The sequence below is a fragment of the Mesoplodon bidens genome (assembly GCF_964165515.1).
Source record: "Mesoplodon bidens genome assembly, chromosome: 5".
Taxonomy (NCBI): Eukaryota; Metazoa; Chordata; class Mammalia; order Artiodactyla; family Ziphiidae; genus Mesoplodon; species Mesoplodon bidens.
The window spans coordinates 72,928,371-73,039,101 of NC_138161.1; the positions used below are offsets into that span (position 1 = coordinate 72,928,371).

General features: G+C 39.9%; 1 protein-coding gene across 2 annotated transcripts; it reads right to left on the reverse strand.

Moving 5' to 3' along the window:
* Positions 1–3,115: 3,115 nt before the first annotated feature.
* On the reverse strand, positions 3,116–110,325 carry COL6A6 (collagen type VI alpha 6 chain; the record flags this gene model as incomplete). Of its 2 annotated transcripts, XM_081236041.1 has the most annotated exons (36): positions 3,116–3,682; positions 17,726–17,819; positions 20,446–21,117; positions 23,851–23,947; positions 31,058–31,551; positions 35,099–35,110; positions 37,583–37,619; positions 37,729–37,764; positions 38,819–38,881; positions 43,674–43,736; positions 44,816–44,851; positions 46,508–46,558; positions 47,339–47,401; positions 51,831–51,893; positions 60,800–60,862; positions 62,891–62,953; positions 64,814–64,849; positions 72,790–72,843; positions 74,405–74,470; positions 75,574–75,636; positions 76,714–76,767; positions 76,858–76,902; positions 77,234–77,260; positions 77,347–77,418; positions 79,161–79,214; positions 80,708–80,800; positions 83,492–83,646; positions 88,377–88,455; positions 88,539–88,882; positions 96,174–96,743; positions 98,566–99,141; positions 102,123–102,680; positions 103,846–104,406; positions 105,478–106,098; positions 107,358–107,945; positions 110,259–110,319. In XM_081236041.1, the coding sequence occupies 36 exons, from the start codon at positions 110,317–110,319 to the stop codon at positions 3,466–3,468; spliced, it is 6,801 nt and encodes a 2,266-aa protein (XP_081092167.1). In that variant the 3' UTR covers positions 3,116–3,465. The 2 variants fall into 2 exon arrangements, with proteins under 2 accessions (XP_081092167.1, XP_081092166.1); XM_081236040.1 differs by lacking the exon at positions 35,099–35,110 and having other exon boundaries at positions 110,259–110,325.
* Positions 110,326–110,731: the final 406 nt, after the last annotated feature.

The window sequence follows — 110,731 nt, forward strand, 5'->3', positions numbered from 1 at the left end:
ACCTCTCCAGCAGCACGTGTTCTGAAGACATGGACCCGGTGTTGCAGGGACTCAGTGAAAGAACTAGGCCTTGTGTCCAGGTCTCTGGATTCTCAGTATCATGCTTCCTTCTCTAGCCCATCTATCTTTCTTCCAGTTTTAGAGCTGGCCTTATTAGATGTTTAACCCTGTAGACTTGATCTCCTGTGTGTCAGCTCCAGAGTAGTGTGTCTCTTCTTGGTCATCATTACTGTTTTTTATAGGCTCTACTATAAATTCTGAAACTTGGCCCATCAGCTTGCTTTTATCCAGTGTATATTATTTATTAAATGTGTGAAAAGAGAAAAATAAAAAGATTAAGCTGTTAAAAACATGTCCCAAATTTATATTTTTAAAAGACCAAAATTTGGTCTTTCCCACTAAAATAAACCCTTCAAAATTATTGATTATTGTTCACACAGGAGCTTCTCCATCCACATTTAATTGTCATCCACTTGCAGAAGGGTTTATGGTGTTCAAAATATTTTAGTTTGAAATTAGCTACAGGAGTCTGTAAAACCAAGAAGTTGAACAGATAATCTGAGTCTAGGGAAAATACTCCAAAAATTTAATTTGTATAATTATATAACTTAGTATGGGACATAACAGTTGCAGTGCATAGGATTCAACACACTTAGTGTTTAGACAAGTAAACAATAAAACGATCAGAAAACCCCATCATTCAGAGAGGTCCAGGTCAGGAGTGATGGACTCTGATGGGCCGGGGAGCTCAGTGGATCCATAGAATATGCAAATTTGACATTGGCGTTGTCATGTTGTAGTGCCTCTGTTTCCCTTAATGTGTGCTAAGACCATATTTATAGAGGTTCTAGCTACTAGATCAGATTTAGAGTCTGCAGAGGTTGGAGGAAGTTTTTTGAGACATAAACTTGTTCTGAAAATGGGCCCCAAGCCTGGAGCCATTAGATAAGCCACAGACTGATAAACTTGGGGAATGCTGAGGGAAGAGATGGAGTATGCTGATGGAGCTGTAATCCTTTTCCCCGCTACCTTCCTACCACTCATTCTCCCCACTTAAAAATCCGCCCCCCACCCAGCTTTATAAAGGTCATTTGGTTGAATTGTTACTGAGTATTACAATCTGATGCCACATTGAGTTTGCATTTCTTTTTGACTTCCAGGGGTTTTCTTTAACACGTTTGATTCATAGTTCAGTGTGGAGATAATAGAAGAAATTGTCCTTTATAGTCAATTAATTTATAATTCTATATCAAGAACATCACTGCTTATTTGTGTGATTCTTGGTTTAAATAGGGTTTTGTTTAATTTACACTCAATTTGTGGTACTTTCCCCTTTAAGAGAAAGTGATAAATCATGGAAAAATGCTAATATTTGGGATTAATATTTTTAAAAGGAACTTACTATTTACACTATGCTTCAGACCCCTCACCTACTAATGATTAAAACGATGACCCAAAATGCTAAAATAATCTCAGTCACCAAGGAAATATTTGTTTGGTGTACTTTACTTAGCAATGCCAAAAAGATAGACAAATAACATTTAAAAAGTATTTCCAACAATAAACAGAAAAAAGGAATTTTTGCTTAATCCTGAGTTAACCAGAAAAATCCATTTTATTAAAATACCTCTTAAACATTGCTCATCAATTTCCTGTACTTGAAACAAATTTTTCCTGAACTCCTAAGCACCATTTAGGATACATGAAGAAAGCTGATGTGCTTTATTCTTCTGTGTTACCTGAGTATGGATACAACCTTTTAACTCCTTGCTCTTTGGAGACATTGGGAGCAATTTCTATGGAGTTGCCTGGGTAAGGATGGCAGAAATGATTTGTAAAAACACTGCAGATGGCTCTTCTTTCCCAGGTTTTATGAAGAGAGGTGTAGAAAAGAAAGTCAGATGATACCTGCTGGTCTTTGGTGTCCATAACCCTGTGCCCCATGCATCCACGCAGGGCCTCCCTCCTTTCCTAGAGAGTATGGCCATCTGTGCAGCCAGGCCACTACCACCAACTGTGGAGCCAGCTCTTAAAATTTGACATTATGTCTAAATTAAGTATTGCTACTTTGGTGTCTAGTTGTTGAAAACGTTAGCCCTATCTTAAGATTAAAAATCAGTTATGTGATCTGGATGGGAGTGAGGAGAAAGAGCCACCAGAGATGCACTTTGAAGACCTTTCCTGTTTCACTCTGATCTCTTTTCGCATCTCTGGCACCCCCGCCCCCCCATCAATAAGGATTTGTAGATTAAGAGATGGACACCTTTATCTTTTCCAAACTCGGTGTGCATTTAAGCTCTTTTTAGAGCTCTGCCCGTCCTCTTTGCTGCTGCTCACTATTTACTAAAGAGCTACCTGATGGGTTAACTCAGAGCTTCACCCACGACATGTTGTGTCTTTCCTATTCTTGTCTAAAGAATACATGGATTAGTAAAAATAATAATAATAATGATAATGGGAAAGAAATAATAAAAGTCTATCAAAATGGCCAGGCAGGGGGCTTCCCTGGTGGCGCAGTGGTTGAGACTCCGCCTGCCGATGCAGGGGACACAGGTTCGTGCCCTGGTCAGGGAGGATCCCACATGCCGCGGAGCAGCTGGGCCCGTGAGCCGTGGCCGCTGAGCCTGCGCATCCGGAGCCTGTGCTCCACAACGGGAGAGGCCACAACAGTGAGAGGCCCACATACCGCAAAAAAAAAAAAAAAAAATATATGGCCAGGCAGGAGGCTCTATATAATTTATGTTCTGGGGAAATTTGAATTTCTCAGTGAGTTAAGGAGGATTTGGAGCTGGGAAAAATTACCCTCTGTTTCTCACCTGTCCAAGCAAACAAACAACCGCACAAGATGGAGGAAAGCTTCCCGCACAAGCCCACTGGCAATCCAGTCAGTCCATACAGAGACCGGGGTGTGTTAAAATGGAGTCGTCGAGGAAGGTCAAATTTTCAAAGTTACGACATAAAAACGGCATCAATTTCTAGGGTTAATGTTACGATCTCCCAAAACATTAACCTTTGGTTAAATAGATGAGCATTAATCAGTCCTAAGCTGAGAAAGAAGGCTTGGTTTATAGAAAGTGGACTGGACGGAGACCTACAATTTAAAACTCAGGAGTGTTGGCCCATGTATATACACGTATACACGTTATAACATTTAGCTTCAAATTACATCGCCATTAGACTTTTCAAAAGACTCCTTTTATTTTTCCATCTTTTAATGATAACAGTTCTTGAACATACCAGTCTCGGAATTATCAGGGATTATCAGGAATGGTCAAATAAATGGACAAGATATATCTTAATACCAGAGAGTGCAAGGGGTCAAGTTCTCTGATGACCCACCACCTGTGGCCACGAGGTCCTCCAAAGCGGACCTTGGATGCAGACAGAAATCCAAGTAAAAGTCGTCCAACGTTGTGTTCATGAATTTAGTTATTTAAGCCCAGAGTCTTACCATGCTTCCTGAGGCTAAACTCTTCGAGCACCTTTATCATGTTGTTTGGGAGCCGTTTTTATCACCCCTTTCCCACTTTTAAAGGTATGGGATGTGTTTCTCATAAAATTTTGAACCGTATCATCTCTGCTGCCTCTTGCTGTTCTTGACAGATATTTTTTATGTTGAAAGAATTTTGCCTTCTGTAATACATCTTCTTTGAGCGTAGCTTTATGTGGTCCAGGAAGGAAGCTATACAATGAAAGAAAAGAAACCCCATAGAAGATAAATACCATTTCAACTGTAACATATTCTATGTTAACCCATGTTCCTAAATAATTGTGCACCCATTCCTTGTTGCATCCTTCCTTCAGGGTAAGTTTATTGAGATGATTCAATTGGGGATTTACACTGAACAGATATATTAGAAGCTGACGAATAAGATATCTTGTCAAAGTATGCAAAAGTATAATTTTAACAGCAAAGTTTCTTCTTCATGGAGTATATTCCACTCAGAACTTCATATGGTTGGCTCCTGTTTATTCAGATGTTGGTTCAAATGGTACCTCCTTAGAGACCACCAGATGCATAGTTTTCCCGGTCCCAGTCACGCAGCACAACATGCTCTTATTTTTTTCCTAACACTTATCACTATCTGATTTTTATTTACTTTTAAACTTTGTGATTTGTTCCCCACTCTTCCACCATCCCAGACAGAAAGTGTCATGAGACCATGTCTTGTCACCATAGTAATCCCAGGAACCTAGAGGAGTGCTTAGCACATGGTAGATATAAGTATTTGTCTAGTGAAAGCATCAATGAATGCCTCTTCTTCCCTCCCTTTCTCCCATCCATCCATCCATCCATCTGTCCGTCCATCCAAATGTTCATGCTTTACGGAAGGCACTGTGTTAGGTACAGTGGGGGATGCAGAAATAGCGCCCAGTTTGGCAGGTACACAAGGGGTTTGGTTGGGAGTCAAGAGTAACCCAACAATAAAGGGAAGCTGGGGTCAGACTCTGGGAGGTCTTGAATGCCAGACTGACGACAGGGAATCAGAAGCCAAGTGCTGACCAGAAGTCCTAGCCTGTCCAATCAAACTTTCTGTACTGATGGAAAAATGTCCTATGATCTGCACTGGCCAGTATGGCAGCCACTGGTCACATGTGGCTATCGAGCACTTGAAACGTGGTTAGTGTTACCAAGAAGCTGAATTTTTAGTTTCATTTAGCTGAAAGCTAGTGGCTAGCACGGAAAGGGAGCCATTTCAGACCTCATCTCACAGGGAGGCAGTGGAAAGAGCCTTGGGTCCTGGAACATTCTTAGATTCTAGGTCCTCTAGTTACTAGCTGGGCAGCTCTGAGCGGATCACTTAACTAGAGGGAACCTTGTTTCTTCAGGTGTAAAATGAGGACGAAAACCACCAATGTTGCTGTGAGCGACAATCGAAATCCCATGGTGTCTGCTGGTTACAGATGAGGAGACTGAGTGTGAGGCTGCAGGAGAGGCGGAGCTGAGGCTACAACCAACTCTTCTGGTAGAGTCCCGTGTGACTTCCACTCAACTAGGTTTTTATCAAGACCTATCAAGATATTTGGAATAAGAAAGTGAAATGATACATGTCATGCTGTCAGAAGCACCTGGATATGGGTGCAGAACCACAGGTGGGCAGGTGGCCTGGGGCAGAAGTTAAGAAGCTATGTGGAGCCTGGCACATAAGCTCTTCATAAAATTTTTAGAATAAGTGAGAGCCTGGTGGCATAAGAGAAACTAACTGAATTGTGGTCACGGGAAGAGTCATGAGAACTCCAAAATGTTGAGACCAGGAGGACAGTGGCAACATTCACCATATGCACCATGATCCATTCCTTTGCATTTGGATTTTTCTGTTTTATCCAGCTATAAATCTGATCTGTCTCACAAAAACATCACTATTTAGAAAATGAGTAAAAGTAGAGGATGTAAAAAGAATTTAAAGTTACTTTGCTTTCCCCTTTTTCTCTCTGTCTTTGTCTCTCACAAACACTCACTGCATATTCTTCTTTCATCTGTAATGAGAGCTGAGGGTAAGGGAGACATCAAACCAACCGAGAAGCCTACTATTCACGTCACACAGACCCTGAGGCCTCCACACCTTATATACTGTATGTCTGGGCTTCTGTCGGTGCTACCAGGGATGTAGTACATTGATCAACAAAGTCCTCCCAATCACCAAGAACAGCGGCCACAGCTAAATTCCAGTGCAAATACAATTTCCTTACACCTTCCCCCATTTTGCTCTTCTCTATATTTTCTTGTTAATTTCCAGACTAAATATTATGAACCCAAATCCTCCAAAGTTGTAACTGTCTGTATGCACAAGCTACGGCCCCAAAGATCGTGAGGGGACATTCTTTCAGGTCTGGAACATACGGTTTCCATGGCTTGAGTTTATCTTGTCTATACTGGTCTCTCCCCTCCACCCTCATTCTCTTTCCCTTTGCATTGGCTCATTTTTATAGTAAATTTAGTTAACTTTGTTGTCTTCCTCCCTCTTTGTTAAGAAAAAGTTGTTAAATTGGTAATTGCTTCTATAGCATTGCGTTGCTATTTTTTCCCCTCAAATATTTTTATTCTTAAAAGGGTTGAACATGATAAACACCACATCTCTGAATTTCCACCTTTTCCACTGTGTCATACGTGGCGTTGGTATTGGAGAAGCATTTGATAAGAATCATTTGATTACTCTGGGAATCATACAGACTTTCTGCTTTTCTTTCTCCCATTCTGTATTGCTCAGATACTTCTTTGCTGATGGGTAACTTCGACAATACGTAATCAAGATAAAGAAACAGGAGTGAAATACCGTCCATTCATTTTGCAATGTGTGCCCAGCACCAGTAAAGCTTCTAGAAAGAAAGATGTGGCAAGTAGGTAAAATGCGGTGGGTGGAACTAATTGTAGATTTCAATCCTCTGTGATCACAGATTCCTTCGACCATGCAGACAACCAGGAGTCAGCCCAGCTGCATTTATTAGTTGACTGGATGCACTAGAGTGGAAAATGCAGGCAAGATTACTTTTATTTTGAGAATTCTTTTTATCTTAATATACATTTTTGTGTGTCTAGAAAACACACTTTGGAAAGCAGAATTACAACAGATGTATATTCATATGGCACTGGCGACTGTGTCCATTTTTACAATTCAGTTGTTCCGGTTCTGGCCTGTCATCGCTTTCAAGTCTGGCACAGGTGCTTGTCTGCCTGGATGAATAGGCAGGTGGCTTTCAGTCTTTCACTGTCTCTGAGTGGATCTAAGTGCTTACATAGAGGCTTCCCTGCAGTCTCTCCTTCGTGGGCATCTGTCTCTTGCTTGTGGTTTGGTTCAGTGTCTTTTACCAGAGAAGAACAAGCTTTTACCTGTATTTCTCAGAATCTGACAGCAGAATGATCTAATTCTCACGTGGCAAGTCATCCTGTGTCCAGGCCTCTTGCCTCTGCATCCCTTCTGTTGAAGGGCTCAGGCAGGCAGTTTCAGAAGCAGCTGTGTGCTTGTTACCTTTTATTATAGTCTTTGATTACTTAAAGAAGGCCTGGGGAGTCCCAGCCTAACACATGGTCAGGGAGTCACTGATGGCAGTGTGGATTTCATGTCTCAATTCCTTATGCCCCAGTATTTCCTGACATTTCACCATTCCAGGTATGTGGGAGAATCTGAGCCTCCAGTGTATCTTAGGGCAATGTGCAGAAGCGGGAAGAAACACAGGGTGGGAATGGTTTCCAAAAACGTCTTTAATTTGTATAAGCTGGCTCCCGCACCTGCCCTTGCAATTATCTATAATATGTGGAGCCTGATCCACATGCAAATTTGAAGCCCCTTTCCATGCTACCAGACACCTGCAGCAGGGGGAGCCCTGCTTCTCCTGGACTGACCACACAGGCCTGATTAGACCTGACTTCAGAAGCATTTGCTGCTGGACAGTTCCCCTGCTTCCCAGCAAGGTAAGAGGATTCTTGGAGCTTCTGGAGCTGGGGCTTCCGGGCTGGGGGGGAGGGCCTTGGGCCCCATCACCACACAGGAATGCACACACTGCACAGTAGGAGAAGCCACACTGTCAGAAGCATCTGTCTAAGTGTGATTCTCAGGGGCTGGGGCACTCTGATTTCAGTCAGATGTGGGGCACATATGCGCGTGTTAGCATGATTTACGCTGAAACAAACCACCAAAAACCCCCACTCTCCTAACTGCTTGATTTCAATTATTTTTTAATTAAAAAATAAGTAATATTCATACATGCAAAGGCTATGATATATATGTATATTATTATTTTAAAATAAATTTTGCCTTTGTTGCTGATAAATTTTTTTAATTAAGATATTTTAAAAAGTAAATTCTACTCTTATTCCAATTTTTGGGTATATTCTATTTTTTTCTATAACATCGCTTTAAAATATTTATTTTTTTAAATTAAAAAGAAGTTTTTACATCTTTTAAAAAAATGAAGTATAGTTAGTTTACGATGTGTTAATTTCTGTTTTTTTTTTGTGTGTGTGTGGTACGCGGGCCTCTCACTGTTGTGGCCTCTTCCATTGTGGAGCACAGGCTCCGGACGTGCAGGCTCAGCGGCCATGGCTCACGGGCCCAGCCGCTCCACAGCATGTGGGATCTTCCCGGACCGGGGCACGAACCCGTGTCCCCTGCATCAGCAGGCGGACTCTCAACCACTGCACCACCAGGGAAGCCCAATTTCTGTTTTTTAATTGTATTTCTTTATTGAAGTATTTAAAAAATTTTACTATATATTTTTTTCTATTACACCTTAAGAGCAATGTTTAGCTCATTAGCTTTTAGAGTTTAAAAAATTTTTCCTAACGTACTATGGAAAACACTATGGAGGTTCCTCAAAAAATTAAAAATAGAACTGCCATATGATCCAGCAATTCCACTTCTGGGTATTTGCCTGAAGCAAATGAAAACACTAATTTGAAAAGATATATGCACCCCTATGTTCATTGCAGCAAAATTCACAATAACCAAGATATGGAAGCAAACTATGTATCCGTTGACAGATGAATGGATAAAGAAGATGTGGTGTATATAGACACAATGGAATACTACTCAGCCACAAAAAAGAATGAAATAATGTCATTTATAATATAGATGGACCTAGAGGGTATTATGCTAAGTGAAATATGTCAGACAAGCACCATATGATTTCACTTATATGTGGAATCTAAAAAAACAAACAAAACCCACAGAAACAGATACTTTGATACACAGAACAAACTGGTGGTTGCTAGAGAGGAAGGGGAGGGAGGATGGGATAAAATAAATAAGTCACGGGGATGAAATATACAGAACAGGGAATATAGTCAGTAACAGTGTAACCATTTTAAATGGGGACAGATGTAACTAGACTTATGGTGATCATCTAGTAATGTATATAAATGTTGACTCACTATGTTGTACACTTGAAACTAATATAACATTGTATGCCAATTAAAAAAATTTCCCTAACATAAGAAATAAAACTATAAACTTTCCTAAAATATGAATTCTGAAGCATCCCACAAGTTTTGGCATGTAATATTTTGATTATTATACAGTTCTAAGTATTTTTAAGTTTTCACTATGATTTTTTTCTCATTAGTTATTTAGAAATGTGATTTTGATTAAAAAACGTATGGGCTTAAAAAATATTGTTTGTATTAATTTCTAACTTAATTGCACTGTGATCAATTTGGACTGTATGAAGCCAGTTCTTAGAGATTTGTTGACACTTGATTTATAAGTTAAAAACTGCACAATGAACACCTGTACAACCTCCACGCTGATGCAACAGTTGTTAATGTTCCGTGTGTTCAGAAGAATGTCTCATTCTTCTGTGCAGGATTCTATACTAGTCTATTAAATCAAGCTTGTTACTTATGATTAAATCTTTATATCTTTAATTTTTGTCTGCTTGACCTAACAGTATTCAAACTGATGTAGCGAAATCTCCAACTCTGATGATATTTTAATGCCAATTTCTCCCTTTTCAATTTCCACATTGTATATTTCAAAATTATTTTATGACCGTCTTATAAATTTAGAATTGTTGTATCTTCTTCATGAATTAAACACTTATCATCATGTACTGACCCTCTTTATCTCTACAAACTGGTTTTGTTTAAGAGCATATTTTATAGGGCTCACTTCACTTAGAAACTAATACAACATTGTAAATCAACTATACTTCAATAAAATAAAAAATTTTTAGGTATATTTTATCTGATATTAATATAGCATTTCCAGTTTTCTTTTTAAAATATTTGCCTGTTAGACTTTTTTCCCATGATTTTACTTTCAACTTTTCCATGTTCTCATTTTGTAGCTGTGTCTCTTGAAAACAGTTATACCTGGATTTTCTTTTGTTTTCTTAAATCCGTCACTCTCTAACTGGAACTGGCATGCTTAGTCTGTACATTTTTGTTATAATTACTGATATATAGAAGTGGATTGGATTTGGCTGTCTTACTTTGTGCCTACCACTTGTCCTTTTTCTCCTTTCTTGCTTTTTTATTTAAAAAATACTATGTTGTTGTTTGTTTTTATTCCATTTCCCTTACTACATTTTGGGTAGTTACCTACTTTTTATTTTTTTACATGTGTGCCCCCCAAATTTTAATGTATTTTTATTAACATCTTTATTGGAGTATAATTGCTTTACAATGGTGTGTTAGTTTCTGCTTTATAACAAAGTGAATCAGCTATACATATCCATATATTGCCATATCTCTTCGCTCTTGCGTCTCCCTCCCACCCTCCCTAACCCACCCCTCTGGGTTGTCACAAAGCACCGAGCTGATCTCCCTGTGCTATGCGGCTGCTTCCCAGTAGCTATCTATTTTACATTTGGTAGTGTATATATGTCCATGCCACTCTCTCACTTTGTCACAGCTTACCCTTCCCCCTCCCCATATCCTCAAGTCCATTCTCTAGTAGGTCTGTGTCTTTATTCCCGTCTTACCCCTAGGTTCTTCATGACCTTTTTTTTTTTGTTGTTAGATTCCATATATATGTGTTAGCATACAGTATTTGTTTTTCTCTTTCTGACTAACTTCACTCTCTATGACAGACTCTAGGTCCATCCACCTCACTACAAATAACTTAATTTCGTTTCTTTTTATGGCTGAGTAATCTTCCATTGTATATATGTGCCATATCTTCTTTATCCATTCATCTGTTGATGGACACTTAGGTTGCTTCCATGTCTGGCTATTGTAAGTAGAGCTGTAGTGAACATTGTGGTGCATGACTCTTTTTGAATTATGGTTTTCTCAGGGTATATGCCCAGTAGTGGGATTGCTAGGTCGTATGGTAGTTCTATTTTTAGTTTTTTGAGGAACCTCCATACTGTTCTCCATAGTGGCTCTACCAATTCACATTCCCACCAACAGTGCAAGAGGGTTCCCTTTTCTCCACACCCTCTCCAGCATTTATTGTTTGTAGATTTTTTGATGATGGCCATTCTGTCTGGTGTGCAGTGACACCTCATTGTAGTTTTGATTTGCATTTCTCTAAAGATTAATGATGTTGAGCATCCTTTCATGTGCTTGTTGTCAATCTGTATATCTTTTTTGGAGAAATGTCTATTTAGGTCTTCTGCCCATTTTGGGTTTGGGTTTTTTGTTTTTCAGATATTGAGCTGCATGGCCTGCTTGTAAATTTTGGAGATTAGTCCTTTGTCAGTTGCTTCATTTGCAAATGTTTTCTCCCATTCTGAGGGTTGTCTTTTCACTTTGTTTATGTTTTTCTTTGCTGTGCAAAAGCTTTTAAGTTTCATTAGGTCCCATTTGTTTATTTTTGTTTTGATTTCAGTTTCTCTAGGAGATGGGTCAAAAAGGATCTTGTTGTGATTTATGTCATAGAGTGTTCTGCCTATGTTTTCCTGTAAGAGTTTTATAGTGTGGCCTTACATTTAGGTCTTTAATCCATTTTGAGTCTATTTTTGTTATGGTGTTAGCGAGTGTTAGAATTTCATTCTTTTACATGTAGCTGTCCAATTTTCCCGGCACCACTTATTGAAGAGGCTGTCTTTTCTCCCTTGTATATCCTTGCCTCCTTTATCAAAGATAAGGTGACCATATGTGCATGGGTTTACCTCTGTGCTTTTATCCTGTTTCATTGATCTATATTTCTGTTTTTGTGCCTGTACCATGTTGTCTTGATTACTTTAGCTCTGTAGTATAGTCTGAAGTCTGGGAACCTGATTCCTCCAGCTCCGTTTTTCTTTCTCAAGATTGCTTTCTCTATTCGGGGTCTTTTGTGTTTCCATACAACTTGTGAAATTTTTTGTTTTAGTTCTGTGGAAAATGCCATTGGTAGTTTGATGGGGATTGCATTGAATCTGTAGGTTGCTCGGGGTAGTATAGTCGCTTTCACAATGTTGATTCTTCCAATCCAAGAACATGGTATATCTCTCCATCTGTTTGTATCATCTTTAATTTCTTTCATCAGTGTCTTATAGTTTTCTGCATACAGGTCTTTTGTGTCCTTAGGAAGGTTTATTCCTAGGTATTTTACTCTTTTTTGTTGCAATGGTAAATGGGAGTGTTTCCTTAATTTCTCTTTCAGATTGTTCATCATTAGTGTATAGGAATGCCAGAGATTTCTGTGCATTAATTTTGTATCCTGCTATTTTACCAAATTCATTGATTAGCTCTAGTAGTTTTCTGGTTGCATCTTTGGGATTCTCTATGTATAGTATCATGTCATCTGCAAACAGTGACAGCTTTACTTCTTCTTTTCAGATTTGGATTCCTTTTGTTTCTTTTTCTTCTCTGATTGCTGTGGCTAAAACTTCCAAAACTATGTTGAATTATAGTGGTGAGAGTGGGCAACCTTGTCTTGTTCCTGATCTTAGAGGAATTGGTTTCAGTTTTTCGCTTGAGAACGATGTTGGCTGTGGGTTTGTCATATATGGCCTTTATTATGTTGAGGTAGCTTCTCTCTATGCCTGCTTTCTGGAGAGTTTTTTTTATCATAGATGGGTGTTGAATTTTGTCAAAAGCTTTTTCTGCATCTATTGAGACGATCATATGTTTTTTCACCTTCAGTTTGTTAATATGGTGTATCATATTGATTGATTTGCATATATTGAAGAATTCTTTCATTCCTGGGATAAACCCCTCTTGATCATGGTGTATGATCCTTTTAATGTGCTGTTGGATTCTGTTTGCCAGTATTTTGTTGAGGATTTTTGCATCTATGTTCATCAGTGATATCGGCCTGTAGTTTTCTTTCTTTGTGGCATCTTGGTCTGGTTTTGGTATCAAGGTGATGGTGGCCTCGTAGAATGAGTTTGGGAGAATTCCTCCCTCTGCTATATTTTGGAAGAATTTGAGAAGGATAGGTGTTAGCTCTTCTCTAAATGTTTGATAGAATTCGCCTGTGAAGCCATTTGGTCCTGGGCTTTTGTTTGTTGGAAGATTTTTAATCACAGTTTTAATTTCAGTGCTTGTGATTGGTCTGTTTATATTTTCTATTTCTTCCTGGTTCAGTCCTGGAAGGTTGTGCTTTTCTAAGAATTTGTCCATTTCTTCCAAATTGTCCATTTTTTTGGCATATAGTTGATTATAGTAATCTCTCATGCCCCTTTGTATTTCTGCAGTGTCAGTTGTTACTTCTCTTTTTTCATTTCTAATTCTATTGGTTTGAGTCTTCTCCCTTTTTTTTTTTTTTGATGAGTCTGGCTAATGGTTTATCAATTTTGTTTATCTTCTCAAAGAACCAGCTTTTAGTTTTATTGATCTTTGCTATTGTTTCCTTCATTTCTTTTTCATTTATTTCTGAACTGATCTTTAAGATTTCTTTCCTTCTGCTAAGTTTGGGGTTTTTTTGTCCTTCTTTCTCTAATTGTTTTAGGTGTAAGGTTAGGTTATTTATTTGAGATGTTTCTTGTTTCTTGTTTCTTGTGGTCGGCTTGTATTGCTATAAACTTCCCTCTTAGAACTGCTTTTGCTGCATCCCATAGGTTTTCGGTTGCCGTGTTTTCATTGTCATTTGTTTCTGGGTATTTTTTGATTTCCTCTTTGATTTCTTCAGTGATCTGTTGGTTATTTAGTAGTGTACTGTTTAGCCTCCATGTGTTTGTATTTTTTACAGATATATTCCTGTAACTTATATCTAGTCTCATAGAATTGTGGTCGGAAAAGGTACTTGATACGATTTCAATTTTCTTAAATTTACCAAGGGTTGATTTGTGACCCAAGATATGATCTATCCTGGAGAATGTTCCATGAGCACTTGAGAAGAAAGTGTATTCTATTGTTTTTGGATGGAATGTCCTATAAATGTCAATTAAGTCCATCTTGTTTAATGTTCATTTAAAGCTTGTGTTTCCTTATATATTTTCATTTTGGATGATCTGTCCATTGGTGAAAGTGGGGTGTTAAAGTCCCCTAGTATGATTGTGTTACTGTCGATTTCCCCTTTTATGGCTGTTCGCATTTTCCTTATGTGTTGAGGTGCTCTTATTTTGGGTGCATAAATATTTACAACTGTTATATCTTCTTCTTGGATTGATCCCTTGGTCATTATGTAGTGTCCTTCTTTGTCTCTTGTAATAGTCTTTATTTTTAAGTCTATTTTGTCTCATGAGAATTGCCACTCCAACTTTCTTTTGATTTCCATTTTCATGAATATCTTTTCCATCCCCTCACTTTCAGTCTGTATGTGTCCCTGGGTCTGAAGTGGGTCTCTTGTAGACAGCATGTATACAGGTCTTGTTTTTGTATCCATTCAGCCAGTCTATGTCTTTTGGTTAGAGCATTTAATCCATTTACATTTAAGGTGTTTATCGATGTGTATGTTATTAATGTATTTTTAAAAGAGTCTTCAATAGCCTAACCACCAGCCCAAAGAACACAGATTCCTAGAACACTTTAATTCCATTCACTTCCCCATGACATATTATTGCCCCTTTTTTCAGTGCTGTCTTTCTTCCGTTTAAAACTCAAGGCTTCATTTTTTAATAACAAAAGATAATTTTATTGTTCACTGTCTTTTCTCATGTTTAAATAATTAATATTTATTAATACTTATATTTATAGTCTTAGTACAACTTGTTTTTTCTGTTAAAGCCACCAAGGGCCAAATGTTTTATTTTATAGCTTTGTTAACAAGTACAGATTTTTGGTAACCCTACAAATTTGATATGACTATAATTTAAAAGTACAACACTTATTTAGATTTACCTAAATATTGACAATCTTTTTATCATCTACTATTCTTGCAGCACAGCCCTTCCTTCTGCGGTCTTTATTTTCCTTAAATCACATACTTTTTTTTTTTAACCTGGGCCCCCTGCATTAGGAGCGCGGAGTCTTTTTTAAATTAATTAATTAATTAATTAATTTGGCTGTGTTGGGTCTTAGTTGCAGCATGCGGGACCTTCGTTGTGGTGCATGGGCTTCTCTCTAGTTGTGGTGCGTGGGCTCCATGGTGCGTGGACTCAGTAGTTGCAGTGTGTGGGCTTAGTTGCCCCATGGCATGTGGGATCTTAGTTCCCCTACCAGGGATCTAACCCATGTCCTCTGCATTGGAATGCAATTCTTAACCACTGGACCACCAGGGAAGTCCCTGAAGTACATACTTTAGAAGTTCCTTTAGCAAAGGTCTTTTTGTGATGAACTATTGTTTTTGTCTTTCTAAATTGTCTTTGTTTCACCATTTTTATTTTTTATAAATTTATTTATTTATTTTTGGCTGCATTGGGTCCTTGTTGCTGCACGCAGGCTTTCTTTAGTTGCAGTGAGCTGGGGCTACTCTTCGTTGTGGTGTGCAGGCTTCTTATTGCAGTGGCTTCTCTTATTGCGGCGCACAGGCTCTAGGTGTGTGGGCTTCAGTAGTTTTGGTGCACGGGCTCAGTAGTGGTGTGTGGGCTTAGTTGCTCCACAGCATGTGGGATCTTCCTGGACCAGGGCTCGAGCCTGTGTCCCCTGCATTGGTAGGCAGATTCTTAACCACTGCACCACCAGGGAGGCCCTCATTTTTTTTGAAAGACAGTTTTTCTAAGTTGGCAAAATTTTTTTCCCACTATTTAAAATGTTCTCAATAGTTTTGTGGCTTCTACTACTGCTACTGATTATTCAGTTGACAGCCTAATTATAGTTTCTCTGCAGATGTCCTACTCTTTATTTCTGGCTGCTTTTAAGTTTTCTTCATCCTGGTGTTCTGCATTCCCCTACACCATTCCAACTGCTGCTTCTTTCTATTTATCCTGACTGTTGTATACCTTGTCTTTTCTTCATCTTCTAATTCATGTCTCTCATAAGTTCTTGAAAATGATCTTCCCTGTACGTCTTTGAATACTGTCTCTCATTTGTTATTTCTATTTCATCTTTCTAGAATTCCACTTAGCTATATGTTAAATCTTTCCAATCTGTTCTGTCTCTAAACTTCTTATATTTATTTATCTTCTTTGCATTCTGAGTAATTTCTTCAGCTTTATTTTTCCAGTTCATTATGTTTCTCTTCAGATGTGTCTATTGATCTGTTTAATCCATCCACTGAGTTTTACAAGTTATCTTTTTACTTTGAAAATTGTCAAATTCACAGAATATTGTAAAGATCAGAGAACCATGAATAAATACTGGTATATCTTTCATCTAGATCAGTGGTCCCCAGCCATTTACCAGGGACTGGTTTTGTGGAAGACAATTTTTCCACGGATGGGGTGTGTGGGGGAATGGTTCAGGTGGTAATGCGAGCGACGGGGAGCAGCAGATGAAGCTTCGCTGGCTCTCCTGCTGCTCACCTCCTGCTGTGAAGCCCTGTTCCTAACAGGTACTGGTCCTCGGCCCAGGGGTTAGGGACCCCTGATCTAGATGGGTCTCCACCTGTTACCATCTTGCTACGCTGTGTGAGTGTATACACACACACACACACACACACATATATACACACACACATATATACATATATATGCATATACACATATATACTTATATATGCATGCACACACACTTTACTTCCTTTTAGGAAACCATCTGAAAGTAGGTTGCAGCCACCATGCATGTTACCCCTAAATACTTCAGCATACCTCTCTCAAGAAAAAAGACATTCTCTTACACAAACATGATACTTTACCACACATAAGGAAATTCACATGAATCAATATTACCCAACATGTTCATACTCAAATTTCCCCAATTATCCCCCAAATGTCATTAATATAAGCTTTTTTTCCTAATCTAGGATCAAATCAAGGTTCACACCCCTACATTTGGCTGTTATGTCTCTGTAGTTTCTCCAATTCTAGGACACTACCTCACATCCCTCTGCTGTTCATGACATTGAAACCTAGGAAGAATATAGGCTGGCTGTTCTGAAGAACATCCCATATTCTGGAATTGTCCAATGGTTTCCTCATTATTAGACTTGGGTCAAACATCTCCAGCCAGAATCCCACATGGGTGATACTGTATCTCCCCCTGCCTCCCCTCAGGAGACACATAGTGTCAGATCCTGGTTACAGTGGGTATGGCCAGACCTCACCATGTAAAGGCATATTTCCCCTCTGTCATTAATAAATATGTGAGGGGTTCTGTGTGACTGTAAATAGCCTGCCCCCCAACTTGTCACCCACTGGTTTTAGCATTCCTTGATCCTTGTCTGACTCAGTTATTACAATAGGGATTACAAATTGGTAATTTTCTAATTCTACCACTTTTTCTATATTTATTAGCTAGCATACTTCTATAAAAAAGAACTTTTCCTCCCCTCCTCTCTTTTTGGGTCTCTAGATAGATTTGTGGATTTTTAAAATTCAGTGTTGTAATCCATTACCATCATTAGTCTTTCTGATGTTCAAATTGTTCAAAATCGGGCCAGTGGGAACCCTTTCAAGACAATTCCTTTGTCCTTTTGACATGACAGTTTTTGCTGCTTTCTTGATTTCTGGCATAACAAATGTTCCAGGCTCACATTGTACTTTCCCTGTTACAGCTTAGGATTAGTTATTTCTCCAAGAAACCTGGTTCCTTTTAGTGGGGAATGATACTTAGAAACCAAGATCTGGTTATCAGGTCCGCTCATTGCCACTGGGGTGTCCCATTGGTTGTTTTAGTTCAACAATTAGATTTTCTGTTTTAAAAAACTCTTATTTGATTGTTTTCAGATCAACCTGGTCATTTTTTATTATCTCTCGTTCCCTCAAATTATATTTTATTATCATGTAGTGGTAGATTTTGTCCAAATAGGATAAAGAGGGAGAAAAGGAGGAGGAGGAAGGGGACACATTCATTTATCAAGTAATACGAAGCAGGTAATACCTTCGCAACTGGCGCAGGGGCTGCTGCGGGTCTGCAGAGCTGAGTCTGTAGCACTTTGCTTTGATGTTTATTGGTGGATATTTGTTGATTGCACCTAGGAAGAAAAGAAATATGTGAGGGGACTCATTCACAGCAATTAACGTTACAGCAATCTGCTCTGCATGCAAAGTGTCCCTTCACTGTTCTCAACATCCATCAAGGGAAGACACCAACTAAGGTGGCCATATGAGATGAAAGCATATTTCTCAGGGTAGTCTCTAAAATTGGGTTTAGAAAATGCATGACTGTCAAATTTATAGGTGGAAAAGTCAACTTACTTTTCAATAAGATACCCTTAGCTGCTAAAGTCCATCAAAAATTAGAGGAGAAATCAGAAGCCCATCCTAACAGTCTGGCCTCTGACATGAACTAATCAGAATAGTTATTTTTTACTTGCTCCTTTGGAATATTAAAATGCAAAGGGAAAAGGATATTTCCTTTATGGTCTCCATATCATTAACAACAACAGTAACTACAGTGCCATCTTGGGTTTAATTCATTATAATTCATTTCATCTGAAGTATATTAATTTTTCATAATATGAAAGCATGCCTCTTCCCACACGATTTAAACATTTAGAAACCATTTTTTTTTCGATGAGAAACTTTAAAAAATGCATTATTATTTCCATGAAGCTTTTAATTTAATTGTGTGTTAAACACAGTTAAATCTCTTCCTGGTGGTCCCAGGTTGTCATAAGTAACAAGTTGGTCCTGGGCTGTGATCCAGTACTACCTTCTGAGCTGCTATTGTAGATTGGGCTGTGTGTTTCTAGACTGAATGGCCAAGACTGTGAAGTTTCCTTTATGTATATCTGATCTTTAATTATCTGTCTTAAGGTTGTCAGTCAGTAGTTGTGCATAGAGAATATGTCGATTCTGATGTGAACTGTGTCTGATAGCCAATTCTCTCACAGCAGTGTGATAAAAAAGAGTCACTTAGAGAGGGAGCTGGACTGGGATGACTAGGAGGGTGAGGACCACATCTGTTTTGGTCCCTCCTTGATAACCCATACCTCAACAGTGAGTGGCTCAGAGTAGGTACCTAATACATACATGTTAATGTTGAGGGGTGAGTGTGGGTCTGGGGGCCTGCTATTGAATGGAGCATGTAGGATTGAATATGATTATGTTAAAGTCTTTTCAACTTTTTGTACTTTCACAGCTATAGTTTAAAGATTGGAGATTTCTAGATACTTTAGAAAACTTTAAACCCCAAGTAATTCTTCTTAAAACATCTCTTCCCCTTTCCCTGGGTGATGCGGGTGGTGTCATTTATCTAATCATACAGTTTGACTAGTTACCATGAAACACCACTAAGAATTTTGCTGAGCTGGGGAAGGAAATTCCATCTTAACTTCCTTTCAACTTTCTGCCTCATAAGGAGTGTTTCTTTACAAGTTGCTGAGAGTCTTTCAAGGTGTTCTTTTGTTTTACCCTTACAAATGCCTTGTGATTTCTTTTTTCAGAATGACCCCGGCCTTCATTTATTTTTTCCCTTATTTTTTTCCAGCTCCTCTTTCTGGATCCTATTCCAGAGCCCATCCACACAAATTTCATTCTGGGAGCAACTGCTCCTATACCAGTGTTTCTCAAACTATAATGTATATATGAAGCACATGGGGATCTTGATAAAATGCAGGTTCTGGAACAAAATGTCTGGGGTGGGGCCTGCGATTCTGCATTTTTCGCAAGCTCCCAGGTAATGCTGGGATGTTGGTCCTAGGTTTACACCTAGAGTAGCAGAGGACCAGAGGACATGACATTAGCCCCGCCGACCATTTCCCAAGGCTCCTCAGACCTCACTGACCCTGACTAGTCAGTGTCTTTGCAGCCTTAACTGGTCTCACCATGAATGTCAGTGACAAGTTTGAGACACAGTCAGAATTTTCCTTAAGCTACACTGGGTGCCCTTTAGCCTGTGTGTTCACTTTCTTTTATCTGTACTCCAAAAGTAAATTCACCACAAAAATGATCAGAAATCTGACAGTGCTTTTCTTCAACCTCCAGAGTCATATCAGGACATAGCTTCTCTTAATCCATCCTGTTGCATTCAAAATGAATTGCATACTTTCAAGGCAAGCTCACTCCAAGAAATACAGCCCACGTTTCTTTTTCATGGGCACCAGTTACACTAATACTGGCATCATAAAAACTCATTAACAAAGCTAAGAAAGTTTTGCAAGGATGTATCTTTTATTCTGACAGGTAAAATGGTATCTCCTAATACTTCAAACTCTGCCTTTGGAACTTGTAAAAGCAAAGCCAAGGATTGTTGAATTTTTCTCTGGCTTTCTCTTTTGGGGTGTTAACCAGTCAAACTTTTCATCAAAGGGCAGCATGATAATGTTACATGCCAAGGGTTTCTACTTTGTAGCTAACAGTCCAGGCTGTGATTTCACACCCCCAGACTGTGCTGCTCCATGTAGACTGTGAGCAACTGCTTGTTATGATTGTTTCTCCATAGGAACCAGAAGCATAAAAAAGATGAGCCAGAAAATTTAATGCTTAGAAATCAGAGGCTTCCTCCTTCCACATCCATCATTACATATTTTCCTTGCTGAGCCTGCAGTGCCCTTGAAGACAGAGGTTTCCAAGAATCCATGTCAACTCATCAACCCTTCTTTGGGGAATACCAAGTATACTCTTAATGTGTAAGAAAGAACAGATTTTATGACTTACGCCTGACTGAGCTTATAAAGGCCTTCACAAACTTCACACCATATCTGTGGTCAGGCTTATGAATGCGGCCAAGCTGGACCAAGTGGTGATCCAAAGGGTAGCTGGCTAGATCTTCCAGTTCCTGGTCATTCCAAGAAGGGCCAAGGGAAAACACAAATAAGGCATAACCTTGACACTTGGCTCTCAAGGATTCTTTCTTTAAAGTTTCCCTATCCAAGTGACTGGTTTCCCCAGCAGATATCACAAAAATGACTTTATTTCTTCTCAGATTGGGTGTACTCAAGAAGACATTGTTCAGAGTCCACTGTAAGGCATGACCAATAAAAGCATCTCCATTGAGCTGCTGAACTGATTCTTCTATGTGTCTCTTCATGAGGCGTTTACTCTTGTAGGTGGTAAGGTTGAATTCACTTCTAACGGGACTCCTCTGAGTGTTGGGTAGGAAGTGGGGGGGAGCATGGCTTAATAGGGCCACCCGGTCTCCAGTGACAGAGGTCTCAGGCTCTGGGGTGATTTCAAAGTGATCTAACAGTGCTCCCAGGAAGCCTCTTATGTCTTCAAATTCTGCACTTCCCACATGCCGGGAGCCATCCAGAAGGAAAGCAGCATCCATGTAAGATTGCACGGCGAGTGGTCTGGCTTGGTTGCAAGAAGCATCTGGCTTGCATACATCTGCAGACAAAAAGTCACTTAGGGTTACTAAACAGAAACGGACAGAAAAGGAAGAGTTAAAACATTTTGACATTTGGAATCTGCATAATCTTTGACATTAAAGTAGTAACTAAATGACTTTGAGGTCAGCAACAGGAAGATTTCCTAGTACGTGGTTTGCATTTTGTTCCCCAAAATACAGATTTTTATACACAGCCCGTGTCTTGAGTTCCATTCACTAATATTACCTGACTTTTTAAAATTAGGTTGCTTTCAACAGAAGTTTCATCTTGGCTCTGCTTTAAGTTTATAAAGATTGAAGTGGACAATTCATCTCATAATTGTACATGATATACTGTATCATGACATAAAAATGAATGATCTCTCCAACTGACAATATACAGGTTAAACCAATGACCCCTATCATCCCACGCACACTGCTTTACTATGAAAAGTAATCTGCTTAAAAAGTAAGAGTGAAAAAAGCAATGCATCTTTTATTTCAATTTAAATAAAGGTTTATAACTCTAAGTCTATCTATGTAGAGACATTAAGGACAAAACTACCGCTCATGTCCTATGTCCAAAGTACCTATTAGTTGAAAGCTCAGTATGTGTTTGTTAAATAAATGAATATAAATACTACATGTTAACGGACTTTCATAAAATATGAAGTCATTTTTATAATTATGCATATCTCATTTTTTAAAAAGTATAGTAATAAAAACAGAGAGTGCATTAATTTATTGAACCTGACCACAATGAATATTCAGAGGAGTAAAAAATAACTTGGAAATGAAAGGATCTTAGAGGTCACCTAATCTTCTAAATTTACGGAAGAGTCTGAGGGCGGGAGAATAGAGTTATTTTGCCAAAGGAGACACCAGCATTTCTAGAAGGGTCTGCGTATGAAGTCAGTGTGGTACTGTTTGAGGCAAGGCCACATAGTACAGCAGAGGGGAGGCCCCTTGGCCTGAGGGCCAGGATGCCTAGGTCCTGGTCTAGCTGTCCCCAGGAACAAACATGCTGTGCACCCCCGTCCAAGCCAAGACTGGGCCTTAATTCTACACAACTAGGTGCTTGGATTAGATTCACTCAGAGAGCCCTTTCAGGGTTGATATTCTGCAATCGTAGATTTCCAATAACAGTTGATGGTTAAGGATGAGAATTAAAGAGAATTTTCTCTTTAAAAACAAAAGAGAAATGGAAAAACACACATGTGGACAGCCAGTACTTAGATATGGGCCTGGCCATGAACAAAAGCTATCAGATGAAAGGTTAATAACCAGAGTGCAGATCCTTAGGGGATGGAGCAGACTTCAGAACTTCAGTCTTACTCATGGACTCAATAAAGATATAAGCTCTGAACAAGTTATGATTCCCTTCTTAAAATTCAATAAAATTTGATGATGCTGTTTAACAGTCAGATGACAGTACAGTCACCTGTGTGCAAGGCAGTTTCTAAAATCAGGGACAGTAGCCTGCCCATTTACTCAATTTTGTGGGGTTTCTTAGTTGAAGGAAACAACAGCCAAAATACCTTCCATTATATACCTCAGAGACAAAACAAGGATTTAAGCCAAGAAATGGAGTCAAAATATATCCCCAGACACACACTGGCAACTTCTGACCATGCATCAGACCAGCACATGCATCACTGATATGTCTATGCACAGCTGAGAACTCGAGGGGGATGTATCTGCCCATGGTGTGGTGAGCTCTTCGGGAGGTGGGGGGAGGAAATGATCAGAGGGCAAAAGAGGGGAAGACAGAAGGAAGAGAGGGTTATTAGGAGAAATCCCACTTCTCCCTTGGAGTTGCCACCTCCCTATGAAGTCACTCACATGACCAGAATGAGCATCTCATTGACACACATGCAGAAGGAGAGGAATTACACATTTTCTTCAAGGCCAAGTACAGAGTTTCAGGGAACAGCATAATAGGATCTGTGTTTCTCATAAATTACCAACTTTCTTGGGTTTGATCTGGCTGTGAGCAAACTATTTCATCTCATCTGTAAAATGGAGCCAATAACCTTTCAAACATTTTAGGGTGATTATAAGGATCGAATGAAACAATGAGAAGAGTGCTTAGAACACAATAAACCCAATAGCCTAAGCATTAAGTATCATCATCATCACCATCAGTGTTATATAAAGCAATTAGAACAGTGTGTGGCTAATAATGAATGTCTGATAACTGTAAGCTATCACACCCACCAGTAACCTCAGTGGGTCCCACTCTCTTTGTAATTATTAGAATATTCAAATTATTAGAATACTCAAATACAGGTCTGTCCGGTTCTCCGGCTAGAACTATAGATTGTGTATAAAACACAACCACAGATAAAGCAGCATTGCAAATCTTTCTGGTGCTTAACATTTGGGAGTCCGAGAAAACCTCTTTCCAATGAGAAATGCATGAATCTCTGCTAATTTCCACTCCCACTGTAAAGCATTTCTTTGGGGTTGTGAACATTTGAGATTTAGAAAACTCATAAATATACAGCATGAAAAAGGTGGCAGTGGGACAGGCTAAGTTTATCTAAAAATGATTCCTGTTTCCTAGAAGCTGCGTGAGCTGAGAGGCTCCATCTGTGGATGAGGCTGTGTGGCGAGGTGAGGCCAGAGCCCCAGAGAGATCCTCCCAAGGCCACAAGCGTCTCTGCTGCCAAGTTCCAGCCGCTCCTGCCAATGGTGACTCACTGCACTGCTTAACGGGCCTGATCAAGTTATGTTCTCCCTGTGGGTCTCACCGTAGCAGAAAGTGCACCGCTGGAGTCCCTCTAGTGCTGGTGCAGAGTCAATCCTGTGTGGAACCATGATGACTTGGAATCTGCCAGTGTCGTCAATCTGCAAGAAGCAGAAGCAAGAGGAAGAGGAGCTTCATGGGTGGGGCTGCAGGAACCTGCCAGGATGGTCCAGAGAGCTGGGATCTGCAGAGGGAAGTGGGGGCCCCTCCCTCTAAGAGGGCCCCGGGGAGGCTGAAGGGCAGAGGGGCTAAGAGCACTGTTGGTTTAACCCATGACTTTCTCTTTAGCTGGATGACAAGTGGCTTTGCCTCTGTTTCCACATCTGTGAACAGAATAGTCATACTACTCCCTAAGAGGGCTACCGTGGGCACTAAATGAATTCATAATTGAAAAGCACTTACTGGCACCAGGTAGGTGCCATGTGGGTCATCAGAGACCGCAAAGCACTTCCATTCACAGCCCAGTGAGATCGTTCTTAAGTTCATCATTCCCATTTTACAGACGAGGAAACTGAAGCTCAGAAAAAAGTTAAAGGACTGATCAAAAGATACTGGACATGGAAACCATTTAAGGAAAAGGACCAGGGACACCCCTCTTCCCAAGTCCTGACAAGTGTGTGAAACCACAGATGTGATTTAGAACCGGCTTTGAGTTCCCACCATGAACAAGGCATTGACCCTGGCTTTGAAGTGCAGACCCAGATTCACATCCAGCCAGCTCTCCTCTGAACAACTTCCCACCCTTTCCGATTTGGCCCTATTATTAGTAACCTCCCCGAGGAATTTGAGGCTGGAGAGAGGCAGACAATATGGAGGCTCCAAATAATGAAGAATAATTAGCTTGTCAGTTAATTGACTCAGAGATCACTGACAGTTGAAAGCGTATTGTGGGTGTGATCCTACCCAATGCCTCAGAGATGTGTCACACAACATTTAGTCTCTCCTGTGAACCCATCTGGCTAACCCCCTCCCCTCCTTCTCAGGGAAGCTTCCTTCCCATACTTGATCCACAGAGGTGCGACTCAGGCAGCTGTGTTGGTGTGGGGTGGCCCCGTCTCTCAGCAGAGTGGATTGCATCACGGACACCTGAGACGATCAGAAACCCAGAACTAGGGTCCTGAGGGCAGTGTGTCTCCCTGTCTTAGTGGTGAGCACGGACAGGGCTGCAGGCTGGTCATCTTCTATGTTGTTCACTGAGGAGCAACGGACATGGGAAGGGGGGGTGGGGGCTTTCCTGAGAGTTATCTCTGTTTCTGCACATCTTTTATTCTCCTGTGTATAAGAGATGGAGAAATCAGCACTCCTCTGAATTCCTCTCTGGGATACCACTGTGTTTGCCTTCCTAAGCCATCTGGGTGACAGGGGAAGGCTCGGAGGGAATAAGCGGTAACTGAAGCTTTTAGCTAAATTTCTAGGCACAAATGTATAGAGAAAGGAAGGTATGGTGTCTGACAAAGACTGAGAGGGAAGAAACAGAATGAGAGTGAGCATCGTGTGGTTTAAGAGAAGAGAGAAAAAGAAAAGACTCTGTGATGAAATTCCACATATAAGCAAGTTTTTAAAAATGGTACAAATGAACTTATTTACAAAACAGAAGTAGAGTTACAGATGTGGAAAACAAACTTATAATTACCAAGGGGTAGGAGGGATAAATTGGGAGATTGGGATTGCCATATACACATTACTGTATATAAAATAGATAACTAATAAGAACCTACTATATAGCACAGGGAACTCTACTCAGTACTCTGTAATGACCTATATGGGAAAAGAATCTAAAAAAGAGTGGATATATGTATATGTATAACTGATTCACCTGGCTGTACACCTGAAACTAACAACATTCTAAAGCAACTATACTCCAATAAAAATTAATTTAAAAAAGAAAAGACCCTGTGATAGTCAGGTGGCAGAAAAGGGACAGGTGGTGGGGACATAAATGGGGACATTTTGTGAATGGGGACCTGTAAACACAGTCTTGACTCTTGATTCTTGTCCACCAGAAGACACAAATAGCCTGAATTATTAACAGCTTTTAATAGGTGTCTGGGCAATATTTCCAGTGAATCATGCCATTGTTTCATCTGGACTGTGATGAGGGACAAGGAAACCAAATCCAGAGAGCATGGATCAGTCCATCTGATAGGGGCAAAATAATTTCTTATTTCCAACTATCAGGGTCCAGGAAAAAAAAGTCACAGAAGGCTTGAGCTAGAAGAAATCTTAGAAGCCAATCCCACCATTTCATAGATGAGGAAAGTTAGCCCAGAGTGGGGAGGAATACAGATGCCTCCAGTTTAAACTTTGCCTCCTGCACTATCGGTGGGAATGTAAATTGATACAGCCACTATGGAGGACAGTATGGAGGTTCCTTAAAAAACTAAAAATAGAACTACCATATGACCTAGCAATCCCACTACTGGGCATATACCCTGAGAAAACCATAATTCAAAAAGAGTCATGTACCACAATGTTCATTGCAGCTCTATTTACAATAGCCAGGACATGGAAATAACCTAAGTGTCCATCGACAGATGAATGGATAAAGAAGATGTGACACATATATACAATGGAATAGTACTCAGTCATAAAAAGAAATGAAATTGAGTTATTTGTAGTGAGGTGGATGGACCTAGAGTCTGCCATACAGAGTGAAATAAGTCAGAAAGAGAAAAACAAATACCGTAGGCTAACACATATATATGGAATAAAAAAATAATGGTACTAATGAACCTAGTGGCAGGGCAGGAATAAAGGCACAGACGTAGAGAATGGACTTGAGAACACAAGGGATGGAAGGGGAAGCTTGGGTGAAGTGAGAGTGGCACTGACATATATACACGACCAAATGTAAACTAGATAGCTAGCGGGAAGCAGCAGCATAGCACAGGGAGATCAGCTCCGTGCTTTGTGACCACCTAGAGGGGTGGGATAGGGAGGGTGGGAGGGAGACGCAAGAGGGAGGGGATATAGGGATATATGTATACCTATAGCTGATTCACTTTGTTGTAAACAGAAACTAACACAGTACTGTGAAGCAATTATACTCCAATAAAGGTGTATTAAAAAAACAAAACAAAACAAAACAAAAACTTTGCTCTCCCCACATAAGACCTACCTTCCACCCTCTGCCTGAGCTACTTTGACTGTAGTTTTGTATCAGGGGGTTCTAACTTGATTTGGAACAGTGTTCTCACCATGTCACCCAGAGATTGCTGCCCTTTGTTCACTAGTTTGTGTTCTGTGTGTCTACCATGTGGCAACTTCCATCCTTCTGGCAGTGGCACTAGTTGATAAATTAGGCTTCACATTTAACCGTGTATCAACATGTTGGTGTCAACCTAAAGCCATACTTTCCACTCATTGATTCTAGTGCGTCTTTTTTTTTTTTTTTTTTTTTTTAACTGGGAGAGACCTCAGGGGGTCTGTGCTCTCCACTCCCCTTCCCCCAAGTAATTTTCTAATCAATAAAGTTCGGCAGATGTGGTCTTAGAGATCACTCATCCTACCACACGTCATTGGAGCAACTGTAATTAGCATATTACAGAAAAATTCCCCAAGATGAATGTGAGTTGGGGATTTAAAATAAAAGGGTCCTATGTGTCACTTTTCTTATTGCTCACTTTCCTGTGGATTCAAAGATGCACCAGCTTGGATGACCCACAGATGGGTAAAATGAGCCTTCAGTACATCATTCTGGATGATACCCTGCTCTTTGCTTTCTCAACATCATGGGGCTCCATGAATTGGTGCATTCGAAAAAGATACCATTAACACTCTTTAGACAATTCTCTATTAACAAAGGAAATCCATTTAAAAATAAAAGGGCAGAGTGCTCAGAGTGCTGAAGTTTCCCATTAACCCTCTCTCCCCCCAATTTCAGCTCTGTTTCTTCACTAGAATAATCTGTAATGTCAACTATTACACCTAATGTTTCTCTCACCCGCGACGCTAAACAGCAGAGTAAAGGGAAGAAAATAAGGCTAGCTATAAAGGACACATTTCTTATACATATATTAGAAAGGGAGACTCAGCCCACATTAGAATTCTTCACGGGCAGCAAATAAAATTTCACCAGAGGGCTTCCCTGGTGGCGCAGTGGTTGAGAGTCCGCCTGCCGATGCAGGGGACATGGGTTCGTGCCCCGGTCCGGGAGGATCCCACGTGCCGCGGAGCGGCTGGGCCCGTGAGCCATGGCCGCTGAGCCTGCGCGTCCGGAGCCTGTGCTCCGCAACGGGAGAGGCCACAACAGTGAGAGGCCCGCATACCGCAAAAAAAAAACAAAACAAACAAAAAAAAATTTCACCAGAATTAAGAGGTAATTGCCCAACAAATTTAAAGGAAAAACCCTACGGAAAAAAACAAAGCTGAGATTGAGGTTTTTCCAATCAAAAATGGTCTTCCATTCCAGAAGGATGAACAGCTCATCACTCGGCTTCAGAACATCATGAAAAATTTCCAAGATGGTTATCACACAACACATTTGCTCAGAAACATAGGGAAATGAGCCCATGTTTTCAGAGCAGCTGCTTCTGAGACCTGCCACACGTGTCTACACAGGTTCCAAATTTCAGTTGGATTCTATTGAACTCTCAGACGAATCAAGATATAGAAAAGTCACAATGGTTATGAAATGAACAAGGGGTTTTGTGATATGGCCTCCAAATAAAAATTTATTGTGTCATTAAAATTTTAAGCTCTGTTCTTAAAGTACTAATAAATGACAGTTTAAGAGCAAGTGAAGAGAATGGATAGAAGAAAGAAACAGAAGGGAAATGGAGAAGTAGTAACATCATCTCTCTTCTGCAATGTCAGGTATTGGGTTCTCATCAATTTGTTTTGAGCCCTTCTAGACAACCCTGCATAGCTCCATCCTCTAATAGGTGAGGTCTTTTGGTTTTCTACTTAATCTTGTGTCCTCAGAGCCTAGGATGGCACCTGGTATATATGAGCTGCTCACTCAACATCTGTTGGATGAATGAACCTTGGGACCAAGTCCGACTTCTGTCTGCAACTCTAACTCTTTTTCTACCCAAGGGATGTTGGGGCCAATACTGCTCCAATCTGTGAGGGTCATTGTCAAGAATCTGAACCTTCATTGGTGCTCTTTTGAGATAAATTCCTTCAAGAAAGGAACAAGGAGTCTCTAGGTGATATGGGTAGAATCTCTAAGTGGGACTGTTAACACTCCAAAGTTTAAAAGAAAAACTCTACAAAATATATTTTCTAAAGTTATACACTATGCACATACCTTTGGAATTGCATCTGTTTAAATTTGTATCGCAAGTACCATCAATCATTTGTGTCAGGATATTAAGCTGTCTCCTATTTTGTGACTAAATAAAGCCAAGGGACAATGGGCACTCCCAATAAACAGAGGGAATTAGGAGGACTCTGTGTGTAACCAAATCCACTTACAGAATCTTTGAGCCGCTGCCTCTCAAAGCAGCTTCATTAGCATAAGCTGGCCCCAGTCTTCTAATTTATGTGCATTTTCTTTTCTGAGCCTCGTAGATCAGGCTGCTCATTTGCATAATTCTGAGTTAGTTTCAATGATGCTAATAGCAGTTTCAGCTTCTTTACAACCCAGAATTTAATACAGTTAAACAGATTTTAGTTCACCATCAAGAAGCTGATAACAATAATAATTAAAGCAAGAGCTACCATTCTTGAGTGTTTGCTATGTCCTAGGCACTGGTGCATGGAGTTACATCACTTCTTCTTCACACCAATGCTAGGAAACAAGCGCTGCTTTCTGCATTCTACAGAGGAGTACTATATTTCAATTCTGGTCTGCTTAGTTTAGCACTTTCACAGAAAATTAGGGAGCTGGAGAGGGTCTCAAAAAAGCCACTTAATCCTAGTTCTCCAGGAAAGACAAAAGTCACCCTTGCCAGGTGAGTGACCATCCCTACAAAAGGCCTTCAGAGAAAGATGGTGTCATGACCACCTACATTTAGCCATCTGGCCCATGGCAACGTTAAGTCAATCTTGCCTTCAGAAAGCTCTTACTCAAATCTAAACTGGAGTTTCCACTGCTATGATTCCCAGTTTCTCTAATAAGAGATTTTACTAACTTGGAGTTGGCTGACTAGTTTTCTCCAGTAATAATCCTCCACACACCTGAAGGCAGTGACTCGGTCACTTCTCACTTTCCTTTCTCTACGTGAATTAATTTTTAAACGCTTGTCCTTCTGGTTCAGGTTGCATTTTCCAATACCCTTTGTAGATGCATGGGGTCTCTCCTCATGGCTTCCCCATGAATGGAGAACAAAACAGCATGTTGGGTGGTCACAGATGACCAGAAGGACACTCTGCCAGGTCCAGCAGGTGTTTTGTAAGGAACCCCTGCCACTGAGGCTCTATTGATAGAGGGTTTTAAAGTTCGCCATGATCCCAGGTGGTTTATTTAGAAATGCTACACAATAAGATTTTTTTTTAAATTAATTAATTAATTATTGGTTGTGTTGGGTCTTCGTTGCTGTGTGTGGGCTTTCTCTAGTTGCAGCGAGCAGGGGCTTCTCATTGCTGTAGCTTGCCTTTGTTGCGGAGCACGGGCTCTAGGCACGCTGGCTTCAGTAGTTGTGGTGCACAGGCTTAGTTGCTCCGTGGCTTGTGGGATCTTCGAGGACCAGGGCTCGAACCCATGTCCCCTGCATTGGCAGTTGGATTCTTAACCACTGTGCCACCCAGGATGTCCCCACAGTAAGGTTTTAATCTTCAACCTAAGAAGCTATAACTGGAATGGCTTTTCCTTTATAAAGTACGGCTATTTACATGATTGGTGAAGTTATAAAATCAGTCCTTTGGTTTCCATTCCATGACCACATCAGTGACATCCACAAATATTTACTGGCTACCCAGATTTAGTATCTTTACATCCAGAGCCAACTCAGAGAGTCCCTTGGAGAAGCACTAGAATAGAGGCCTGGATTCAAGCCCTGACATTGCCACTTGTCAGCTGTGTGAACCTGGGCATAGGGTTCACTTTTCCAGACTCAGTGCTCTTACCCGTACAACGGGAATAACAATGATTCCCATCTCATACACACCGCTTGTGGGAACTAAACAGGATGATGCATATCAAGGGCTTGACACGTTCCTGGTACATAGTAATAAACACTTAGTACAGCTCCATGCTTTCTTGTAAATGCCCCTGAATACAGGGAAAAAAGAGAGAGAAGAGTTATGAGGCAGCTAGCCTTTCTTACCACAAACGAGCGTTTGATGGCGGGCACCTGGCTGAAGGCGATCACCACCGGGATAATGTCCAGGGCGCTGAACTCCAGGCCGGCCGTCGTGATGGTCTGGGCATCCGCAGATGGGCCGCCACTGAAGAACGTGGCGATTCTTCTGGTGTGAGCCCCTGGGAGCATCCGCTTGAAGACATTCCTGGAGACAAACCTCATGGCCTTGCCAATGTCCCTGCTGGACGTGGACTGCTCGTAAGGAAGGGCCTCGATCTCTCTGAGGAGTCTGTCCTTCCTGTAGGCGTCGGAGAAGCGGATGAGGAGCCTGGCGTGGGAGTCGTAGGTGAGCACGGCCACGCGCACACCCACAGGGCAGTGGTTCTCCCGGACCCGGAGACTGCCCAGCAGGGAGGTCATCATCTCCTTCATCCGTGCAAACTCTGGCTCCGTGACGCCCCGAGACTGGTCCAGCGCGAACACCAGCTCCGTGGGATGCACAGGGCACCGCGGGGCTCCTAAAAGGCCAGAACATGTGCCTTACCACGAGAACACTCGCTTAAAAATGAAAAAGAGATATGCACATAGAAGGCGAAGTAATTTAGATGTTAAATATTAAAATATGGAAACACAATCATTAAATGTAAATAACTTAAATAGTAAAACAAACACTTAAATATTTAAATCTTTAATAATTAAAATGGTATTCTAAAAACTGACTTTGATCTTTTAAATAAAGCAAAAGATGAACTCATTTATGAAACAGAAACAGACTCACAGACATAGAAAACAAACTTATGGTTACCAAAGGGGATAGGGGTGGGGATATATTAGGAGTTTGGGATTAGCAGATACATGATATTATATATAGAATAGATAAACAACAAGGTCCTACTGTATAGCACAGGGAACTATATTCAATATCCTGTAATAAACCATAATGGAAAGGAATCTGAAAAAGAGTATGTGGGTGTGGGTGTGTGTTAGTTTCTGCCGTACTCTAGAAACTAACACAACATTGTAAATCAACTATACTTCAATTTTAAAAAATATAAGAAAAGTCTATAATTCAATGTGAGTTTTAATGAAATTTGTAAGTTCATTACTAAAACTCCTAAATAATAAAGAGCTCATGGACATGCCCTTTTACCTACAGAGATTGGATCAATGGTACCATGTTTGTTCCTGGAACTTTGTTAAATAAACTAAAACATACATTCTTTACTTAATGAGGAAATTTAACAGGGGTTAAAAAGGTATGGATGTGAAAGCTCTGTTGATAATTTCAGACAGATTGGGATTTACCCTCTCTGTGCCTCAGTTTGCTCATCTGTAAAATGACAGCCCTAACCGCACCCGCTGCCTAGGCCTGTGTTGGGGATTAAGTGAATCAACACAGGTAAAGAAAGCACTTAGGATAAAGAAAGGTAAAGGACAGGTAAAGAAAGCACTGTGTGCCTGGTACACAGCAGGTGCTCAACTAATGTTCACCATTACTGTTATTATTACAGACTTACTCATTGTGAGAGAGAACAGCTATATTACTTAAAAGAATGAGGAAAACTTCAACTGATAAATTTTTATTTAACAGTTAGAAATGCAAGTTTAACCAATAAATATGCCTTATTACTTAGAGAAACTCTGAATTAGGATTGTTAAACACGAATGTAAGTGTTAAGATTTATTCATTGATCCTAATTCACTCATTCTAATCCCAGTATCCTGCACTTATCACAGTTGGAGATTTATATATGTTTAATTATCTGATTAATGCTTGCCTCTCCCACTACTTTATGAAGTGTGGAGACAGGGATGATCTCTCTCTTGACTGCCAGATTCTTAGTCCCTGCCATATAGCCGGGATCTCATAAATGATGAATGAAAAAGAACCAAACAAAGGACAGTTCTCTGCAACAGGTACAGGAAAAACAGAACTTTCTGGATGGGTGAGATGCCTGGTGTTGAGATACATGTTGGTAAAAGGAAATCCGGCTGATATGCTCCCCTTGGTGGGGGCTGTCTCCTCTCATTCAGAGGCCAGAAACTCAGCTCTTGCCAGGTGAGCTCAGGACTCAGACCCACCAGGACTGGCTAGGTTGGCCAGGCTGGCCCAGGAGGGGTCTCCCTCTCAGCTGGGCTTCATCACCTTAGTGCTAGATTATCATCTCCTCTGGTCCTAGACTCTGTGACCTTCACAGGCAAAAGGACCAGTAAGAATAAATGTTCAAACCCAATCAAACTCTGTATCTCAGTGGAGACAGGACAGGATTTATTAGCCTCTAAGTCTAATTTAGTGGGCTGAGCAGATATTAAAACAATCAAGGTCACGTCAATTTTACAATAAAAAATGGGTAAAATTATGACCAAACATGACAGTGGTCTGCTAGCTCTTTGTTTGGGCTGCTATTTCATATGGGAACAACAGCAGTGATAACAACAATGCAGCTTCAGCTGTAATTTAGAGGTAAAGGGGAAAAAAGGATATAAGCACTGGCTGTTACCAAGTTTTCAGGAAAAAAAAACACCTAAGGGCTAACTCAGCTTGTTGCCAGGACCCCAAGGATCTTGAGGAAGGCTAGGCTGGACTGTGGAGGCACCGAGGAGGCCCCCCTCAGACGTGGACCCCCACATGGTGACCCAACTTACTGACCACAGCAGGTGACAATGAGTAATAAGGAAGGCAAACCCAACACCCACCATGTGACTACCACCCAGAAGTGGCGGCCCATCCAGGCCGCCGCCGTATTTGCCTGGAATAGCTTCACATGGCCCCCTCCCCCCAAAACTAGTCCTCTGGCTTTTATGCTTCTCTTCCCTACAATCCACTCTCCCACAGTGGCCCAAATAAGCTTTAAAAAATTGTTCATCAGTTCACGTTTATACCTTCAATACTTTTAATAAGCTCTTTAATACCCTTCCATTCCAATCTGAATAAAATCCAGCCTCCTGATTATAACCTACAAAACTCAGTGCGATCTGGTCCCACTTCTTTCTCCATTTTTGCACATGCCATGTCCCCCTCCTCACCGTGTCTCAGTCACACTGGGCTTCCGTCAGCAGCTAGAAAACACCTGGGTCTGTTTTGCATCATGGCCTTTGCACTTGCAGGATTCCCTGCCTGGATCTTGCAAAGCTGGCTTCTTTTTATTCTTCATCCAAACTTCAATGTCATTGTCTCAAAGAGGAGCCCTCCCTTCAAAGGCATTTCTCCCCTCCCCTAGTGTCATTTTGTGACAGGACCTTCCATTTCTTATCTTTCACAACTACTAAAGTATTCTGTAATTGTTTCCTTTGTTTACTTACTACCTGGATCCCTCCACTAAAATGGAAGCTTCTGAAGCCAGGAATTATGTCCATCTTATTCAGCCCTCTGTCCCCAGTGTCTGGGACAGAGACTGGAACATAATAGGCTTCCAAAACACATCTGTTGAATGAGTGAACAAGCAACCAGAAGGCATGGGTTGATGGATTTATACAAAAGGTATAAGGGTATAAAATATAAGAGGGTGATGATGGGTTTATACAGAAACATCATGTAATAAGCTTTTGTAATATTCCTGAAAGCTGGCCCAGAAAGATATTAAGCCAACTTGGTAATTAACATCAGCCAAGAGCTCCACAGATTTCAGCACTATCTGAGCTGCATATGCAACTTATTTGCTATCTGATCATCCCTACCATTGTTCCACACACTTCTGCCCTTTGCATCTTAATCCCTAACCACCAGACTACAGAGACAGGATAACAAATGGAGAGAGAAAATGGAGGGAGGGAGAAATGTTTTTGAAATTACAAAAAAATCTATTGGTAAGGTAAATGGCAATGTTAGTCATTAAAATATAAATAATTAAAAAATCAAACCACTTGGTTGGCAAAGAGCTGTGAGACTCAGCTTAAACTCAAGTGATTTATTGGAGGCAGAGCTGTGCTACCAGTATGAGGCAGCAAAGAAGTCCAGATAAAATGTTTATCATTTGTCAGGCAACACATTGTTCTAACTCATCTTTCCATATGTACCACATTTTGGAGCTTGATTATAATATGCTCTAAATAAAGATTACTCACCATGTCTGCCAGCTGGGGAAGAAGAACAGAGGAGGTTGGGTTATTATTGGGTAGGGGAACAGTGTTCTGTATTGTGTAAGAAATCATGGCAGCCAAGGCTCCACCTTGTGAGCTTTTTGTAGATGACTCAAAAACCAAGGCAACAAATAGGGTTTGGAGAAATGCAGACAGATCCAACATGTTGGTAAAAGCACAGGTCCTTCTGTAGGGAACGGGATGGGAGAAATAGGAGGGCCATAAATCAGCAGCATACAGCCAGCTGTCAGAGGAAAAGGATTTCTGCCTGGGCGGGAACATTATGTTGCAGAGAGGTGCACTGAATTTGGAAAGTTAAAAGGTCCTAACCACTCTTTACTCTAGATTTTCCCCATGTAGATATCTATAGCTATCAATTACATATATGTATACATATATGTGTAAATATATGTGTGTGTATATATATATAATATATATATATATATATAAACATCAGAGATGGATTTGCTCATAAGTAAATGAAGCTTAAACTTTACGACTGTACTGTCCAATATGAAAGCCATTAGCCTCATGTGACTATTTACACTTGAATCAATTAAAATTAAATGAGGGACTTCCCTGGTGGTCCAGTGGTGAAGAATCTGTGTTTCAATGCAGGGGATGCCAGTTCGATCCCTGGTTGGGGAACTAAGATCCCACGTGCCGCGGGGTAACAAAGCTTGTGCGCCGCAACTACTGAGCCTGTGAGCCACAACTAGAGAGCCTGCGTGCTGCAACTAGAGCCCACATGCTCTGGAGCCTGTGAGCTACAACTAGAGAGAAGCCCGTGCACTGCAACGAGAGATCCTGCATCCTGCAACTAAGACATGACACATCCAAAAAAAAAAAAAATTAAAAAAAAATGAAATAAATTCAGCTTCTCAGTTACACTAACCATCTATCAAGGCTCAAAGTCCCATGTGGCTAGTGGCTACATATTGAACAGTGCAGTGGATACTTCCATCATTGCAGAAAGTTCTGGACAGCACTGCTCTCGACCTCTCACCCACGGGGCCCCTTGCAAGGCCTTGAGAAGGGCCCTAGCCATGTGTTCACATGATCATATGATTTTATAATAGAAGTCAGTGGTTGTGATTTCCTTTCTTGTTCTAAAGGACACTTTTGAAGTAGTTTTGTACCTACTTTTGGATTTATAATTTTGTATTGAACCCCTCAAATTTTAAAAGATCAGAGTCCTCATCATACTTAGATTTATCCTTGAGTCATCATAGTTCACATGGCTCCCATGTCAGAAAGCCCACTCTGCTAATCCAGCCCCAGAGCAACCAGTCTTCACCACCCAATGCATAGATTTTGATTCCCACATACGGATGGCTCCATTCTGCTACAAAAAGGCAGAGTCAAGGTCAGCACTGCATTCAAAGCTTTGTAAAGTCTGTGTCTTTGAGACTGATGCTCTCTACAGAAATGGGCTCTAATTTGTCTATCTTCTCCCTTCAAATACACTTTCATTTTAGAAAACTGAGAGACTTCCAAAAAGCCTGGAGGGAACTGTGACATTCTTTTGAGTCCTAGTATTTATTTGGGAAGTTGTTACACATTTGTAGGTGAACATTAAATAGCCGACTCTCTCCTCATCTTGTCCATGGCGTTCTTTTGATGCTGCTAACGTGTATTTTTTTTTTTTTTTTTCTTTTTGCGGTATGCGGGCCTCTCACTCTTGTGGCCTCTCCCGTTGCGGAGCACAGGCTCCGGATGCGCAGGCCCAGCGGCCATGGCTCACGGGCCCAGCCGCTCCGCGGCATATGGGATCCTCCCAGACCGGGGCACGAACCCGTATCCCCTGCATCGGCGGGCGGACTCTCAACCACTGCGCCACCAGGGAGGCCCTGCTAACATGTATTTTGATAGAAGATGCTGCTATAAGGGTCTCAAAGCAAATTCAAAAGAGCATTTGCCAAATCAAAACGTCTTTTTGCTTTTAAAATTTTGAGAGTAAAGAAAATAAAGGCAGAATGAGTAATTTTAAAAGCAAATGAGTCTAATTCAAGGTAGTCAAGCACACCTTCTCAGGGAAGGAGTAACAAATGATAAACAGAAGTCAGGGCTCCCACCCACTAGGACACCCCTTTGGCATGGCTGGCTCTTTTACACCAGCTGAATTCAACACTTAGTTATTGTCAGGGGTTAATCACTTTAAAAAGTTTAATGTGACTCCCCACTGATTGATTTCACCATCAGGGGAGTTCTGACCTTGTGTCTCCATTTTCCCCTGATTAAAAGCACCAGATATAGCCTGACTTAGTGCTTGGAAGCATTTCTATAGACATGCTGGCAGCCAGAGAGGGAGTCAATAGTCACCAGTGTATGCTGCCTCAAAATATACACAGTGACATCTCTGATTTTAAGAAATTGGCTGGTAAATTGTCTCAATTTTGAGTGCAGAATTTGCTGCTTTTCTTCTATGAATGCTGACACCCGGGTGATCATTCTAAGTGGGGTACTTACGACTGTGGTCCTGCACATGCTGGATGAGCTCACATGTCTGCTCAAAAATAAAACAGAAGGAATTAACCAACAGACTTCCAGGTCCTAGAGTTGAGAAATAAATGTCACAGGGCGCTCAGGCTCCTTTGGAGCTATCAGGTACGTACGGAGAAGGAAGGTAATCCTTTGGCCCCTTTCACACCCTAGGGAAACAAAAAGAGTGTGGTTTCAGGGCTTTGGACACACACATCAGGAGCCAGAATGTGCATCAACATTACTCTAAGAAAAAAAATAAATTCTTAACGTTTTTATTCTAAGTTCAAGGGAGAAAAGAATTCATGTAGGATACTCATCACCTAATTAACAATAACATTCTAAGGGGAATAAACTGTAAGCAGTGAGCGTCCAATGGCCACTTTCCCCCAGATGCATCTCTGGATGATAAAGGTTGTCCAGAAGCTAAGGATGGAGCTGACAATGAGACACTGGCAGGGAGACTCTGGAGCAGGTCCTCAGCCTAGAACTAAATAAGCCTGAACCATCCCCTGTGCCTGCCCGTCCTTAAGGCAGAGGTACAGAATTCCCCAGTGCTTGACCTTGGCCACTGGGCAGCCGCTGAGCAGAACCTAAATCTATTCCCGCCACTGGTTGGATGACAAAAGGAACAGACTCAAACTGAACTTCTGGAAAGGTAATCCCCATTGTCTTCCCAAAATGAACAGATATATCTCTGGGTTGGGGATAGAAAGAACAAAGTGGAATTGGTTTGAATTTCATGTGTTCAGTCTCAGCTTTGGAACAGGAAGAGTCTGACTGCTCTCACACAGAGACAGGGAAAAATGCGATGGCGCCCCACCCAAACTCCCAAAGAAAATAAGTTCCATGTGAATGCAGCATTGGTAACTTAGTTATTAATTTCCTCTCACTTTCCTTCATTCACTGATAACTTACTGTGAGAAAAGGGCAAGGATTGGCCAGATAAATAAAATTCACTGATCATTGAGAAACCTCATTCTAGATGAAATGAGAAATCTCTTTTCATTTCCTCCCTCAATTCTCCCCACCACCCAAGAAATGGCAACTCATATTTAATCGACATTTTTTTCCCTCCTCTGAGCACATTAAAGGTGGAAAAATAGTGAAAATCGTTGCCAAACTGCAAAGACTGAAAGCACACACATTTGGATAATGAAGACTTCAGGCACTGACTTTTTATTTGGAAAAGGAGCTGATGTGATTTATGGGTTTTCAATTTACCTTGCGTCCAGGAGGTCCCAGCTCCCCAGGGGATCCCGGCTCTCCTGGAAGCCCAGCAGACACCTCAAAGCAGAATTTATTTACTTTAGAATTATACATACATGTTTGTGTGTTTGTGGGTGTGGGTGTTTTACATTTCAAAAGCAATACACTTTCATTTTAGAAAATTGAGAGATTTCCAAAAGGCACACAGAAGGAAAAAAATCCTCAGCAACCTCTTCTCCCCAAATAATCCTTGTTGACATTTTGGTGTCTTTTCCTCTGGTCTTTTATTTGTTTATCCTTTTCGTATTAATCTACACATATTTTAATATATTTTTATACTTTTTCCTGTTGCCTTTTAAACTAAATATATATCTTGGGGCATTTTCATGTTACTAAATATTTTTTCACAAAAATCACCTTTCATGGCTGCCATAGTATTCTATTACATGGATATACCATGATTTATTTAATCAGTCCATTATGGTTGGCATTTAAGTTTGCTGTTGTTGTAATAAGCATGCCACTATAAAGCCATATGTGAAATTCTGATTATTTCCTTAGGGAACATTGTTAGAACTAGAATTGCTGGGTCAAGGGAGAAATTTTTATCTAAATAAATTTTTATCTCAACTTATCTAAATTTAGTAGGTGACTAAACTGAAAAACAAACACATGAACAAAACCCCAGAAAAATAAAAAGTTAAATATAAAAACCTTTGAAGTAACTACAACAAAAAATATTTAGCAGTTGGCTGGAAATATTTGTAGTAAAATGGGGAATAACAGCAGTAAATAAAAACAACATTTGTTGACTATTTACTTTATTCATGTGCATTCAACAGTATAATTTATCATAAAGAAAGCTAGAATTTAGTTTAAGAATTAGGAAAATATTCCTTTGCTCATTTACAATGTCATGTTTTTTATAAGAATAAAAAACAAAGTTGTCTAAAATCAACTTAATTTGTAAAAGCATTGCCTATGGAACAGCAAATAATTATTGATGTCCTTTAGGTCTTCCAATGATATTTACAGCACGCTGGGTTGAGTAAAAAACAAACAAACAAAAAAAACCTTACTGATCATATTTTATTTAGAAGATATAGATTAAGCTCCAGGGCAAAAAAAGGCAGATTGAACATTGGCATTTACTTTTGCTCCCTCCAATGTCTTACTAAAATAATAGTAAGCATATTTTTTAAAAGGCAAAAATGTGACAAGCATGGGGAGAATGAGAAAGGAGACAATAACCATCAAACTTCGGAGGCTGGAAAGCAGAAGTACCAGTGTTAAATGACTTAGAGCTGAAAAAGCTGAAGCCTAGGCCAGCAGCAGGGAAAGCCAAGAATCTGTGTGTTTTATAACACACTCTCAGAAGGTACCTCCAGAAGTGGAGGTAAAGGAGAGAGGTTTAATAAGGCAGATTGGTTGAAGATCATTTTAAGAATCCCCAAGCCTCCTGCCCATTCTCTACCATTGGATGAATGTCCCTTCTTCCTCCTCAGTGACAGAGGTAAAACCGAGGTGTCTGCACTAGGAAACCCCAGGCAGAGCTGAGGGCCAGTGGTATACCATCCAGAAAATAGGGTGATCAAATGAAGGTGTGGAATAGATGTGAGACCCCTAGAAAGCTGGGGTTCCCAGAAAGCTGGCAGCCAGAACTTCACCCTGAGGCAGGAGATTGAAAGAATCTTCTCAGGGGAATCTGACTAGATTTGAGAAGAAAGACCCAAAGATGCTGATATTAGACGTTTGCTAAGTAACAACTCAGACCACTCTTCAGTGACACTTGTAGTTGATGAGCCCACCCATGTCCTCGGGGTTTCCAATCTGAATTTTTGTCCTCAACTCTTCAATAGAGAGAGTTAGCCCATTCCCCGGAAACATGAGAAAGAGAGAGCAGGACAGAAAAAAAAACACACAGCAGGGAACAGACTATGTTGGGCAAAGAAGGCTCCAAAAATACTAATTTATATCCTCAGGGAGATGAGATGTTTCAACCATAAAACAAGAGCAGGATAGTATAAAAAAGGAATATTCTGACAGCAAAAAAATGAGTGCTTGAAAATTAAACTATGAGAGAAGCACTGTAAGATAAAGTCAAAGAAATCTCCCAGAAAGTAGAGCAAAAAGCCAACTTTCAGTGAAATAGGAGCTAAGTGGCAGAGGGATTGTCAGGTTTTCCTAACAAACCTTGTGAAATTAGTTGACTCTCTAAACCAGTGGTCCTTAACTGGGGGGTGGGGGGGAATTTTGTGTTCCTCAACCCTGACTCCTGTAGGGACATTTGGTAATGTCTGGAGACATTTTTGGATGTCATAATGGTGGGGGAAATGTGGATGATGCTGACTCTAGTGGGTAGAGGCCAGGGATGCTACTAAACATCCTGCAATGCACGGAGCAGCCCCACAGCAATTATCCAGCACAAAATGTCAGCAGTGCTGTGGCTGAGGAACCCTGCCTTGAAGTATGTGCATGTGTGTCAAGTTGATAAAAAGTATAAATAAATACAAACATACCTCTATACCCAAAATAAGATAGGTTAAAAATCATGGCAAATTAAAAAAAAATGCTTCAGTTGGGGGAAAAAGGTGAAGATTTAGAAAACTGAAACTAGGAATGTAATCATTCCAAGAGAACTAAAAAAAAGAGACACTCAAAGATTTATCACTAAAACCTTCCAATGGGAACTTCTGATCTTTCAAAGGGAAAACCTGGAAGTTTTCAGTGTCTAAACTTCAAATTCAAAAATACTCACAGAGATGTAGAGAAAGCAGCATGGCAGGTGAAATAAGCAAGTTAAAAAACAGTGATGAAGGGCTTCCCTGGTGGCGCAGTGGTTAAGAACCCACCTGCCAAGGCAGGGGACATGGGTTCAAGCCCTGGTCCGGGATGATCCCACATGCTATGGGGCAACTAAGCCTGTGTGCCACAACTACTGAGCCTGCACTCTAGAGCCTGCAAGCCAAAACTACTGAGCCCGCGTGCCTAGAGCCCGTGCTCTGCAACAAGAGAAGCCACTGCAATGAGAAGCACGCGCACCGCAATGAAGAGTAGCCCCCACTTGCTGTAACTAGAGAAAGCCCGTGTGCAGCAACAAAGACCCAATGCAGCCAAAAATAAATAAAAATAAAAGTAAATTTATATTTTAAAAAAAAGTGATGAATTGTCCAATGTGGGAAAAAAATTCAAGTAACCAAAGGCCAAGAGAAAAAGATGATATATTTATTCCCCATTAGTTTATTGTTTTTTAAAAATGATTAACGTGCCATTGGGCAGCAAGGGAACCCAAGAAACTGCTGACCATGTTTGCATGCCTCCAATGTTCAAGGGTAAACTACCTCATTAACAAGTAGAGGGAAAAGATCCAGAGAGCTGGATTAATTTGAAAGCCTTTTCAAATTATCTTTCTTTTATCAGTCTTCTTCTTCTTCTTCTTTTTTTTTTGAGAACAAAAATGTTAAAGGATAGTCATCCAAAAACATGTATGAAGAAAAGAATTATATCCAGGAAACAGTCCTCTTGGGAAAAGCAGGATGGAGGGAGATAAGTTTCTTTATTTTGTACCCCTAAAACCCACATAAATAATCTCTTCACATAAAGTTTTTGTTATACTTTTCAGGAAAAAAACAGATCAGAGTAAAACTAACTATGGTGACAAAACTGAAAAACCACCTCAAATAATAGTTTTATCAGACTTTGTGTTTTTCTTGTCCAGCAATTGACATGGTATCAAGATCAGTTTACCTGATCAGTGCTGTTCTGAAGAAAAGAGATAAAGATGGTCTCAGGAGATAATTGTCATAAGATTTTGTCTCTTATAAAGCCACCATCTCAGTTTTGCAGCTTATGATATATAAAGAGTCAGCAAAGGCAAAATCCATTCTTAGCACACGAGAACCCAAGGCAAGCTCGGGATGCTGATGCTTCTGAGGGTGCTGGAGATGGGTGTTTATTCTGAGTGGCCCAAAACATTAGGCAATGTCTAGGTCCTCCAGGGAATAAAAAGGACACATTCATTATAGTACATTATTTTACATAATAAATGGAAACTTTCTCCTAGAGCTCAAGAGATACTTTCTTGAGCTAAATTGGGAGAGGACCACCTCATTAAAGTAGTTTAACGAGACCTTAACAGGGGAGACAAGATGCCAGTGGGCATTAAGTTACACGAGATCTGCCGGGGGAATGGGATTAAACTGGCCATATTTTGTGGTGCAAAAACAGTTTTGACCACAAGGATTCCTTAAGAAACAACACACAACTTATTTCCAGTGTTAAGAATGGTACCTTGTCAACCAGATCAGGTGAACTTGGTCACTACGAGCCTTATTGCTGGCAATGAAGGATGAGTAAAATATCCATTTCCCTTTCCCAAGTTTGCCTTAACAAAAACCACACGTTTTACAAGTCTTTGGGACCAAGTGACAACTCAAATGACTGTAAAAGCATGAAAAAGGACTTCCGTGGTGGCGCAGTGGTTAAGAGTCTGCCTGCCAATGTAGGGCACACGGGTTCAAGCCCTGGTCTGGGAAGATCCCACATGCCATGGAGCAACTAAGTCCGTGCGCTACAACTACTGAGCCTGCGCTCTAGAGCCCGCGTGCCACAACTACTGAGCCCACGTGCCACATCCACTGAAGCCTGCACGCCTAGAGCCCGTGCTCTGAAACAAGAGAAGCCACCACAATGAGAAGCCCGAGCACCGCAACGAAGAGTAACCCCCGCTCGCCGCAACTAGAGAAAGCCCGTGCACAGCAATGAAGACCCAACGCAGCCAAAAATAATAAAATAAATAAATAAACAAACAAACAAAAAGGACTTCCCAAAGTAGCTGAGGTTGTAAGGCTTTGCAGCCTGAGAAACTTACCATCTTGCCTCTAGTGCCCTTGGGTCCAGTTTCTCCTAGACCACCAGGGTCCCCAACCTCACCCTAAATAAGTTCAGAGAAATAAAATAAAATGGTTAGTAAAATCAAAGGGATATATCTCATTGTATTTTTATACTGATTCCAACATGAAGACATTTTTCACATATATTTTTATTTTTAATAGTCTTCTTTGAAGTGTTCCCCCCAATAACCCCTCATTTTTAAATTCTCAACACAGTACACTGGAGCCTCACTGTTTTATTTTTCTGTCTCTCCAGCCAGAACACAGCCTCCTTGGAGATATGAACTGTGCTTTTCATTTTGTCCCTTCATCCAATCACAGGACCTAGCATTTACTGAGCTCAGTCAATCTTTCCAGCAGAAGTGAAAGCCTTAAGGTAGAGGACAGCATCCCTAACTTATTATCTGAAGGTGCCTTATAAACACGTTGGGAGAATTGAGGCAGGTGAGATCAGGTAATTTTGGTTTTCCTTACATTTTACTTCCCTTTGAGCAAAGAGGAAAATACATATGGTAAAGGGGAAGGAGTACACATGAGGAGAAAAATAAGGATGATTTCTTCCTTTACTTATGAATTAAAAACTAGAAATGAGGGACTTCCCTGGTGGCGCAGTGGTTAAGAATCTGCCTGCCAACGCAGGGGACACGGGTTCGATCCCTGGTCCGGGAAGATCCCACATGCCGCGGAGCAACTAAGCCCGTGTGCCACAACTACTGAGCCTGCACTCTATAGAGCCCGCAAGCCACAACTACTGAGCCTATGTGCCACAACTATTGAAGCCCGCGCACCTAGAGCCCGTGCTCTGCAACAAGAGAAGCCACTGCAGTGAGAAGCCCGCGCACCGAAAAAAAGAGTAACTCCCACTCTCTGCAACTAGAGAAAGCCCACAGGAAGCGACGAAGACCCAATGCAACCAAGAAATAAATAAATAAATTTATATTAAAAAAAAACTAGAAATGAAATATTATTTTTAAAAGTCTGCTTCCTCCTTCTCCCCTTTCCCCATAAAGTTTTCTTTTTATTCATTTATAATTAACTATCCTTCTATTATCCTATAATACATTTCATAAGCCCAGGAGTATCTCTGATTGATCCCTAGTTAGTATGAAGTACACGGTACCTTAGGTCCAATTTCTCCAGGGAATCCTTCTTGCCCCTATAATCGACAGTGGAGAAAATTAATATATGAACATATCACCAGGATAGGCTTATATTGACTTTAATTTTGCCTGCTGCCTTATTTAGTTTAAGTGCCTCTGAACCGAGGAAGGGCCAGAACAATTGAAAATGAAACTGTATGGCATGATTTGAGAAACTAACTCCAATTTCTAAATTAAACTATTTACTGGTCTCACCAAAATGTCATAACAACCTAAGACCAAATGGGTAAATGCACACATCTGAGGAATTACACATCAGCTCTCCTTCAAATGTAGACATTCGACAGGATAGTTGGCCATCTGGCCACGTGTTTCTGAAACAGTCTTCTTAAATGGGTTTCAATTTTGGGGAAGAAATTGGGGAAGCCTGCCGTCTAAATTTGATCATTTGTTTTCTGGTCCTCTGTTTACCTTCTTTGGCCACAGACTATAGTTGAAGAGGTATGATAATCCTCATTTGATGAAAAACATATTTTATTAAGATAAAGTTTATTTTCTGATCATTAAAAGTAAGATCTCCTCAAATATATTTAAAATGTAAAAGGATAGAAAGAAGAAAAATCACCCAAATCTCACTTCCCATACTGTTACTATAAATATTTTGCATATTTTCTTTAATCTTTCTAAATGCATTTCTAAAATGCATTTTAGCACAATTGGGATAAGTGTTTTTTCTTATTACATTCTGATTTTTACTTGACATTGTCACAGAAGTTCTATACAATTATGTATAAACATTTACATTCATTTTAAAGAGTGGCTAATATTTCAATGCTATAAGCTACTCAATAGTTCCATTTTTAACAAATATTAAGGTTGTTTTCAATTATTCTCTATTCTAATGAAAATTTCACTGGAAATACTTCATTCATTAGGGTTTTTTTTTTTTTTTAAGAAATTTTAGCTGTTTGGGGTTTGTTTATTCTTCCAGACAGCCTCTTGCATCATTCCCATTGGGATTTCATTTAGAATTACATTGATCCTTTATAATGTTTTAGACTTTCCAACAAGAACTTGGTATGTCTCCATTTATGAAATTTTATATCTCAGTAATTTTGGTCATAGGTCTTGAACATTTTTGTAGAAAGGATATTCTTAACCATATTATGTTTTTGTGGATGTTATTATGATTTCTAAGTGGTTATTGTTGGTATATAGCAATCACTGCTTTTGATAAGTTTATCTTACTTCCAGACACTTAAATATTCAGTGACAATATAAAGTTATAATTCTGATAGAAAGTTACAAGGTTTAATTTTGAAGTTACTGCTTGGCCCAATGCATTTGGAAAGGCTCTGTAAAACTTCTCACTAATGATTAGAGTAAACATAGAGGACAAATTTTGGAATGCCTCCCTAAGGCTCTAGATTAGATGTACTATTCAGGCTGAACTAGTCAGGCCCTGGCTGCACATCTCTGCAAAGAACAGAAAATTAATTTCAGGTTTCACTTGTTGCCTGGCCCTTAGGTTTAAGTTGTTTTCTTTTTTTCTACCATATTCCCCACAAAATATCAGCAAATAAATGATCAAAATCTATCTATAAAGGTCCAAGTCTACCTTATTCACTACTTTCTTTTTTCTCTTAAATGTGACCATAAGGAGCAACAAAAAATAAATGGAAAATGACCAGCTTTCAGTCGATGTGTCTTACCTTTGCTCCTTTACTTCCAACACTACCATAACCTGGGTTGCCATCATCACCCTGTAAACAAAGCAATTATTTACAAACATCCCTTACTGCAGACAGAGGCAGGCTTATTCACAAGAGAACTAGACAGACAGTTTTTTGGTTTGATTAGGAAAAATTAGGCAGCAGGATTCTCCCTCTGGGGCAGGCCACTGACATAGTGGCACTAAAGGAAACTCTCAATAACAGGCACAGACAATGCACTGTCCCTTAATCTCACTTGTCTCATCTGTAAAGATGAATAATAATTGTACCTGCTCATCATGTTATGAGGATTAAATGAGAAAATTTCAGGTGTGTAATAATCTTAATAAAAGAATGTAGAAGTGTTATCTCTCCTGGATAACATTTGTATTTTAATACCTTAGCTCTAAACCATTTTCAGTTTTCTGGATAAAAGTAAGATCTCCTAAACGTCTGGGCACTGGCCACTGTTGGATCCTTGTCAAGGTCTTAGTGAGAAGCCCCGAGCACTGGGGGAAAGGTGGGCTCAGTTTCCCATGAACAGGTTTGGATGAGAGGAAAGAATGCAAGAAAGGTTATGGGGTTGTTAAACACAAGTTTTGTCCATTTTATCATTTGGCTTCAAAAGCATCCCAGCCAGGATGCTTGGTACCTGGGAAGTTGCTACCTTGGAAAAGCTGGTCAAGAAGAGGATGAAATCTCAATCACTAGAAAGCTCTACAGCTAGATTGGGATGTTATCTTCAACACGCTCTTCAGAGAACCACACCTGATGTCTATTGAACTAAAAGGATTCCAAGAGCCAGATCAAAAGTAGGAATAAAATGCAAACCGGCAAGCCTCGAGGACCCCAAAGGCCAACGGCTCCCTTTTCTCCCACAACGCCAGGTTCTCCCTGTCAAAGAGAACAATGAAATGTGTCCTTATTAGATTGTTTTTGTAAAGGAAATTAGAAATGATGGCACCAAGACAAGAATTTTCAACTGCATCCATGTCTATCACAGTGACAATGACTTTGTGGCCAGGACTGTGTCTGTAAGCAATACAAGAGGAACTGCTGTTGTTGGTGAGTGAAGTCTCCTCCATTGATAAATGAAGCCCCAGCAAGTCTGATGTATTGTTTAGTGCAAGTTGCCATCTTAGCAGCTCAGTGCTATGAGCCGCACCCTTGGAAATGTCTTACCATGAGTCAAAGAGGAGGCTCTGTACTGTCTTAAAAAATTAACAAAACAGTTTGCCATGATGATCCATGAAAATCTTCTGGCTGCTGCAGAAACAAGAGGCCTATTAATCTACTTTAAATCAAGATAGCCAAGGTAGCACGACATCCCTGGCAATAGTTTCTGACTTCTGACTAATAGAACACCTACTGTGGATTATAAATCAACCTCAGTATTACGGTGAGGAAATCCAGCTACTTGGGAAAGTTAACATAGGTTTACAAAAGAAGGTTAACTCCTCTTCTTAAAAAAAAATAGCTTTTGGGGCTTCCCTGGTGGCGCAGTGGTTGACAGTCCGCCTGCCGATGCAGGGGACACGGGTTCGTGCCTCGGTCCGGGAAGATCCCACATGCTGTGGAGCGGCTGGGCCCGTGAGCCATGGCTGCTGAGCCTGCGCGTCCGGAGCCTGCGCTCCGCAACGGGAGAGGCCACAGCAGTGAGAGGCCCGCATACCGCAAAAAAAAAAAAAATAGCTTTTAAAGTTTAGATTTTAAATGTACAAAATGTTGTGAAGACAGTACAGAGAGTTCCTATACATTCCACATTTAGCCGCCTCTATTGTTAATATCACATTAGTTACATTAGTAGGAACATTTGTCATAGCAAATACATGGATATTAACTCTAACTAAGCCCATACTTTATTCAGATTTCCTTAGCTTTTACCACTTAATCTCCTTTTCCTGTTCCAGGACCCCATGTCTCTGTAGGATCCTCTAGACGAGGAGAGTTTATCTGGTTTTCTGGTTTCTGATGACCTTAACAGTTTTGAGAAGCATTGATCGGATATTTTGTAGAATGTCCCTCAGTTGGAGTTTGACTGATGTTGTGCTCATGATTATGCTGTGTTTTATGAGTTTGGGGAGAAAAGACCACAGAGGTGAATTGCCCTTTTTATCACATTGTATCAAGATTATATCCTATCAACATGGCTGGCACTGTTGATGGTAACCTTGACCATCTGGCTGAGGGAGGCTTGGCTAAGTTTCTCCACTGTCTAGTTATTCCCCCTGCCCTTTCCACAAAGCTTTCTCTGGGAGAAAGAGTGTGGAAGGGTGCCCAGCCCATGCTGAAGGAGTGGGAGTGGTTTACTCATTGTTAAGGACAGAATGACAACACAGTACATGTGAGGAATCCAAATGAACAAATGTCCACCGGCACTGACTGACCCCAGGGGGCAGGCAGTGGGAAGAAAGAGGGTTCCATGGAAGGGAGGCAGAAGATCACCTGCCCTGAAGCCTTTCCTTCAGGGTGGTGTCCCCCACAGTGTGCTCTGGGGGGCACCTGCCTCCAAATTACCTGGGGTCCACGGGCAAAAGGAAATTCCAGGACCCCATCGGTATCAGTCTCTGGTGGTGGAGCCCAAGGATATGCCTTTATAAATAAGCTTCTCAGTGGATTCTTACGCACACTGAAATTTGAGAACATCTGCTTTAAGGCAGGAAGACAAGGGAAGCCATGAGGCTTGTCCAGGGTCAAACACTTTATTATTGGTTACAGCCAGGTGTTGAGCTCAGTATTAATTGCTGGGTTGCTTGCCTCCCTGGGAACTTGAGCTTAATAGAGTAAGGCAGGAGTAAGTGTCTGGGGCTCATCTCAGTTAATTATGAGTCTAGAAGACTTGGTCCACCTTGGGGCTGCCCAAAGGGTTTGGGTTTGCTTTGAGGGCACTTACCCCCCAAATTCTTGCCTCTCCCATTCAAAAGTCCCTCTTATTAATAATGATATTCTTTGGCACGACTACCCTGCTCCTATCTATCTCCTTCCATACTTCTTTCTACACACTCAGCTGCATCCCCCTCTAGGGTCCCTCCATCCCTGTCTTGGTCCCTTCCAACACACCCCATGGAGTGCCTTCATTTCACATGCAAACCTTCACTATACACCCATGATGTCTGCACACACACATCCTCACTCTAAGATAAACTGTGTTCTTACCAGTGACACCACTTCTCCTCCAGCCCTCTCCAGGGCAAGAAGGCAGCAATGTATCTCTTCCAAACTTTCCTTTCCAGACCATTATTGCTACACCACATGCTCTAGTAATCCCTTCCTTTTGGAGCTGATTATCCTTGTCATCCATGGATCACATTTCATCCTGCAGTCAGCTGTCTTTGTAACACTCGGCTGCTGGCTCCATCATGTCCGCGCTTCTTAGCAGTTCTCCATTCCAGTGCTCGCCCCTCTGCTTATGCCCTCAAGAAATTTCTCCATTAATTATCTACACTTTCTCACATCTTCAACTTCCTCTTTTCTCTCTGTTTTTCTTTTCTCTGTTTATAAAAGTAAACTACAGCCCCTCTTCTTATGCCCTCAAGAAATTTCTCCATTAATTATCTACACTTTCTCACATCTTCAACTTCCTCTTTTCTCTCTGTTTTTCTTTTCTCTGTTTATAAAAGTAAACTACAGCCTCTTCTATCATTGAAAACAAATAAATAGCCTGCTCCAATCTGTTCTAGACCTTGCCAGTACCAGCAGTTAATGTCCCATCTCACCCCCAAAGCCTAGTTTCTCCAAAGAGTAGTTTACAGCCCAGCATCCATTTCCTCCTCATGAACACATTGTTCAGTCCTCTGCAGCCAGTCAATTGCTACATTTTGGAATCTATTCTTTGGCTCATTTAGCCATCAGATGTGGTGGCTTCTCCAGTCCTCTCTTTCTTACCTGCTTGATGCCAGCTGAGACTCCTGACCTCCCTTTCTAGGACTCTCCTTAGCATCCAGTGTACTTTTCTGCTTCTTTCCCATCCTCCACTTACCCTTCTTACAAATGGTCATCACCAAGAGTCCTTTTAAACTCCAAATGATTCTGAAACCTCCATCTCCAACCAGTCCTAGACCCTCTCCTCTATTCCCCAAACCAAGCATTTTGCCTCACTCCTATTCCTCACTCTGACTTTCCCACTTCTGTGATGGGGTTCCTGCTCATGCTGGAAGCCCAGAGTCATCCAGCCCTCTTCTCTCTGCCTCAGTTCCCTCTTGAGAGAGCCCTACAGTCATCATGGGTCCCTCCTGTCCTCACCCTATTAAGTCATCCAATCACTGCTGGTCTTGGAGACTGTGAGAGGACACCAACCTGCCTCCTAGCTTCTAATCTCTCAGCCTTCAAAATAGTCCCACACTGAGTTGCCTATTTAAAACCTTCCAAAGTCTGGCTGTGCTTGTACATGCCAATCACAAATTGTAAATAACACTGTGCTGGCTACCTAGTCAAGTCAGTCACCACAGACTTTCTTGTTCTTTATGGTCCCCCACACAGGATCGTTTTTCATCCCCCAAATACCGGCTCATGGGGTTTTTCCAATCCTGTGCTTTCCTTCACATTATTTCTTCAACCTAAATTCCTCATGCCCCTCTGCTTGCCAAATACTTCTTACCTTCCAAAGTCTACTCAAATTCTATATCCTTATGATGCCTCTTTTCCCAGCCCAGAAATACTTCTATTAACACTATGTTTAAACCTCCATTTCAGTCTACTATCCCTGACTAGTGTTTCATGTCATAGATTCTTGTCTTGAAAATATTCTCAATTCTGTGGGGTTGATTCTATTTCATATTTATCATTACACAACCCAGAAATTCTTTCATGAAACAAATATTTTCTAAGCACTTATGACATGTCAGGTACTGTTCGAAGCTCTAGGGATACATCGGTGAGCAAAACAGACAAAGATATCTGCTCTCCTGGAACTGACTTTAGTCCAGCTGAATGGCAGTGTAGTGTCTTGGTCTTTAAAGGTATTCAGCGAGAGTTTGTATTAATGGAGGAAAGAAATAAAGGAAGAATAAAAGAAGAGAAGGAAGGGTGGAAGGTGGGGGGGAAGAAAGGAAGGCCTGCCCTAGAACAGTTCCCCTTCCCTGATATCCTCAGCTCAGATTGGGTGTAGCCTCTTGTGAGATGATGCTGAGCTGGATTCCCTGACTTCATCTGGGTCCACACCCATGTCCTTAGATGCTGCTGGCTCTCTAAGAACCAAGCCAGGGTATAGGGACAATGAGATATGTTCTCTTTTGTGTTGAAAGGGCTCTGGCTAATATAACCAGACACACTTCCCTTGAGGAGAAAACCTCAGCTTTGGTGTGTATAAAAGAATGTGACTTACTTTATTCCCTTGGTTTCCCACACGACCTTGACTCCCTGCCTCTCCTGTTGGTCCTGGAAGACCCTGAAACAAAACAAGGATTGCAAATATAGCTGAACATAAAGCAGCTTTCCTTGAAACATTCTGTGTCTCTTCTAAGAGGAAAATGAACCACAGATGGGAAGAGTTATGGCTTTGGAAAAAAGTATCACAGCTGTCAAATGAAGACTAGTAAATAAAAGAAAATTAATAAAGTAATTCAGGCCAGATGTTGCCTAATGATTGTGTTTCCCTGTGAGTCTTCTCTTCGAAAGAGATTTTAGTTTCTCACTGTTTTGCTGTTATAGCAGATGTTGCTAAAATGTCTAAAATTTGAAGAAGGCATTTCAGATGACGTTTGCCTTGGACTGTATTATTCCTGGTTCCTCGTTTTGAAAAAGCATGTTGTTAAGGTTACCTTATCTTTATTTGCAAATAATATGATTAATACAATAGAAAACTCAAGAAACTTTACTAACAATAATTAGCACTCATAAGATATGTTCAGGTGGTACAAGATAAATATTCTGACATCATTTTCTCTTTCCTAGAAAAGTTAGAAAAGTAAATGTAAATAAATGTCCATTTATCAATATGAGAAAAAAACTGTAAAATACTCAGAATAAATTTAACAAGAAAGATAAAAGACCTACATAAAGAAAGTTTTAAGATTTTACTGAAGAACATAACAAAATTTAAACAAATGTATAAATATACCATGCATCAATATGGAAAGTCTATTTGATATAATAGAAGTCTCTCTAATATTCTAGAAAGCATACTTTCTTGGAACAGCTTTAGAGCTGAACATTAAAAAATTCCAATTCAGAGGCAGCCCAACTGCCTTCCTATGTTATTGACACTTGGGATCGGATTTTTCCTTGGGATATCCAAACATATGGCAACAGAAATCTCTTTTGGTTAAACTGTTTACAGGTACTTGTAAATTGTCCAAACACCAGTGAATTGAAATCATTTTCACATTTTTTTGCCATGGTTACTATAATTTAAAAATAAATAAACCAAATCTGTGTAATAAGCATGATACTTAGTAAGTTCATTTTATGAGAAAAAAATTAACATTAACCTTTTCATCTTTTAAAGAATTAAAGATGTAATAAGTTGGACATAAAAAAAAATCCTAATAGGAAAGATTGTTGAACAATGAATTAGTTACTAGGAAAGATAATAATGATCTTCCCACAACCTTCCATTTTCCTCTCTTCCTCATCTTAAAAAAGAAGTCTCAATTTCTTCATCCTCCAAAGCTCTTAACACTTTCCCTTCTAACTTTTACCTCCATCACTGCATGGAGCTCCCATGACCTGCATGTTCAATCCAGTTGACTTTTTTCTGCTCTTACCTTATTTGAATTTGATCATGTGTTCTTTGAAACTTTTCCATTAATTTCTGTAACATCAAGTTACCATGGTCTTCCTGGCCCCTTTCTGGTCTCTTCTCAGTAAACTTTGAAGATTTTCTGTCTTCTATTTGCCTCTTAAATCTCCATGTACCCCAGGGCTCCTCTAACCTTATTTTCTCACTTCATCCCCTCTTACTGAGTGACAGCCCATATATTTTCACATACCACTTCCACAAAATGATTCCTAAATATATGACTCTGGTCCAAACCACTCAACTGAACAGCAGAATCATCTATTAAAATGCCTATTGGGTATTTCATAGGAAATGATTACCAAAGAAAATCATATTTGCCACAAGTCACGCTCAGTCCTATTCTTTTCATAAGGAATGGTGTCACCCTTTACTCTCTTGAAACCCAATCCAGAAACCTAAGAATCATCCTAGACCCCTCCCTCTAGTTCATCTCTCAAAATCAATCAGCTAAAAGTCCTATAGGTTCTATCCCCTTTCTGTATTCATCTCTCTTCCATTCCCATGGCCATCACCTACGTTCAGGCCCTTCTTGCATTCTTGCCAAAATTCCAGGCTTCCCTGAATGTAGCCTGGCCTCGTTCTAATCCATTCTCCTTCCTTTTTCTCTTTTGATTTAAAATGTCAGGCTGACGATGCTATCGCTTTGTCTGAAATTCTGAATTCTGAGTAGATTTCAGAATAAAATTGAAGGTCTTTATTGATAAGTAAAATCCCTCAAAATGTGGGTATTGCATGCCTCTGCAGTCATCAGTCACTCTATGGTCATGCTCATCAAACCATCTGAAGTCCCCAAATTCTTCCCATTGTCTTATGTCTCCACACTTATGCAAGATGTTCCCTTAGCTGTTCCATTTTCCCATCTAGGGAGAGGTACAATCTCCCTTTCTTGAAAATCTTACTTTTAGCATCACTGTTTCAAGAAGAAGACCTGAACTCCCTGGCTGAATTGGGCCACATAATTATCCCACAGATTCCTCTACTCTGTAGGTAGTTGTTCATTTATTTCTCTCATCCACTTGATGCCAGCCTGTGCACCCCTTGAAAGAAGGGGCACATCTTATTGAATTCATATCTGTGGAACTTAGTATTGTATGTAGAACCAATCAATCCACCCATCCATTTCTCTATCTATCCATCCACCTATCCAGGAATGGTCCCCAAGAGGGATGAAATAGTGTGTTTAACTTGTTGGTCTTCCATATGAAATTTTCATGTACTTCACATGTACATGAAACGTACTTCTGAAGTAGAGAGATTTTAATTGTCCTTGACAATAAGAAGTATATTGGAAATCTTGCTTAAGAGCTCACTTTTTATGCTTCCTTCAGACATAATGAGCTCTATGAGATGAAGGAGATTTCTCAGAGATTACTTCCTGTATAGTCCCCACAAGCACACGCAAGCACAATGAGAGATAATCCTGTTTGAAACTCCTTCAAAATAAAAGATTTCTTGGATGGATGGATGGAAATGGACAGTCTTGTAATTAGAACATCAGAAAACCTGATCCTGCTTCCTGTGCAGAATCACACAAAGTACCAAACCAGGGTTTGTGACTGCTTGAATGGGGCTTAAACGTCAGTGAATTGTTACCCAGATATATTACCCACTCAAATACAGCTGGTTGTAAAAGAGACTGTGTTTGTAAAGGAAAGAAGGAAAATTCCCTGCCACCCCTAAGATATCAAGAGTCAAAAATTTGCCTGGATCTGAGATCAAGAGCAGCTGTGGAGTATAAAGAGGAGCTCAGGGCATCTAAAGGGAAAGAGCGTTAGCCAAATCTCCATTGGCTTTGTTGTAATGACAGCCCTTTATTGAGCATTTATTTTGTGGAAGGCACTGTACTAAGAGGTATATATTTATATATAGGCTTCTTCAATCCTTACAACAACACAATGAGATACATATTCTTTTTTTCTTTTAACATCTTTATTGGAGTATAACTGCTTCACAATGGTGTGTTAGTTTCTGCTGTATAACAAAGTGAATCAGCTATACATACACATTTATACCTATTTCTCCTCCCTCTTGTGTCTCCCTCCCACCCTCCCTATCCCACCCCTCTAGGTGGACACAAAGCACTGAGCCATGAGGCTGCTTCCCACTAGCTACCTATTTTACATTTGGTAGTTCAGATACATATTCTTAACACCATTTTACCACTCAAAAACAGATTCTCAAAGCAGTTAACCACAAATCACTCGGTTAATAAGAGGATGAGATGGGAACGCAACTGGATTCTGACTCTAAAGACTGAACTGCCAGCCACTCTGTCTGCTGTTCTGAGGCCGATGTCTGGGACAGGATTCCAAAACTCTTACCATCCATGCACCAGCTGAGACTGGAGTTTTAAAAATGTGAATCTCCAAGCTTGATGCAGGAGGCTGGGCCCAGATCTAACCTCCAACATGGGGACTTGGGCTGGGGATCATGTTCACTTTGAGACTCTGACACAGAGTCCTTGGCAATCACAACTGCTTAAGTGAGGATAGAGAGGAGGTGTTTAGAGGAGGTGTAAATGTTTTAAAAATGTCCTCAGGTAGCATCTTATCACAAGGGATTTTACTAGGAGTTTGGGATAAATGGCTGGGGCACTGCCAAGAACACTTTGACTTTGGATGGGATATGGCAGGGCAGGGGCAAGAGGTGTGGGTTCTTCCCATACTTAAAAGGAATCTGTCTCAGTTTTATGGGGGTAAAATCTTTTCTACACTCACAACCAGCAAATATCATGCTGGGATGGAACAACTCAAGGAGATTAAATGCTCAGCTTCTGTAAGAGTCAGATATGAGCTAAGTCTGAGAAACAAAAATCAAGAGACCAGCAAGGGGTGGGCTAATGCAAGAGCAAACCCCAAGACACCTGAGAAGATGCTGCCCTGGATGGTGCTAGTGTAGGAGATGGCCCCCAACCTCAACTTCTGATCCTTTTTCATGCACCCTACACTCCATCCACATTGAACCATTTATGGTTTCCCAAACTCACCTTGATCTCTTTTCAGACAACCTGGTTCCTTTCCTGTGCCTGCCTCTCCCTTGGACACCTGGAAAACACCTCCTTATCCTGCAAAAGCTAAGCCACTCTTCCTCCTTTAACTCCATCCATTCTCCCACCACTCTACCTTGGGTATAATTCTATTTTAACATTCAGTACGTCACATCTCAATTATTTGTTTGCATGAGTTTCCTTTATGAGACTGGGAGCACTTTAGGCTAGGGTCTATGTTTCATTCACCCTTTTATTTTACTACAGGGCCTGACACACAGGAAGTGCTCAGTACATGTTTGTCAAGTGAGTAAAAGAAATGGTTGATGGGGCTTCCCTGGTGGCGCAGTGGTTGAGAGTCCACCTGCCGATGCAGGGGACATGGGTTCGTGCCCCGGTCTGGGAAGATCCCACATGCCGCGGAGTGGCTGGGCCCGTGAGCCATGGCCGTTGAGCCTGCGCGTCCGGAGCCTGTGCTCCGCAACGGGAGAGGCCACAACAGTGAGAGGCCCGCGTACCGCAAAAAAAAAAAAAAAAGAAAAAAGAAATGGTTGATGGATCATCCAATCTGGATTATGCAGAATGATGAAATTCAATGACTGCAATATAGATTATATATTGTTATAGTGTTACTATTATTATGGCCTTCCTTGGATTGGCATTAGCATGCTTTGGGCATAAAATGAGCCTGTTAACTTAGGTAATGTTGATGCAATATAGTAGTAAAAACATTTATATGATGCGTATTATATTGCAGGCACTGTTCTAAGCTCTTATATATATTAAAGCATTTAATCTTCGCAACAGTTCAATGTGGTAGCTATTATTACTATTCTCAGTTTACAGCAGGGAAAACTGAGACACAGAGAGGCTAAATAATTTGCCCTAGGCCACACGGCTAGGAAGATACAAACCTGGCAATCTAACCCAGGCAGGCTGGCTCCAGACTCTGTGCCCTTGACTACTATGATATGCTTTAAAAAAATAACAACAGAAATTATACTTTGTATCCCAAATTTGCACTGAATGATTTCAACCTTCCTTGGTATTTCATATGATGCTTGATATTTCATATGATATTTCTAAGTATTTAAAGAATAATTCCAGCTCTAACTGGAATTAGTATTTTACATCTGATTTTCTATTTCTTTTCTAAGCATTGGTTATATTAGTGTAGGACTTGAAGATAAACCAAACAAGAAGGGAACAAAGGAAGGTACAAAAGAATATGCCATTCCTTTCAAAGTTCTTTCTTCTTTCTCATTGTACCATGGACTGTACTTCTTTTATCTTATAGCTATATACTTGGCTGGATTAGCACGTTTGATCTAAGCAGAATTCCCCAACAGTGCATAAATTAATGTCTTCAGAACACTGTCAACAGAAATCACATCCCTTTTTCTAAATGTACATCCTAAGAAACACTTTAAAGCCTGCAGTTAGAAAACACTCATGTAGATTAATCTCCAAAATTTATAAGCAGTTCATGCAGCTCAATAGCAAAAAAACAAACAACCCAATCCAAAAATGGGCAGAAGACTTAAATAGGCATTTCTCCAAAGAAGATATACAGACTGCCAACAAACACATGAAAGAATGCTCAACATCATTAATCATTAGTGAAATGCAAATCAAAACTACAATGAGATATCATCTCACACCAGTCAGAATGGCCATCATCAAAAAATCTAGAAACAATAAATGCTGGAGAGGGTGTGGAGAAAAGGAAACACTCTTGCACTGCTGGTGGGAATGTGAATTGGTACAGCTACTATGGAGAACAGTATGGAGGTTCCTTAAAAAACTACAAATAGAACTACCATATGACCCAGCAATCCCACTACTAGGCATATACCCTGAGAAAACCATACTTCAAAAAGAGACATGTACCAAAATGTTCATTGCAGCTCTATTCACAATAGCCCGGAGCTGGAAACAACCTAAGTGTCCATCATCGGATGAATGGATAAAGAAGATGTGGCACATATATACAATGGAATATTACACAGCCATAAAAAGAAATGAAACTGAGCTATTTGTAATGAGGTGGATAGACCTAGAGTCTGTCATACAGAGTGAAGTAAGTCAGATAGAGAAAGACAAATACCGTATGCTAACACATATATATGGAATTTAAGGAAGAAAAATGTCATGAAGAACCTAGAGGTAAAACAGGAATAAAGACACAGACCTACTTGAGAATGGACTTGAGGATATGGGGAGGGGGAAGGGTAAGCTGTGACAAAGCAAAAGAGAGGCATGGACATATATACAGTACCAAACGTAAGGTAGATAGATAGTGGGAAGCAGCCGCATAGCACAGGGAGATCAGCTCGGTGCTCTGTGACCACCTAGAGGGGAGGGATAGGGAGGGTGGGAGGGAGGGAGACGCAAGAGGGAAGGGATGGGGGAACAGATGTATATGTATGACTGCTTCACTTTGTTATAAAGCAGAAACTAATAAAAAAAAGAAAAAAGAAAAAAAAAAGAAAACACTCATGTAATTCCATTCAAGAGGCTGGTCCTTGTGCTGTAAAACATTATGAAGCCTATGTCAGTGAATTTATAGAGCCAATAAAGAAAAATACTCTCTTGTCTATCTGACTGTGTTTGTCTCCCATGGTTTTCCTTTGAAAACAACAATTTTGAGATCTAATTCATCACCTCCTGAGCACAGAAAATTCTATACATCTTTGAAATGGCACATTCACTGTTTTGACAAGGGTATTTCCAGAAAAGCAATCAAAGAAAGAAACACACTTTCCAGCCAGTTAAACGGAAGAGCTAGGCTAGAGGGAAGTGGTGCCTTTTGACTAACTCTGGTGATGCCAAGAGGCTGGATGATTTATGACCATGACCATTCCTGCCAAGGTGAGATTAAAGGGGACCCTCTCATAGAAGTATGCTACAGGGCAAATGGAATATCTTATTTGAGTAATAGCCACTTGGATACAATTTTGGATTCTAGAGCAAGGGAATTACCAAGCTCTTTGGATTTCAAACCTTTTACATCTCAATATTTCATATAAACAGATGAGATAATCACCACATATATGTTTCCTTTGGCATTTACTGTTTTTTTTTAAATCCCGATTTGTGGTGCCAGCAATGATTAAAGGATGTGAATCCAAAATAACTACATTTCATCAGTTTAGTCCTACATGAAATTTTAAAGTTTTCATGCTTTTTGAAGGGGCACATTCATCAAAATTAGGAACAAATATCATTATGAGCAGGAACTAATATGCTTTAAAATATTGTGTCATGAGATACAAGTTCGTGCAAATAGCTTCTGAAAAATTTTGATGATGAACATATCCACTTAAGCATTGGACCACTGCCCAGTTTAACTAATGGACACAAAGTAATGGATTCCCTTTATCTTCATGTTAGCCCAGAGCACAAGTCCCAACTGAGACTCATTCATTCATTTACTGATTAATTCATTATACAAATGTGTGTGGAAGCACTCTTATTCTGGGCTCTGGGACAAAGTCCTAGCCCTCACAGAGCTTACAGTCTAGAAGGGAAGACACACAGCTAAGCAAATAAGTATATTCTATAATAGCTGGTAGTCAAGGACCAGATCATGTATAGGGACTTGCTATTCAGAGTGTGGTCTGGGGACCAGCAGCATCAGCATCATCTAGGAGCTTGATGGAAGTGTAGCATCTCAAGCTCCATCCCACAACTACTCAATCAGAATCTGCATTTTAAAAAAATTTATTTATTTATTTATTTATGGCCATGTCGGGTCTTCATTGTGGTGTGTGGGCTTTTCATTGTGGTGGCTTCCCTTGTTGCTGAGCACGGCCCCCATGTGCGTGGGCTTCAGTAGTTGTGGCACGTGCGCTCAGTAGTTGTGGCTTGTGGGCTCTAGAGCGTAGGCTCAGTAGTTGTAGCACACGGGCTTAGTTGCTTTGCAGCATGTGGGATCTTCCCAGACCAGGGCTTGAACCCATGCCCCCTGCATTGGCAGGCGGATTCTTAACCACTGTGCCACCAGGGAAGTCCCCAGAATCTGCATTTTTAACAACTTCTCTATGTGATTATTATGCACTTTGAAGGTAGAGAAGTGCTGATATTGGACAGTTAATTCCCAATTCTGGGTGTGTATATTAGAACCACCTGGAGAGAATTAAGATTTAAGTGGTCTGGGGAGAGTTCCAGGTGGTAGAGTGTTTAACAGTCATCCTGGGAGATTCTCGTGTGGTTAGTTGAGAACCACTGAAGTAGGTTGTATTCTGGGTGCAAAGAGAAGCCCCTTAGGATGGGGATAATGAAGTCACGTGACCTGATTTACACAGAGGAGGAATTCTTAACCTCATAGTAATGGCTGAGCTGCCATCTTCTACCTCTGTGTCTGATTCTGACATAACAACACCCACTCTGTAAGGTAAGGAACAGAATGTGATGTGGCCACCACATCGACCCCAAAAGTCAAACTTCATACACTTTGCTGGTTCACAGGCCATACATAACTCCATTGGCAGGGAGGAAACCATAAGGACATCCACAGTCAAGCCAAGATCAAAGCCAGGTGCAGTCACTGTCTCTCATTACATACCTGGGGACCTTTACTTCCCAGACCTCCTTTTTCTCCTTTCATACCAGCCTCTCCTCTTGGGCCCTACAACAGAGAATTAAAGCATTATTCTCTCCCTAAAAGAGAATACTAGATTATTAACTTGAATACTAAAAATGGAAATGCTAAGTCAGTAACGTGGACAGAAATTGGAAAGAGAACTTCACTCATGGTTTTGGTTCTGTCTTGATCGGTCGAGCTCACCCTCTCTGCAAGGATACAGGGTCAAAGCTGGCCCTTAAATGGTTGGGCATTTGTAGTCAAAGTGAAGAAATACTGAACAGCTGAATTCTCCGGTATTGCTTTCTAATTATCCTAAGCATGTTTGTACTCAAAAATAAATGTATTTCTTACATTAAAAAAAATAATCCTTACTTATGTAAATCTGAAACTGGGATAATTAAGTGGATTTTCTATTTAATGACCGCACTGAATACTGGTCATAAATAAGACATGGCACATGGTAAGATGAAATTTAGATAATTCTACTTCTGTAATATTATGTTGACTATTAACTTTGGCTTGATATGTTATGCAGAGGAACCTTCATGCTGTGTTTGGTTTTTGCATCTCCTTTTAAATTATGTCATAAAAAAGTAAGAGTCTATAAAGTGGAAGAAGAGATGTAGTATTAATTGTTTAGTATGAAGTAAAACCAGCCAATCTATTGAAACGCTTCCCCACCATCTCAGTGGCAAATATTTCTCACTTGAAGGTAGGAAAAGTGAACATTCCTCGGCTGCCAAGTAAGACAAAGAAAATCCATTGAATCAGAAAGAGACAGAGGTCCCAGGGGCGGACTGTTTACTGCTCTGAAATCTTGGTAAAATGTGGATTAAGTTTCTCCTCTGATGTCTAAGGATATTTTGCCCAACTTCAGTGCAGAAGGCTGTTAACATATAATAGTTACTTCAATTTTTTTAATCTATGTGAACTAAAACTTTGAAAAATTGCAGGACCATTGCTTGTCCTGCATTTGCCAAAGAGAAAATTTACTTCTCAATATTTCAAAAGTAGAAGTTTGGAGAGAAAAAAAAGTGTTCTAACTTTCTTATATCTGACCTTTCTTTCATCTCAGCATTTTTGAGGACTTCCTTTCCCTTCTCATGATTATTTTAGGCTATATTTTGCTCTTTCTGGCACATGCTTCCTTTCCCCTCATGTAATCAGGGTAAGAGCCAACCATGGCTTGTTCCCTGCAAAGGAAAAAGTGCTCGAGGCAGCTCCCTGGAGAAGTGAACTAGAAAGATGACTATAGATAACCCCACTGAAGACCTCAGCTCTATTTGGAACAATTCTTTCCTAGGCTAGAGTCACTTTTTCTACATCACAGGCATCCAGATATAAAACACTGAGCTCTTACTGTGCTAAATTGACCAAAATTTCCAGTTTTGAGGCTCAGTATTTTCCTTGGCTCATCTCCCTAGGATACAATAGCCAGCCTGGACCCTGTCCTGGACTAGCCAGCACAGGGACCACTACCCAGCGTGTTCATTCCCTTTCCACCTCTTGACTGGGACAAAACTCAGATAAAGGAGACCAAATGCTGTACAAGTCAAGACTGTGTTGCTTCCTTACTTTACTACCCTGACAACACTTGAAACATCTGTACTTCTGCAAGGGAGTTGGAGGTATTCTATCAAGGCTTCAGATTCTTCTTTCTGTTCTCAAAGCCTGACTAGTCTTTTTTTTTTTTTTTTGAACATCTTTATTGGAGTATAATTGCTTTACAATGGTGTGCTTCTGCTGTATAACAAAGTGAATCAGCTATACATATATATATATCCCCATATCTCCTCCCTCTTGTGTATCCCTCCCACCCTCCCTATCCCACACCTCTAGATGGTCACAAAGCACCGAGCTGATCTACCTGTGCTATGTGGCTGCTTCCCACTAGTTATTTTACATTTGATAATGTATACATGTCAATGTTTCTCTCTCACTTCGTCCCAGCTTACCCTTCCCCCTCTCCATGTCCTCAAGTCCATTCTCTACATCTGCGTCTTTATTCCTGTCCTGCCTCTAGGTTCTTCAGAACCATTTTTTCAAAGCCTGATTAGTCTTGATACTTACCTGAGGACCCTGAAGTCCCAGTGACCCCGCAAGTCCATCTGGGCCTGGGATGCCCTTTTTCCCCTGTGGGGAGAGAGAGATCAAACTGTTAACATCGTTTCTTGAGAAATTTTTTCTTCTTTATGTGCAAGATTCTAAATATTTTTCCAGTCACAAAGGCAGTGCAGAATCTTTGCAAAAAATATGAAAAATAAAGGTAAATACAAGAAGGGAAATAAAAATCTTCTAGGGGCTTCCCTGGTGGCGCAGTGGTTGAGAGTCCGTCTGCCGATGCAGGGGACACAGGTTCGTGCCCCGGTCCGGGAAGATCCCACATGCCGTGGAGCGGCTAGGCCCGTGAGCCATGGCCGCTGAGCCTGTGCATCCGGAGCCTGTGCTCAGCAACGGGAGAGGCCACAACAGTGAGAGGTCCGCGTACCACAAAAAACAAAAACAAAACCAAAAAACTTCTATAATCTCATCAAGCTGAGATAACCACAGCTAATATGTTGGTGTATTTGCTTTCATTCTTTATACACATGCATGCGTGCATGCACACACACACACACACACACATCCCTTCTTTTCCTATAATACTTGTTATATACTGTATCAAACTTGGGTGTTGGCCTGAAAAAACTCACAATTTACTCCACATTTTCTTAAAAAATCTCCAGGCATCTTCCACTGTATTTATATTCAAATAGATTGAATATCTAGGGACCAAAAGTTGAGCATTCCCTTCATATTGCCCTTGAACTCTGCCACAGATAAGAATTCCAAATAAGATTAAAAAGTTTAATTTAGACTATTGGATAGCCTAAGCTTACATCTCAGTTTTTACACAGTTAGATGAGATTAAATGTCCCTCACTGATGCTTTTCCTAGAAATCATAAAGGGGAAATTTCTCAACACTTTCTCTTCCCAATCTCATTTCATTCATTTCACGCCATTTTTCTGGATTCACTCTCCATTTTGTTGCAGTCTAACCCTGAAAAAAGTGTGTGCGGGTGTGTGTGTGTGTGTGTAACATCTGTGGATGGTAAATTCTTAGTCTTTGTCTATTTGAAAATGTCTCTTTTACATTCATTCATAGTTTAACTAGGTATAAAATTCTAGGTTAACAGTTATTTTTCTTCTGCACCTGCAAAACATTACTTTGTTGTTTTTGGCATGTTTTATTGTCGAACAGAAGCCTGCTGCCATCTAATTGGTTATTCCTCTCATGGGTAAAAGTGTCTTTTCTCTCTGGTAGTGTTTAAAGTGTTTTCTTAACATTCTGGAGTTTTACCATGATGTGATTGTGAGTGGATTTGTTATTTATCCTCATTGTATTTTCAACCTGAAGATGTGTGGTTCCTCAATTTTTTAAAATTCTTAGCCACTGCTCTTTCAAAAATATTACAGTTTCATGTATTTATTTATTATTTATTTATTCATGATATATTTATCACCAATATGTACAAAGGAGATATGATATGACAGTCGGTATGGTCAACTTTTGAACAAAACATTCAGATTATCTAATTTGTATTAAGGTTTTATTGTACTCTTGGTTAAAAAGGGGTTTGTGCAAATTATAAGTAAGGTTCAGAGTTAACTGAACAAAAATCTAAAAGAAAGATCACCCACTGAATTACTAGTGTTTGTATGAATACTTGAAATCCAGACAAAGTTAAATTTAATGATAATTGGGCCAAGTATGTCTCTTAACTTTAATTTTTAGAGTTTTTGATTAAAGTGCTCAAATTTTAATTTTATTTTAAGGTTTGAATTCTTTAAATTGTAGCCTAAAAGTTTTCCAAAATTTGATCCCACAACCATTATCAAAAAGCGAAAGAAATTTAGGCTTGGAAGAGACTTTCCAGAGTCTTTATTCAAGCTCCTTGACTAGACACAGAATATTTATCATTTGCAGTTAAGAAAAAGAAAAATCACTGTACCTGTGGGCCTGTATGTCCCCTCTGGCCATGAACTGCCTACAATAGGAAAAAAAGGTAGATATCTTTAACTTTGAAAAAAATGCTTTTTTATGTTTAATTTAAATTGGTAATGGACACCTTAAAGCACTGACATTAAAAGAAAAATTCCCACATATTACTTTAAATTATCCACTTCATCATGAAAGCAAAATGTTGCCAACTCTGAATTTCTATCCTCGGGCAATAGGTAATTAAAACTATAGATAATGTAAATCTATAAATACTTGTGAGAATAGACTGTGGTCAATAATTTATCCTCCACTAAACTACTACTAGAACTGGTCACAAGCACCAAAATTGGCTGATTTGAATTGTACTTTTCATTTTTCCAAAGTACTACCAAGTAAGTCAGAAATCAGGAGTAGAAGTGGCCAAAAGGCAGGAAGCCAGAGGAAACACTGAGAGAATTAACTTTATGACCTTTATTATAGATGAATTTCAGAAGCTAACAATAGCCAAACTAATTTTATCCCCCTCCCCTTCAAGAAGCCAAATATGCTTACCTGTCAAAAATGAAAGAATCATCTTAAGCATTCAAGAGTTACTCAATTCAATAGGTTAATAAAATATTCAATCAAAAAATGGTTAATAAAATATTCAATCAAAAAAATGGATTTTTCCTACTACTCTCATATATAAGGTTAAGGTCTGAGTATATTCTAGATCAATATTTCATAAATCTGGGAATCAAGAGACAAAGATATTTTATTGTCTAACTTAGGATCTCTCAATAAGGTTATAACATCCAGGATTTACAAGATTCAATAAATATCAGACAACATTTTCTTGATGGAAATTTGAGACATTCAGGTCAAATTTCTATGTGAGGTCAGTATTGCGGACTTTAAATTATTCTAATCATATTTCAGTCAAAATCTATTGTTATTTCAGAAATAGACTATGTGTCTGGGGAAATGGTTGGAGGCCTATTTCTTTAAAACCTGAAGAGTTATCTTGAGATGAAAGTGTAAACCTCCCTATCAGAGGGATGAAGAGCAGCTCTCTCTACTCTTTTTACACAAGGGTTTATCTTTGCTAGTTCAATTCACTGCAGTTTCATTCAGAGAAATATATATATCTAAGATCTACTATCCACAAAGCATATAGGATGGGAACCATAGGAGCATAAATATGACACACAGTTCTTGACCTCAGAGGAAACTCACTCTCTGGGTTAGTGGGGAGGAGATAAATATTACAAATATTTACGAGGCAGAATATGTCAAACAGCATAAGAAAGGGGAAGACAGAATTATGGGTTTCTTCCAATCGAAAAATGGGCAGAAGATCGAAATAGACATTTCTCCAAAGAAGACATCCAGATGGCAAACAGGCACATGAAAAGATACTCAGCATTGCTAATTATTAGAGAATGCAAATCAAAATTACAATGAGGTACCACCTAACACTGGTCAGAAAGGCCATCATTAAAAAATCTACAAATAACAAATGCTGGAGAGGGTGTGGAGAAAAGGCTACCATCCCACACTGTTGGTGGGAATGTAAATTGGTGCAGCCACTATGGAGAGGTTTCTCAAAAAACTAAAAATAGAGTTGTCATATGATCCAGCAATCACACTCCTGGGCATATATCCAGACAACACTATAATTCAAAAAGATACATGCACCCCTAAGTTCATAGCAGTATTGTTCATAATAGCCAAGACATGGAAGCAACCTAAATGTCTATCAACAGATGAATGGATAAAGAACCTGTGGTACATATATACAATGGAATATTACTCAGCCATAAAAAAGAATGAAATAATGCCATTTTCAGCAACATGGATGGACCTAGATATTATCATATTAAGTAAAGTAAGTCAGAAAGAGAAAGACAAATACCATATGATATCACATGTGGAATCTAAAATTGGAGACAAATGAACATATCTATGAAACAAGCAGACTCACAGACATAGAGAACAGACTTGTGGTTGCCAAGAGGGAGGGCAGGTGGTGGAAGGATGGATTGGAAGTTTGGGATTAGCAGACGCAAACTATTATATATCGAATTGATAGACAACAAGGTCCTACTGTATATCATGGGGAACTATATTCAATATCCTGTTATAAACCATAAGGAAAAAGACCATATATATATATATATATATATATATATATATATATATGTATATGTATGTACACACATACACACACACACACACACATATCTGAATCACTTTTCTGCACAGCAGAAATTAACACAACATTGTAAATCAACTGTAATTCAATAAAATAAATTAAAAAACAAAGAAATATGGGTTTCAAAAAAAGCAATCATATCCACTTGGTCAAATCAGGAAAATCTTCCTAGAGAAAGAGATTTTTGAGATGGGTTTCACAGGATGTGTAGGAGTTTTACAGGTAGAGAATGAAAGAAGTCTTTCTAACAGAGACTACAGCCTAAGTAATGAAGTAGAGGTTGGAAACTAGGAAGAGTATTTGATAGTCTGGGTCAAAGGTGAGAGAAAAGGGGAGTAATAGGGTTACTAGGCTGAAAATAGTAGGCTGAAGAGTTCATACTCCATTTAACAGAAACCACGGGGTTTCTTGGAGCAGGAAGTGTATGTGCTTAGACTTGGGCTTTAGGTGGATACATCCGGTTGTGGTAGGAGAAACTGAATGCAACCCTATATTCAGGCAAAGTAAGGGATATGGAACTTGTTTTTACATCCAAAATCTTTCTCTGGTTCACTGTCACGGTGTTTGAAACACTATCAATAAACATTTGTTCTCAGTGTCTTTCACTTGTATTTAATAAAAGGAAAAACAAAACAAAGAACTGGAAATGTGAGGTGGTAATATTTCTTTTTCTTTTTTTTTTTTTTGCAGTACGCGGGCCTCTCACTGTCGTGGCCTCTCCCGTTGTGGAGCACAGGCTCTGGACGCACAGGCTCAGCGGCCATGGCTCACAGGCCCAGCCTCTCCGCGGCATGTGGGATCTTCCGAGACTGGGGCACGAACCCGTGTCCCCTGCATTGGCAGGCGGACTCTCAACCACTGCACCACCAGGGAAGCCCGAGGTGGTAATATTTCTTGACAGTAAGAGATATATAATTCTCAAAGAGGAAAGAATGATTATTTTTAAAAAAATGTAAAAACTAGGAGGTTAGGATATGTTTGTGATACATATTTTAGCTTATGATGATGTTTAGACATTGACCCCCTGCAATGAAAGATGAGGACGTAGTATTTTGGAACTTTCCCCATACCTTTTCCCACTTTTCTATTTGCAGATGGTCAAATGTATAACATTTACATTTTTTCCTGTAATCATTATTTCTATGGTTTAGTCTTATTTCTACACAAAGGATCATGGGGGTTATATTGCTTGAGTTTTTGAAGGCTTGATCATATTGATTACTTATATGCTTAAAGGACATCTTAGGTAGGTATAAAGATCTTGGACCACTTTATTTCCATCAGAACTCTGTAGCCATTGTACTGCTCCCTATTGGCCCTGAATGTCAAGAAGGCTGAAGACAGACTGAGTTTTCTATCTTTATTGCTTGGAAATTCTCGATTCTTCTTTTCCATAATAAGTTTGAGAATTTTATTGCAATGTGGCTCAGTGTTGATATTTTTGTATTAGTGTTTTTTTCTGAGTCAGAGTATGCCTTTTCTTTCTGCATATTTGAGTCTTTGTTTCAAGAAGTTATCTTTTTTTTTTTATTTTTTTTTATTTTTTTTTATTTTTTATTAGTTTCTGCTTTATAACAAAGTGAATCAGTCATACATATACATCTGTTCCCACTCAAGAAGTTATCTTTTATTACATTGTTGAAAAGTTTTACATTACACTTGGTGTATTTAATAACACAAATTGTACATTTATTGGCTCTCCATTGTCAATATTCCATCTCTAGCACTGCTTTTGTAGCTTCCTGATTGCCATATGCCTGGATATATTTTCAGTCATCCTTGTTCTAATTTTTTGTTGCTTCTAATATATCATAGTTCTACATGTATTTCCTTTTCCATTGCTCCCCAAGCACTACCAGTTTGCTTTCTTCACTTTCTATTGTCTTGTCAGATCTTTAGACTCTTAGAGCAATCATTTGTCTTAATTTTTTTGGAGAACTATTTGCCAGAGTTATTATTCTTTATCCTTGAATACTTCCTCTTTTAATGAGGGTTTATCTGTCCTTTGCTCATGTAGTTTTCCTCCTCTTCTCTTGCAATTTCTATGCATAGGTCCTGATTAATAATCATCCAATTAATTCATAATAAAGCCTATGAATATTTCTGATTATTAATCACTTTTGAATAGGGCCACCCATTTACTGAATAACTGTATGGGTTGTAGCCAGACTTGTGACAGTAAACTTGATACAGATATGTTGTTTCAAACACTTTGTCATTGTGAATTATTTCTTTTACTTATGGCTACCTCTTCCTTCAAATTTTGGCCTTTAAGAGACATGAACTCACAGAAAGCCCCTTAAGTCATAGTTTCTTTGAGTTGTAACCATCACTGTTTCTTCTGTCTTTGCAGCTTCCCTGGCCTAGGCTACTAAGTTGTAATTTTAAAAATGGAATAGTCTTCAGTTTCTCATTATTTCTGCCTCCTCTGCTAAACTGTATTTGTATCAGTATATTCCTATATTGTCTCAAAATCTACAGTACCCCTGGATTTTGTTCATCAGCTTTTTCAGGACTAGAGCAGCTACTTCTAGATACATCTGATCCCTGATTCAGGTTTGAGTTGGTATGCATCAGCTTCCAAAGCCTGCCTTATTAGGATACAGATTTTAAAAGTTGGCCAAACATGAAAAGATGCTCCACAACACTAATCATTAGAGAAAGTCAAATCAAAACTACAATGATGTATCACCTCACACAGGTCAGAATGGCCATCATTAAAAAGTCTACAAATAACAAATGCTGGAGAGGGTGTGGAGAAAAGGGAACCCTCCTACACTGTTGGTGGGAATGTAAGTTGGTGCAGCCACTATGGAGAACAGTATAGAGATTCCTCAGAAAATTACAAATAGAGTTGCCATATATGATCCAGCAATCCCACTCCTGGGCATATATCCAGACAAAAGAAAAGACACATGTACCTCTATGTTCATAGCAGCACCATTCATAATAGCCAAGACATGGAAGCAACTTAAACATCCATTGACAGATGAATGGATAAAGAAGATGTGGTATATATGTACAATGGAATATTACTCAGCCATAAAAAAGAATGAAGTAATGCCATTTGCAGCTACATGGATGGACCTAGAGATTATCATACTAAGTGAAGTAAATCAGAAAGAGAAAAAATACCATAGGGTATCACTTATATGTGGAATCTAAAATAGGACATAAATGAACTTATCTATGAAACAGAAACAGACTCAGAAATAGAGAATAGACTTGTGATTGCTAAGTGGGAGGGTGGGTGGGGAAGGAATGGATTGGGAGTTTGGGGTTGCAAACTATTATATATAGAATGAGTAAACAACAAGGTGCTAATGTATAGCACAGGGGACTATATTCAATATCCTGTAATAAACCATAATGGAAAAGAATACGAAATAGAATGTGCATATATGTATAACTGAATCACTTTGCTGTACAGCAGAAATTAACACAACATTGTAAGTCAACTATATTTCAATAAAATAAAGTAAAATAAAACCTCTAAAAAATAAAATAAAATAAAATAGTTGACCAATACCGTCACCATGCATGGCTTGAAGCTGTGGTCATTCTTTGTTAATTTATTTTAAATTTCTTTTGTTGTTTTTGGTGAGTTGCATACAAGGGGAGTAGTATTTTAAAAACCCTTGACTGTGCCATCTTTAGCTGGAATTCTACTTTTACTCAATGACACTGCTGAATCTATAACCCAAGAAGGGGCCATATTTTTCAGGAGTTGTGTGATTTAAATAATACGTGGTGATACTGCCTTAGCCTGTAGAGAGATTATAGCCTCTATGAAACAAGAAAAGTACATCTCCCATGCCAGGATTTTTTGGATGATATTCTTTAAGTTCAAAATATTTTCCTGGGGTATGTAAGCTGGCTACACCCTTTCAGAAAGTAAAATAAATAGCAAATGTTATTTTTAAATCTTTAGATGCATTAAAAAGGGCTTTCCCAACAATTAAATTCTACATGTTTTAAACATAATCCCTGTTCTTATTTCCATTTTCTCTGCCTTGCAAAGAGGAGTGTGTTCCAAGACATAAAAATATTTTCCTGATGGAGTATAATAGCTGGTTCTATGAACTTCTGCTTTGAAAATACAATGCATAATAAATGAAATGTATTAAACTACTCTGTGCTCAATTTTAAAACATTATATATATATATATATTGGGAGGGGTGGAGGACATTGGAAAAGGCTGGATAACTAAATAAAGAATGGAAAGAAAATGTTGCACAGTGAGAAGAGACAGGTCTAATTTAGAACCCAATGCAGGCATTTAAGTGTATTTTATTAGTTATCTCCTCTTAATGGATAAAGATTTTGTTTTATAATGTCAGTACTTTTCCAAGAAGTCAAGCACAGAATCTTTTTTAAAAAGTACTTAGTGAAAAAAATAACAACAAATGAAAAAGACCCCAAAAGGTTTCATAAGCAAGTGACTTAATTTTTCTCTCAGATATATTTTTATAGGCATACATTACCTATAATCTTTTTAGCAGCATGGAGGTTCCTCAAAAAATTTAAACAGAGAACTACCCTATCATCCAGAAATTCCATTTCTGGGTATTTATCCAAAGAAACAAAAACACTAACTCAAAAAGATATACCCCTATGTTCATTGCAGCATTATTTACAATAGACAAGACATAGAAGCAACCTAGGTCTCCACTAATGTATGAATGAATAAAGAAAACTTGGTACACACACACACACACACACACACACAATGGAATATTATTCAGCCATTAAAAAGATGGAAATCTTACCATTTGTGACAACATAGATGGACCTTGAAGGCATTATGCTAAGTGAAATAAGTCAGAGAAAGACAAATACCCTAGGAGCTCACTTATATGTGGAATCTTAAAAAACCAAAAAAACCAAACTCATAGATACAGAGACGAGATTAGTGGTTGTCAGAGGTGAGGGATGGGAGAGGGGGTGAAATGGGTGGAGGGGGTCAAAAGGTATAAACTTCCAGTTATAAAATAAATGTCATGGGATGGAATATACAGCATGGCAACTATAGTTAAAAATACTATATTATATATTTAAAAGTTGCTAAGAGAGTAGATCTTAAAAGGTTTTCATCATAAGAAAAATAATTCATAACTATGTGTGGTGATGGACGTTAACTAGACTTACTAGCTGAATGGTGGTCATCTTTAATATATACATATATGGAATCATTATGTTGTACCTCTGAAACTAATACAATATTATCTATCAATTATATCTCAGTAAAATATATATATTTTAAAATTTAGCACAAATAGAAACCAGTTTAATATATTGCATTTATTATGCATTCTGTTTTCTGAGCAGGAGCTCACAGAACCATATATTGTAGTCCACCCAAGAAACTATTTTTATATCTTGGAACACACTCTTCTTTGCGAGTCAGAAAAAATGGAAGTAAGAACAGAGGACTCACACCAGGACTGACTGTTCTAAGCAGTCATAAAACTGGGCAGAGGAATGGAGTCTTGGACTTTAAGCCTCAGCTGGCCTAGTGAATAGGCCAAACTTTGACTGCTCTTCCCCTAGTTGGCTGCTCTTGTGTTCTCTTTGCCCAGCTCTTTCCTCTGATTGGTAACTTCTCCTGCAGCCAGCACCTTCCTGCCTCAGCTTCAGGGCCCTTCCGGAGTCCTTTGCCAGCTCTGTCCCAAGTCAGTTTCCCTAAGGTAGTGAGTCCCAGTGGAACCACCCTGCCCGCTCCCACCATCAGCCATTTCATCCTAATACAGGCTCCTCTGCAGTGGGCTGACTTGTCTATGGGGGTTCTTACTGTCTTTCTTCTGGAGCCTGGGGTTCCAGGGGGGCCTGGCCAGCCTCTTCTTCCCTGTCAAAGGAACAGACAGATGTATGACAATAATGACACAACATTGACATGTGCACTCCAACATTGGCTTGTTGTGCTCCTGGGAGGGGGGATGGGGACACACCAATTAGAGTTATCCTCCCTATGGGATGTGGCCTTAATCCACTGGTCACAAATCATATCTCTCTGTGGGTATGACTTCATCTGTTCATCACCACTGTCTAAATTGTGTTTGGGCTATAAGTTAGAGTATTCAAATCAAACTGTCTCCACTGTGTTGCCACAGAGTGGAAAATTGAAGCATCCGTGTGTCAGGGAGGCTACAACTCATTTGGATTTCTACCTTTGGACTCCTTGCTCTGTCTGGCTAACCTGTGTAGATTAACACCCTAACGTGAGTAAAATCTCACAATACACACAAGTCTTCCCAAGGTAGAAAAGGGGGGAATGACTATGAGTCTATAACAAGACTTACATTTATCACTTAATAAAAATGGCAGGTAACTTTTACTGAAGGTTTATGATGTGGCAGGGTCTGTCATCGAATTCCCACCATCCCCTTCAAAAGTAGGCTATCTGTCCTATTTTGAAGATAAGAAAATTGAGGTTTACAGAGAGTACCTTGAGGTCACAGAGCTGGTAAGGAACAGAGCATGAAATATGGCCTAGGCCTTTTCCCAAAGCAAAGATCTTTCTACCATATCAGACCTCTCCCACAGGTGGAGTCATCAAAGAACTTCCTTACCAAGAAGATCCAGAGACACACATTTTCTAGATAATTATTTTTCAAAATTCTGAAAAATCTCATATTTCATGGGATTAATAGATCTACCAGACCTTGTTCTTGTTCTTTTTTTAAAAAAGATTTAATTTTATTTATTTTTGGCTGTGTTGGTTCTTTGTTGCTGCGTGTGTGCTTTCTCTAGTTGTGGCGAGGGGGGCTACTCTTCGTTGTGGTGCACAGGCTTCTCCTTGTGGTGGCTTCTCTTGTTGCGGAGCATGGGCTCTAGGCACATGGGCTTCAGTACTTGTGGCTTTCAGACTTCAGTACTTGTGGCTCGCGGGGTCTAGAGTGCAGGCTCAGTAGTTGTGGCGCACAGGCTTGGTTGCTTCACGGCATGTGGGATCTTCCCAGGCTGGGGATCTTATCCACTGTGCCACCAGGGAAGTCCTAATCTTGTTCTTTTTTTATCATGTACTATGTATAACATGACATCTTTTTAGGCTATGTGTCCTCTGGATCCTGGGAGGGCCAACAACTTATTTGCTAGTGCTTTCTATCAGCTACCTTACAGTTTAAGTTAGAGTTTAGATGTTTGCATTCATAAATTGAGACCTCAGGGGTATGGCTTGGTGAAGAAAGTCACCCCAAATTCACAAGAAGAGAATGTGTCTTAAATCCCAGGGTAGTAGATAAAGAAGAATAAAAGATCATTCTGCTCCTAAAAATAGTTTTTCTGTATCAAGTATATTCACTCTGATTCCAAATTCTTTATATACTTTTCATATTCTACCACTAAAACTCTGAGCCCCACAGTTGTCACATCATTACATGTTTACTTCCAAAAGCCCACACAGTTACCTGTCTTCCGTGTTCCCCTTTCAAGCCCTTGGGTCCTTCTATGCTATTGTCAAATCCAGGAACTCCCTAAAAAATAGAAAATAAAGAGCAAAATTGATAGGCTTTGAAATTTTTTCCTTAAAAATGTAATTTGTGTGTAATACACCTGGTCACCTCCCAAAAAGGTGATGAGAAGTTCAACCCATTTGAAAGCAGAAATAGGTTAAATTATAAATGGTTTACAAATGTTTTCTTTTCCTCCCATGCTTTGCATTATCAGAGGAGAGAGAAGACCTAAGATGAGTGTGTGGGGTTGAAGTGAGAGCTCATGATGGAAGGCAGAGCCCAGGGAAGCAAGGGTGACATGACTTGTGTTTAGGTATTTCCTTCTTGCTACTACCATCTTTCTCTTAACTTCTGGTCTTCTTTCTTGAGGCCTCGGCAAGTTTGTACTCGAGGGTTGGTAGATTTTACTCTCCACAGCCCTTGGGAGAAGGCAAAGATTTTTTTTGTTTTGTTTGTTTTTATTGAAGTGTAGTTGATTTACAATGGTGTGTTAGTTTAAGGTTTTGGAGACTGATGTTTGGGCATGGTGATCAAAGTCCTGTAGTACTGAGGTCTAATTGGACTCGGCATATCCCCTAGGTTGGCGTGGGTCCTGCTTCTTTTGGTGCAGGTCGTGCCTACTCAACTGGGTTGCATCCCCATGACAGTAGGTGTTTCTGGGTCATAAGTTTTGCTTAATGTACTTTTAGCTGGCTTGGACTCAAGGAAATGAAGCTAATATTTTTAATTGAGAAAGACTCTTGGGGAATAGAAAAAAGAGATGGCTTTGTTTCTTTCATTCTGTCCATATTTCGAGATACCCAGAGGAAGATAATGGAATGGAGAATTCCTTCATAGCTCTGAAGCACAAGGACAGTTCTGAATATGTACTCAAATATGCTCAAAAAATACATGTGCAAACAATGTGCAAGGTCTTCTCACTATCCATACTCATACTGTATATAAATAGGATTAGGCACAAGAGACCTACTTTTAAAATTCTAAACAGTTGTGCCCATGATGATTTCATTTCAGGACTGCTATTGTAGTACCTTCAAGTGGGCTCTCTTTCCCTATCAGAAGTGCTGATGGGAAACAAGCCCTGACGTGATGTTAGTTTGCAGCCCCGCAGTCCCAGCACTTACAGGGTCTCCGCACAGGCCCTTTGCTCCATGGTCACCAGGAATCCCTCTTTCTCCTGGGATTCCCTAAAGTTAACACAAATCAGAAGGAGGACAAGATAAGAATTTTAAATAACATTAATAAAAACGAAGAGCTGATCTTCTCCTTGATTTGAATTATTAAATATTTTCCTGCTAAAGTTACTTTGAAACTAGAAAGAGGAACAACTGATAGTTTCAGGCATCGTACAAATAATTTAAAAGTGATCTCAAGTATTTGCCACAGTGGTGAATGCTGTGTTCCAGACACGTTTGTTGTCTTGTTCAGTTTTTACAACTACTTTATGTGGCAGGTATTGTTTTTTATCTTTCTTTTGTTGAGGCAGCTGAGATTCAGAGAGATTATCCATTTTCCCTAAAGGGGTTGCATCAGCTAGAAAGTGGGTTCTTGACTCAGCTGTTCACACTCTCAAGACAGATAAAGTGGATGGTGGAAGTATGGCTGCTGCTGGGATTTGTTCCAGATGGAAAGGGGTGACAGACACCTTCAGAGTGCTGCCAACCCCAAGGCTCTCACCAACACCCCGTGACTGTTCTTAGCATGGTAGCTGCTTTTCAAGATTACCCCCAGTTCTTCACTTTTCTCTGTATCTATTCCCTTTGCCATGAAACTCTACAGTGCCTTCCAACTGTGGTGGGGCAAGATTCCCTACCCCTGAGTTTGGCTGTGACTTGATCTGACCAACAGAGAGAGATGCAAATGTCGCCATGAGAGCTCCAAGCCTCGGCCCCAAGAAGCCTTGAGAGAGCTTGTGTGTTTCTACTTGCTCCCTTGTTCTTCTGCCACAGCCATGAAAAGGTCATGGTCAACATAGCCAGGCAGCTCTCCAGTCCCAGAAGGAGGATAAGAGACAAGTGATACAAAGCCCCCAGCCAACCTAGAGACACATGAGCGAAGGTCAGCCATGCTCAGCCTTAATCAGCTGAACTTCTCAGACACAAAAGAAATAAATGTTTATTGTTGCATGTGACTGAGGTCTTGTGATCATCCCAAAGCAATTTTGTGGCCTAGCTGACTGATATACCTGGGGTAGCTGTTTTACTGTTAATCACACCTTTAATTCCCAGCACAGTTTTCATGTTGTCCCTTTATTGAATACCAACCTGGGCTCCTTCATCTCCTTTTTCTCCTTTTGCTCCTGGAAGACCACTGTCACCCTAAAAACAGAGAAGAATAAACTCAAATTCCCATTTTCTTAGTGAGAAATAGCTCAGAAGGGTCTTCATGGTACAAAGAGAAGGATCTACCTGTTCTCCATTTAACCCATCAATTCCACTTTCCCCAACTTCTCCCTGAAAAGACAGATGTGATCAGAATAGAGTGCATTGCATTTATGTGGAAAGAAGCCAGACACCAAACAAAAAGTCTAATTTTGTGTTCCATATACAGGCTCTTTGCTAGGCTGGCCCTGGGTTCTATCAAAGATTACTGAGTCACAGAAACTGTCAACAAATAATATACATTGCCTGCAATAAAAGGCAAGAGTAAACAAAATGAAATGGTTAGCAATAAAAAAGGAAGGTCAACAGAAACTTCAATTGTGCAATCTACTGGTCAATCATCTCAAAAATAAAAACATTTCTAGATAACAGATGGGCAGATAAAGGATGTTTGGTACCATACCTCCTGTCCATTTAGTCCCCTGTTTCCCTGAAAATAGAAAGGACAGTAGGGGTTAGCGTAGGAAGAAGGAATTAATGTTGGGAAGACTTCACAGTGTCTTATGTGACCCTTACCTTAAGACCTTTGGCACCATAGCATCCTTTAGTACCTTGCTCTCCCATTGGTCCGGTGGCTCCTCTTTCCCCCTGAGAAAGAGCACGTATTCAGGTAAGCTTTTTCTATTGTCATCTGGAATCTGTCTTGGAAATTTGACAACTTTTGTGTTGGAAAAAAAATTGCAACTACTCATGGTTTACAACCCAGAATTCATGCTTATAAAAACTGAGAATGCAAGTGAATCAGAGCCACTCTGATGAGAGCTGTTTGTGTTGAATCCTACCTGGATACTTCCCAGGGTGGGGTAGTATCTAAATAAAACAGACATGCAAACAACTGGCTGCTAAAATGCATTCTCAAGATTTTAGGAGATATTCCAGGAACAGATAATGAATAATTGGTGAGACATCAGAGCAGGATGCTCTAGGTATGGTCTAAGCAAGAGGCAGATTTCTAGACCAAATTCCACCTCCCTTCTCTCTTTTTCTCTTAAACCAAGAACTGCTCCTGCAATCCTTGTCTTGGTAACCCCACCAGCCTGTGCAGTCTTGTGAGCTGGAAACAAAGATGTCATCCTCAGCATCTCGCTCTCCAAGTCGTCACCAAGTTACATCCATTCAACCTCCTTAACATATCTATTCATACTGCCCTAAACTAAGATTGGGACCTCTTTGTCTTGCACCTACTACTGCAAGACTTCTACCTGTAATCCTTACCTTATCATCCTCCGTGATGTTGCCTGATCATGCTTTCTAAACCCATACCCTAACCATTTTTAGTCCTGTGCTTAACATCATTGAATGATGCCCATCAATTGGAAAACACCTTCTAAGTCTTCCACAGGGTATTCAAGACACGCAGTACTCTGGGTCTTGCTTGCCATACAACCTCCTCTCATGGTGCTGGGTTCTGGCCATGTTGACCATATGTTATTCTGCAAGTACACAGTTCTCAGTTACACACCCTTGATCACACTGTTCTCCCTGTAATAGAATGTTCTTCCCACAAACTTTGCCTGGAGAAAGTTCTATCTGTCCTTCAGATGCCTGCCCAACCATCAGCCCTTGTCTACAGTCTTCCTCTCCCAAGCCCTAACTGTCACCAGGGCTGTTACCTGATGCTGTTAGGTATTTGCACGGCCACACTCTATCACATTGCACCACATTATACCTCTAGTAGGGTCCTTGTGTATAACAACTGGAACTACTGTTGTCTCATATGCCTTTCCACTAGTCTGGAAATTACCTGAGATAGGAGCCATAGTTTTTCTTCTCTTTCTTTATTTTTATTTCTAGGGCCTGGCACTGTGCCTGGCACATGGTAAGGCACCTTAATATATATTTGTTAAATGAATGATGAGTGCATTTATGAGTGAGGTGTTTGATAAATAATATGGTAAATTGTAAGATGCTTAATATACACTTGTCAAATGGATGGATGGAAGGAAGGAAGGAAGGAAGGAAGGAAAGATAGATGGATGAACAGATGCAAGAAAGGGCGAAGTCTTTGATAAGCAGTGTGGTGAGTTGGTTTACTCATGCAAAATGGATCAGAAAGGGGGAAATGGCAGTGATTTGACTCCCTCAGTGAAAAAGATAACTTTTGCATTGAGTTTATTATACAATGTTGGTGGATAGTCAAAGAGGAGACAGTAGGTTAATAAAACACTTGTGACCACCAGAAGCCTGATGAAGATTAGGAAAGACCTCAGACTTTGCCTATGAATCCTTAGAACTTGACTTTTCTTGCTTCCTTCTGAATTGACACAAATGATTTCATATTATAGACATGTTCTTAGGAATAAATGGAGCTGGAAAAAACCTTGACTTACAGCAATGCCCTCCTCTCCCGGGTAGCCTTCACTGCCTTTAAAACCTGGGGGTCCCTGGAAATAAGGAAAGGAAGGATACATTAGCACTCCATAGACCAAAAACCAGAGGTAATCAAGCAAAATTCTTCAACTTTACAGTTTTACTTTATGTAGAATAGTATGAGTTTGAAAAAAATGGTTCCCCCTCCACAACTTAAGCTGCATTTATACACATAAAAATAAATGGAATTTTGAGACAAGTATCCAGATAACTCAAGGGTGTGTGTGTGTGTGTGAATCATAATATTTTCCATAACTCTCTCAGGTGTTATATATAGAGCTGGAGTTTTTTTTTTTTTTCTAGACAAGCGTTCAAATGAATACAGCTATATTTGCCTCTGACAGACTAGAATTATCCTCTTTTCATTAAAAAGTTCTTTTTGAGGATTTATGCTACACATAAAATAGACTACACACATTTCTTTCCATTGTTATTTTCTGAGACCTGTTTAAAAAAAATTCTACCATTCTTGGGACTTCACTGTTGGTGCAGTGGGTAAGATTGCATGCTCCCAATGCAGGGCGGCCGGATTTGATCCCTGGTCAGGGAACTAGATCCCACATGCATGTCGCAACTAAGAGTCTGCATGCCACAGCTAAGGGGCCCACCTGCCACAACTAAGACCCAGTGCAACCAAATAAATAAATAAACATTAAATAAATAAATAAATAAATAAATAAATAAATAAATAAATAAATAAATAATTTAAAAATTCTGTCATTCTCTTTACATGAAATCAAAGCATTCAGGAAATAGTCTAAAAGCTTTCTTCAGAGAGACAGCTATGGTGATTTGAAAGTTATAGTGCTATCTATAAATTATTCAAAAATCAAACACACTTGTAAATAAGCAATATTGAAATTGTTAAACACACCCATAGTATGTTTATACATATTTGAACATTTCCTCAAGCCCCAAATCATATTTTTACATAAGGATACATCAACTTCTTTGGGTTAGGAAATACACGAATCTGTTGTTAGTTATTGTTTTTATGCTTGGCCTGTTTTACTTGGCAACATTTTGGTCTGGCTAGAGCTGAATGAAACATCTTAGTGTGTCTTGCTATGACAGGGTGATCTGATCTAGCTTTTCAGCAGACTGCACAACCTATTCCCTACTTTATTTAAATTCCTCTGCTTCCATTAAAAGTGGAAATGGAAATAACCAGTCAGTATTCAGGAGGTTTTCATTATTCAACATGAGAGATCACAGTTTGTTTTTCTGCATCACGGTCATCACTGCCAGAACACTGGATAATCAATGATCTCTGCAGTTTTTCTCTTGATACTTGTATAGAAAGGTTTTTTAAAGTATCCAATTTAGAAAGCCAAGAAAAAGCTAATTTGACATATAAGAAGAAGAGTATGATAAGAAGAGGAGTATGACATATAAGAAGAGGAGCTTCTACCTAGAAGCTAAAAACGTTCCTTATTTCTACCTAAACTTGGGTCTGAAAAACGTATTGTATTCAAATAAAGTAAGCCATGATCGTAACTAAAATTACCTTTTCCCCTGCTGGTCCAGGGTCTCCCACTGTGCCATCTCCTCCAATGCACTTGCAGAATAAACAGCAGCATGTCCTTTCTGCAACACTGACCTTGGGGAGGGTAGGAATACATTACATTTGGTGGCATCGCTTCCCAAATCACACACCACACAAATTCAGGGATGTGATCTGAGAAGCCTCTTCACCACTCAAGTGACAGTGCTCTGGAGAGGATGCAGGTGACATTCTTTACCTTCCATCTTTCCTTCTATGATCTGCACCATACAAGGAATTCAGAATCAACTCAAAGACGTTTTGTGTTCTCAAAAAGGCATCAGTTTAGCCACGGCCAATTCATTGCACACTGATTTATTAATGAGATCTCCTGTGCCCACACCATCCCAGTACTGACCATGGTATTGTTAATTACCCTATATAATTCTACCCCTAATATTTTGTTCAATAGAATGAATACATGCTGTTTTCTCCTTTTCCTGTTTTGTGAAATCTTTGTATGCCGGAGGATATAGACAGTGTCCAATGTCACACTGCTTGGCATGGAGTTCAATGGTCAACACTTCCAGAACAGTTTGTGTGGGACAGGATTTCAAAGACACCAATTACATGTTCAACATTTCAGAAGCACTTGCTGTAGAGGGTGGGCACGTGAAGAGATTTTATACTCTGGTCACATTTTATAGTCTGGCTCCCAAAAAATGTTTCTTTGGCAAAAAAATTTGAGTGAATTTCATCCTGCACCTAGTTAGTCATCCCCTAAAAAATGGACATATTCCACTGCATTTTTATAATTAACCCACAAGATTTATTTTTATGAAAATTCTGCTTGCAATAAATACTATGTTTTGCCTTAGTGGGGTAGAATCAATCTTTGTGTTGAGAAGTTTCCTATCAAAATTCTAGTGTAATGAAAAATGGAAATCTTTTGTTATAATCACTTAGCAACTTCCCCTCTTTAATTATTTCTTATTATATAATGTTTCTTTTCTGACATTAGAAAACTCTCCGTTTTTTTCCCCTGAAAACCCAATAAAACTTGAAATGTGTGAAACCAAATAACAACAACAAAATGGATTCTGTGATTTCATGTTAGATGATATCAATTTTCTTTGCATCACTAAAATCCTACAGCATCAACTCTTTTACTATTAACATTAAAACTGGTTATTTCTACAATTAAAATTTTCTTATACAGTGTTGCATTTATGTGATATCTAAAAAGTGATAGGCTTGTTTGAAGAATAACTTCCTCCCTCTATGGATTACCAATTTGAAATTACACATTTCAAAGAGTAGTAGACACAAAAATTTTTTTGTAAAGTAGACACCGTCTTCCCATGTAGAAAGGAATTACAACAAAACTTCCATATTCTCTAAGTAATTATTTTTACATAATTACTACACTGAACACACTGTCACATATCTATATACAAACTCTATAGGCAGAAAGTAGCGGGAGCTAGCACCTTATTGGAAAGTGTCTTGATATGCTGATTACAGATTTTATAAATTATCAGCAAATTACAAATTATCAGCCATTCATTAAAGGTGAAAGTAGTGCTAGATATCTTGGTAATATTTCACCAAGCTAGTTGAATTCTTGTATGTTTCTGAAAGAAATAGGATTATGATGCATCTTATCTAGGTGTTAGGTTCTAACAATAGATCATAAAGCAAAAATCTCCGTCAGTCAAGACAACCTTTAAAAAACTTTTCATTCTAAAGTACATCACAGGAGGTCTATCATCACATCAGTAGTTTTTCTTCCAAGATTGGATAGAGATGCTCTTTTCTTACTTGAACTCTCAGTGGATTCGGCTCTTGTTCACAGGCCATGTTGCAGAGAAAACACACATCTTTTTAAATTTTTATTGGAGTAGAGTTGATTTACAACGTTGTGTTAGTTTCAGATGTACAGCAAAGTGAATCAGTTATACATATACATATATCCATTCCTTTTAAGATTCTTTTCCCATAGAAAAGAATCTTCAGAGTAGAGTTCCCTGCGCTATACAGCAGGCTCTTATTAGATATCTATTTTATATAGAAAACACACATCTTAAACAGAAGAATGATATTCGGTTTGGTGAGTCATGGCACTTAGGATCTAAAAGGGATGTGAAAACTGGCTGGCTGAGGGAGCAGCCGAGTCACCCCTACTGGTCAGACACTCTTGGGCACTTATGTTTATTGACTGTAATTTGGGCAGGACTGTAGGTGCTATTTAGTTTCTTCTTCTTTCTTTGTCTTCTTCTTTTTTTTTTTGCCAAGCATATAAATTAAACATGCTTTCAGACATAGGAAACAAACTTATGGTTACCAAAGGGGAAAGTGGTGGTGGGGGGGAAGGATAAATTATGAGTTTGAGATTAACATATACATACTATATATAAAATAGATAACCAACAAGGACCTACTGTATAGCACAGGGAACTATACTCAATACTTTGTAATAACCTATAAAGGAAAAGAATCTGAAAAGAATATATATATATATAAACTGAATCACTTTGCTGTAACCTGAAATTAATACGACATTGTAAATAAACTATATTTCAATAAATAAATAAATAACAACAACAAAAAGAAACATGCTTTGACGTCTCTCTACTATATTACATTTCTTTCTAAACACCCTCTTATTTGGGCTTTGCACAAAATCAGAAAAGCCTGACTTCACTCCCAAATGAACAAAACTAGTTCAAATTCATAAGCCTAAATATGAAGCCTATATACAAAACAAATAGAAAGTTTAAACTCACCAGCTTTTTCTGAATAACTTACCAGGTGCTTTGACAGTCGGCTCCCAAGATCCCTCATCCCAAGAGTGAGCTGTGTCCTGTACTCAAATCCTCTCCCAAATTCAATGTAGAGAAGGTCAGCCAGGTCATTGGAATTGGTGACTCCATCCAGAGCAACTGTGATGAGGGCATTCAGGCCTAGCCAACACAGTTGACAATTCTCCAGGTGAGGGAAGTTTGGTTACTTTAATCTTTTTGCATATGTATCTAAGTTGTTATTCCAGGAAACCAGTTGCAAGAGGAACACTCATTTTACTGTCCACTTCCCCCAACCACACACTGTAAAACTGTCAAGTGACAAGACCATCATCAGAGAACAAAAGGAATTCCATTTTTCAAAACAAAGTAAATTGGAGAATAATTTATATAATAAATTATCACAGATCCTTGAGTTCTCTGATGATATGAAGTAAGATAGTGAGTTTAAGAGAGTCCACAGAGAAAAGGGAACCCTCCTACACTGTTGGTTGGAATGTACATTGATGCAGCCACTATGGAAAACAGTATGGAGGTTCTTCAAAAAACTAAAAATAGAGCTACCATATGATCCAACAATCCCACTCCTGGGCATATATCTGGAGAAAACTCTAATTCAAAAAGATACATGCACCCCAATGTTCATAGCAGCACAATAGCCAAGACATGGAAGCAACGTAAATGTCCATCAACAGATGAATGACATAAAGAAGATGTGGTATATATACATACAATGGAATATTATTCAGCCATAAAAAAGAATGAAATAATGCCATTTATAGCAACATGGATGGACCTAGAGATTATCATAGTAAGTGAAGTCAGAAAGAGAAAGACAAATACCATATGATATCACTTATATGTGGAATCTAAAATATGATACAAATGAACTTATTTACAAAACAGAAACAGACTCACAGACATAGAAAACAAATTTATGTTTACCAAAGGGGAAAGGGGGTGGGGGAGGGATAAATTAGGGGTTTGGGATTAACAGATAAAAACTTCTGTATATAAAATAGATAAACATTAAGGTCCTACTGTATAGCACAGGGAATTATATCCAATATCCTGTAATAAACCATGATGGAAAAGAATCTGAAAAAGAATATATCTATATATCTGTATCTATATATATCTAAATCACTTTGCTGTACACCAGAGACTAACACATTTTAAATCAACTATACTTCTATAATAATAATAATAATAATAATGAAGAGTCCATAGAGCATGCTAAAGCACAGAGGAATTCATATGTCAAGAAAGGAAGTATTCTAAAGTTTTGTCACTTGAAGGGGAGATCCTTGAAGCAGCAGCACTGCCTTCACCCGGAAGCTTATCAGAAGTACAGAATCTCAGGCCCCACCTTAGACCCACAGAATCAGAATCTGTATTTTAATAAAATCCCCAGGTGATTCATATGCACATTAAAGTTTGAGAAGCATAGCTCTAAATGACAATCCAGTTGGAATTATAGATAAAAGAGACAGTAAAGGACCTCTTGTCAGGCAATCAGGAACAAATGTCATATAACTAACCAGAGCTGTGGCTCATAGGCTTGGAAGTTTATAGAATACTTCAAATAAAGCTTTTAGAGACTAACAAAAGTTTGACTTATTTTGCAAAGTAAGGACATTAAATGATGATAGTAATAAACCTGGCAATCATTAGGGTGGAGGTAACCATGGCAACAACTGTGCTCTCATTTATTAATAATTACTATGTGCCTGGAAGTTGCCTCAGTGCTTTACATGCATTATCTTATTTGTAAGATACAAGCACAACATTATAGGTAAGTGCGATTACAGCTCTATTTTACAAACAAGCAAAGGTTTACCCCAGACAGCCTGACTCCAATGCCTACACTCAGAGTACATTTTAATAACAAAAATGAACTAAGGACATAATAATAAAGAGCAGTCCTAAAGTTGAATAAATTTAGTTTTATGAAATCATGACTATATTGGCATAACTTTTCTCATTTTATTAGGGATAGGTGAAGAATTCTTTGGATGGGACTTAAAAATCAATGGCCCAGAATAGATAGAGAATGTTCAAGGACTTGGCAGAGTTAAGAGTGCCTTCTTATATGATAGAAGTATGACTCTGAGAGGAAGAGGAGAATGAAGAGAACGCAGCTTCAGGGACACAGTGGAGAGGCTCAAGTTCTAAGAGATGCAGTGTGGTTGCTGAAGCGGAATAAAGGAAGAATCACCAAAGAGTAAGGTGACCAACTTGTCCTGGTTTGCCTGAACTTTCCTGGTTTTAGTGCTGACAGTCTCTGGCTTGTCTCAAGCAAACAAAGACAGCTTGTCACTCTTCGAAGAGTGAGAAGGATGGGGAGAAGAGCGATGAGGGCTGGGAGAGGCAATGAGGAATGCTGAGTTCATCAGCTGGAGTTTAATGATGAAAAGAAAGCATGCCAGTGGGTCTATCTATAAGGGAAAAAGATCTCACATCTGATTTTTCTTATAAGTTCCAGGAAATGTAAAAGTTTAATAAGAGTTATGAGAACCATGGGATTGTTTATTTGCAGAAAATATGCATATAACTATAATTTGTAATGCTTTTCTCAGGATGGAGGACTTGATCCTTTCAGACTCATCCAGTACATGAGTCATATGATCTTAAAAAGTGTCTTCAATTCCTAAAAAATGAATTAAGAAAGAAAAGATTTCAAAAATTGGGAGAATAAAGAATCACTGAGAAGATTCTAGAGTACTGGATTTTTTTAAATGAAGAAACTGATTCATACCCCAATCCACATGGATTAAAGTGATATCCATCACTGAGGATACTTTTCTCCTGGTCTCCTCTTGTTCCACGGTGATGGCACAGTTTACATGTATAGATTCTGGGCCTCAAGTTAGGGAGGATCTCCTGGGTTAACAGGTCATAGGGCCCAGCATCAACTGAAATTGTCTATATTTAGATAAGGGAAGCCAGAGCCAGAGGTGCTCTTTGTTCCTACTGAGAGACATTGGACACTTTCCAAAGAACATTATGGCCCATACCCCTTTATCTTTCCCATTCAAAGCTTGTAGCTAGTGTGAGTCCTCCAACTTTTGCCTCTTTTTCAAAGTTGTTTTGGCTATTTTGGCTTCTTTGCATTTCCACATACATTTTGAACCAGCTTTTCTAGATTAACAAGTATCCTGCTATGATTTTGACTGCAATTTAATTGAATCTATAGATTTGTTTGGAGAGAATTGAAATTTAATGATATTGAGTCTTTTTATCATTGTTTAGTAATTTTCAGTAAACAAACAAGTATATTTTGTTAAATGTATACCTCGGTATTTCACGTTGTGTGTACATTGTAAATGGCTTTTTAAATTTTGTTTTCCAGTTTTTCATTAGCATTTGGAAATACAATTGATTTTTGAATATTGAAAAAAGATTCTAAATTTCTGAGGATATTCAAAATCTAGCTTCTGAAGTTGAAACTCATTTACTAGTTTTTCCTTGGGAATTGGAAGAAAGAAGATTGGTCTTAGAAATCTGGGTGTTCCAAGAGAAACTTCCTGGAGAAAACTCTGATGTTGTCTGCAAGAGAAACATCTTTCCCCCACAAAACAAAAGCTGAAATTGAAAAAACCCTACTCTAGGGTCCTGTTCTCAGTCTTCATTTATATCTCCACCTCAGATCAGGAAAAAAGGCCAAGACTTGACAGAATAAAGGGAAGCAGATTTAGTAAATAAAATAAAAATTCTTACTCTTCAGTTGTGAATTCAGTGAATTCAGCAATTTGTGTAAGATGGAGGAAAGAGAACCAGACAGAAAAGACAAAATCTAATCAGCCTCTAATAGTTAACCTGGGAGACAGATGTCTTAGGCTAAATTCCCTAGAAGCAGAGCCTGAGATAGCAATTTGGACACATACAATTTATTGAGGAAGCACTCTCTGAAAGAAGGGGACAAACGTAAGCAGGGTAGGGCTGGGGAAGGATCTGAGCAAGACAGTGTTTCAGCTAACATCTAGCGTCATCCTGATCCCTTGGGAACTCTGGAGCATGAGTTACACTACGCAACTGGTGCCATTTTGAGGCAAAGGTCCAAGTCCCTGTACTCTACCTGCTGCCCAGGGGTGGGATGGGGAGTAACATTCCAGGTAAGGTGGCTCCCACTGGCAAAGGGCAGTTCCTCAGAGAAAGGGGAACCTGTGGGTAATGTGTTAGCAGTTGGAGGATGGGGGAAGCTGTCTGTAAAGGGGTCTGGGTGGAGTACCAGTTACATCCACTTATAAAAAATTATTTCTATTTTCAGTCAAACCAGAACATGTGAATGCATTTTTCTTCCACAGATCCATATTTTAGTATGAACTGACAATGAGTCAGAATGGGCATTGGTTTCTAAAGCCGAAATCCTGGTGCCAGAGCTTTACAAACTCATAAACACCATAGTTGGTCCATCTGTTATCTGAAGGAAGGAACTGATTATCAAGTCCCGAAACATGAGTAAACTTGTCCAACACTGCTTGTAACTCTGGAAACTTTAAGAGTGTTAGAAGAAAATAATCCAACTCTCCCATTCCTTAATCAAGGAGAAATATACATGGTTCACTTCTACTGACACTAAAGACATAGCAATATTAGATAATGCGGGGCAAGGGAGACAGGAACATCCTCCAGGAAAGCTTGGGAAGAAGAAATAAAGTAATATGAGAGAAAGGATAGGACACTGTATTCAGTGCTGTTTCATATGGGGAGAAGAAAAAGTAGGTGCTAAAATGCTGTGAGAGCTCATTTGCTCTGCCAAGTGCATCCAGAGTGGAGAGGCTGGCGAATTCAGTGATATTTGAGCGTCTGGAAATGTAAGAGTTAGAATTGAGTTTTGAGATTATAAAGTTCATCAACACTCCTTTCCCAGTCCTCCCCATGCTTGGTACCTTCTTTTCTGAGTTCATCAGATTTTTGTTCAAGTTTTTCAACATCATCATCCAATCCATCTGAAAATAAGAGAACCACCTAGGAAAATATTCAAAAAAGAAAAATGAGTAAAAAGGAAGTCATTGCACCAAAGACCAATAAATAAAATAAAACCAAGTTACCTTTCCCCGAGCAGCTGATTTATTCTGAAATGCACCCCACAGAGAACTCAAGAGGTTTACGTTGAGAAGAGATGGTCTTTTAACTGTTACATTCTTCAAGCTGTCCAGTATGTTTTCACTGTAGATCTCAAACTTGGGGGAATATTTTTCCATGGCATTGGTCACTTGAAAAGCCACACTAACCTGAGTCTCTGTGCCCACCTCACAGCTTACCCCACTGAGGGACTCGATGGCACGTAAGATGTCTTGAAGGTAAGTTTCCATCCAAGACTGACCTTCAAACAAAGTCTGCCCATTCTGCTGAGTTGAGATGTCAAATCCCACCACAATGTCCACAAAGCAATCTAGGATTCAAGGGAAAAGCATATCTTATTAGACTAACAAATAGCTTTATTTGACTTGGATGTCATGTCTGAATCACGGGACTTGGAATTCTTCTTTCTGTCCCAGTTATAAAGTTGGAAAAAAAGAAAGAACATGAGTGAATAATGGAAGAGGCTCAGAATCACTCTTTCACAACCTGTTAAAGTGTTATTTTTTTAGCATCTATAAAATCTAGATGATTCTATAATGAAGTTCTGAAAGATTTCATTGTGTCCATTGAAAAAGCTATATAGTCACTTAAATAGTTGAAATATGTTGTGGAAATATTAACAGTCTAAAATAGGAAATCCATATCATGCCATTATAACTGAGGTCATTCAACAAATATTAAATTATAATTATAAGGGAAATATAAAAACATTTGAATAGAGAAAGTAATTTAGAAATAATAAATCACAAAAGACTCCTAAAGGAATGATTTTGATGATTTATCTTTCTGAAAAGAATCTTTGATTCCTCTTTTTGTCTCCTAACATCCACACTCAGAAAAGAAAAAGTAGAAAGAAAAATAGAGACTCAGTGAGACCCTTTGGGATCTTGCTTGGTTGAAGTCCTTCAAGTGAAGAAACTGGGTACCAAATTACCCATATTCAATCGTGTCAAAGATGGCTTTGTGCTCAGAGCTCAGCCACTCAGGAAGCCAAAGCCACTGCTATTTTGGAGTTTAAGAAATACTTAGAGAAGCATTGCGTTTAAAGTGCTTTGCTCTCATCCTTATTAACTCTAGAGACATTTAAGCACTGGAGAAACTACAAGGGCTTGAAATTTTAAGCTGAGCCTCCTAACAGGAAGATAATGAGAAGGGTAAAATCCTATGACATATACACTCTTTATTCAAGAACTTTTAGGTTGACTAGAAACTTCAAACTTCTCCGGCAAATTCCACACACACACAGCTTGCTTGGTAAAATAAGGCATAGGGATGTTTATTTTTAATTTGCACTATTTAGAGAAGCAGTTTTTCAGATATTTGTTGTGTAGACCAATGCCCGCCTTCCAGACACACTGGTCAGTTGGGCATTTGCAAGTCTTTGAAACCAAAATATCAGTTTCAGTTCTTAAAACAAGGGACAGGAACTTGATTCACTTTTAATGATAAAAGAGTTGGGTGAGGGAGAAGAAACCTTATTTGATAATCAATTTTCACCACGACATCTGAGGTAAATCAAAGTCACCAAAACATCTGAAAGGTGAGTTTTCTTAGTTTACTGTACTTAATTGGAAAATGTCTTCTCCAATACTCAGAAAGTGAGATAAAAAGAAAGAAACTAGTCAGAAGGAAGCACTCGAATATATCCTTTCCAAACTTCCTCTTAAATCTATATCCTTTCATTTCTATTTTGAGACTGAAAGTTTCACTCTTGGATGAACATTGTTTTAATACCTGAACAGAAAACCATTCATTCACCAAAACACATTACTGCCTTCAAGGAAAACAGTCTCTTGTGAAAAAACAAACATTGACAAGTATGCCAAAATGTCATTGAGTGTTCCTGAAAACTGTCCCCTTTAAAAATAAAGCATTTTAACTTTTTGTCTAGATTACTGAGATTATAAACTCTAGTAAACAAGTTCCTGGTGTTTATTTAACTAATTCAAATTGACAAATGAGTCCATGATAATGTGATTAAAGGAACGGAATTTGGGGAACAAGTCCAGAGGTGGCAGTCATATGTCTACAATTACATACAGTTAGAGGGAGTGGGCCATACACGTCATGGAATGGCCTTGCAGACTCTGCAGGACATCTGCCCTCAAATCAAGAGGCCTTTGAAGAGGCAGGGATGATTTTGGAAGTGGGCTAGGAAAAAGGCTAAAAGTGGATTTCCAAAGAGAAATAATGAAGGATTGTAGTATCAATAGAATAGCAGGAGTGGGAATCAAAAGGGGGTAATAAATGCAAGGGAAATTAAGAAGGTAATCCATGGGACTGGCTACAGAGGGTGATAAACACAAGTAAACTAGTACTCTGAGAATTTGCCAAATAGCAGTGTGAAACCCTGGACTGGGGAGGCAGAGTTAAGTTTTAGTCTTATACAGGTCACTTCTGCGTTACTACCAAGTAACTTCTGCCAAATCTCTTAACCTCTCCGGGCATTAATTTTCTTGTCTATAAAAATAAGAAGATTATATATTTCAAAATAAAAATACAAAAGAACAGAAAAAAAAAAAAGGATTGAACTAGACAGTAATGGTCTCCTGCTAAACCCCAAAGCTGATTTTAATTATCTGACTTATAAAGAAAGTCCTTAATTGGAGTTAATGATGGCAGATTTTTAGTATTAAGAAATACTGTCAAACAAATGAACATATTTATGAAACAGACTCACAGACACAGAGAACAAACTTATGGTTACCAAAGGGGGAAGGGGATGGGGGAGGGATAAATTGGATTAGCAGATACAAACTACTATATATAAAGTAGATAAACAACAAGGACCTACTGTACAGCACAGGGAACTATATTCAGTGTCCTGTAATAAACCATAATGGAAAAGAATACGAAAAAGAATATATATATATATATGTATGTATGACTGAATCACTTTGCTGTATAGCAGAAATGAACACAACATTGTACAACTATACTTCAATAAAATTTTTAAGAAAATAAAGAAATACTGTCAAGATGGTAAGGTATATTTTTAAGATTAGAAGACAGATTTTTGAGATTTTTCCCCTTTTCTCAAAAGTTTTTGAGCAAAGGGCAAAGTCAGGCTGTTGACTGTTATTAGCTGGGATAAGAGAAAAATTTCTTTGGAGATTTGAAAGAAGGGGATATCTTAGATGAAACAAAGAGAAAGAACGATCTAGAAAATATAGTTAGGTCAAGACCTAGTTTATATACCTCCCAGATTGCTTCTGCCCTCCCCCTCCCTCGGCCCCGGCCGCACACACACCCAGGAGTTGGACATTTGTCCACTGGAGAGCCTCGGCAGCCGCCATCACTGGGTCTCCCACGCTATGGGGGGTGGGCAGGCTTTGACAAGGCCTCCATCATCATTCTCACTGCTGTAGTTTCTCAATGACTCTGGTGCCCACGTCCAACCCAGCTGAACTCATGGGAGCTCTGGCCCCTTCCACTACTTCAGCACAGATACAACTCACTGCTGACCCCGTATCTGGTTTTCCAAAGGGCTGGATAGCACGATGCAGTAGGGTGGGAGAGTAAGTCTCCATGGGGTGAACTCTGACCAGCGAGAGGCAGTAGATAGGAAGGAACCGGCAGATAACTGGCCTTTATTCCCCCTGATAGGCTGGTCTGTGCAGTGGTTCTGAGGCTTCCCTGGGTGATGTTCTGCAGGACCAATGTACCAGTGATGCTTTCTCAAAAGCTGTAGCTAGCTTGTGATGTACATCTTGTATGTACTTTTCTCTTTCCTGTATCACTTCCCTCCACTCACTCTTGCTTCCCTGGGACTGTACTCCCACTGGAGTATTAGCACATAAACTGTGCTTTAAGCTCTGCTTTCTAGAGAATGCCATTAAGACAGGAATATAAAGAGATTCTTGTCAAGAAAATTTGGAAATGGCCATCTATTTTTTCCTTATATTTCCCACATTCCCAGAGTCAATTCCTGAGGGGGTGTCTACTTCATCTTCATCAGACTGGCCTTTTGCTGAATCTCCTTTTTGACTCATCTTCCATGATGATGCAAAAGATGAGAGGTACTCTCGATTCTTTTGCTACCCAGTCACGGCTCCACACCAGAAAAGGCAACAAGTCCATATCCTGAAAACTGCCTGGGGTCTCCTTTGGGTGGTCAGAATAGGCAGACTCCAAGAAAAATCAGGAGAATAAGCATGAATGAAGATAAGAAAACAGGCTTTGGAGTTTAGTTGTTTAGGGGAATTTGATGCATGTTGAGGCATTAAATTGGAATATGGTTCTGAAATGTTGCTAAACTATTAAAGTTCCTGAACCAAGAAACTCGTGGTACATTGTCCTTCTGTGAACTAAACTACCCCATCACTCCATGTACCTGTGTTAACGAGATCACTTCAAGATAGCCTCTGTAATATGCTGTGAGAGTTACCAAGACATGCTGAACATTTATACACACTTCCCATGCATTCCTCACATGTCCTTATGAAACACAATAAGTAGAAATGCTTCTAATTCTCATTTTGCAGAAGGGGAAGCTGTGACTTAGAGAAGCTGGCCCGAGGTCTCATAGTTATTATGGTGGATCTCGCACATGGGAATCAGATCCAGGCCTGTCTGGTGCTCCTACGCAGAATGACCTTATTTCACCACCTCCAGGGTGTCGAGTGATGCCAGATTGTGTTAGATTGTGTTAGAATGTTAGTGTTAGATTGTGTTACATTGTGCTGTCGGAAGTGACAGCTTAGCAGCGAGTGGCTTCCTTAGGGAGCAGCAGCTTTTGAGATATAAACCCATGATGTCTTAATAAGTTTCATCTATTAATTGTTGAAGCTCATCACTTATAATGTAAGCATCAGAAAACCTAGACAGCAATTGTATCAAGAGAACTGGCAGCTTATTTAACAACCCACAAATGGGTTGGAATCAGACAGACCTAGGTTTCAAAATTTGCTTACTTTGTTGCCTCCCGTATGATCTGGGTCAGGTTACCAATATTCCTTACAGCCCCAGTTTCTCATTTATAAATTGGAATGAAATCAAACCACAGAGGGTTTGGGAGTTTAATGAGATAATGCATTTAAAACACTTTAAAATGCTTGACCCTACACAGATGCACAAAAAAATACTGATTCTTCCCTCATATCTCCATGCAGCTGACCATCCTGCCCCATAAATTGAATCCTAAGTACAATCAGAGAAACACAGATGATTTAACTGCACAAATGAGAAAAGTAAGAAAGGCGAGTGACCTCTCCAAAGTGATGCATATTTTAATAAGAAGCAAAGCTGGATGTTCAAGCTCTGAATCTGGTTTGCTTTGAGACACACCAAGCTACTCTCTGATTTCCTTGATTTGGGGGTTTATCATTTAAGAGGAGCTAGTATTCTCTGCTATGTTTGCACAGGCTTTTGAAGCTTTATCAGCTTTATCAGTCTAGCCTCATTAGTCCTCAGCCCAGGCTTGGCTACAAAGGCCTCATACATTCTTGTTTGCTACAGTAATCACTTCAAGTTTATCTTTATAAGGTACTTTCCTTATTTGTTTGTTTATTTATTTATTCATTCATTCATTCATTCGTACATTCATGACTGCTGTTTTGACTTTCCACATGGTTTTCTTTCACCCACTCTAGGACAGACTAGATGGTTCCGGGATCATATTCTGCCTAATAATTGGAAATGGGTATTTCATGTGAAAAAGGAAAGTCATGTGGAAGGTTTGGCTGAGGTCAGCAGGCACATTCCAAAGTATGGGGGGATTGTAGAGTGAGATTTACAAAGGCAATCATTCCTCACCAATGACAGGACTCTTAACCTTTGGCTCACACACTGGGGCTTATAAAAGGTTTGAGCTTGGAGTTTAGAGGAGCACTTTTGGAGAGGATGGTTGGTGTGCCCTGAGGTCTCTCCCCACAAACACACACACACACAAGGAGAGGAGGTAACGTCCTCTTTAAGTCAAGAGAGAGGAGATTTGAGAGGTAACTTGGAGATGACACAGCCTAGAAATTCTAAAGAATGAGACACAATGGCATGCTGCTCTCTGCAAAAGAGAGACACCCACACCAGGGGGCTGGAACTTCCAGTATTTACTGGGGAAATTGACATGTAATTGTTTCCCATGGAGGTGATATGGCTGCATGTAAGAAAGAGCTGTGTTGGGCTCCTCTGATCTCCCATCCAAGAAGGCCACCTGGAGGGGCAAAGAGCTGGCAGCAGATAAAGCTGGAGGCATCACTAGATGCCCGGAGGCTGAGAAAGGCATAAGGGAACAGCTGGAATTGAGAGATGCTCACCGTCCTCAAGGGAGCTATGGTGGAGAGACAGTGATGCTCTGACAAATGTGCTTTGGTGGGGGTGGAGGGGGTGGGGGGCAGGAGGGGAAGTCTGAAACATTCATAAATGGGCCCAGCTTTAGACATGGGCTACTGAGAAAACGAAGTCCTGAAAAGTGCCATCAAGTAGGAACTTTCCTGAATCTCTTTGGCTCCTCTCCCTTCCCCAGCCCATTCTGGAGAGGCCAGAAACCATGGTCAGTAAGAAGAGGGCAGGGCCTGGGAGAAGGGGGCAGAAGTGGGAGGTGGGGAACAATGGATAAAATGCCAACCGTGTGTAGTTGCTTCTGTCATGGTGAGTGGCTGTGGCAGGGAAAGCACAGTAACCTTCACGGAGCATGAGGTTTGAATAGTTCCACGGGGATGGACATATTCATCACCAAGAAGAGGTTCACTTATTTCCTGAAAGTGACTGAGGGCAAGGGAAGAGCTGACCCCCATGAATAAACTGAATGGGTCAACGGTAGAAAAAAGTGAAGTGACTTTATAATGGCATACCAGGTGTCATGCTTATTCAAAGTAACGTTACATATGCATTTTCTCATTTCATCTTCACAGTGATCTTCTGAACTAGGTGTTCTGTCATTCACATTTTACAGAGGAGAAAAATTTAAACTTAGAAAAGTTAAGTTTAAAAAATTTTTGTCCAAGAAAAAATGGCCATGGAGTGGGGATTTGCAGCCCAGTTAACTGTCCATTTCCAGAGCTGCCTCTTAGCAACCGTGTAGCCTTCCTCTCCCAAGTGGAAATCCAGGGTTAGTTATAATCCACAGGTAGTTATACAGAATTACAGCTAACCCCATCAGAACTTTTATAAAAACAGAAAAAGTTATTTATCCTTGAAGACCTTTCTTTCCATCTATTGGAAAATTGTCAAAATGTGCTAATTTTTAAGAAGAGATTTACCAACTTCTGCAGTGAAGTTTCATAACAAAGCTCTAAACCACTACGGATGTTCCCTCCCTACCTGTGGCAGCACTTGGCAGCCCCGTTGCCAGGCAACCCAAGTCTGTCAAATAGTTCATTTCTTTGGGACACATTCCTCAGTCTCTGAAACCAGCCAGAGTGTAAACAATGGCCTTCTCCTCACACCTTCGGAAACTGAGGCGTTCCCATTCACAGAGGGGGCATGTACTCCCAGGAGAAGGGGAGAGAAAAGGACAGTCTCTCCAATATCCTGTTTCTTAATCCACAAGTCACAAAAACTACTTGACAACTGTGAAAAGTTTGAAATCCAGAGGCACAAAGCTACATTTTCCCACCAGCCCCAGGGAAGGAACAAACACGAAGGACACTTTCAATACTCACTGCTCTCACTCCGAGAGGTACAGATGTTGCGAACGATCCTCTTCTTGATCTTTTTCAGTTCGTCAAAGTTGTGAACTGTCAGTTTTTTATCAGCGGTCCCAGTGATCTGAACAAGCTGCTGGTCATCCACATCCCCGATGCCCACGGAGTAAATGCTGATCCCTTTGTGTCTCAGCTCTTCGGCGGCCTGAGCCACTTCGTCTTGGGACTGGCCATCTGTGAGGACAAGCAGCACCTGCGGGGTACCTGTGTTGATCCGGCTGCCCATGTCTGGCTGGAAGTAGTGCCCTACCTGCCGGAGAGCAGAGCCAATGTACGTGTATCCAAAGATCTGCTGGATGTTTTCAATCTGAAAGGAGATCTCCTTTTTGCCGATGAAAGTTCCCAGTGGAAACTCCGGCTGGTAGGTGTGGCTGAACTGGGCAGCTCCTATACGCACTCTGTTGACACTGACATCGAAGTCTTGAACGACAGATGCCAAGAATTTCTTCATCTTCTTGAAGTCATCTGGATGAATGCTATTCGAACCATCCATGAGGAACACAAGGTCTACTTTTTCAATTTCACAATCTACAAAGTACACAGCAACAAAATCAGATTTTTATTCTTTCTCTAACCCAGCAGAAGTCAAACATTTCCAGCTACAGAGAAATGCTATTTCTGAAGGTGGTTTCTTAGCTTAAGCCACCCTGTGATCCCATTAATTGGAGAGGAAACAAAAACAAACAATTGGTCATAAAGGCAGCATGAGGCATATACAATTCCCACGTCCTTTTAGGCTTCTCTTGGCTTTTCTGTTTGGTCTCACACCGAGATATCAGAGAAATGGGTGTGGTGGCACAGAAATATTGCTCTCACCTGCAATCTAGCTTTAACACTTCCAGCAAGCTCAGTGACAGTAGCAGCATAGCAAGAAAAAACACACCTCCATTTAGGGATGCAAACAAGAGACAGATGGTCTGTATTATTGGCTTGGCTTTGCTGGCCATTTGAGCCAATAAGTGCTTTTCTAGTTTCTTAGGGCAAATTGAGCTTTGGGAATCATGACTTCCAACCTATATCTAGTCAGTTTGTTTCTTAATCAGCCCACTTTCTGGTATATACAGGCAAAAATGTCTACTTGAGAAAAATGTTTTTGAACAACACACTATGGCTTAGAGATGCTTCCCTTGTCTTAACACAGCAAATTAACAACAAGAATGTGAAAGGCCGTTGCCAGTGAATGAGTTATGCTTGGCATGAGCTCATGTGTGTTCCTTAGCCTTCTGGAAAGCATTATCATTTCCTTGAATTCCCCAGAGAGCTCACCATTGAACTAACTTTATTAATTCTCATTTTAATCTCAGAAAATGTTAAAAGTGTCTGAGATTCCTGTAGCTGAGATAAGCAAGGAAGAGATAAAATATAGGGTAAACAGATCCTTCAGGAATTGGTTAGTTAATTAAATTCCTTTGTTTCAGTGCCCAAGATAAAACTTTCAGTATAAAAATTCAATTTCAACTTCTACAGTTCACTTGAAAGGGGCAGATTGATTTTTAGATATTGGCCAACAGAAAATAAGAGATTCATCCCAGTTTTCAGTGAGATCCAGATGGATTTTGTTAGTTTTGTGAAAGAAAAAGACAGTAGCTGCATTCTCAGGAGGCAAGGCATATGAAAAACAGGAAAGTTAAATAAGATTTAAAAGGAGCTGCACCAAGATACTGAAATCCTTGATTAATATTAATTCTTCTAATAAAAAATACTTGGTATTTTTGGTAAAACACATCCTAATAGAAATACTAAGGAATTTTAATAAACCACAATCTCCCTTTGAAACAAAAGTGTAAAGTGGCAGCTGAATGAATGAATGCATACATACATACAGCAACGCAATTTCCAGCTGCCGGAATAGAAACACAGCATCCAGGGCAAAAGAAGTCCTGCTCACAATCTTCTCTGGAAACATCTGAGGCTAAAACCGAGGGCTTAACATTGGGCTCCATATTGCAAATGAATCTGTGCCATAACAGAAACGGGTGAAGGCACAGGGGACTTCCAGAATGTAGGAGAGAGGACTTCAAGCAGTGGTCGCTCGTTCTTAGGAAGAGAAGGATTTGATTTCTTGTGTAAAGAACAGGAAGGAGAACTAGCAGGTCAAAGAGGCATGTAAACACATCTGTGTTCCAATAAATAAAGCCTGTTCGAAATGGCGAATTTTCCATCGTTGGAAGAGTTTAGGCAGAAGTGAGTGGGAGTGTTATGGAAGGCCAAATGAAACATCCTTGAGGTCTTTCCAACCTGAGATTCCACAGTGTGGGAACTTCTGCAGAACCCTCAGTTCCCCTTCTCTTTGGTTTCTCCCTTATTTGGACCTCTGCTGAGAATTAAAAACGTAATGGATGAATCTTACCTACTTTTGAAGAGTTACACACACTGGCGGACACATCTGAAAATATCCCCTTCAGGCCTCCAAAAGTTTCCACAAAGAAGTACTTGTCACTCGATCCTGCCATGGCCAACAGCTCCACGGGGTTGGCACCAGCGATTCCCACGGCCAGGACAAGGATGCCCTTGTCCCGCAAGGCCATGGCTGTGGCATTGAGCTTATCGGCATCATGGGATTCCCCATCAGTGATTACGATGAGGACCTGGGGGACCCCCTTGTGCAGGCGGCTGCCCCGGGCTTCAGTGAACATGTGGTCTGAGAAGCCCAGGGCCTTGGCGGTGTAAGTGTTGCCCCCCATGGGTTGGTCATTTTGGAGCTCCGAGATCACATCCCATTTTGTGTCAAGTTTATCCAGATAAAACAGCACCTCTGGGTCATCCGCGTACTTCAGAGCCCCAAACCGGACATGATTCTTGCTCACATCAGCTTTTTTCACCAAGTCAATCATGAAGTCCTTCATGATATTATACTCATCATGGTCAATGCTGCCAGAGCTGTCAATTACAAACACGACGTCTAAAACTTCAATGCGCTTGCATTCTGAAGGAGGAGGAGAAAGGAAAACTGGATGAGATTAGCTTGCACATCATGCAGGACTCCCCTCCCCTACCTGTTTTTTAAATGCCGGTGTCTCCTCTCCATAGGATCAAGCTGTATATTGGAATGTCCGCCCCCTGGACAACAGACACAACACACATGCATTTGTGCTGCCAGTACATAGTAATGCTCATTTAGGTGGCTTTTAGGACAAGGCAGATGTGACGTGAAGCCTACTGCAGGGGTTGGGAAGGGGGTGGGAAGGTGGGTCACAGGATCATCAGGGACAAACATGTCAAGTGCTTTTGGACCAAAAAAACAAAATTCAAAATTATGAGGAAATTTTCCTGTGTAAGTGGTACCTTCAACACGTGCTTTCATTTACAGTAATTTGTTTATTTTTTTTAAGCCACAAGGATGATGAGATTTTATTCTTAAAATGAACCCTGGGGAAATGACCAGATGAAAATGAATTTGGCAACACTATATTTTTTCATGATTAACTTTTCAAGGTTACATTTTCTCCCTTTTTGACTTTCTTAAGACATTGTCTGTTTTCACGATTGGGCCTCATCATAAAAATAAACCCATTTCATACCTGGCCCAACCAAGTGGTCCTAGCATGACTTCTTGTTCACTTTTTAAATGTAGGGTCAATGCCATGGAAAAGTAAAGCAGGAAAGACCCAAATAGTCCATGTGTGTATCACATTCTAACTCAAAGTACAGAGTTCCAAACTCCAACTCACTCATTCTGGAGAAGTGGAATTTTAAGATGGTGAACGATTTAGTCTCTATGTAGCACCATCCCTCTACAGGCCTTAGGAAAGTGTGTTCCAAATGTTAACTCATCCATTCTGGAGAAATGGAACTGTGAGAAGATTCCCACCACCCCCTCTGAGGCTCACCACATTCCCTTCCTTGACAGCCACTTTATTGCTCCGTGGTAGGGCTGTTGCAAATCCGAAAGCCAATGCACTTCATGCCCCTAACTAGAGGCCATGTGTACAGAGCCATAACCAAATTCTCCAGAAAGTCTGGGTCCACACAAGAAGAAACTATGTCCCTCTGGCCTTCGGCTGCCCAGGGAACCTGCTTGGATTACCCAGGGGGCTGGGGAGTAGACTGCTCAGTGCTGGCACCCTTCAAAAAGGTCAGATTTGTTCTGGGTGGAGCTACCAGGACATGAAATCCAGGTGTATTCCTCTTGCCACAAAACATAGACGGCAGTCACCAAGACTTCTAGTGGGAGTTGACCAGAACTGATATTTGAACAACAGAACAATGTCCCTCTTTTCCTTCAAAATTCCATTAAGATCCATCTCCTTCATAGAGGTTTTTCAGAATGCCTCTGTCATCAAGTCCCATGGGTCTCAATATAAATCAGCCCCTTATTTCTAAGTTTTATCACTTCCCTTACTCTGCAGTCTCCTAGGAACACGTTGGTGACTACCCTATTTATTTCCTTGGAAGCATCCATTGCTCAAGTTCCTATATTATATTCCTCCTTTATAGGATTTAATAAATATCAACATGTTTTTACAAAGATTATCTCATTTTATGTAAGTATTGATTTTTAAAAATTGTAAAATGAACAAACATGTATAGTGGATGTTAGGTCAAAGGGGAGACACCTTGCCCAGGAGGTTATACCCCTCTATCGCCTGTCTCGGTGGACCACATGTAGCCCCCAAACTCAGATTATACAAGGCTGGGCCCCTGCCTTAAGGTGGAACCGACTCTGTGATGTAATTCATGCTCCAGTGCTCCCCATGGGATGAGGCTGAAGCCAGACTCCAGCTAAGACCACCTCCTTGCTTAACTCTTACCCATGCCCTGTCCTGCCCTCCTTACTTCTCTTCTGAAAACACCTCCTCAGTAAATCAAAAAGTCTACAAATAATGAATGCTGGAGAGGTGTAGAGAAAAGGGAACCCTCCTACATTGTTGGTGGCAATGTAAATTGGTGAAGCCACTATGGAGAACAGTATGGAGATTCCTTAAAAAACTAAAAATAGAGCTACTGTATGATGCTGCAATCCCACTCCTGAGCATAAATCCAGAGGTAACCATAATTTGAAAACATACATGCATCCCAATGTTCAGAGCAGCACTGTTTACAATAGCTGAGGCAAGGAACAACCTAAATGTCCATATATATTATGGAATATTACTCAGCCATAAAAATAATGAAATAATACCATTTGCAGCAACATGCATGGGCCTAGAGATGATCATACTAAGTGAAGTAAGCCAGATAGAGAAAGACAAATATAATATGATATCACTTATACTGTGGAATCTAAAAAGAAAAAGATACAAATGAACTTATTTACAAAACAAACTCAGAGACAGAAAACAGACTTATGGTCACTAAAGGGGAGGAGGGGGGAAGGGGTAAATTAGGGGGTTGGGATTAACATATACACACTACTATATATAAAATAGATAACCAACAAGGACCTATGGTATAGAACAGGGAATTATACTCAATATTTTATAATAACTTATATGGGAAAAGAAACTGAAAAAGAACATATATATATATATGTATGTATAACTGAATCACTTTGCTGTACACCTGAAACTAACACGACATTGTAAATCAACTATACTTCAATAAAATTTTTAAAAAATGAAAAGCAATAGATAAATAAATAAATAAATCACTTCCACAAGAACCTCTGACTCAGCTTCTGCTTCTAGGGAACCAGACCTAAAATCCGGTATGATAATATTTTCCTTAAATGGAGGATTCATCACCCTAGTGTTTTGTCTACAAAAGGGAAAGAATCTAGGTGGATCAGAATTGTTCCTTACTGTCTAATTTAACAGTTCTGTTGAGGAAACTTTCATTTCTATAAGCAAGTCAAAAGCCACTAGGATACAATGTTCAAATAGTAGTCTGCTTAGTTCAAGAAGCAATGACTAACATGTATGTGTGGCATTTGGATAATCCCCCTATAGTGAATATGCCCACGCCTACCTTCACGGGGGCTGCATATTCCAAAAACAAGGTCGTCTTCAATGTGCTGCAGAATGTCAAAATTCTCAACATAAAAAACCATCTCTGGCCTCCCACTGATCTCCTCAAGCTGGGTGACATTGGAGCCAAACACCCCCACGGAGTAGATAATTATGCCTTCTTGACGAAGTGCCACTGCTGGGTCCTTGACTACGTCCTGAGCCTCACCGTCCGTGATGAGGATGAGGAACTTCCTGACGTTGGGCCGGGCCCCCTTGGCAGGGCTGAAGTACTGAGACACGAAGGTCAGGGCACTACCGGTCAAGGTATTTTCTCCAATGTGAGCCATTCGGTCTATTGCATCTGAAATTTCCCCCTGGGACATATATCTGTTGAGCTGAAACTCCTCCTTATTGATGTCACTGAATTGGACTACACCGATTTGCACCCTATCTCCCCCAATCTGAGATTTGTTCACCAGGTTTTTCATAAATGTTTTCATTTTGATGAAGTTTTCAAGTCCTATACTGCCAGAACTGTCCACCAGAAATATGATGTCGGCCTTCATCTCTTTGCAGGCTACACAAGAGAAAGAAGATGGGTTATTCAAGTTGGCTTCGTGTAGAAAGATTAAGAGTGAACAGGTAAACCCAAAACACAAATAATTCTATATGTAAGTTAAGCATGTACTTGGTAAGGGCTGTTATCAGGTAAATAATGCATTGAAGGCAATGAGAGGGAGCCTATTCTCTTTGTTATTTAGTAATTTGCTTTAATATGTAACTCAGGGTTTCTCAACCTCAGCACTACTGACATTGTGGGCTGGAAAATTTGTATTGTGGAGGGCAATCCATGTACTGTAGGATACTGTAGGATGTTTAGCAGTATCCCTGCCCTCTACCTGTTAGATGCCAGTAGTGCTGCCCCAAATATGACCACCAAAAATGTCTCTGGACATTGCCAACTATTCCCTAAGGGGGCAAAATCAACCCTGGTTGAAAACTACTGATCTAACTCTAGAAGATTTCATACACGTTTTATCAAAAAGCAATTTAAATAAACCTGTAGTACTACTTAAAATCAGAAATCATTTGATCATATTACACAGGCAGTGTCTAATCATAGATCTATCCTCACAGGGATTTGTGGGGAGAAGCTAATTAATACTTATTAGAAACTAATTAATTAGCACTCCCCTAGTTATCACCACCAAAATTGTCTCTAGACATTACCAACCATCCCCTGAGGGGGAAAAATCACCCCTAGTTGAAAATTACTTATCTAGCTCTAGATTTCATACAAATTTTATTAAAAAGCAACTGAAATAAACCTGAAATATTCTTCTTATGCTTCAGATAATAATAATTAGAGCAACACTATAATGGGCCCTTCATTTTGTCCTGGATAATAAACAGCTCCACGAGTCAATGAATCTCAGCTTGGTCATTTATGCTGTTTCTGCACACCTGCAACATCAAACACTGCAGAAAGCAGATGCAAATTGTTATGTATAGGATGGATAAACAAAAAGGTCCTAATGTACAGCACAAGAAAGTATATTCAATATCCTGTGATAAACTATAATGGAAAAGAATATGAAAAAGAATGTGTATATATGTATAACTGTACAGCAGGAGTTAACACAGCATTGTAAATCAACTATATTTCAATTAAAAAAATTAAAAAAATAAAATACTACAGGAAAGCAATTTGGGAGCTGAAGTCCAAAGGCAAGGAGTCCTACCTTCTTCGGCACAGATTTCTTGAACAACCTGGTTTCTTATGTCTTTCAAGGCATCAAAGTCATGCACATAGTACACCCGCTTCTCCTTGCCTGCGATTTCTCGCAGCTGTGTCTCGTTAGCCTCCTTGACCCCGATGGCATAGACGTGGATGAGCTCCTCTCTCAGTCTGTTTGCGGGCCCCAAGATGCTGTCCTGGGACACGCCGTTGGTCAGGAAAACAAGGTGGCATGGCACTCTGTTTTCCCGCTGCCTCTTTGCTTTCTGCAGCAGCCCCAGGGTGAAGTTCAAGGCTGCGCCTGTGTTTGTGTTCCCGCCCAGCTGCCTGATGTTCTCGATGGCCTTTCGCACATCATGCTTGTTGGTGTATTTATTGATCTCAAATTCCAAGTCCCAGCGGTCAGCATACTGGACAGCCCCAACTCGCACCTTCTGGGGAGCGATGTTGAACATCCCTACAACCTCCGACAGGAAGGTCTTCATTTCCTGGAAGTCCGTGGCCTGGGTGCTCCCAGAGCCATCGATGAGCAGATAGATGTCTGCTTCCTCAGTGTCCACACAACCTAAAATGCAACACGAAAACTGAGTGTGGCACTGGGGCAAGTGGGACAGAGACACAGGGGCAGGTGGGAGGAAGGGCAAACACCAGCCTCATCAGACAGAAAAATGGGAAACAGTTTCTCCGTGTTAAGACCCAAATGAATTGTCTGTGACAGTTTGAGATGATTTGTATCAAGAATCAGAGTCAATCTGGATGTAGTAGAAGATTAGAAAGAAAACATGTAGATGCTTTTTACAAGTCACTTCTCTTAGCAGGGAGTAACTGCTTAGCAAATTGTTAAGTGGTGATTTGCGTGCTAGAGAAGGTAGCATTTAACTGGACATGGTGGACAAAGTGCTGTCTTTCTTGAAATCTTGAACAAAGTATTTACTCTTCATCCACTCCTGGTCAGTTAACACAACCAGGGGTCTTGTCAGTGGCCTTATTTATGTCAGGCAGTGACACTTCTGCAGTCGACATGCTCTAAATATTTGTTGAAGGATGCAGATATATATGCGTATTGCATGCACACACATAATTTATGAAAAATACATATGTATGTATGAAATATATGAAATACATTGCTCTCTGTCTCTCTCTAAACTCACTGATACTAGAATAGTACCTCCCAATAAATTCATTACTCTGTCCTCAATCCAAATCATGATTCCTGTTTATTCTCTAAATTGGAATTTGAGGCTGAGGGAAGAAGAGGAGGGAGAGAAAAGTACTCACACAAAAAAAGAAAGGAAAGAGCAAGGAAACATGAGAGGCAAAGGTGAGAAAGGAAAAAGTGCGGAGGAGGAAATAAAAAAGGAAGATATTCTGGAGTGTTGAGAAGTAACAAAGAATCCAAGTAAAGTGGTGCAAAAGAGCAAATAAAAAAAGAAATCCCTTCTTCCCATTCCAACACCTCAATAGCTTTTATTCTCCCCCAATTTACGTTTCTTATTATCAAGTTAAATTAAAAAGTCAGGAACCCACTCTCCCTCCCTACATCATGCCCGCCAAGCCCTTTTGTAGACAGAGCACCTGCAAGACAAGAAAAAAGCAAAACGATGGGAATAATCCTTCTCTCAGCAAAAGGCTTTACCAGATTTGAGGGTTTCAGTCCTTTCGGAAATGACAGAGACTGTGTGTGTGATCTGGTTCCGCAGTTTCTTTAGAAACGTCTGGTTGTGGGCAGCCACGTCGGAGAAGGTTTTCAGTTTGGAGACGTACTGCTCGGCAGGGTGAGATGCGATCTTCTCCAGCTGGGCGTCGCTGGCCCCCTCTATGCCCATGGTGAAGATGGTCACGCCCTGGCGCCGGAGGTTCACAGCAGCCCTGGTAACGTTGTCCTCAGACAGGCTGTGGGTCACCAGCACAGCTATCTGTGGCACCCCCTGATTCTTCCGACTGCCGTGCTGCACGCTGAAGACCTCCTTCCCGATCTTTCTCAAGGCAGCTCCAGTGTAGGCCTTCCCGGCCTGGGGAGAGAGGCTCTGTATATCCTGGAGAATCTCTGACTTGTTTATGCCACTGCTCAGTGGATTAATCACCTTCGTCTCATTGCTATAGGCCACAAGGCCAACCCTCATGCAGTTTTCCTTGATGTCCAGAGCAGATACACTTTCTTCCAGGAATTCTTTAAGATAGTCAAAGTCCTCCCAGCTGCCGTTGACGGACATATCCAACAGGAACACAACATCTGCCACAGAAGCACCTTGGCAAACTGTGGGCAAGGAATGAACAGGCAGAGTTTCAATTCAGCATCTCTGCTCAGCATTAAAAGACATGGAGAACTCAACCAGAACTTAGTTATGCCCTTAAAGATGGAAGGAGGTGTACAAAATGATTATGAAGCTGAGATCAGAGGGTCCTGGGTTCAAAGGTGGGAGCTTAGCTAGCCTTCCAGCTCCAATTTCCACATCTGTAAAATGTAGGTAACCATAATATTGATCTCATAGAGTTGTTATGGGGATTAACTGAGATCATGTGTTTAGCATGGGGCCTGGCACATAAAAGTCACTCAGTGAACAGAAGCTACTGCTATTGTATTAAAATCACTAATAAAATCAGCATTTATAGTCCACATTCTTAAAGGATGGTAATGGAATAGCAATTGACATTCCAATATTTTATTTGGGAAAGATGCTAGTAATAGGATTCCCATATTTTCATAGATTGCTACAAGAAAAGCAGCGTTCTCCAGTATCAATAGACAGTTATATATGTCATCTCACTCAAACTGACTTAACCAGACATAATGTGAGTTTCTTACATCACTTGTCTGGACTTGTACACTTTGAGCAAATTATTTTTTACTGGCTCTCTCCTGCCCCTCTCTTGAATGATGTTCATAAACTCTTGGCCATTCTTGCTAATAGGAGAGTACAAGGGGACAGACCAGGACAGCAGGTTGGAGTTGGAGCAGAACATGGGGAAGCTAATTTAGAACAGAGCCTCAGGAAGGGGCAGCGTGGGACTGAAACCACACAGGCGTGGCTCTGACTCCAGACTGCAGCCTCATACAGGACCAGATCACATCATCTCTAAGAGGGCCCGCAAGTTCCTCTCTGTGGAACAGAGGTTTTGGACTTCCTGAAGTTGTTTCAAGCTCTAACATCCTGTGACATTATATGGCTTCTGGAGTCAAGGATTTCTTTAGGAGCAAATTGACCTTTTAAATGAACCAGGAATAAAACTACATAGCAACTGAAGCCCAGGAAGAAAGCTCAAGCAGCTGGGTAGCAGAGTGGAGGCAGCCTGTGAATGACGAGCAATAAGTGAAACATGGAAAACCAAGGCTCACCGAGTTCACTGGATTTAAAAAGGCCACAATCATTCCAGAATGATTTATGCAGAATTTAACATCTGAAAATGCAGCCCAGCTTTTGGGGAAGGGGGTGTTCATAGAGTCTCCATCCTCTCCTCTTGTTGATCTTTCAAAAACATTTTATCATCATCGCTACACACACGCCCTGAACCCACCTTCCACAAGAATGTCATTGACTGCTCCTTCCTTGTACTGAGCCGCATCCTTGAGAATCTGCGTCATGTTTTGGGAGAACGTGCTGAGGTCTCGGACCGTCCGGAGGCTGTAGTGGAACGGGCCTGTGGCCATGGCCTTCAGGGTCTCCTCGGACGCCCCCTGCATCCCCACGGAGATGATCCTCACCCCGTCGTTGCGCAGCACCTTGGAGGCCTCTTCCACGGCATCCTCAGACTCGGCCGAAGCCAGGACCACCAGGATTGGGGGAAACTGTCTCCTGTCCCTCCTGTTTGAGAAGTAGGTTGTGTGCACCTCCTGGAGAGTGTTCCCAATCCGCAGGGAGCCACCCAGGAACCTGACGTTCTTCTTGAGGTGGTTCAACATGGGGCCTCTGCTCTTGAAGGTGCTGAGCTGGAATTCCCTGTGGAGCCCATCGCTGTACTGGGCCAGGCCCACACGGTACTTGTGTGCCTCTATGGGGAGGCTGGTGATCATTTTGTTGATGAATGTCTTTACAAATGGGAATGATTTAATTCCCAGGTGGTCAGAGCTGTCCACCAGAAACACCACATCGGCATACTCAGGGCCTACAAACCCACAGACAAACACAAACAAAGCAAACTTCAAAAATTTACTACCAAGTTTAATGCCAACCATATGGGAAAAACATTACTTCCCCCTTTTGCTTGTATTTGTAGTATCTTTCCAATGCGCTGAAAATAATACACATTCTCTCAAGAAAAATATTGTTTCTTGGGCTGATTCTTTATACACTCTCTTGTTTGAACTGATCATGAAATTAAGCATCACTTTTGCAAGGAATTAAGTAGAAATAGGTAAATATAAAGAAGTAAAAAATCATGGGTTTTTATGTGTTTAGTGGATAATTTCCCCGTGTCTTTTTTTTCTTTCAGAATTTGACCTCAATTTATATCAACACGATAAACATTTTCGTTGAGAAGCTAATCAAATTTGTTTGAATGGAGAAATCTAAAAAATAGCCTTTCATTGTGATTTCCACTTAAGCAATGCAACAAGTGATCTGATTAACTTATAAATATATTAGTTTTGTATTCAAAGTGTCAAATTGGTGAAGTTTAAAAAGAATCCTAAAAATCATAAATATGAGATTGCATTAATCTATCTTAAAGTTATTTACAATATTTTTTGATGAGTGTGCATTATAATTGGTAAATTTATTCTCACAAATGTAAAATGTGATAGAAACATTAACATTAGCATTCCTACCTTAAGCTAGGAATAGGATTATACTTTTAATTTCTATTAAGAATATAATTTTTATAGAGGAATACAATACTTTGCTGAGGTTTTAAGGCTTCATTCGATGCCAGATTCAATGCTAGGTATGTAAAATTATATTTTTATGTGATAGAGAGTTATTTGGTTCAAGCACAAAATATCATTCGCTCATGGTCTGTCTGCTGGTTTGAATTCAGAGCTCTTACCACTGTTCTGTAAGCTCTATTTCTGGTCCAGGGAAGGGAGGGAAATATTTGTGTGTGTCTGGATGGTGTATGTTTAAGAAAATACAGTGTAATTGAACAAGCAATGTGAGTCCTGACTTTGTTATCAGCTAATTCTTCCAGCTCTGTCAAGCCATTCAGTATACTTGGGCCTCAGTTTCCTCATATTTAAAATGAGTAGATTCAACTAGAAAATATCTAAGGTCTCTCCTCACTCTGAGTTTCTGATTATCTGAAATAGTCACAAGATAAATTCTAATCAAATTAAAAGAACTTTAATCTTTTCCTGTCTACAACTGCGAGGAAATCACCTTTGGCACCCCAGCATGTTACTTCATTCTCTTTAGAGCAGTCTGATCAAGGCATAGTGGATAAAATCATTCTTTCTTTTCTTCTAAACAACCTGATTTCAACCAGTTTGAGATTGCTTTGATGATCATATAGCCAGCAGAATCTCAGGGGAAAAACTAATTGAGGGGGATCAACATCTTCCTCCAAGAGAAGGCTGGAACCCCTCTGAGGACTGTCAGGTGAGTACTGCCTAGGATGGCTTGACTTGTGACCAAAAGTGACCTTTCTATTCATGGACAAATCCCCACATTTTGTATGGAGAAAAGAAATGTAGCCACTGGCACAGGAGGCATATTTAGGTTCTAACCAGGCCCATCACTATATCGGAACCACAGAACAACCGGGGAAAAAGCACTGCCTTTCTTTAAAAAGCTTAATAATAGGCCTAGTGAGACATCAAAGGAAGATGTTTGCAGGGCAAAGTCTAATCTGTCTCTCCAGAAAACTTGCTTCCAAGGTCAGAGTCCTTGAGAAAACTGTAAAAGCCAATCTAGGTGGCCCTGCACATGAAGTGACCAGTATAAGAACTGATTATTTAGGAGGTGGTAGAGGCTGTGAAGGCTTGGCCAGTATTTTGACTTCAAGTCCACTGGACATAGATTGCTGAGAGTGGATGGCTCTGGAGCTCTCTCTTCAGGGTAAAAGCACTTTCTTTACAATAATCAGACACTCAGTTTAAATTGGAGCAAAATCTGGATGCTTAACCAAGACAAATGTTTCAGCACAAACAAATTAGGAAGAGACATTTCAAATTTTCCAAGCCTGAACCTAATGTTAAAAGAGAATTTTCATGCAACCTCCCAGACCTAGAAGGAGTTGAAACTGAGGACAAGAAAATAGCTCTTATATCCTCCTATTGTGAACAAGGAATAAGATCCAAAAATAAATGATCTTCAAAGGAACACAGGGCGGCATCAAAAGAAACTGAGCTGCCACTCCCACCCTTACCATCATCAAAATCAAAACAAAGCAAAACAAAACTCTTAACTTTTAAGCAAGTCAGACTCATATATTATTTTCCATAATGAAAATTAAGAAAATAATTCTTTTTATTTTTTTCCTTACCAGAATGTTGGTTGACAGAAACATGGGAACAAATTATCATAAGGAGCAAAGTGAGCAGCATTTTCATATTATAACCTGAAAAATCACCAACTTGAAATCTGAAAAGGCAAAAATATAAACATCTAAAATTGTTGTGTATATTACTTGGAAATCAAGACTCAAACACATATGAGCACACAAAATTATATAATAAATTGGGTGAAGACAAGGAATTTCTGAGGTTCCCTGACCTTCAGCTCTGTGAAGTGCCTTGGAGGAAAATGAACCGTCAACACTTACAGTATCACAAAAGCTCCTCCTGGTCCCCAGACCCTGTAGAAACATGAGATTTTAGATTGTCAATGGAAGCAGCCAGATGCATTCTAGTTCCACCAATATTATGTGTTCCTACTAATCAATTTTCCTATAGCCTCATGTCACCCTCATTGGCAAGACAATTCAGAGTTCACAGTTGGGACACAGTCTAAGAGCTG